Source organism: Vulpes lagopus, chromosome 18 (genome assembly GCF_018345385.1).
Source record: "Vulpes lagopus strain Blue_001 chromosome 18, ASM1834538v1, whole genome shotgun sequence".
NCBI classification, from domain to species: Eukaryota; Metazoa; Chordata; class Mammalia; order Carnivora; family Canidae; genus Vulpes; species Vulpes lagopus.
This window is the reverse complement of record NC_054841.1, coordinates 15,033,669-15,173,246: the sequence shown is the minus strand read 5'-3', so window position 1 is coordinate 15,173,246 and position 139,578 is coordinate 15,033,669. Positions and strand designations below refer to the sequence as shown.

Genomic DNA, 139,578 nt, shown 5'->3' with positions numbered 1-139,578 from the left:
GCTTTAGATGGGACAAGACTCATTTGAGAGGGCCAATCCAGATACGGGGGCTTAGGGAAAGAACAGGGCCTGAGCAGCCCCTTTGAATAGGCTCAGAAGGGGTCTCCGGGCTAGACGCGTCAATGGGATAGGGCAGGACTGCACAGGGGTAAGGTGGGGGCGGGGGGGGGAAGAGGTACTAAATCAAGGTGGGTGAAATAATTCAAGGTGCGACTAGCACAGACCCTCAGCATTGTGGGAGGGACTAAAATGAGAGTGGGCGGAGCCATGCCCATGTGGGCGGAGCCATGCCCACGTGGGCGGGGCATGCCCTGCGGAGGGAGAGGTGCGATTGCTCGAAGCTTTGAAAGGAGGTGCTTCCTGTGTTGAGGGGCACTTTTGAGTTTGGCCTGTGGTAAGCCACACAGCTCATCCGGGGGAGCAGGCACGCTAAATGTTGCTCCTCGCGCGCGAAACCTAGCAAAAGTGGGCGGAGCTGGAAGTTGACCCAGCAGCCCAGCGCCGCTCCACTAACTACCCGGTGGGCGGGGCTAGCGGTACAGTGGGCGGAGCCTCGGGGGAGGTGGGGTCGGCATTGACGTGGCGGGAGGGGCCTGCAAGCGGCTGGGGGGTGCGCGCCTCGCTCCGGCGCTCCCCTAACTCACCACACAGCCGCCCCCGGAACTGCTGGCCAAACTCCTGGATGAGATTGAAGGACTCAACGAGGAAGACGTGCTCGTCCAGCGGGGGAGACGCCATGGCGCGCAGGGAGCCCACGTCGGCGCGCTGCACCCCCACGGCGTAGATCTCGATGCCGCGGGCGCGCGCCTGCGCCGCCACCTCAGCCACGCGGTCCTGGGGCCGCCCATCCGTCACGATGACAGCGACGCGCGGCACGCGGGCCTCCGGAGGGCGCGCGCCCTCGGCCACGCTGAAGGCCACGTTCATGGCGTACTGGATCGCCAGCCCGGTCATGGTGCCCTGAGCTAGCGGCACCAGCGCGCGGATGGCGCGCTCCATATCCTCTCGGCGGGAGAAGGCGCCGAGCGGGAAGACGCTCTGCACCTGACTCGAGTACTGGATCACGCCGACGCGCGTGGCATTGGGCCCCACGTCCAGGCCGCGGAGGAGGCCCACCAGGAACTGCCGCATGGTCTCGAACTCAAAGGGGCGCACGCTGCGCGAGCTGTCAATCACGAACACCAAATCCAGGGGCCCCGTCCGACACCTGGGACCTACGAGGAGATAGATCAAGGAAGGGCTTTCCGAGGTCCGCAAAACCTCATCTTGGAGGAGACCCCCAGGGAGACCCAGGGCGAAATGACGCTATCCTGGCGTTAACAGCGGCTAGCGCAGAAGCAACCTAACAAACGAGAATTAGATACGTTCGCCCATCCAGCATTCGCTAAGGGCCTGAGCCAGATTTCCCTAATTCTCTACCCTGCAGCTCTTAGGGCTATCCCGAAGAGGCATTCTCCATCCGGAGGGGGTGGGGGTGGGCGAAGGGGTATGGTAAACTCGACCGTCTATAGCGACCAGGCCCGCAACATAAATGAATGAGCTGTTTGGGCTAGGCTGGCGGACTCGCGTATCCCTCCTCCAGCCAAGCGTTGCCATGCAGCCATGTGGACCCCAAGTTAATAGATCCTTGGATTTTTTTCAAGAGAAGTTCCAAATCGGGATTTGTATGTGAAGTCTCCTGATTTTTCAATGAACTGTTAAAAATTAAACACCAAGCGGGCAGTTTTGCATGAGCCCAACGTTGTTACATCCCACAGGAAAGGAAATTGAGTAACAGAGAGGTGAAACTGTGAACTAGAACCCAGCCCCTTCATGATTTCAGATCCTTTGCTTTTTCTCTCCTCAGCAGACCTAGCTGGATGCAAACTGGCAATCAGCTTTTGCTCCCGGGTTTCCCCTATTGGTGAGGGCTGAGCCCCGCTCACCTGCAAACTGGGACAGGGTTTCCCAGGGCTGGAGGAGAAACAGCAACACGGGCAGTGGCGAGCACAGAAGGCCCCTCATGGCGCTTGGGGGACAGAGGACAGAAGTGTCAGAGCCTGGAGGGTGCAAGGAAAATGGCAAAGCAATAGTATTTGCAGGACTCTTATTCTGGGAAATACAAGGAATTCTACTTTGCAGAATTGCAGAATACTTAATAAATAGAAAACAGTTTTTTTTTAAAATATGACATTTGAAAAGAAAGGCTCCCCTGAAAGAAAAAAAAAACAAAATGAATGAAAAGGGGGGAAAAGCCTTTATAAATACCAAGCGCAGTGTTAAATGCTTTTCATGCACTGGGATATTTAATCCTCTGCAATTCTATGAGACTAAGACTGTCATTGTTCCCATTGTAGAGATGAGGAAACAGGCTCAGAAAAGGTAGGCCGTGGTACCCAAAGTCGCCTGGCAAGAAAGTGGCTGGCCAAGATACAATCCTACGCTTAAGTGGTTCCAAAGACCAGCGGCGCGTTTCGCCCCCCCCCCCCCCCCCCGGGATAATCTCTGCAGACAGTCATTCCCCACCTCGACCCTCCCCTCCTCACACGGGGCGCTTCTGTGTGGCTGTCCTTCCTGCACGTACACACTCAGACATGCACCGCCCAGCCGCCGGCCGCCGGGGAGAGCCGCGCCCTCTCGCGGGGTTGGGGGGCCGAGGACGCGCAGCACTTTGGCCAAAACCCACCGCCCAAGTTTGGCGCCTCCACTTCCCGCCTGCTCTCAGGAGAAGCCGCCAGAGGGCGTCCTCCTGGGTCTGGCTGCGTTGGTTCCGTAGCCGTGGGAAGCCCACATCTGCCTAGCAGGTGCCCCTGCCCAGAGCAAACAGTGGCCGGGAGCCCCGAGGCCTTGGAGATAAGCCCGGGGCAGGATATATCCCGCGCAAGGGCCTAGGAGCAGGGGCGCGCAGCGATCGGGGGACGGCTGCATCGGATGCGCCCGGAAGGCGGTGAGTGAGGCCGGAGTGCGGCCATGGACCCTGTCCGCGCAACAGGTGAGCGCTCACTCTTCCACCGCCCTTGGCGACGCCCCTTGATAATCCCGAAGGCTTCCCGTGTACAGATGGGAAAATTGAGGTCCAGGAAGGTTGCCCGCCCAGCTGCGAAGGAACTTGCGACTAGAACCCGGGACTCCTGGCTCCGCTTCTTCCTTTGGGGCTGCCTGGCTGCCTAGCAACCTGGCTCCTAGGAGTCACTAAGCCTTTTCCTTACATTCACTCCCACTGCTCCGTACCCCGCCCCCCCCCCCCCAAGCTGCGTTAGCCATTTTTCTGTTGCTCGTTTCCTGGCGGAGGGGACCAGCTGCCCAAACCCAACCGCAGCCCCTCTACCCCCTCCCCCAATTCCGTGAATGGGCCTATTCTGAGCAAGGTCGGGTGCCTGCAGCTCACTCACTCCAGGCGGCCTTTCCATCCTCTCCGCCTTCGCCTTTCAGGCTTGGTAGAACAAAAATCCCTCTGGCAGGGCCAGTGGTGGGAGGGAGGTTTCCTAAGCCAGATGTGCCAGCTGCTGCTGGAAACGGGAGGGCGCAGAATGCCTTCCCTAGCGTGGGCCAGAGGCAGGGCCAGCACCTCTGGAGGGACATGGGGGTAAAGACACAAGGAGCCTTTGCCACCTCCCATTCTTTCCCACCTGCCCAAGCCTCTGGGCCCCCAAATCCTGATTACAATTACCCCGATCCTGCTCTTGGCCTGAGCCAGCCTCTGGCCTGGCACCCCACCCCCCACCCCAGGAATCCTAGAAAGTCAAAATAGCAACTGCCTCAAAGTCCATCACCTTCCCAACCCCCTCATTCTATGGAGGTACAGACGAGGTCCAGAGAGTAGCCTCTTGCCCAGGGTCACACAGCACAGCAACGTGGTGACAGGTCTGACCCTAGAACACCGAGCTCCTCTGAGGGGTTAATCCTAAATTTACAAAGATTTGGAAAGGGTGGAGAGGCTGGGCTCCAAAGGGAAGAGAGGTCTGAGAATAACTCCTCAAGAGTTGGCCAAAGAATAAACACCGTGGGGATGTTCCTGGCGGTCCCTGGAGGGAGGAGATTAAGGGGAAAGTCTGCCTCCCCCACCCCACCCCCGTGGTGGCCTCGTTGGTGGGAGCTCAACTTGGAAAGGACCCCACAGCAGGGACGAAGGGCACCGCAGGTCAGATGGGGGCACCGTTAGTGGCTCAGTGGCGGTTACAGACGGTCGCCTGATCGCCCTGACGCCTGCTCCCCCGCAGACCCCTCAGCGCCCCCAGGCCCTTTGACTCACCTGAGCCTGCCCGACGGCTCGGAGGCGCGGCCGCAGAGCGGAGCCGACGGGCGGAGCCTCCCCGGCAATTGGACCAGGTAACGGCGCAGGCACCGTGCCCAAGCCGGGGACTGCCAGGCGGCTGGAGCGAGCGGAGGCGGCGGCCGCATTTAACCCGGGGCCCGCAGTGGGGCGGGGGGGCGCGGGCTGCGACCCCTCCCACCGGGCAGGGAGCGATCCCCTTTCCTCGGAGGGCTGGGGCGGGGCCAGCGCGGCGCCCCTGCTCCTGCCACCCCGGGAGCCGGCGGCGCGAGCGGCGGGGCCGGAATTCGGCTCCCGGCGGGAGGCTGGGCGGCTCCGCTCTCCGCCGGAATGTGCCCGAAGCCTCCGAGGCTCTTCCCTGAGTAGAGAGCCCCAAGGGGCGGAGCGGGGCCTGGCTCCGACGGCTGCTGCCTGGCCCCGCTTCCGAGGGCGCGGCCGGGCTCCTGCCCTGCAGGAGTGAGGAGAGGCCCTGGGCTCTGGTCCTGCGCAAAGGGTGAAGGGTTCAGAGGGGCCGCCGCAGGGTTCACGGCTCCCCGGGCCCCACCCGGTGGTCCCTCAAATCTCTGCCCTCCCGGACGCCTCCACCTGATCTCTGCGATTGCTCAAGTCTTGGGCCCCCCTACCACCCTTGCTCCTCAAAAATTACGAGGCCCCTAGACTCTGGTCCACTCCCCTGATTATGGGGGCCCTGTAATCAACGGAAGGAAAGCTACGACAGTAACAGTTCCCTTCTCTTGGGAGAAAAGGGGTTAGGAGGGCTGATTGACCCCAGAAGGGCTCAAATGTTCCCCCCCCCCCCCCAGGATCCTAGGGACACTGTTTGGAGGCGCTTGCATGTTTGCAGGCTTCTGAGGGCAGGCAAGAGAGCACTCTGGTTTAGGGGGTGCAGCAAAACTCCTCTCCCCAGCATCAAGATGTCACTGGGGTGGGCCCCCTCAAATTGCAAGGAAACCAAGTACCCTCACAGGATGCTATCTCCATCCCAAGGCCAGCACAAGTGTGGCTTTTGTGCCGCTGGGGCCTCTCCCCAGTGCTTCAGGCTGCAGTGGGCATGGCGCCAGACCTGCGGAGTAGTGCCTGGGTGGTCCCAGTGGGCTCCGTGCAGGCCTCATTGAGTACCAGGCAGCCTAAATATTTAACCCACGACTTACACCCAAATCCTCTCTCTTGCCTAACATTCCCGCTCCCTGACCTGGAGGGGGGCAGAACTAAATTAGCCCCTCCCCCCATTCCTTTCATTCAACCTGCTTGCTGGGCTCCATGCCACCTCTCCCCTTAACAATCACTGCTGCCCAGCGTCGGCCTGCCCCCATTCCCAGGTCCTCCCCAGAGCTCGTCCCTGTTCTGAGGGAAGGCGTGCGCCAGTGCCTGAGGCAACAGTGTGAGCAGACGGTGCGGATCCTGCATGCCAAAGTGGCCCAGAAATCATATGGAAATGAGAAGCGGTAGGTGCCTCAGCGGCCCTTCCAAATGGGCACCTTTCCACTCTCTGCTTGCTTCCGGGTTCAGTGCCTTTTAGGACCCTGCCCCGAGCTGCCACTCTGGTCTATATGGAACCTCCCTGTGAATCTATAGTCCCCATTCACTCACTCATTCACGCATTCATTCCTTCTTTCATTCAACAACTACTTACTGGGTGTTTATCAGGTGCCAGGCTTGTCTGGGTTGTGCTGAGCCCTGGACACACAGCGCCAGAAGACACATGCTCTCAAGGCATCTTCACTGTAGTGTGGAAGAGACAGGCAACAAACTCCCCACAAATCAGTATGCAGGAGCCTTCCAGCTTGAAGAGCTAGTAGAGTCATAGAACAGCATCATGGAGCAGAAACTGAGGTAGAAGCACTCTAGCTAGAAAGGTCAACACAATGGACAGGCCTTTTAAGTGGGTGACATTTATTCTGAGACTTGAATGTGAAAGAGAAGCCAGACAAGAGAAAATCCAGGAGACGTGTGTTCCAATTAGAAAGAAAAGAAAAGGGACACCTGGGTGGCTCAGCAGTTGAGCATCTGCCTTTGGCTCAGGGCATGATTCTGGAGTCCCGGGATCAAGTCCCACATCAGGCTCCCTGCATGCAGCCTGCTTCTCCCTCTGCCCGTGTCTCTGCCTCTCTGTGTGTCTCTCATGAATAAATAAAATCTTAAAAAAAAAAAAAAAAAAGGAAAGAAAGACAGAAAAAAAAAAAAGAAAGAAAGAAGAAAAGAAAAGAAAATGCACACACCTTGAGGCTGTACCGGCTTGGCCTGTTCTGGTACCAAAGAAGTCAGTGGGGCTGGAATTAGGAAAGGAGAGAGATGTTGCAGGAAATAAAGTTGAAGAGGTAAGCAGAGGCCCATCATGTGAGGACTTTGAGTTTAAACCACTGGAGGATTTTAGGAAAACAGGTAACATGATTGATGCGTGCTTTAAAAGAAAAGACAGTGTGACTGCTTTGTGCAAAGTAGGTGGAAGAGGGTGGGGAGTGGAAGCATCCGGAGCCTGGGAAGGCTGATGCTGTGGTCCAGGCAAAAATGATGGCAGTTGGGACTAACGTGGAGGTGGTAAGAGACTGGTGGGTTTTGGATGTGTTTTGAATGTGGAGAAGGAGGACTGACTACAGGGGTTGAGTGAAGCGAATGATAGAACGTTTAGAGGTTAATGGGGTCCACAGTCTTGGAGAAGCCTGGGCAGGGCGGTGGGAAAGGCGGAGGAGCAATCAAAGATCCTGCCCAATTTATGCTGCCTTTGAGATATCCACAGCCGGCCAAGTGGAGATGGACGTGCGAGTCCAGCGCTTGCTTGCATGTCTCCGCAGATTCTTCTGTCCCCCGCCCTGTGTCTACCTCGCAGGTCCCGGATGGAGGGTGAAGCCAGTGCAGGGCCAAGGTGAGGGTGGACTGCTGGGCTGCCGGGCGCCTCCTGTTGCCGGGGGACCGACGGCGCACTGGGGCCCGGGAGCCGGGCGGGTCGCAGGCGCGGTCTAGCCGCGCCCCCTGGCGGCGACAACTCGGTTTGCCTGGCACCTGACTCCGAGAGCGCGCTCGCGTCCCTTTCCAGGCCACCAGGCAGGGGAAACCGGGCCCACGGTCTGCGGTTACATGGGACTGGACGGTGCGTCCGGCAGCGCCGCCGAGACGCAGAAGTTGAATTTTGAAGAGCAGCCGGATTCCAGGGTGAGAGCGCACGGGACAGGGTCCGACTCCCGCTCCCATCCTTGCCCCTCCCCGGGCGAGGGGGGCTCATTTACACACACACACACACACACACACACACACACACACACACACACACCATCCCCGCAGAGGCCAAGAGATAGAAAGGCGGGAGCGCCGGGCTTCTGCCTCGAGGGTAAGCCCGGGAGCTGGGATCGCGCTGCTTCATGTCACGTCTGATGGGGCAGACGTCAGAGAACTGGTGGCGGAGGGTGGGAGCGAGACGACCCCCGTGCCTGTTCACCCCGCAGGAATTCGGGTGCGCCAAGACCCTGTACATCTCGGACGCAGACAAGAGGAAGCACTTCCGGCTGGTGCTACGGCTGGTGCATCGAGGGGGCCGGGAGCTGGGCACCTTCCACAGCCGCCTCATCAAGGTCATCTCGAAGCCCTCGCAGAAGAAGCAGTCCCTGAAAAACACGGACCGTGAGCCGGGCGGGGCGGGGCGGGGCGGGGCGGGGCCGCCAGGCCCAGCTGGGGAGGGCGGAGGCTTCGACCCGACGGGTGGGGCCGGAGTGCGAGAGGTGGAGCCTGAGCCGAGAGAGGGGCGGGGTCTGGGTGAGCGGGAGGGGGGCGGGGTCTGGGGCGGGGGTCCGAGGTCCCAGACCCAGCAGAGAGGAAAGGGCCCCCCACCCCCCCCACTCCCCCCACCCCCGACACCAGACCCTGGGGAAGGGATCGGGAGGGGGCGTCCAGAGCAGACAAAAATGACTGGCAGGTGCTGTGCTAAAGACAGATTCAAAGTGACAATTAAAAAAAAAAAGTGACAATAAAAGGGCAGAGGACATCTAGTCAAAAAAATCCCTATTCAGTACCTGATGTAGGCCTGGCTCTATGCGAGATGCTGGATCCCTGTAAAATAAGGAAGAATGTCTGTTTTGGAGGAACCCACAGCCTAGCAGGGGAGAGAGACACACATCGCTTATCCAAGAGACAGTCTGAAATAAGTACTGCCCTGGGTGCCAAGGGACAAATCTCAGGACTAGGGGTTTTGAGGATGAGGGACAGGGCCTGAATAACAATGATACCACCACTACCCTCGCAGGGAGATGGGGGAAGACACAGGGGAAGGTGGAGCTTTCTCGGCAGACATTAACACGAATCATCCTGTTTGATGTTCATGTCCCTCTGAAGTAGGTACTGTCACTGTTCCTATGTCAGGAATGAGGAAAATGTGGTCTAGGACATTCATCCATTCATTTAATGAAATATTTGGGTCTATCACCATCCAGGTAACTTGGCTCAGATTGCTCAGCTAGGAAGAGACCCAGTCAGGATTTGAACTTGAGTCAGTGTGACTCCAGAGCCCAGCTCCTACCCCTATATCATATTTACTTTCTGTCTGTTAAAAGCCCCATAGAATGTCTCAGACTCAGGCAGTGCTCTGTCTGGCCCTTGATATCAGGTAAGTGGTATCGTGTGATGATTAGGAGCACAGATTCTGGAGCCAGGTGGCCTGAGTTTGAATCCTGGCTCTGCCACTTGCTAGCTGTGCAATGTGGAACAAGTTGCTCTCTTAAATAGAAATAATATCTACCCCAGAGCACTGTTGAGAGAATCAAATGAGCTAATTAAGACATATAAAGCATTTAAAACCATACCTAACACACAACAAACATTAGCTATCGTCATTATCCAGTGGATGAGAACTTGGACTAAGTATAAATTGAGCACGTACAGTATGCCTAACACCCGGAGGGGACAGAGGGAGATGACCCAGTGCTTGCTCCCCGGGTGGTCAAAACTCGGTCAGAAAACAAAACCACAGCTCTGAGTATGTATGATAAACTGGAAGAGGCCAGTGTCAAGCCCTAGAAATTTCACACCGCTGTTTCACACGGCATGGTCTTTGTTTATGCAGCTCCCTAAGCAACTCCTACTACTACCTGCTCCCCAGCTGAGAGTATAACCTCCTCCAGGAAGCCCTCCTTCACCCAGCCCTTACCACATCATTTTGAAAATGTATATTTATGTCCCTCCTCTCCAAGACTGCAAACTCCTTCAGAGCAAAACTGGGTCTAATTCACTCTTTGGTCCCCAGTACCCAGCACAGTTCCTGCCTAAAGGGAGGCATTTAGTGAATAGTTGGTAATATAATTTGTCGATCCGAAGGGTACCCAAGCAGCAAAAAGGAACAGGCGAAAGTGCAAAAGCAGAACTACAGCAGGTGCTAGGTAAATGACCATGAAATAGGCCCAGTGTGTCTAGGCCAGTGAGCATATAAGGCGACTGACCCAGGGGACAGAGGACCTGAAATTGTCTGGCAAGTACAAGGAGCCAGCCTGGGTGCTGATTTCTTCTCCCCTCACAGTGTGTATATCCTCGGGCTCAAAGGTCTCCCTCTTCAACCGCCTGCGCTCCCAGACTGTCTCCACGCGCTACCTGTCTGTGGAGGACGGGGCCTTCGTGGCCAGCGCGCGCCAGTGGGCTGCCTTCACACTCCACCTGGGTAACCAGAGCAGCAGGCCTGGGGCTGGGCGCTTCACATGCATTAATTCATTTCATCTTCACTATAACCTCTCAAGAAGAGTAAACTTTGCCCACGGAATTGAGGCTTGCCAAAAGTCCTAGTGAACCTGCAACTAGTCTAAGCCATTCTGGCGCCAATGTCCAACCCTTTCCCCTCATCACAGACCCCACCCCAGGAGCAAACATTTTTCAAGGACCCCTCGAGGATGAGAACTTTCAGCCTCAGCTGTCTCCCTGCATGCCGACCCTACCCACAAGACCCATATGTGATGCAGGGTGGGGCCAGAGGCAAGGAGGGCAGGGTTTGGGGCAGAAGCATGGAACCCCTGAAACTTTCCTTCCTTCTCTTCCCCCTTTTTACTCCAGCTGATGAACACTGTTCCCAGGGGGACTTCCCGCCTCGAGAGGGCTATGTACGCTATGGCTCCCTGGTGCAACTTGTCTGCACTGTCACAGGCATCACATTACCTCCAATGGTATGAGAAGGGAGGGCATACCTGGGGGGGAGGGGGATCCCTACAGACCCATGCAGAAGGTATGATCCACAAGAGAGGACTGGAGGGTGAGGGCCCAAGTCATGAAGACACCTGTTCTCATTCTGGATACTTAGGATTCTGGATGGAGGTAAAGGGTTGGTGAGGGGCGGGGGGCATGGAAGGAACCTGCCAGTGCCCACATGGCTATTGGATAGCTGAAAGTTGGCTGGGAAGACAGCTTCTGGCCACCCAGGCACCTGGCTGCTGAGCTTCCTACCACCTTTTCTGTTGTAGATCATCCGCAAAGTAGCCAAACAGTGCGCACTCCTCGACGTGGATGAGCCCATCTCCCAATTGCACAAGTGTGCATTCCAGTTTCCTGGTGATTCTCCTGGAGGGGTTGGCACTTACTTATGTCTCGCTACAGACAAGGTGGTGCAGTTCCAGGTGAGGGGTAGAGAGTATTGGCATCAAGCATCCTAGAAAGTCAGAACACAGAGAACATAGATCATAAGATCCCTATTATCATCATCATCATAATGGCTGCTGCTTACTGAGCAATACTGCTTTCCATGCAGTATTCGAATTGTAGACTATCAGGACCCACGGATGAAGAAAAAATAGTAATATTATTGAGCCATGCTTCTTCCCAAAGGGTATTAGAGTCCTAGAATGTTGTGAGATAAGACTATAAAATGAAAGTAAAAATAGTAATAAGTAGTAGTATTGAGTATTATTGTGTAAAGAGCATTAGAACCATAAAATAGTAAGCAATAGAATTGTAGAATGTGGAAAATTATTATTATTATTATATAACTCCAAAAAGAATTTTGTCATAGAATGTTGAGATAAAATCATAATATGTAGGGGATCCCTGGGTGGCGCGGCGGTTTGGCGCCTGCCTTTGGCCCAGAGCATGATCCTGGAGACCCGGGATCGAATCCCACGTCGGGCTCCCGGTGCATGGAGTCTGCTTCTCCCTCTGCCTGTATCTCTGCCTTGTCTCTGCCTCTCTCTCTCTCTGTATGACTATCATAAATAAATAATATTAAAAAAAAAGATTTAAAAAAAAATCATAATATGTAGAAAATAACATTATTATTGAGCAATATTCCCTCCCAAAGAATTTTAAAATTGTAGAAGAGAATTGCACACTGCTAAAAAATAGAAGTCTAGAATCCTAATAGGCCTTTAGAAACCAGCTGGTTCAGTGAATGTACTTACCTCTGGGAACTTAAGGGTCTTGTCCAAGCTCACAGGACAGGTAAAGCTTGGAGCCTAGGAGGGAACCCCAGAATGCAGAAAGAAGCTCAGGCTCTGTGCTGGCTCCCCAGTGCTGGGGGGCCACCATCCCCTCGGGTCTCCTCCCAGGCCTCTCCCTGCCCCAAGGAGTCGAACAGGGCTCTGCTCAACGACAGCTCTTGCTGGACCATCATCGGCACAGAGTCAGTGGAGTTCTCCTTCAGCACCAGCCTGGCGTGGACCCGGGAACCAGTCACTCCGGTGCCCCTCATCAGCACCCTGGAGGTGAATCTGGGCACTGGTGGACGCAGGCCGGTGGGGATCTGACTGGGGGAGGGCTGCTCAGAACAGGGGCCAGGAGAACCTAGGCTCTCTGCCACGGCACCTGCTCCCTCCTCCCCTAGCTGAGCGGTGGGGGCGACGTGGCCACGCTGGAGCTTCACGGTGAGAACTTCCACGCGGGGCTCAAGGTGTGGTTTGGGGACGTGGAGGCCGAAACCATGTACAGGTATAGGGGGCGCCTCTCTTGGGCCGCGGGGGCGTGGGAACGGGGCAGGTACCTGTCATCGGTGTCACTGCAGCCCTAACCTCGACGCCACGCCAGGAGCCCCCGGTCCCTGGTGTGCGTGGTACCCGACATAGCCGCCTTCGGCAGCGACTGGCGCTGGCTGCGCACCCCCATCACGGTGCCCGTGAGCCTGGTGCGCGCCGACGGCCTCTTCTACCCCAGCGCCTTCTCCTTCACCTACACCCCGGAGTACAGCGCGCGGCCCGGCCCCCCCGGCGCCCTCGAGCCCGCCACGGACGCCGACGCGCTCCTCGAGAGCATCCACCACGAGTTCACGCGCACCAACTTCCACCTCTTCATCCAAACTTAGCTCTGCCCGCGCCTGGCCCGGAGCCGGTTTTGGGGGTCCCAGGCCCTGCCCCCTGCCCCTTTGCTGTGAAGACCAAAGCTTGGGTGGGGGAAAGCTGTCGCCATAGAAACTGTCACCGACTCATTTTTATATACCCAAGAAGACACGACCTGAGTGATGCTATGATGCCTGTGTCCAGACACGAGTGTGACTCTCCCTGTGTTTGTCCAACTCACTCTTCAAGCAATCAGTACCAGTCAGTCAACCTGTACCAGTCTCTCTCTCCCCCAGTAACTTTGCATGTCGCCCTACATGTGTGTGCTTATCCCTCCAACTGTGTCTCTCTCTGCTTCTCCCTGTGTCTCACTAAGATTTCACACTCCTAAGAAGGAGTCAAGTCTGGGGTATTTACCCCCTGTGCAGTTATGTCTCCTCTTGAAGAAAAGACACATAGTGCTCCACTGACTGCTCCACCCAGGCATGGAGCATGGGCTCCTGAGACGTGCTCTGGAGCATCCTGTCCTACATGGAGTACTAGATCTGACCTGGAATGCCAACTTCTACATAGAGCACCAGGTCCTGCTTAAAGGACTGTCACCTGGAGCATCAGGTGCCATCTGGAACATTAGCTACTGCTTGGAGACTTGGGTTCCACTTGAAGCAATAGGTCCCTCTTAGGGCACCAGGTCTCACCTGGAGTCCTGGGCTCCCCTAGAACACCAAATCCCGCCTGGCGCAGGGGGTCCACTGGATCCCACTGGAAGCACTGAGTCCCTCCTGCGGTGGGGTTCCACCCTGGAACCTGCCCCTCCTTGTACTCCCAGTGGCTGGAGCCAGGCATAGTACATAGGCCTGTGTTTACTCTCTGGCCTACAGCTTTGGTGCCTAAAGCAGTAGTCAGGTCTTACCATCTTAACTGTCCACCCAGGCACTTCTCTTGCAGGCCCACCAGGATGTGGACCTGAAGATCAGGGATTCCTCTGTCATGCCAAGGCAGAGTCTGATCTGAATGACCCACCTCCCCAAGGAGTGGGGTGCTCAGTGTACTTCCCCCCACGCTCACACATACAGAAGAAGGGACTTCAAGTCTGATGGAACAGAGAGCCTGCCTTTTTTACCCTTTCTGGAGAAGGAATGGGGTTCAGAAGCAGCTAGCATCTCTGAATGCCTGGCCCTGCCCTGGGGCCCACCTGTTGGCTCTGGGGATGTTACCCTACTAGCTATGCTCCCAATCCAAGTAAAGATACACCCCAGGCCCAGGGGCAAACGCAGGATACAAAACAGTACAATTCTGGGTGGAACTCCTGGTGATAACCCAGCTGGGAAAGGAGCTGCTCTGTATGGGGCCCTGGAGACCAAATCACAGTCTGCCTTGATCAACCTGCCCATCCTCTCTCAAGTCTGTGCTTTATACAGAAGCAGAAAAATCAGGCAGGGTCATGGCTCAGGCTGTTGAAACTAAGGATATAGGTGCCAGTGACCCTGTACCAGTCCCCATGGTGCCCCATGGGGAGAACTGAACTGAAATGTGGGTTCAGGGCTCTCACCCCTCTTGGCCCTTGAATTCTGAGCAAGGGCTCATTTCCCGAGGGGAGAAAGTGGCCTTTTGCTATGGAAACTTCCCAAAGTCATAGTGAAGCTCTGTCATCTACCATCAGCAGGCGGAAATCCACTATGACAGGGAAGGAGAAGCTTGTTCAAGGGCCCTCATGGCCCCTGAGAGCTCTTCCTGGCTGAGGAATACAGGGAATAAGTTGAATGGGAAATGTCCCCTACATGAGTGTCCACCTCACAAGAGTTTGCTTTCACAGTCCCATGAGGCTGTTGAAGCAGGAAGCCACTTGTAGGAGAATGAGTTTCACAGCACACCATGCGGGGCATTGGGGCACAAGGGCCCACTCAGCCCTGCCCTCAAGGACTTCCTCTGCCACTTCACAAGGCAGGAGTCCTGGAAGCCAAGATCCTAGGTTGGCCTGAAAGCCCAGGCCCAGCCATGCAGCTCTGTCTCCTTATGCACTCCCCTCAGGGCACCACAGGGCCCTGAGTCCCACCTGTGCACCCACACAGAAGTCTGTGACCTCAAAGCTCTACCCCTGGCTCCACCCCTGGGACTCTTCTGAGTTCCAGCAGCTGTACTGTGCTTAGAGGTCTTCCTAGCACACAACCTGAATCCATCTGACATGCAGTCCCCACCCTCTTCAGCCTTCGCAGCAACCCACCTTCTATCTCCTTCTCTCACACCTCCTAGGCCTAAGGACTCCACCTCTCCACTTGCCTTCCGTGCTAGAATAGGCTTCCTTCTTTCATTTCCCTCCACCTACTGCCCTATTCTCCAAATACAGCTCAAATGTCACCTCTTCCAAGATTTTCCCAGGGCAGAACCAGCTACATACTTTATGGGGCCCAGTGCAAAACAAAAAGGTATAGGAAAAACAAGAAAGAAGGAAGGAAAATAAAAATGTATGGTGCTTTAAAAAAAAATACTAAGAATTTCAAGACAGTGACACCAGATCATAAAGTCAAGGCAGGCTCTTCTAAGTACAGAGCCTTGAGTGCACAATTCACATGCTCTGGTCCTACCCTGTGTTCCCTAGAACTTCACTGGGACCACGTCACCACCCACCCTGTATCAAAGGGCCTTATGTACACGTCGATTGTCCCCTCTAGACTGTGAGCTCATGGGGAAAGAGGCTCATGGCTGTGTACTAGAGGGCGCCTTAGCATAGCTTGAACTTTGAGGCTCAATAAATACCAAATGCCAAGCATTGCACTGGCAATTTGGATATTTGCAGGTGCAAAGTGAAACCAGCAGGTGGCACTGTTTCCTGCCCAAGAGTTAAGTTTTCAAGTGTTGTTAAAAGAATCGTTAAGTTTTAAAAGACAATCTTAACATTTTCACACTGTCAGGATCAGAACCCCGGGGTTGAGAATCATTGCTCTAGTCTATATTTCCTCGTCATTGGACAGACAGGGAAACAGGCTCAGAGAAAGGGCCCACGAAGCTCCAAGAGCAGGTTGACCGCAGAGCCTAATTTAAGTCCTATGTTCCTCACGCTAAGTCTGGGACTCGGGTTCTCAGAGTGCCAATAAAGTCCAAATCTCTGTTCTAAAATCTCCAAGCCGACCAGCTCTCACGTTGCCTGAGGTTCCACCATAAACAAGCTCTTCTACAGGCTTAAGCTTTGACCTTTGGGTTTCTCTTCTGTTTCTTTTAAGTGGGGTTTCCTCAAAGAGAAATTGTTATAACTGCAGTGTGGATAGAATTCTCAGACACCCTCCTCCCCAGCACAAGGTTGTAGACTGCTGAGGGCACAGACCGTGAAGACGAGGGAGGGAGGAAATAGCTTTAAGGGGAATAAAACCAATAAGATAGCATCCACTAAGGTCTGTAAGAGTCATCCCTGACCATACTGGGGGGGGGGGGGGGGGAGAAAAGGCCCTCCAGTCAGGCTCGGCTCTCTTCCCAACCCCAGGGGGCAAAGTCAGGTGGGGCAGGGGTGACACAATAATGCCTTTAAGTGGTAAACACCTGCCCCAGCTGGCTGCTAGCCCTAGAGGCAGGCAAGGCCTAGGGGAAGGCAGAGATTTGTGACCAAGTGCTTTATGGATTCAGCTGGATTACAGAGTGCCGAAGTGGAGCCCACTCTGCAGAGCTCATCCCACAAGCCCCCATCTGGTTCAAAACATCCTCCTCTGCAACCCGGGCTGGTGTCTGAAGGTGTGCCCATCAGCGCCTTAGCAAGGCGAGGGGTGTCCTGGGCTTGGCTGATATATATACATCAGGGCAAAATCAGCCAAGCCCACAATATTGCGCTCCCCTCCATATCATGGATGGGGAAGCTGATGATCTGCAGGAGGCAAGTGACCTTCCTGTTTTCGTTTTCTATGTTTTGTCACAAACTACCAGAAACAGAGCAGGTTAAAATAACACCAGTTTCTTGTCTCACGGTTTCCATGGATCAGGAGTCCAGCACAGCTTTGCTGGGTCGTCTTCTGCTAAGGGCCTCCTACAGCCGTAATCAAGGTGCAAGCCAGGGGTGGCACGACAGTCTGTCTGAGGCAAAGGGTCCCATTCCAAGCTCACAGTTGTTGGCAAAATTCATGTCCTTGTAGCTGTAGAACTCGTGGAAGCTTGCTTCTTCAAGGCCAACAGGAGAGCACCTCTCTTCTTACCAGGAAGATTCCAAACCCTCTTGTTAGTGCTTTTAACTGATTAAGCTTGGCCCACCATGGGTAATCTCCCTTTTCATTAACTCAAAAATCAACTAGTTTGGGACCTCAGTTACATCTACAAAACCCTTTCGCCTTTCCTGTCTAATATACCTAATCATAGAAGTGGCATCCATCATGTTTATAGGTCCTGCCCATATTCAAAGGGAAGGGATATACAGGTGTCTACAACAAGGGGCAGAAATCTTGAGGGTCATCTTAGAATTCTGACTATCCCACCCCCCAAAACTACACAGCAGATTACTGACAACAGGGAATCTATTTGGCCTATAGGCCTCCCCATTGCCCGACACAGGGGTCCACGCTTCTCCTGCTTCAGAGAAATGGCAAGATTGTGAACAAAATTGCTCATTATTGTCTAAAATCCACTTTGCATCCTGTGCCCAATTTTCAGAAAAAATACTATACCAAGTTGCACTCAGAGTTAGTGCTCTAGGTAAATTAAGCCCTGTCCATAGTTGGCCAGCAACCAGGCTATATATAGACTGGTCTACTAAGATGGTATCTAATGGGTCTTGCCTCCTGAAGGCATTCCTGCCCTCCTGTGGTCTCCTTTCACGATGAATGGGGCTGACCTGCGTACCAATAGGATATTTTGTGGAAGTGACAGTGTGTGACCTGAGGTTTGGCGGTAAAAGGCGTTGTAACTTCCACCTGGCTGTCTTGGATCACTCTCTGGGAAAAGCTGGTGGCTGTGTAATGACATAAAATCAGCCCTGAGGGGCCCCATGGCAAGCAAGGACCTGGGGCCTCCTGTCATCAGCCTGCACCAACTTGCCAGGCATGTAAGTGAACCACCTCGGAAGTGGATCTTCCAGCCCAGCCACTGGTCAACATTTTGATTACAACTTTATGAGATCCCAGAACCCCCTGGCTCAGCTGCTCCCAAATTCCTGATCTCCAGAAACTCTGAGATAGTGGTCATAAGACCCTAAATTGGGGGGTAACTTTGCACAGCGATGGGTAATAAAGGGGCCTTCTGGAGCTAATACCTATCCCAAAAGATGGCACTGATGATGACAATGAAGTGCCTTTTATTGAGCACTTATTGCCTACTGGGCTCTGACCTACCTCCCTGTAGGCCGTTGGTAATGAGGTAACCGCTGGGAAAAGCTGAAATCCAAGTCCCAAGGTCGTGAGCCCCAGTCTCCCATCACCCGCCATGGACCTAACAGAAATTTCGGAGATAATGGAAATGTTCTCCATCTGTATGCACTGTCCCAGAGCAGCTGGCAGCTGTATGTGGCTACTGATCACTTGAGATGTGGCTAGCTCATTTTTAAAACATTAAATTGAAATAGCCACATGACAAATAGCTGCTGTGCTGGACAGCAGAAGTCTAACAGAGGTGAGGTCTGTCTGCAAGAACCAGGTTGTGAGGAACAGAGATGCCCTCAAGTCTCACGGGGCTCAGGAAACCAAGGTGTGGCGTGAGGCTTGGGCGGGACTTGGGACCAGACTCACTGCTTCAGAGTGGGGTACACAGGTCCCAAGCAGCCTTGGTGAGGGGGCCTCGGGCCACATCAACCCTCTGATGGGAACTATGGTGGTGGGTAGATTCCTGAGCTCAAATGCCTGGGTTCCAACCCCACCTCTACCATTGGTAAACTGTGTCACTTCGGACAAGTTATGTCACCTCTTAGCTGCAGTGTCCCCACCTATATAATGGGGATCCTAACAGCACCTACTCGGTGCAATTATTGTGCTGATAAAGTGAGTTCTGTTGTGAAGCAGAGAATGGGTCCTGGCACATGCAGGTGACAGGAGGGTTTGCCTCTACTACTACCAGTTCCTCAGTATCCTTCCACGGACCCCGGCCAGGCACTGGGCGGCATGACACTGAGGTTAGACCACCAAAGCCCAAGGCCTAGGAATTTTTTTAATACATATATGTATTATAGTCACAGAGAGAGAGAGAGAGAGAGAGAGAGAGAGAGAGAGAGGCAGAGACACAGGCAGAGCAGAGGGAGAAGCAGGCTCCATGCACCAGGAGCCCGATGTGGGATTCGATCCCGGGTCCCCAGGATCGTGCCCTGGGCCAAAGGCAGGCACTAAACTGCTGCGCCACCCAGGGATCCCAAGGCCTAGGAATTAAGGTTTAACTCTGCAGACAAGCTAAGTGCAGGCTTCCCCCTTGGTAAAAAAGCTCTTACCAGTATCAAGAGAGGCATCAGGGGGGTTTGCCCAGACCCAACTATGGCAATGCCTGCAGCAGCCAAGCAGGTGACATAAGGGACAGCAGGTGGACAGAGACGCTACGTCTAGACAGGATCTTGCCTGTCAGCAACTTCCAACTGTAGCCATCAGCCAGAGTAGCCATATCTTGAATTTTTCCCGAAAGAAGTGGGGAATCTGGATTTATATGGGGAGCATCCTCCTTTTTAAAAATATTTTATTTATTCATGAGAGACACAGAGAGAGGCAGAGACATAGCCAGAAGAAGAAGCAAGCTCCTTGTGGGGAGCCTGATGCGAGATCACGACCTGAGCCAAAGGCAGATGCTTAACCACTGAGCCACCCATGTGCCCCAAGCATCATTTCTTTTTTTTTTTTCCAAACATCGTTTCTATAATTAGCGCCTAACCCAAGGTTTTTTGTGTTTTTTTTAAAAAACAAAGTGCCATCTAAATTAAATACCAAGGCAAGTGCAACATGCCTATAGGCATCCATGTACATGTTCTGACTCTCTTCCTAGATCCTTTCTTGGCTTCTCACAGCTCTGCCTCCTGTGTCTGGCACCCCTAAGGGCATTTGGTCAAGCAGTCCTCTCAGGCTCCACCGATCTCAATGGTTACAGAGCCCAGAAAGGATGACTTCTCACACACTTTAAAATGACAAGGAAAAAAAATGACAGAGACAGGCCATCTAGAAAGTACCAGGTTTTATTATCTTCTTATTAAAAAAAAAAAAAATTGAGTAACAGACAACAGTGTGAAGTGGCTACAAGAAGAGGTGCTCACTCCCAACATAACCAGAGGGAAAGGACATGGGTGGGGGAGGTGGGGCGGTGCAGAGGACCCAGCCAGCTGGGACCCTGGGTTGTGGTGGTGAAGGGTGCAGAGGGCAAGGGTGACTCCCCTGTACCCCAGCCAGTGGGGTCAGGAGAAGATGCAGACTGCCCAGGCTAAGCCCCCAGGCCTCTACTTTGTGGACAGAGAGAGTCACAGATAACAAGCTCCAGAGCCAGAGCCCCCATCAGCCCTCCCTCATCCCCCCTTTTCCCTGGGAGACAAAGGTCACCCCAGTAAGGCTGGGGCTGGGACCTGTTAAGCCAGTTTAGTTCTCTAGCACTGAGGCTCAACAGGTGGACATGGTCTCCATCTGCGTGTTCCGTATAGCAGCCACGAGCCATTTATGGCAAATGAGCACTTGGTTAGTGTAAATGAGGAATGAATTTATAACTTTATGTGATTTTAATTGATTTGAATAACCATATGTGGCTAGTGGTCACCATAATGGATAGAACAGCTGTCCAATTTTCTCGTAAATTTGGAGAAAACAAACAAAGGAACACCAGCTGGGATCAAAGCAGAAGCTAGAACGAAGGTAGAACTATCTACCCTCAATTATTCCAGCCCAACCAGGAGAAGGCACCAGGAACGGGGAAGGGGGGAGGAGGCAAAAACCCACTCAGCAACACAAAAATCCACTCACTCAACCATCCAGCCAACTTCAAATGGGACATATCACACTATTTCCTGAAAAAATATATTTATCTATTTTTCTAGAACCAAGAAAGAATAACAATATATTACAAGAAAAGAGACACAAATATCCCACCATCCCCTACATTATATTTTGGGAACTGCTAGAAGCCTGGTTCAGCAAAAGCTACTTCTCAGAGGAAGCAGCTTCAGAAAGGGCCAAGGTCATGAGCAGGGGTGTGTTAAGTATAAAAAAAAAAAATGGGGAGGGTATTTAAAGAAAAAGAGGGAAGAGGGCCCTGTCTGAAGCTATAAATAGTAAAAAAAAAAAATTAATAAAAATCATATCTCCGTCTCTTCTCTCATTTTTGAGAAACAAAAATAAAAAACCATTAAATACAAACTTAGCAGGTACTGTGGAAAGTGCAAGAGGAGAACATCTCGGCATCGGCACACTCTTGCCCAGGCAGAGGCTCTGCACCAAGGAATGAACCATTAAGAAAAAATACCCCGCTGAAAGCAGATTTACAAATACTCTGCAAGTCCATTTCAGTATGAACTTTCACTTCTTCTGCCCACCCCCCTCCCCCCAATAAAAAAGGTTGATTTCCCAAAGTCACTTGGAAGAGCCGAGAATGGCTCAAGGTGTACCACAGACTCCTGTAGTGTGGCCACAAGTGCCCTCTGACAGACACATCATCTCAAGGTACAGAAAGGTTCTAGTTCCTTCTCCCAGCTCCTTTTCACAGAAGGGAGGGAAAAGGCCGCTGGGGGGCAGAGCTCCAGCAGGACTCCTGTACCAGCTTCAGAGGGGCCCTGGGGAGGCAGGTTCAGGATAGGCTGTAAGCTGGGCCCACACGTGAAGTGTGAGATTAAGAAATGATCCAATCCCACACCTGCCTTCAGCAAAGCCAAGTGTTAACCCCATTTTTCTGCAGGGACAATCGAGGCCCAGAGAATCAAGAAGAGGCAGGCAGGAACAGAAGATGAGGTCTCATCTGACACTGGAAACATAATTAGAGCTGGAGATGCCGACAGGTCAGTATTAGGTGGCCCTCCCCCGACCCTAACGTCCACCCTGCAAAATCCTTCGGCTTCCCTCCCCGAGGAGGCCTAAGCCAGTACCCAGGCGGGTGCTTCAGGCATAGAACTCGTTGGTGGGGGCTTTTTTGTAGATGGGTTTCTTGCCCAGGTCATAGGTGCCTTCATCCTTCTTCTTCATGCGGTATACCAGCAGCAGGACCAGGAAAATGGCAAAGAGGATGCCCACGCCGCCACCCACGATCAGAGCTGCAGGGGAAGAACAGGGAGAGCTGTGGGTTAGGGCCTTGGGTACGCTGCCGCTTCCCCCACTCCCCAGTCAGCTCTCTTACAACCAGATCTCCCTCCCCTTGCTGTCGCCTGTGCTACGCATGACCTCATTAACCAGACTGGGTTCACCGTAAGTCACTGAAGACCACAGAGCTAGAGTGGCAAAGCCACCACTCCAACCCACCCCCGCTGGAGCCCACAGCCAGGCGCCGGCCCCAGCTTAACACTAACTCACTCAGCCAGGGACTAGCAAACCTGCAGGCTGCAAAAATCCACCTAGACATACTCACAGCACAGCCTTGGCACAGTGCGCTGTCTAGAGGGCTCTGTGTGCACACACACCTACACGGGCCTACGCTTCTATTTGCTTTTTTAAAGATCATATTTATTTATTTGAGAGACAGAGAGAGAGAGTGAGTGAGAAAAAGAACAAGAGCGGGGGTAGGGGGCAGGGGGAGGGGCAGAGGGAGAAGCAGACTCTCCACTGAGCAGGGAGCCCGATGTGGGGCTCGATCCTGAGATCATGACCCGAGCTGAAGGCAGACACTTAACCGACTGAGCCGTCCAGGTGCCCCTGGGCCTACACTCTACAGACATGTATACAAGTTCTCTATGCACGTAGGTGTACACTACCGAACACAGCTTGGACGTGCTAACACTGCCATGCTACTATGTCAGAGACAATTACATACTGTGGTTTACACTCCTACGTTTGCAGCTCGGTGGTTAAGGCCTAGGACCCACTCCCATTACTCATCACTGGCCGTGTGATGAGGCAAGTTCCTTCATCCCTCTCATTGCAAAATGAAAGCAACAGTAACTTTCTCACTCATCTGTCCTAAGGATTAAATAAACCCACGGAAAGTGCTTAGAACAATGCATAGCATGTGCTCAGTACTTGCTAACTGTAAACCTTTGTGGTTTATATCTGTGTCCCTAGCACCCTGAACTGGGCCTGGCACAACAGTTATGTGCTTAATAAATGACACGCACAGTTCAGCTCAGAAAGAAGCACTGCCCAAGGTTACCTGCTTGCGTCAGGCAGAGGTGCACTGCTAACCTCAGGTGAGCAGCTGTTCTGCATTATGCCGGGCCCGCCTGAAGGGCTCATTCCTGTTTGTTGAGGGGGCAGGGATATCTCCCTGAATCCTTGCTGTGGCAGACTGAGTCCCCTAATTCGGTCTTACTAGGGCTAAGAAGATTAATTTTCCATCCCTGCCCACACTCCACATCTATGCACAGAATGGGGGCAGAATGGCACAGAGGAGCCCAGTGAGGTTCTTTCTTGGCTAAAACTCTAAGAAAAAGCAGCCACAAAGTGATCCCAGGAAATACAAAAAATGCACATGGAATGAGGTACCAACTCTGCTACTGTTTTTATCACCTTTCCCTGATACCCCTCCAGCTCCTCTCTCAGGACCTTGGTCTGTGCTGGGACTCTCCACTATGTTAAGGTAAAAGGACAGGTTCACAACTGTGATGAACTGTGCTACAGGTTCAAATGCCAGGGCTACCACCACCTAGTTTGGTGACTTTGCATAAGTGATTTGGCTTCTCTGAGCCTCAGTTTCCTTATCTGTAAGAGTACAGATAACCATATGTGTCTGATAGGGTTGTGGAGACTCAGTGAGGGGGCACATGGATGAGATGCTGCTGGAACAGAGTCCCACCTCAACTAATGCAACAACATTAACTTTCCACATCAAGATCTTATGCATGTATGATTCTCAACCTGAAGATTTAAGAGATGGCCTGGCTTTGGTTCTGTCTCTTGCTACGTGACCCAAGCTGTGGTTTCCCCATTTACAAGACACACTTGCTTGGACTAGATCAGTGGTTTTTAAATTTTTCTTTAAAAGTAGCAGAACCGGGCAGCCCGGGTGGCTCAGTGGTTTAGTGCCGCCTTCAGCCCAGGGCATGATCCTGGGGACCCGAGATCAAGTCCCATGTCGGGCTCCCTGCATGGAACCTGCTTCTCCCTCTGCCTGTGTCTCTGCCTCTCTCTCTCTCCCTGCATCTCTCATGAATAAATAAATAAAAACTTTAAAAAAATAAAAATAAATAAAAGCAGCAGAACCTGGGCACCTGGGTGGCTCAGTGGTTGAGTGTCTGCCTTTGGCTCAGGTTGTGATCCTGGGGTCCTGGGATTGAGTCCCATATCAGGCGCCCCACAGGGAGCCTGCTTCTCCCTCTGCCTATATCTCTGCCTCTCTCTGTGTCTCTCATGAATAAATAAAATCTTTAAAAAAATAAAATAAAATAAAATAAAATAAAATAAAATAAAATAAAATAAAATAAAATAAAATAAAATAAAATAAATACAGTACAACCCTTAGTTGGTGAAAGCAAAGCCTTGTGCTAATCCCACATATACCAGCTAAAAGTGGTTGAAAAAAGATGGGGGATGTTTTACTAAATATTTTGAAGCTTAGGTGACTAAAAGGTCTCTAAGGGCCTCCTGAGTTCCAACAGCATCCCCTACCCTTCCTACATTGCACATAAAGCAGCCAAGGAAAAGTAGAAAGAACACCAAGTACCCCCTCACCAGGCTGGTTCATGCAGATAGACCCTTGGCCTATAAACCCTGGCCAGAAAAGAGTTCCCTCTGACAACCCATCCCCAGCTTTGGAGACCCTGAAGCTGTCAGGGAAGGAGAGAGGGAGTGTCAGTCACCACATCCACTGAAGGCCACACCTGAAGCCCCACCCCAGCACAAGGCTTCCACCATGATAGCACCCACCCCTCCCACCTGCTGCCCCCAGTCAAGAACCTATGGTTCTTGCATCAGGCTAAGCACCAAACCCCTCTCTAGGCCTCACAGTGCCTTCATTTGCCATATGAAGGTTTCTGGTATGCCACCTTAAATGAAAAGTCAATGAAGACTCAATGACAGATTATACCAACAAATCAGAAGAGCGCTTGCCAAAGCTTGCCAGCTTGCCAAATTACTTCAGATTCTAATTTTCATGGAGTTATGACACCAACCCAAGGGGTAGCGTTGTACCCATTTACAGAGGAGGAAACTGAGACTCACCTCCTCAACGGGGGTTGGAAAAAGCTGCTCAGCCAAGGAAGGTCACAAGGCTATCAAGTAATAGAGCAGAGGGAAGGGGAGCCCCAGCCCAATCCAGAGGACTCTCTGGACTTTCAGGGGAAATTGATGTTTAATAATTAACTCCCTAGATACCAACCCCAGGCCTATGCAAATGTTTCAAAAACAACACAGAGGGACTTAAGGCAAGTGACAGACTCACAGGCTGTTCTTCACAAGCCTTGATATGCAATTCTTCCTCTCCCTCCCCCAGTCAGAGCCAGCCCCTAGGGAGGTATAGTCCTTGGGGGCCAGGGCACCCTGCAGAGGGCAGGAAGGGTACCAAGGAGCCCAGTGGGCATCCTGTGTCTGCAGCACTACCTTCCTCTGAGTCCTCTCCCCCTTTGAAGTATCTGGTGAGGACCTTACCTGCCAGAACCTCTGTCCTCTCAAAGATGTTGCCGCCCTGCGCAGTGCTGGACATGGACACCTTGTTAGATACATCCTCATCCCCTTCAAAGGGTGAGATCCTTTTGGGGATGACCTCGTTCTCCTCCAGTTCCTTGGGTTCGGTGGGGACCCAGCTCCCAGGCCCTGCCTTCTCAGGGATATGATTATCTAGAGGCACCTGGATGGGATGGAAAGAAGAGAGATCAACACTCAGCATGGTTTGGGGACAAACCCAGGGCAGGGGATGGAAACATTCAGCCAGGGAGGGAGTCTGCCTTTGCCATCTTGCTGGCTGAACCATGTGGTCCTGGAGCACAAAGCAGCACCAACTTCTCATCAATTATGCCATCAAATGCTTACCCTCAACCTTTCTAATAGACTCCCAAATGGGGAATGAATAATGTGACCGAGGGGGCAGGGAAGCAGGTGTTTCTACTCACGGCTGGTAGTGGGTATTTGAGAATAACCACCCCCGCTGAGGGGGTGGCGGGGGGCAGGGGCAGTCTGGCAAAACTGTAGAAATCGCTGGTCCTTTGTCCCTGGGATTCTATCCCAAGGAGCCAATCAGACATTTGAGTGAAAGATGTTTGCTGTAGTGTTATAATTTTAGAATATCAAAAAATCATATACAACTAACTTTTCCATCAGTAAGGGAAAAGTTGTGAACTATGATTATGTGCCTATAAAAATGAGTAGGAAGCACATTTAATTATGTGAGGAAATAAATTCATATAATAAACTCATGACCACTTTCAAGTGAAAAATGCAGCACAGAAAACTGCATATACAATTTGATACTCATGTTGGGAAATACCTAGAAACGCACAGTAAAGGGGCTGGAAACACCTCTAAGTGTTGACAGTGATTATCCCTGCAGGAAGGATGGCCTAGCCATGACCCACAGCTGTGCCTGCCTCTAAGGAGCCAGGGCCACAAATAAAAGCTTTCCTACAGAGTGAGAGGTCAGACCCTCACTTATGGGTCCCTCTCAACAGGTGTCAAAGAGGAACAAGTAGGGAGAGGCAAAAGCACATAACTACTCACCAGGGGCTGGATTACTTCGGGGAAGGTCTGGCGGTGCTCTGAGTCATCTGGAAGGTCAGAAAGGCTGTGTGAGTGTGAATGAAGTCACGTATCTTTAGATAAAGGACCTCCCCCTTCTTCAGCCATGGCTTGAGGGGGTTGGGGGGAGTCCTTACTTATACCAGCCCTCAAATGCTCACTGTATAGCAAGTGACCATTCCCACCCCAGCTTGAATCACCTCATCTGTCAAATGGAGCCCCAAAGACTGGCCTCCCTGGCTCTTTCACAAGAATGCTGAGCAGGTAGGTAGCTGAGCTGATGCTTTGTCAGCTCCAAACCCCTGCTCTGTAATTACGGATCCAGGGGCCAACAGCATCACCTGGGAGCCGGTGAGAAATACAGAATCTCAGGGCTCACTGAATCAGTGTCTACATTTTCACAAGATCCCCACGGGATTCCTTCAAGAAGACTCTAGACTGTAATACTAAATAGTAGGAATTGCAACATTAAAATATGTCCTGAGGACGCCTGGGTGGCTCTGTGGTTGAGCGTCTGCCTTTGGCTCAGGTCGTGATCCCAGAGTCCTGGGATCAAGTCCCACATCAGGCTGCCCGCAGGGAGCCTGCTTCTCCCTCTGCCTGTGTCTCTGCCTCTCTGTGTTTCTCATGAATAAATAAATAAATAAATAAAATAAATAAATAAATAAGTCCTGAGTGGTTGGTATGTGCCAAGAGAGCTTTAACTCAGTCCAATCCCCAAAAGGCTGATTTTTCTATTTTGCAGATTTAAAAACCCAGGCTTAGAGGTCACAGAGAAGCAGTAGGAACTCAAGCCTATGTGACTCCAAAGCTCAAACTTCCAATCGCCACACCATTCTACACAGAGGAGGGACGCCTCTCAGCAGCTGTGTCTGGCCCAGCAGCCAGGGAGTCACAGATGACCATGAACAGCCCTGGCTCCTGGTCCAGCCCCTGGAAGCCTGGGCACCTTCCCCCACACCTCTGCCCACACATGCTCGCAGACTTTTGAGCCGGTCCCTTTCCTTTGCATAGGAAGAAAACACTAACAGTTCTTTCCAGCACCCCCTCCTCAGGGCCCCCAGCCATGGGCAGACAGGTCCAGGCTGGTGGTGCTCAGTAAACCTAGAGCGACAAGTGAACTCAAAGCAACAAATAACTCGCCCAAGGAGGGTAGTCAGAGCTGGAAAAGGGTTGATAGTTACTTTTGTTTCCTCTTTATTGAGACCGGAGGAGCACTGTAGGAAAGTCCCCATAAAAACCCAAATCTCAAGGCAAGCTCACTACCCTCCAGCCCCATGATCCCAGGCCTACCCACCACATCCTCCATACCCAGATCTCCAGAGCCAGACAGTTCAAAATCATCGGGTTCCTGCCCGGGGCCCCCTACATCCTCATCATCTGGGAGGGCTCCAGAAAAGTATCGGCCTTCTAGGAGGTCTTGGGGGTCGATGACTTCGGTCTCTCGGATCTAGGATGAAAAAAGGAGTCACATCAGCCCCCTCAACAGCACCCTGGTGCTCTACAACAGACTCTGAGACCCAAAAGGCAGTGAAGTGGGGATTCAGTAAGATAAGCTGGGGTGCTGGAAGGTATTCAGGCCAGAACCCAGAGACCTAGGTCCTGCACCCCTCCTGGTCCCTAATTTGCTGTGTGACCTTAGGCAAATCTCTTTCCCATTCTAGGCTAATGAAAAATCATAAAGTCAGTAATAATCAGAACATTAAATATTACTTGGTATCGTTTACGGAGTATTTACTCTGTGTCAGTCCCTGTTCTTAACACCAAAGGCAACAGAGGGAAGTGGGGATTTCCTTCTGACACGAGTAGCAGGTGGAAGAATGAGGATCCAGCACAGAGCTGCCAGACTGCAGAACCACAGGGGCTGGAGGGTATGACACTCCGGGGGTTCTAGGATGCAAATGAAGTCATAGCTGATTGACCAGCAGCAGGGAGAGGGCTGCTGGTCTTGCCCAGAACAGGACACCTTTCCCAGCTGACTCAGACTGGGCTGGGGCGGATAGGGCTGTCTCACCCACACCCCAGGGCAGCCTCAGGCCAGGAGCTGCACAGACCTGGTGACTCACATGGACATAAGCACGCTCTTGTACTCAACTTTCCAGCATCTCCCACAAATCTGTTCTGCAACAGCCCTGGGTAGGGCAAGGCACCAGAGCGGCACAGTTCTTCATGGACCATCCACTCCAGCACCCACAAATGTCCTCAATCCCTACCCCATGGGGACCCAGCCCATCATATCACAGCAAAATCTTAAGCCCATTTCCACCAATAAGCTTTCAAAGGTAAAGTATCAAGATCCAGGGAGGCAAAGACTTTTCCAAGATCCTATATAGTACGTCAGCTACTCTGTTCTCCCCCCCCCCCCCCGCCGCCCCGCCACTGCCTCCCCCAACTGCCCCCCCCAACTCACAGGGGTAGGAAACATTCAGCCTATCACTCTTCCTCTTAGGCTTGGGGCTAAGGCTTCCCAAAGAACAGCAGCCCTGAGCAAAGTTCATCCTCCCCACCCCCCCACATTAACTCAAATGCAAAAGTGCCTACTATTTGCCAAAAGAGTTAGGGTTTCAATGAAGTTCAGTACACACCCTTCCTCTAAACATTCTCCGTTCTTTTCAGAGCCCCTAACTGTAAGAGATAGGGGCTCTGCTTAGAACCACCAGAAGACCAGCTACAAAGGCCAGGGAGGTCCTGTCCTCTCATTTCACAGAATTTGAGATACTCTGGGCCCTGAACAGGCCAGTGACCTGCCTAGGGTCCCATAACTGAGTTAGGCAGCTCAGAGTAGAGAGGCCAGGTGTCTTTTCCTGACTGAGCCCCAGGCTGTCTTTCACCAGGTTGAGACTGCCCCGGACACAGTGGGGGAGCTCAAGAAGGAGTATCTGTTCCTAGGACAAGGTAACTGTCACAGGAGACATCCAGGATCCTCCCGTTACTTCCTCCACTGGCTTCCTTCCTCCACTGGCTTCCGGGGAGAGGCGGGCAGAGCCTGACTGTTGTGCCCTCTTCCACCCCCGCGAGGGCATATGCTGGATTCTCGGAAGGGAGGAAGGTCAGACTAGGGGGAAGGCAGTGGGCACGTAGCCCTCTTCGACCGGATGGGAGAATCTTTACTGAACACTTGCCACACATGGGGGTGGGGAGCCAGAAGGGGTTAAGCCCTGGTTGGGGATGACTTCATGACTCGGGAATCAGGAGCTGCTGAGCTGCTGGTGTTGGAATTCCAGCCCCCGCACACAGCCCCGTGCCTGTGGCTTTGGTTTGGCAGCTCTGGGAGGAAGGCTTCTCAGTGGTGGTTGCGAAACTGTCCCTAGGGCGAGGTCCCTGCGCTCCTACCCCCCAACCCCTGCCACAGATTCCGCCCCCAGGCCCCAAATCTGAAAGAGCAGGACCTCCTGAGCCCTTAGCATGAAGGAGGTCCTCCTGATAGATCTTGTGCAGAAGTAGAACCAGGGCTGCAGGAAGGTTAAGTGGCTTGCCCAGCCACAAGGTCATACTGGCAGAAAGTGGCCACATTGGACCAGAATCCAGGCATGGGTCACCTGAGCCTTTAACCACATATTCATGAACCTCTGCACGGACACACATAGAAGTAGAGTGCCCGATCACCCCAGCTAGGAGGGAGCCTTGGGGAGTGGGGGCCAAATCCAGCCCAGGAGAGAAAAATGGTACTATGGCCACTTTGTCGACCTGGCCAGGGAGACCAGACTGGCTGTGGGAGTCATGGCTCCAAGTCCTCGAGACAGGGGGCTGGGGGGTCCCACCACGGTGGGGTACAGTTTCAGGCTTCAGGCAGAGACCCTCCCCACCAATCCTCACCCTCAGGAGCCCTGGAATGTTGTTTACCCGTCCTTCCTTTCTTTAACTATGTGCAAGTGCTAAGGGGTGTTTCAAAACAACCACGGGATTAGCATGCTGATTGGCTGAGAGTTACCAGCTCCCCTGTTACAATAGCTAAACGGAGGCTAAGAGAGGAGGCAGGTAGGGCAGCCTGGAAACCAAAGCTGAAACCCAGATTTGCTTGCATTTCAGACCTCTTAGGGGTCGCCTGGTGGTCCCTCCCCTTTCCTTTCTAGACCAGGATTCTGGAGAGGATAAACAGCTTGTCTCAGGGCACCAGAGGTCAGTGGCATGGCTAGAAGTAGACCCTGCCAAGCACCTATTCCAGGGTTCTCAAGCATTAGAGGAGCCAATGTACCCTCCCCTCCAGCAAGTCACGGGGCTTGGAAGAAGCTTTGTGCGGTGTGCTCATGCGAGGACACAGGAAAGCAAATCCTTCTTCAACTTAGAAGCACCCTCTCTTCCCCTCTCTGCCCACGACTCTTGGCAAGAAGTAAATTCCCAAGTGGGAACCCTTTAAGATCAGGTCATCAAAAGAGGCCCAAGCTCCATGGGATCATGGGCAAACATCCCTTTGTGTGTCTGAGAGTGGGGGGCATGCCAACAGCCCTCCCTTGCCTCACCCGCTTTGCAGACAAGGCCCATTCAGTCTGGGGTAGATTTGAAGAACCAGGCCACCCAGCAGCCAGACCCAGCTCTGACCAGAGAGGACTCCACCCGGCTCCTGGCTGAGCCTACTCCATCTGTTCTCCACTCATCCCATCCCCGCCCCGGAACTGTGTGTTCATGTGTGCGTGTGCACACACAGGCACCTTCTCTGGGCCCTCAGGTCCCCTTTCTGACAGACCATAACAGAAATCACCAGCTGAATGCATCAGTGTGCCTGGATCCCACAGATCCTGCTTGCCCCAGGGCTGGTGGGCACCTGGGGTTGGTACCTGGTAGTTGAGATGCTGGATGCCTCCCCAGATTATCTACAGAAGAGGGGATAGGTGCTGTCTGTTCTACAGGATCTAACATTTGCCAAGGTATCCGAGGCTACTAAGCCCAACGGTCTCATTTTATAACCCAGCAAACAGATTAAAAGACAAGGGACTTTGCCAAGGTCACCCAAAGCAGTTGGCAGCAGAACTAGACTTAGAACCTAGGTCTCCTGGCTTCAGGCTGGAACTGTCCTCCTTCCCCGCTTCAAGGATTTTGGCTGCAAAACTAAAGGTCTCTGCAAACCTACAGGCCTCAGCTGTCACTCCAGACATATTCCACATTCAGTCCTTACCCTATAGGCATGAAGCTAGGAAAAGGTCACCCACCCTATCCCAAAGTCCTATAGCTTTAGTCACCAAGTAAAGGCATAGGGGCTGGGGTGACTAGCCCAAGCATCCAGTACGTGCCAGACACCGAGCTGGATTCTTCTATGAGTTCATTTTTACTGGCACAACCGTCTTGTAACATGCTCTAGCCATTTTGCAGGAAACTGGCGTGTAGTAATTTACCTAAAGTGACACAACTAGAAAGCAGCGGAGCTGGGTTGTGAACCTAGACCTTTCTCAAGACCATGCCTTAGCCACAACCAGCTTTCTCACTGCCACCCACGCATCCCCTATCCACCCCAACCCCACACTGCCAGGCCAGGCTCCACCAGGGAGCAAACAAAGGTGAAAGTGATATTGCTTAAACAAAAGAACAAAAACTTGGCTGGGGCACCAGGGAGAAGTTCAGGCTTGGTTAAGTGTGAGCTGGTGGGAGGAAAAGAGACTCCCACTCACCCCCAACCCTCCTGCCCTCAGGCTCCTCCCCAGCAGAGGTAGGGTCAGGAACACACTTGCCCTTTCTTTCAGGAGGTGAGAGACCAGAAGGACAACCTCACAACCAAATTCATGGGCATGGGGGCAGCGGGGGAAGGGAGGTGTGGGTTAAGGACAGTGGGCTCAAACTACTAAACCCACCAGACTGGTCCTGACAGGAAATCCCCAGAAGGGGCCTCTGGTACAGTCACTATCTTCCTCCATGACCCTTTCTGAAGGGTCAGATATCCCCCAGAATGAGCAAACCTGGAAGCCACCATCAGAACTCTATACCCAGGCAGAAATGAAGGATCTGCCAGTAGAGTGGTTACCCACAAGCAAAGCATAGCCTGGCCACTTCCTAACTACAAGAGTCAGGGTATGCATCACATCTCGAACCCTCAGTTTTCTTTTGATAACCAGAGCTAGGAGCAACCTACAAGATGATGAGGATTAAGTGCAATGCATTAGTGTGTGCAAGGGACCCAGCATATGGCCTGGTACACAGCAGGTGCTCAATGAGTAGCAGCTATTATTAATGCCCACCTGCCTTCCTTCTGGCCAAAGGGATTAGTGCTCAAAGGGTCAGAGAGACCTGGGAAAAGCTGTAGAAGCAGTTCCATTACTAGAAAGAAGATGATCAGTGGATGGAAGGATGTGCTTCACAAATCTTGAATTAATGCCTATAAAGGGTATTTATTTTGCTTCCTGAGACCAGAGACTTTAACAACCAATCAGCTCCCTTGAAATTGCAAAGGCTCCAGAGACCTGCCCAAGGTCACCAATTTGGAGCACCTGTTCGAAAAGGACAGAGACAGAGGAAACTCAGTTGTATCTTTCCAAAAAGAGCAAATGGCAGTGACCAGAGACACCTGACATTCTACACAAGGACCTGTATCCTCGGGGTATTTCCTGACTTGTTTTGGGGACAAAAAAAAAAAATCCAAAAGTCAAAAAGAAACACACACCCATGCAAAATCTGGTGCTCTGGTACCTGAAGGGTTAAGCCAGGTCTGGGGGTGGGGGTGGGGGTGGGGGTTCGAATGTCAGCTCTGCCCACTCCAGGGTCGGGTTACTCTGAACACAATCACTCAGGAGAGAAGCCAGGCCTGGCACTGCCAGCAGCTAACTTTTCACCAACCCCCCAGGGAAACCCATTCCACAGCAAGGGCTCCAGGATCCTGGGGTGCCAGCTAGGAATGGGGGTGGGGTGGGAGCTTCTGCCGCTCTGGACATCCCCCTGCCAGCAGGTGATGGAGACTTCCTCCCTGGGCCTGCCTGCCCACCTGTAAAAGACGGTTCTCAAAGAGACAAGCCTCCCTCTGTCTCGGGCCTGGTAACCAAGCTGGGCACTGCTCCGATTACCGCTGGAGACAGCCAGGAGGGGGCTGGCTCCCTGAGGGCCGCAGAGACAGAGGTGCATTGAAGCTCGGGCTTGTAATCTAGGCAGCAGATCCCAAGTCCCTGCTGGATCTAAGGGCAGGCCGTAAACAAGCCTCCCGTGTTCTCAAGAGCAGAGCCGATAGCCTTGTCTTGGCTGATTAGATCAGCCCTGGGTGCTGGCTTCCTGCCCCTTCCCAGCCTCCCTCCCACACGTGGGGAAGCCACGGCTCCAGCCCGGGTCAGTCTGTCCCATAGACCTCTCCCAGCCGGTCTTCCCCCGGGGAAGGAGTGTCCCTGCTCCCTGTGACCGGCCACGGGTCATCCCTGCCCCCATGCCCTGAGGTCCGAGTGGTACAGCCAGTCCTGCAGGCCTGGCCGCCACCAGCAGGCTCCACCAAGTCACTGTTTCCACACATACCAGCCTCTCCCTGCCTCCCCTTTCCATTACCCCAGGTGTCACCTGACCAGCCACAGCCTCCTCTACTGTGCCAGAGAAAACTGGGGCAGCGGAGCTCCGGCCCGGCCTGAGGGGGGAGGAGGGACGGGCCAGGGAGAGGAGAGGCAGCTTAAAGGGGGTGCTGAGTAGGAGGGACTGGCCAGAGGGTGAGGGTGGTGAGTAACTGGGAGCCCAGAGGTGGTGACAAGGAGCAGGGATAGGTAGGCGGGATTGTAGAAGGCCAAAGCTGGGAAGAAATGTTGAAATCACACAGTATCTCCTGGGGACTCCAGGAGCCCTCTAGAAAGGATAAAAAGTTCTAAACCCCAAGAAGTGGAACTATCGGTTTACGTTTTCAGCATGCACACAGCTACCACCCCCCTGAAGCCAATATCTGGTCAGGTTAAGAACCCTGTGTAGCTGCTAAGAATAAACTAAGATGGGACCAGCACTTTACGAGTTTGCCAAACACAGACTATGAACCTTGAATGACACAGGTGTTTTACAGAGAATGCACTGGTAGAGTGACTTATTAACTAACTGCGTGTTCCTGGGTGAGCAGCAGAGCTGGGGTGGTGACTCAGGCTTGTCTGGCTGGGAACTTACCCACTTCTAGTCACCCTGCCTCCAGCACACAGGGCCAAAGGGCCTGGCGAGGTGCAGGGACCCGCCTGAAGGTCACCAGTGCATTAATAACTAACCAGTCCAAGAAGTCAGGCTTCCAGTACTTCTAGGGTTAAATCAGGCCCCAACTGTTGACACAGGCCTTCCCCTCCCTCTGTGGGTGCTTTGCACTGAAAATTGGCTTTTCAGACACTGTGTACCTTCCTGTCCACCATCACACCCCCTCTCCAAGGCCAGAGAGCTGCTTGCAATTCACTCAGCCTCCGTAGGACTAGAAACTCTGTCCTCCAACGCAGGAGGGCGACCCTGTTCTGTGTGGTGTCCAGGTGGTACAATACCCTTAGCAAGCCCCCATCACCCTCCGGGACGCAAGCTGCCCAGCAAGGGGTTCCTACAGATCCCAGCAGGAGGGGTGGGGCTGCCGAGAACTGGTTCTTGTTTAAATATAAACCCATCTGATAATTAGCAAACAGTCCACTTCTAAAACAAACAAACAGTAGATTTGAACTCCATCCGCCCCACCCTGGACTCCTCCCTTTCCACCTTGCAGCTGTTGGGGGGAGGGAAGAGAGTGTTCCAGGGGGACTGGGAGTAGGATCTTCAATGGTACAGAACCAGCTGGCATCACTATCACTAAGAATGCAGCCTTCCTCCCAGGCACACACTGGGAACTTTATTGCACGCTTGTCACCTCCTCCCAGCCTCCCCACAGTGCCCAGGAAGCAGAGGCTGGGGGGACTGGGTGACATGCCCACAGCCATGTAGCTAGTTAGAGGTGGACTTCACACCTCTGCAAGTTAGGTCTGCCTAAGTCCCAAACCAATGTTCCACTGCTCTCCAGCCAGTTCCAGGAAGCAAGGAGAGGGCATCAGAAAAATCAGAGACTCCTGGGGTTCAATCATATCTGGACTGTACCAGCTTGACTCTGGGGGTCAGAGCAGGGGCAGCTTCAGTTCAGCTTTAAGGGAAACAAAGCAACACCTGCTCTGCCCAGGCCCAAAGACCAATTCTGAAGACTGGTTGAATTCACACCCTGTCAAAGCCCACCCACAGACAAGGCACTAAGAAGGTCTGACGTCTAGTGCTGGCATTCCCTGTACACCCCCTCAAGGTCCAGGACGCTGAGATACTATCTCTAATAGGCTCTCAGAGGACATGGTAAAACTCTATAGAGCCCATTCCAACACCCCCACCAGAACCATCCTTCGGGCCAAGAGGTTGAAAGGAAATGGGTGACTCAGGCCAGCCACCGCTCTCCTCCAGTGACTCACAGGCCCTGTCCAGCCCCTTCCCCCAATTTTCAATGGTCATTTGGAAATCACACCCACCAATCCAGGAGGCTGAGAACAACTAGAAGCCAAATTCCTCCCTAGAGGGAACTGGGGCGGGAAGCCCAGCCTGGCTCTCCCAGCTCCTCATTCAAGACGGCCCAGCACTCCAAGTCCTTGGAAAAGCCCTCTGTTTCCAGGAGCTGGGGATGGCAGGAGCTGAATGTCTCCACCTCCCTGCACCCCCCCCAACTTGTCCTCTTGTTTAGAATCTTTACCAAAAGGGCCAAGAAAGCTCCCCTCCCCCCCATTGGTGTGTTTTTCAGGGCAGGCAGGATCCATGGAGGGGTTTAGTTCAAGGTGGGCTTATTATAGAGTTGGGGACACTGAGTCCCAGAGATAGGGTACATTTACTCAAGGTCACCCTACAGGTCAAAAGCAGAACTCAAAGTAACTGCCTTCAAAACCAGCCCATTTCCTCATCTGGAATGTCCTCTCAGGGTGCTCAAAGCAGACACCTTGTATTATCAGAGAGACCTAGTGCTGACCTTGGCAAGCCACTATCTTCCTCTGAGCATCAGTTTCCTGTAAAAATGTAGATAATAGGGACGCCTGGGTGGCTCAGCGGTTGAGCACCTGCCTTGGGCTCAGGGTGTGATCCCAGGATTCTGGGATCGATAATCAAGTCGGCATCAGGCTCCCTTCGAGGAGCCTGCTTCTCCCTCTGCCTCTGCCTCTATGTCTCTGCCTCTCTCTGCGTCTCTCAGGAATAAATAAATAAAATCTTTAAAAAATAAACACGTAGAAAATAAAATCTACTTCACAGTATCCTTGGAAGACGTTCATATTAGTGATAATAATCTCAACGCACCTTTTAGAATGAAGCTACATGCACGAGTTTATTCATTCGTACAAACATTTCCTGAGGACTAACTGAGGAACCAGTATTTCACTGAAGATGAATAGAGCAGAAATTCCCCCCTCCCCTGCCCCAGGGGATGTGTGTGGGTGGAAGTGGTATGTGTGGTCGGGTTGGGGGATGGGGAGTGGGCATACGACTCAGATTTTGGTGGGATATATTTACTAATTCTCTCACAAACTAAGTCTCTTCAAGGGAGGCAATGCCTTAGATGTCCGGGGTTTCTACAATCCCTTCCAAAGAATAGGTATTTATTCATAGAATACTTGAGCCCAGAAGGGCGCTCAAGGTCATTTGTTTCAAACCGCATTTTACAGATGGGGTAATGTCAACCCCACAGAACCCTCTAAACCACGGCCCCAAATATCCTCCGTGGTGGTTCTCTGTGGCTTCTAAGAATTCCAAAGAGCTCTCACTGGCCACTCAAGGGTCCCAGACCCCCTATGCTCCTGCCCTATCCAACCTCAGTGCAATCAAGGAAAGAATTCTCAAGGAGACCAGAAACCTCTCTAAGCTAAAGTACACCTCCCCAGAACCCACGGGGCCTGGTGCCACATCAGGAGGCTGTGCCCCTGGGCGGCAACACTTCTGGGGGGGTCCAGCTCCCAAAACAAGGCTGTCTTTAATTGGCTAGGGAAGGAGTGGCAGGAAGGCAGTCAGGTAGACAGGAAGAACTGGTTTGGGATAGCAAGCCCTGCCAGGGAAGAGACTGGTTGCTCAGACTGGGTTCCCTTCCCAAAACTTGTGGCACCAAGCCCTCGTGGTGGGGATAGGATACCACCCAAGGAGAAGGCAGGCCTTTGGCTTACACCCAAAACTTGGGGAAGGGCCTCACTAGCACTCCTGGAGGTGGACCCTCAGCTCCTTCATCTGGAAAGTGGGTATGATATAATCCCCACATGCTGGGCTTTCTGTGAGGATAAGACGCACCAGACCGGGCACCAGACCCGGCATGTGGAAAGCACCCCACAAATCATAACTGCCATTAGCTAATCCCTTCTCCAGTGGGCCTGTTTCCTCCACCTGTAAAAATCTACCCAGCTATGACTAGGCCTGATTTTTCTGGCCACAATCCTGGCAGTAAGGGGACAGGGGAGGCAAAAGGGGAAGCCCTGTAACCCAATTCGAGGTGGAAGGTCTGTGACATTCCTCAGGAAGGGGAGTGCTGAGGTCAGGATGAGGGAGACCGATACCTCTCTCCGGAAGCAGCTGCTCAAGGGCCAGCTTCTCCCTAGCTGATGATGGGTCACCATGTGTAGGGCTGACACAGCTGCCCTCCCCCAAACCATATCCTTCCGACTGCCCCCAGGACACAGCTGTCTGTTCCTCACCCTGAAGCACCTGCAGACTCAGCAGCCCCTCACCCGGGACTGCCATGTGACTGCCCATGCCTGGGGCTTTCTATTTCCCCCCAGGCTACCCACAGGAGCCAACACGCATTCCTTTGGATGTCTCCCCAGCTGCTTGACTCCAACACATCTCTCAGGGTCTAGTTTAGAGCACTGCACCAGGGAGCAGCGGGTGTGAGCTGGAGTCCTGGCTCAGACATTAACTTTTCCATAAGGTTGCCCATAGTTTGGGGAAGTCGTCACCTCACCCTGGGCCCGTTTCCTTCCACCCCAGAATTTCTTGAGGCTGGCCAGCCCCAAATCTCAACAGATTCTAAACTCTTGAGTTACCTGAGGATGGGACACAAGGGCAGCCCCTCAGAAAGCATCAGACCACAGCTTATCATAAGAGCAGGAACTTATCATAAGAGCAGGAACCATAAGAGCCTGGCTGGCTAAAGTTGAATGCCTCAGCCCCATATTAAGCTGTGTGGCCTTGGATAAATTAGCTAACCTCCTCAACCTCAGGACCAATTTAAGGTAAACAGCCGGGCTGTCAGAATTAAAGCTAGTTGATAGGCCATTAGTTAGAACAGCCATTAGAAAGCTATCAGAACAGGGATCCCTGGGTGGCGCAGCGGTTTGGAGCCTGCCTTTGGCCCAGGGCGCGATCCTGGAGACCCGGGATCGAATCCCACATCAGGCATCAGGCTCCCGGTGCATGGAGCCTGCTTCTCCCTCCGCCTGTGTCTCTGCCTTTCTCTCTCTCTCTGTGACTATCATAAATAAATAAGAAATTAAAAAAAAAAATTAAGAAAGCTATCAGAACACCATAAGGCACACCATAATGTTTGCTATCATCACTGCTTGCTTTCAATTGTGCTGGCAGGTTATTCTCGGGGTCTCATGCATTCTTCAACAGAAGCCAGCCAGGCTTCCTCCAAGCAAAAGGAATCCACAATGATAAAACTCCACAGACTTCCTCTGTCTAAAAGGGGGGGGGGGGGGCTTAAGGCATGAAGGGGGCTCGGGGCTGGGGTTCTTGGGGGGACAGATAGCCTCTCCCATCAATTCCTGCTCCCCCAACTTCCCAGATGGGGAAGCCACCCTCCTCCCCCGCTGGTCGCTGGGATGAATGGAGCTTCTGGTGGCCTAGGGCTTTGTAAACTAGGACAGAGACCAGCGGGCGAGTGAGAAGAGCTTCTCGGTGCTCACTGTAGCCTTCCCTCCCCCAACCCCCTTTACTCCACCCCAGGTGGATACTCCGATTTCCCGAGCGAGCGCAGTTCAGCAGAAATAAACAGAATTCTCGCAGAAAGCAGAGGTTCAACTCTTGGTGAAACGCCGGGCCCAGACCATCCCTCCCCGTCCGCCCTAGAAGGATCAGAGTCTCAACTTTGGGGGGACCCCAAAGAAGCCCTGGTCATCTCCTGCTGCGCTCGCCCAGCCCGTGTGCAGATGGGGAAACTGACACTCAGAAGGGGGGCAGGGCCTTGCCCGGTCACCAGCCTGGGGTAGGGCTGGGGCCGGACCTGTGGTCAGGGCTCAGCTCCTCACTCCCCGTGTGTGAAACAGGCCCCGCACAAGCGTCCCCCTCCCCCTTCCGAGCACACGCCAGCCCCCCCCCCCCGTCCCCAGGCCCCGTCGGATTCCAGAGCAGCCGCTCGGGCGCTCACGGACGGCGAGCAGGGGGGTCCGCGACTCAGAGCCTGCCCCGGGGTCACCAGGGAAGGGCGCGAGTGTGGGGGGAGAAGAGGTGACACCGGCTTAGTCACGTCCGAGCCCGGAGCGCGCGGCGGGGCCGAGGCCAGGGGAGGCGGGAAGAGCAACAGGCTGGGGCGCACGTTCGCGCGGGGGAGCCGCCCCGGCCCGGAGCCTCCCCGTCACCCCGGAGCCAAGTTTCCAGCAAAGTTTCCCCAGCCCCGGCGTCTAGTTGGGGGCGGCGCGGCCCCCTGAGCGCCACCCCCCATCTCAGGCCCCCAGGAACAAAGGAGGCAGCGGGCCGCCCCCCTCCCCCCGGGATGCCCCGGCACCTACCGATTCCGCGGTGGCGGCGGGGGAGCCCACGACCAGCAGCAGCAGCAGCGCGAGCAGGCGGGCGGAGGCCATGGCACCGCGGTCCGCAGAGGGCGCGCAGGCGAGTGGCCCCGGCGGGCGTGCGGCCCCTCTTATAGGCGGTGACCGGCCCCGCCCCGGCCCCGCCCCGCCCCGCCGCCGCGCCCCGCCCGGAATTCCCCCGCGAAAGCTGGGCCTCGGGGCGCTCCGGCCGCCCACGCGGCTGGAAACCCCGAGGGACCCGCCCCGCGCGCACCCGCCCGCTCCAGATCCACCCCGAGTCCTGTCCCATTTACTCTTTGGATGTCCTCCCAGGCAGGCCCCCGGGGATCACTGCGTCTAACCTCGTTTTATACCTGGGGAAACTGAGGCCACGGACTCGCCCAGGGTCTTCCCTGGAGGCCGGCGCTCCCCAAACCCGCTACACTCCGCCCCCCCCCCCCCCCCCAGGGTACGGAGCACATTCCAAAGGGGACGTGAACGTGCATAGGCTTGAGGGGTCAGCAAACTTTTCCTGTAAAGAGCTAAATAGCTCAATCTTTGCAGGCCATTCGGTGTCTTGTCATACTCCAGCTTGGCAGCTCGAAAGCAGCCACAAATACTTAAAAGAAAGAACGCGGCTGTGTTCTAATGAAACACTATTTATGGAACACTGAAATTTGTATTTCGTATAATTTTTAGGTGTCACGAAATATCATCCTTGTTTTGATTTTCTCCCTATTTAAAAATGTGCAAGCCATTTTTTAGCAGCAGGCTGAACAAAAACCAAGGGTACCCCATCAGGGTAGACTTTTTGGTCTTACGATGGCTGACTTCTGTTTTAAGGGATTTCTTTTTCCAGATTTTGAACTTCAGAAAAAGTTCCGTCTCTCAGAACTAGTCTGCGAGTCTATCCCAGATCTGCTTCCACCCTTTGCAAAAGAAAGTTGGGTTGGCCTTACCACTACACCACCGCCACCCCCACCCCCAAGCTGTAGGGAAGGGTTGGAGGTGGAAATCCTCTGGGGGTCTCCAGGTACAGATACTGTTAGAATGACTAGGAGGAAGCATCATATCACAATTAATCAAAGTACCAAAGGTGACTAGACTGGTCTCTCACCCTGATTGATTTCTTTTTTTTTCCCCCCTGATTGATTTCTGTGTGTATCCTTCTAAGGGCAGAGGTTCAGCTTCATAACCAGGGTATTTTGGCCTCTGTTGGCAAACTGAATTCATATACTTTGCGGAGTAGAGAGTTGGGAGTGATTTCTCCTCTTCCCTCAATTATTAGCAAAAGGATGAAAACCTCACGCTGGAGAGATCCGACTGTAAAGCAAGCTTCAAATGTGGATCCTATTTTTCCCCAGGGATTTAAAGGTAAGCAATTTTTTTCCAATTTTTTTCGCCAAACCCTTTCCTAGGATTGAGAAATCTATTGAGAAAATGAGTGGATTTCACGTCAGAATAAGATATTCTTTCGCAAGTCGGATGGTTTTTGCAATCTTTGCTTTCCACACAATCCCAGGAGGGCCTAAAATAGTTGTTAGTACATAGATCATTAAAATAATTTTTGATGATAGGTCACTATGCATTTTTGGTTATCTGTCAACACATCGCTATAACAAAACTCCTTTTATTCCCACCAACTTCTTACAGCCAGTGGTGTGCTGATAAATGTTTAACAATAGGTTGGGGGAAGCAAGAAGTGCTAATTTGTACCATTTGTCAATTTCTGTGGTATAAATACTCCCACCTGATTTCAAATTCCCAGTGTGATGTCATTGAACACAGAGTTGGTTAGAGATGAGCAGTATTTCTACCACACATAGTGCAAAATAATAGGTGCAAATAATATCAAAAGCATGGATAACAATAAGATCTAATGAAATAACTAGGAAGTCATGAGTCTTGAGTACAAAGTGTTTCCTTTGTTTTTAATATAGTTTATTTAATTATAAGTTTATATAATTTAATTTTTAGTAATGGTCATGTTCCCTAAAGTGCCTAGCCTCTGTGGGTGCCTAAATCACCCACAACAATTGAACCAATACAATCTGACTCTGGCACCCACTGCTTGACGGCTATAAAAAATTAAAAGTAGAAATAAAATTATTGCTAGAATCTGTCTCATTCTTGCACAAGCAATATCCCTCCAGAGCCATGTGGACGAATGGGGAAGGAAACATTACTCAGTTTTACTTTTTTTGTTTAATAATTATTTATCAAAATTTGTAGAATTGGTTTCACCAGTGTATACATATGTCAAATTGCACACTTTAAATATGTGTAGTTCATTTTCATAAAACTGAAATGTTTTATCTCCAAAACACCATTAAAAATGCTTTTAGGACTTCAAAAAACTGTAATATATTTAAACTGCTTTGATCAATTGTGTTTTTATGGGGATACCTGGGTGGCTCAGTGGTTGGGCGTTTGCCTTCACCTCAGGGCGTGATCCCTGATTCCTGGGATCCAGTCCCACATTGGGCTCCTTGCATGGAGTCTGCTTCTCCTTGCTCGGCCTGTGTCTCTGCCTCTCTCTCTGTGTCTCTAATGAATAAATAAAATCTTTTTTAAAAGATTGTGTTTTCATGATAATTGTAATGATAGAGAATTTGAATACCTAGTCGTAAGGTCATGGAAGGTAAAATAATGATTCGATTTATGTAATTCTTTTTAGGCAGAAAAGTATGATAGTGCTATCAATAAGCTATTTAAGCATTTAAGAATAACATTATTGGTTAGGTACCTGGCTGGCTCAGTCTGTAGAGCATTCAACTTTTAATCTCAGGATCATGAGTTCAAGCTCCCTATGCTGGAGGGGTGAAAAAAAAATTATGGCAAAATGTTTATGTGCTGAAACATGGAGTGGAAATTTGAGTTTGAATAGAAAAAAGAATGATGTGAAATTTCCATTAGAGAAGAGCCTATTCATGATTGATTGATTGATTGATTGATTTTGTAATCTCTACACCCAAAACGGGGCTCAGACTCAGGACCCAGAGATCAAGGGTTGCATGCTCTACCCACCAAGCCAGCCAGGCACCCCCATTCATGTATTTTTTAAACGGATGGTTGTAGGTATCAAATTGTAGGTATTTAATTCAACTGTATATAATGAAAAGAATGCTATAAACATCTATTTTTGAGTGTATGAATTTATAATATATCAGAAATTGCAACCTTTGCAACTATTTAAACTCTTTATGAAAAAGGATTAGCAGTCAACTAAAAAAAGTGCCAGAAATACATAGTTGTTCAATGATCATTTGGAAAGCAAACTGACAAAAAGATTAAATACTACCAGTTTAGACACCAGAAGCTCTTCTATAAAGCTATCCCAAGCTCCTGAAATGAAGGAATTAATTTCCCCTTCTTTGTGTTCTGAGAATCTCTCCGAAGGCATGAAACACGTTTGAATGTGGTTATTTGTAGATTTGTAGGGTTTTTCCCTGTGCTTCTTGAACTGGGACAAGGGGAAACATGGATGATCATTACTTCCATAACGTATGTGTCTCTATGCAAATTTCTGGGGCAAGCAACCTCAGATTCTCTCTTCCTGACCCCCAAGAGGTTAAAAACTATTTGAACAGACTCTGAGGCCTTTTAAAAAGTCTTAATGGGTTCTTCTGTGACTCCTACAGAACAAAATGCTGTAATCAAAGGTGAGCTGAATTGAAGTCCTCAATTCCCCTACATGGGACTGAAGTAAAATACAACAAAACAAAACAAAAAGCCAAGCGAGCAAACAAAACCCACCCAGGTATTGGGGCCAGAAATTCTTGATTAAAATCCTGTTTTCTGGCACTCACCAGTGAGAGGAAAGTTTAAAGATCACTTTGCTCCTCAGTGGGGGGATAAAAGACCTACCTCTTGGGGTAATTAGGAGGATGAAATAAGGTGAAGTTCTGGGTACTGAGTCCATGCCCCTTACATTCTGGCCCTTCCTTGGTTTTGCCCCTGAGATAGAGGGAGTCTGGAAGATGGCATGGGCCACGCACAGATCCTCCTGCCAGCTTCCTTTCGAGCACAGAAAAGTGATTCAGAGAGTCAGCAGGCAGCTCAAAAAGGAGCTGAGATCTGGCTTATAACTGGGGTAAAGCTGCTCCGTCCCTTTTCTCAGGCCTCCTAGGCCAAAGGTAATCAAGTCTGTGTGTATACCTGGCGCATCCAGAGACACCTAACCCAAGAAACTACAACTAATCCTTTCTGTAATGGCCCAGATCAAATGCTCCTGGAAGGCTTCTCAAAACCCTCTCACCTTTTCTTTCTAGTTTTCCTCTCTCCTTCTCCTGAGATCGCTGTCACTCCATCAGTCCCTCTCCTTGGACAAACATCCCTTTCTCTCTTATGTTGGAGATTAAGGGCACAGGCTTCAGGGTCAGAGAGATCTGGGGGCTATAACCCTCGACCCGAGACAAGACATTTTACCTCTGCATCTCAGTTTCTCTTTAGTAGCTTGGGAGCCACGTGTGTTGAGAGTATGGTACTTTGCACAACACCCACCACATAAATGATATCCATTTTTATGATCACAGAGGTCTCCCTCTAGGAGTCTTGAGTTGGGAAGCTTTCTTGCCAAAAGCTCCTCACACAAAGTAAATAACAGGTAATCATGTCACTATTTTCAGAACAGCTGAGAGAGTGGGCGTGGGGCTCTCTCTCGCAGAACAGTGCCAACGCTCTTTGGTCATCCTCATTCCATGCAAATCTCTCTCCAGTTCCAGATACTGACAGCCTGGAGTTTCCAGAGGCCTTGTAATGTCCAGCCACTGCCTTGCATAACCACAGAACCTGGGAATCCTGGACAAGGAAGGACCCTCCCAGACTGTTCATCCCAACAGCACCCCCATTGTAAGACAGGCAAACCAAGGCCCATACAGTGAGTCAGCACCCACTGGAGGGATGGCAAAGAATTCTAAAGATAGCCCCACCCCCTCCAATCACTTTCTCCTTGCTTTGCTTTGTTTTGTTTTGTCATTACACTTTCCTCGCCTGATATCATGTCTTTATCCTTTTCCTTATTTATCGTGTTTCCCAACCAGACGTAAACTCTGTGAGAGCAGGGACATGTTCTTGTGCATGGATGTATCCCTAGCATCTTGCCCAAGATCTGCCACAAGTCAGTGTCCAGTAAATGTGTGTTGTATAGGTAAATGAATGAATGCCATTTGGTTTTTTGTCCTTACAGGTTCAGACATGGCATTCACTCATTTACTCATCTATCCAGTAAATGTTTGATGAACATCTTCTATGTGAGAGGTTTATTGAAAAATCCTGGTGAGTGAGACACTGTCCTTGCTTTCAAGCAGCTCCCTGGTTAGGGAACAGTAGCCACCAGTGGCTAAGGACCTATTATATGCCAAGCCCTGGGCTGGCAACTCTATATGCATCTTCTCTGTGTATGTACAGCTCCTGCAGTTGCAAAAAACCATGCCTCACTTTAGACTCCTTAAGAAAAGAGGGCTTAGGTCTTTTGGAAGGATACAGGACAGCTAAAGACTAAAACAGAAAGGAAGATGTAAGAACTGAGATGATTCCAGGGGCTGGCCACCTTATCTCCAGCTCTTAAAACCTGAGTGGTCTTTGAGGGCGTCTGTCCTTCCTGGATGTGTGCCCCTCTCTCTTTGACTGACTTACTCTCTTTCTAGTTTGAGTTTGGGAGGCAGTCTGATTAGTGTAGCCAATGGCCTGCATTGTCTCCCAGAGTGAGAATTTTTAGGTCAAACTGCTTCTTGGATTACTAGTGGGCCTAGAGGATGAACATCACCTACCTTGTAACATACCCTGAACAGAGCGTATCTTTAGTTCAAAGGGAGTGTTGAACATCATCCTCACTCCGACTCCATGAAGTTGGTAATGTTACTTCTATTCTACAGATGGGAAAACAGGCTTAGAGAGGAGACAACAAAGCTGTAACAAAGCTGCCCCAGCTGACCTGCAAATCCATGATTGAGAAATACATGCCAATTCGATGGGGGGGGGGGGGGGGGTGTTATGCAGCAACAGCTGATGAATACAGGATTAAAATCAGCTTTCTCTGATTCAGTTTCCCTATGTTGTCCCACTAAGTTAATACCTCTGAATCCTGGTGTCCCCACAAAAACATTTCGAAGTGTCCCATCCCCAAAGAGCAGAGAGGAAGATGCCGGAAAAGAGATTGAGAGATTTGTCCCTGAGAACCTCCTGTGTACTAAGCTTGTGCTTCCCCTGTAGTTCCCTACTCTGATGGCTGGAGAAAAGCACAGATGATAAAAATCCTAACCATTCACAGAGTGCTAGACTGTTCTTCAAAGATATTTTGTCTAAATTACTGTATTTACATACCTCAAACTGTCCTAGAGAGTAGCCAGGGCTGGTGTTATTATGACCAGTTTATTGTTGAGGAAATAAAGCTCAGAGAGGCAAAGTGAGCTGTCCAGGTTACAAAGCTTCATCTAAATCCTAGTCTCTTGATTTCTAGCCCTGAGCTCCTTCCAAACACCCTGTTTCCTCTGTGTCTTTGAGAGACCATCTGAGCACTTACCCATGGGACGCATAGCACCATGGGATTCACATGCTACAGCCCAAGGACTGCAGTGTAGAGATCAGAGTGCGATGCTTTGAACCCCGTTTACCAACATCCAGTGTTTTCCTGCTCCTCCCAGCTTTCCCTGCCCTTTTGAGGTCCTTCCTCCAGCTTCCATCCAACATAGCCAGTCAAGGTGGAGATAGTGCATTTTCTAGATGCCACAGAAATCATAATCTGCTCTTTGCAAACAGCAAAAGCTGCTGGTGTAGCAGAAATGGGGCAGTGAGGCAAAGAACCTCAGCTGAAGCCTCGTCAACCATTTGACTTATGACACGGGCAATCCACCCACGCCATGGGTCTGTTTCCTCCTCCAATTAATAAGAATCCTCCTGTGATGACAGGGCTGTGATAAACACTGTCTCCTTCCCCTGGCACATCTTTGCCCTGGGTAACTCCACTCATCTTTACGGTCTACTACTTTTACCACTTCCTCAGAGAGACTTTCCCCTAAGGCCAAATTGTCTTCCTGCCCAACTTCTTTCACTTAGCTTCCTTCATAGCATACGCTACAACTTGTATTCCTATAATTACTATTTTGTTTTCTGGCTTTGTTGTGTATTTCCCCTGCTAGATCAGAAGCTCTCCAAGGGGAGGGACTAAGTCTGTTTGCTCTACCCAGAGGCTGGCACAGTACCTGCTACATAGTGAGCACACAATAATATACATTTGTTGGATAAGTGAATGAATGAATCTGCTTTCCTCTTCTCATCTCTCCTGCCTAACTGCACCCGTGCACCCCACACAGGTCCCAGCAGGTGTTGTAAGGTGAATGATGAACTGTAAGCTGGAAATTCATGGGCTAGGGCAGATGGCCATGGCCTCCACTGCTCCCTGTTCCTGCCACGCTGGCCTTGCTATTCGGAGAATATGCCAATCTCATTCCTGCCTCAGGGCTTTGCATTTGAGTTCTTTCTGGAATGTTCTTTCCTGATACCAGTTGGCTTCATCCTTCACTTCTATCACATCTCTGCTTAAGTGCCACCTCTTCAGAGAGGTCTTTGCTGACTGCCATTTCTGAAGTAATCACTCTCACCCTCCCTCTTCTGTTGTTCTCATCCCCTGGCCTCCATTTTTCTACATAGCTCTTCTCAAGACTTGATGAGAAGTTTTACACTGTTGGTTGACTTGCTTATTGTCTTTCCCTTCCATGAGAACATATACTCAAGGGTTTTTCCTCTTTATTTACTTTACTCAGTTTCTGGCACATAGTAAATGCTCAGTGAATATTTATCAAATGATTGATTGAATGATGAAAAGGGAGGTGAAGAGAACAGCTTTTCTTCTTAAAATGAAGTCCTGAATTCTTCAAGTCAGAGCAAGGAATCATTTCTAGGGAGAGGCAGAGAGTATAGTATGTGGCAGAGTCAAAAAGCCCAGGGAGTAGAGCAACTGTTTTCAGAAAATCTCACTTCTTTTCCTCCTGGGGGGTGTCTTAGACCTGGTAACCATTCCCTGGATCAGAGTTCTTTATTCAAGAGAAACAGTACCCTCGGAGGCCCAGCCACCTGCTGGAATCCCTGGCAGCATCCACCCTCCATAGAGAGACGACTTGCAGAAAAGCACTGACCATTGAATTTCCTCCTCTGAGCCTTGGTTTCCTGGGACTATTAATTGTATCTACAATTTACAATCTTGTTTTAGAAAGTAAATAAGAATCAAGCGAGATCAAATATCTAGCACACAGTATGTAACTCAGCAAATGTTCCTCAGAGGCACACACAGCCCTTAAAATACTCCAGGTGGCTCAGTCAGATAAGTGTCTGAGTTCTTTTTTTTTTTTTTTAAGATTTTATTTATTCATGAGAGACACAGAGAGAAAGAGAGAGAGGCAGAGACACAGGCGAGGGAGAAGCAGACTCCCTGCAAGGAGCCGGATGTGGGACTGGATCCCGGGACCCCCAGGATCATGCCCTGAGCTGAAGGTAGACGCTCAACCGCTGAGCCACCCAGGCTTCCCAAGTGTCCGACTTCTGATACAGTCTCATGTCATGATTTCAGGGTGGTGAGATTGAGCCCCACATCAGGCTCCACACTGGGCATGAAGGCTGTTTAAGATTCTCTCTCTCCCTCTTCCTCTCCCCCTGCCCCTCCACCCCTGCCCTCAACGCTCTCTCTCTCTCTCTCTCTCTCTCTCTCAAAAAATACTCTGGGTAACAACGGGTTCTTAGTCTGAAGGAGAAAACAGACAACGGTGAGTTCTTTGTCTCCAGTTTCTCTTCTGAGAGAGGAAATCACTGGCCAGAGCCCATGCAGAGGACAGGCAGCCAAATACAACCTCCCACATGGAGTTTCCGAAGAAAAGTGTGAGCGCAGAGTTGCATAACCTGTCCCGGAGACACGTGTCTCTCCTGAAGTGTTTTCATCAAACATTCCCTGAAAGGGATCACGTGAGTGGGCAGCCTAGGGAAGGAAGAAGGGAGAAAGGGAGGGAGTGGAGAACTCTGCAGGTGGGACGGGATTAAGAAAGAAGATACTGCATTTACCGAGCTCCTACTGTGTGCCAGGCACTGGGCTCACTCTCTTTGACATCCACCCAGATCTTTCCCATAAATCTGACAGATCAGGTGTTAACACTCCCACATTCCAGGGAAGAAATAACAGTAATTAATATTGCTAACATTTCCATGATGCTGACTGCCTATCAAGTAGCGTGGTGAGCACATATTTGATCCTCAGGACAGCCCATAACATGGGCACTATTCTCATCGCCATTTTTATAGAAAAGGAAACAGAGACTCAGAAATGAAGTAGCTTCTCCAAGGTCACCCAGCAAGATAGTAGTAGGGCTTGGTTTCAAATATAACAGGGCTCAAACCCCACAGACCTGTATGAGGACATCCTCCAAGGGATTTATGGGGGGTAGATCTGGAAAATGATCTCCACAAGAGTTGACCTTACAAACCCACAGTGGGAGTTCAGTGTGGAAGTGACATAAGTGACCAAGCAACCAGAGGCACTCCTCTTCTCTGCACCCGGAGGACAGTTTGTCCCAGCTTGTGGCTGTTTGTCATTCAGTCTCTGACCTAAAGTTTAAAATTTCATTCATAAGTTTGGAATCACAAACCCAGCAGTGTGGGAAGGGCCCTTGGAGATCAGCTATTCCAGTCCAACCCCCTCAGATTACAGATGGAAAAAAACCCTGAGGCCTAAAGAGAGCCACGGACATGGCAAGGTCACAGAGCAATTTTCTCTTAGAAGGAGGATTTGGTTTGAGGTCAATTACAGATCATCTTGTTCTGTAATTACCAAATGTTGGCCATACCTCTGAATCACTTGGGGAACTCTTTAAATATCCAGATTTCTGCATTCTCCTTTGGAGATTCAGACTTTAGTTTGCAACAAGGCCTGGGAATCTGACAATATAATACGTTCCTCAGCTGATTCAGATGGCACAAGGCCAGGGACTGCATTTGGAAGTTGGAGTCCAATGTTCCTCCTTCATTTTATTCTTTGGCATACTAAAACCTAGCGTAGGACTTTCCCAAAATCACATGGCAGGCCATTGGGGCCCTAGTTCAGACTCTGTGATCTGAACCCAAAACTCATTTTTTCTCCAGGCTTCCTGTGGTCAGATTCTCAAAATGGGCCAAGGAGGTTGGCTGAGGGAGTTACTGTGGTTTTCCCCAGCTCTTGTTTTCCTTGCTGTACCCAAATTAAGACAGAGGATGATGCCCCATTTCCCAAACTAGGAAAGGTGGGAATTCAAGAGCTGAACTCCTACAGCAAACTGGAAACTGCAACAGGCTGTCCTGCAGGTCCGCAGAAGTTTCCCAGAGGTGAGCTCCAGGCTCTAGGAATGACATCACACCCCAGCTATTCAGTGCCCTAACGTCTCAGGCTACCTGAGTTTTCCATTTCCCATTTCCGGAGAATGGACAGGGAGGGCTTTCTGTCTGTGGGAGGTGACAGGTGGGGAGAGCCCAATGGGCCCAGCTGTGACTCAAGTAAGGGCCTGACTCAGGAGGAACCAAACATTCCAGCACCTGGAAAGAAGACCAAACTGCTCATGGAAACTAAGTCAAACCCTCAAGCACTTTTCCTGAGCTTCTCCTCACTACTCCACTACTTATTTTGCCTGCTTCAGGAATGGTTATCTGCATTTTGGAATGAGGGGTCTTGGGGTTGAATCCCTGATCAGCTTATGAGCTCCCTTACCTACATAGAGTCACACTCCCTTTCTGAGTCTCCATTTCCTCACTTTAAAAAAGACAGGGACAGCCCCCGGGTGGCTCAGCAGTTTAGTCCCTCCTTCAGCTCAGGGCGTGATCCCAGGATCCCTGGATTGAGTCCCGTGTCGGGCTCCCTGCGTGGAGCCTGCTTCTCCCTTTGCCTGTGTCTCTGCCTCTCTCTCTCTCTCTGTGTCTCTCATGAATAAATAAGTAAAATCTTAAAAAAAAAAAAGATAATATCCACGTTCTCAGATTGTGAAGATGAAAGATCACGTATGTATTTGATAAACAGAAGATGTTTTCTCAGAAACAGCAGATCATATGACTCATCAGTGGACCAGAGGGATTTGAACATATTTTTCTTGATCTGAATTGAGCCACCTAAAAGAATGGTTGACCTGGAAACACCTCAGAAATCTTTGGGCCTTAATAACTTCTAAACCGGAGTCCAGGGGAACTGTTTACAGAATTTCTAAATGATAAGGGAAACCTCCTATTTACTCTTAATAAAGTCTCATGTTTCTTTACTCTTGTCTGGAATCATATCAACTCAAGGTGATAATAGGATTACCACATGCCCTTCAGAGGTTCTGACTGGCAGTTTCATGTGCCTTTGATAAGTGTTTAAATGGGAAACTAATTAGTGGAGGGTAGATCGAATGTTGGCAAACATTAATCTTGTCTAACTCCGTATTTCATAATCTGGGAAGCTGGATTTAAAGAAGGAAGTGGCTTGCTGGTCACGCAGCTAGTAGAATTGGCTCTACCTTCTTTTCCTGGAATGGGTTACTTCCTTTCTTTCCATTCTGGAGAAGGGGGACTAGGCTCAATGAAGTGGTGGGGTTTGGGTTGGCTGGGCAGGAATACAGTGATTCATCAATTTGCTGTTACCCTTTCTGTTTTGACTCATTAAGCAAATATTTACTGACTGCGTACATACACTATGTGGACTCAGAGAAGGGGGAGAGAAAACAGTCATAGTGACAGGCAGTCAGAATCTGGTTCCAGGTATGACTTCAGCACCTGTCCTTTTTTCTATTTTAAATGTATATGTGTATACAAATATAAATGGATACCCATGTGATGCATTTGGGCTCCAAGTCCCAAAGGTCCACTAGGAGGATGTTTGCCTCCTAGTAATCAGGTTATGTCAGAGGGCAGGAACAATCCCATTCGTATGGGTCCAAACCTTCCAGGCACCCGGTAGCACGAAGTCACTGCTGCGATGTTGGCACGTGAATTCTACTCCTGACTTCCACTAACTCTGTGTCTTTGGGGCAGTATGTTGCTTTCCTTCTCCAACCCTTAATTATCTGTAAGACGAAAACAGTGGCAAAGTAATGCGTGGAAGAGCTGGCAGGTTCATTTAAAGTTATCCTGGACTTTGTTATTTTTTTTTAAGATTTTAAAAAATTTATTTATTCATGAGAGACACAGAGAGAGAGAGAAGGAGAGAGAAAGGCAGAGACACAGGCAGAGGGAGAAGCAGGCTCCCTGCAGGGAGCCCGACGTGGGACTCCATCCTGGGGTCTCCAGGATCAGGCCCTGGGCTGAAGGCTGCACCAAACCACTGAGCCACCCGGGCTGCCCCTTATCCTGGACTTTAACGAGGAGAAAGGAAATAGAATCAACATCTATCGACTTGTTCATTGCTAAGCATCTTTCCCTGCTCTGGCCCACGCACCCCTCTCCCTACTCTCCCGGTTGCCGCCTTCTTCTTCAAGATTCCCCTGTAGAGGGCACGCAAGTTCCACGGCTCCCGTGCCTCACTTCCGTTCGCCTTCACTTTTCATCTTGCGCATGTGCGGACTCCGCTTCCCGGCGGCCCCCACCCCGCCGGGTCTAAGGAGGCTCAGCCGAAGGTTGCGCCCACCACGCCTGCGCGCTCTCTGCCCCGCCCCCTCCACCGCCATCCCCGGAAACGCCTCCTTCCTACGCCGTCGCGGCTGGTGCCGTGGTCGCTGGATCTTTGCCTCTCTAGGCCGCTAGGGCTTCTCCTCCATGGTCCCGTCTGTCAGCGCTGTCTGGGGGGCTAGCAGGTGAGGCTGGGCCGCACTCGGACGCTTCGACCCTCGAGTCCGTCACCGGTGAGTGAACCCCAAAGGAGCCTGTGGACGGGCGGGGCCCGAACAGCCGGAAGGGCAGGACTTCCCCTCGCTCTGGGAATGGGTCCGTCCGACCCCGCCTTCACCCCCCACTCCCGGAATGGGCTCGCTCCCTCCGTCCGGGTCCCTCCTCCCGGGCCGGGCGGCGTTGCCATGGCGACGGCCGGCTGGCTGAGGCCCGGCGTGTGTTCTCGCAGGTGCCGGGGCGGCCCCGGGTCCATGGCGCGGCGGCGCTGACCCAGGCCCCTGGTGGCGGCCGGGCCCTGCGGGCCGGCATGGCGGGCCAGTTCCGCAGCTACGTCTGGGACCCGTTGTTGATCCTGTCGCAGATCGTCCTCATGCAGACCGTCTACTACGGCTCGCTCGGCCTGTGGTTGGCGCTGGTGGATGGGCTGGTGCGCAGCAGCCCCTCGCTGGACCAGATGTTCGACGCCGAGGTAGGGTCCCCTGGCCGGCGCGGGCGGCGTCTGGGCCTCGTGGGGGGGGGGTGTTGTGGTCTGACCCTCCCGGGGGCTAGCCGTGGCTGGACCACCATCTCATATTGTGGCCCTGGGAAAGGGATCTCATCCTTCTGAGCCTTAGGTGCCCCATCCATGAGAGGAAACCACTGACACCGAGGCAGATTGTTAGTACAAAGGAAAGGACCTGGATATCATAAGGAACAGGCCTACGTTCCTTATGAACAACCTGGTGCATCTCCTTTCCGACACTCTGAGAAGGTGACTTCACTTCCCTGGGCCTCACATTCTCAGGTGCCATATTGGAGAGGGGGGTGGATAAAACAGCATTCATGGAGGTGTAATGGAAACAGCCTAGACTTTGGAATCGGGCCTCTGTTTATTTTTTTTATTTTTTAAAGATTTTACTTATTCATGAGAGACACAGAGAGAGTGAGAGGCAGAGACACAGGCAGAGGGAGAAGCAGGCTCCATGCAGGGAGCCCAACGTGGGACTCGATCCCAGGTCTCCAGGATCATGCCCTAGGCTGAAGGCGGAGCTAAACCGCTGAGCCACCGGGGCTACCCCCGGCCTCTGTTTAAATTCCGTTTACTAGCCCTATGATGTGGGGCAAGTGTTGTCCTCCCTGAACTCTAGTTATCCCCTCTGCAAAATCATGAGAGCAATAGCAGAGAGGTCGTGGACTGTAACACAAAGAGCCTGTACTTTGGATTCAGAAAGGTTTAGCGTCCAATCTGGGTCCAGATGTACTAGCCATGGGACTTTGGGCAAGTTGCTTCACTTTTCTGAGCCTGTTTTCTCTCCTGGAAACTGGGCGGAATAATTCTCAGCAAAATGTTATGAGGCCGAGAGACCCCAGAGGTGCCTAGGAAGATGAAGAGTGCTTTCTGAAGTAATGGGTTATGAGATGGTTGGTTGCATCTGAGAAGCAGCTGTGGTGAATGGTAATGAGCACACTTCTCAGCCAGGAGGTCTAGAATGCTCCTGCTGCTTATTCTCTGTGTAGCCCTTGGGCAAGGTATTATCTGAAAAGAGGTAACAGTAATGATAAAAATAGCTTTGTGAGGTGGTTGTGAGGATAACAGGAGTTGATTAGAGTCAGAGGCCTTCGTAAGCTGACAATGCTGGGCAGATGTTTGGTATTCAGTAGCATTGTATCAAGAGTGGTGGAAGTTGCACACACATCAGGTGCCCAGAAGTAGCCTCTTAGGAGCCTCTGTCCTCCTGGGAAGAGCCTGTGGAAATCCTGGGCTCTGTTGAAGAGTCATCTCATGCATACAACCTGGATTATAGACTGGGGGTTGGCAGACTTTTTCTTAAAGGGCAAGATAGTAAAGGTTTTAGGTCACAACTACTCAATAACGCCACTGTGGTGCAAAAGCAGCCAGAGACAGTACTAAGCAAATAGGTGTGGTAGCGTTTCCGTAAGACCTATGTACAAAACTAGATGTCTGACTGGTAGGGGACCAGTTTGCTGAACCCTGTAATAGTCCTTACTCTTTCTTTAATTATGATATCACTTTTGGGCAAGTTACTTAATGTTCATCTCTGGACTTTGGCTTCTCCTTTGTAAGTCTCTTCCTGGCTGCTATTTGGAGTCATATAAGATACCATAGTGGATGTCTGTGAAAGCACCTTGTTGGAATTAGGCTGCCACACTGATGGAGAGGCCTGTTGTCTTCTGTGCTTTGGGATGAATGCTTTTTCCTTGGGAGGTCCTGGAGCCTGGAGCTCTACCAAGCCAAGTCACTTCCAGCATATTTCCATTTGTGATTCCCCCTCAGATCCTGGGCTTTTCCACCCCTCCAGGCCGGCTGTCCATGATGTCCTTCATCCTCAACGCCCTCACCTGGTGAGTATCACCAGTTTTGCTCTCCAGCTTTTGGGGTCCAGCACTGGAACTAACTTCCTAAATTTGGACATGGGACAGGCTGGCGCTTGTTCCTGGGGAGTGGTAGACTAAAGTGGGTGGCAAAGGCCAGTTCTGGGACTGGCTCCATAATAGGGCTCCTTCTATCATGATTTCGACTTAGCTGAAAAGCTCTTACGTCACTCTGCATGCTGCCTGTGGGATAGCTTTCATCTCAGATCACTTCCCTGTTGTAGAATGAGATGAGGAGGGGATTGGACTGGGAGTCAGGAGAAGTCAGTTCTGTTGGTCCTTGTGCCATTGGCCAAATTAAGTCCCTTCTCTCTAGGCTTTGGGCTTCTTGTTGGTACACCTGAAGGGTTTGACTGGATAAAATTTAACGCCACTCATGACCATTGCCTGCCCCTTGAGAGGTAGTTTAGCATAGTGACTATGATCTCAGGCTCTAGATGGTTGACTCACTTGGCTTTGAATCTCAGCTTTCCCACTAGTCTAGTGACTTTGAACAAGTTTCCTCATCAGTAAAATGAGGCGAATAATATTACCTATCTCATAGTTGTAAGGATTAAATCAATTCATTCATGGGAACTACTTAGACCAACACCTTGCACATTATTGTTCTCGACCTTACACTGGAGATTGAAAGTGGGTGGGCTGACCTGACCTGAATTTGTCTCCTAGATATGTTCTGTTTGACATCCCACAAGTGGTGTTTGAAATTAAACATTTTTCCACTTAGTTGAAAGGATATTTTCTATTAAAAAAAAAATCCAGATTTCTGGCTTCTCTTGAAAACTGGGAAGATCAATTGATTCCAGACCAACCTTCCAGCATGTGGATTTGCCCAGCTGCAAATAGCCTGTTGTCCTCACTTTCGATGGCCCATGTATGCTTCAGGGTCCCTAGGATTCCCCTGAGCGATGGTCACCATTTCTCATCAAGCTTATAGTTTTGTTTTTCTTCCACCCAACCTGATTCCCTCCCAGCATTACCTGCCAGCTTTCTTTAGGCATCTAATAATGTAACTCTTGCTTCACACTTCTCTTGCTTGCTTCTGATCACTATGCTGTTATCCTAATTGTCTCTACTCCCCAAATGATCCAAGGCCAGGACAACCCAGTGACAACTCACTGCTGTCCTCTCCCCACAGTGCCCTGGGCTTGCTGTACTTCATCCGGCGAGGGAAGCAGTGTCTGGATTTCACTGTCACTGTCCATTTCTTTCACCTCCTGGGCTGCTGGTTCTACAGCTCCCGTTTCCCCTCGGCGCTGACCTGGTGGCTGGTTCAAGCCGTGTGCATTGCACTCATGGCTGTCATCGGGGAGTACCTGTGCATGCGGACGGAGCTCAAGGAGATCCCCCTCAACTCAGCCCCTAAATCCAATGTCTAGAATCGGGTCCTTTGGACACCCGGCTGGGCACTTGGCCCCACACCCCCAACACCTTGGGCTGCTCAGACCTTCCAGATGAGGTCCAGCCCAGGTCTGAGAGGAACCCTGGAAATGTGAAGTCTCTGTTGGTGTGAGAGAGATAGTGAGGCCCCGTCAAGAAGGCAGGTAGCAGTCAGGACCACAGCTTCAAGAATGGCCTCTGTCTGCTGAAGCCTTGCTATTTGGGAGGTCATCAAGGGGACCTCTTTCAGGGTAATAACAGAATTGGAACCATGTCATTCTTGAGCCACCACACCTGTCACCAGCCTGTTATTTTTAAAAAGAACCAAATCAAGGATATCTGATTGGAGCAAACCACTCTTCTAGTCATCTGTCTTAACCTTCCTGGGACAGCTGTTACCTTTGCCATGTTGCTGAACCACAGCTATTCTGTTTGGAGAAACACTCGGTTTCTGGATCCATAGCCACAGAAAGAGACAGAGGTGCAAAGTATTAGGCTGCTGTCAGGGAGAGGACGGCAGATGGAGGCATGAAGCACAAAGAAAATACACAACCTGTGTCCTGCTACACGCATGTGTGCGCACACCCATGAACCCATGACTAACTTTCTTCCAGTTCTACTGGGTCTACTGCTGCCAGCTTTCAACAGAGCAGGCCATAGGACCCAGAGAAGAATCCCAGCATTGCTTCTGGTCCACCCTTCATGATAGAGTCACTGCCTCTTCTCTGGGAATGACTAGGCACCCCAGCTCCCACCGGACCTCACTTCTGGCAATAGTTCCTTTTTCCTGCCTTCCTGGGAATTCTACACTGGGAAGGGTATGATGGGTGCCCAGAAACAGGAAGCCTAGCCTTCCAACTTGGGCTGCGCTGATAGTGCTGAGGGAGATAGGAATTTGCTGCTAAGATTTTTCTTTGGGGTGGCATGTCCTCTGTGGGGGGCTTGCAGCTGTCCCTCCTATGTACATAAATACAGTATTTTCCACGGTTCTGCGTGTGCTTACTTTGTACTGCCATGGTTGGGCCAGTGAGAGACCTGCACAGCCAGACAGGGAAGCTATACAGGATGATTAGGCCAACTTCCCCCCTTCCAGACCCCAGATTATTCGTCCATTTGGTTAAAATGCTAAGTGCAGGGAATTCCTGTGTCCTACCCTCTCCATCTACGCCCTCCTCTGCTCTGTCTTGGATGAAGTGCCATGACTGAGTTTTCTTTTTCTTGCCAGTGATTTATGAATGTGTCCAGTGGAATGCACTTGATCTAGACCCACTTCTAGAAACCATCCGTGTTCCTCTTTGGGTCCTCTGAGTCCAAGACCGTGGACAGCTTTCAGCTTACAGTGTTAGGGCTTCACAGATGAGTTTTGCTCTCTGCCCAGGAAGCCTGTCTAGCTTCCTGGCTCCCAGCCCTGCAGAGTAGGGAGAGGAGGCTGACAGGATGAAGGTTGGAGAGTGAACATGCTTGGGGGATGACAGGGAAGGTGCCAGGGTGAGGCACTTCAGTAACTCAGGGCCCTGGCCAAGCTGGAAGAAAGCAGCTTGTTAGTGGGACTTGGATCCTGGCTGCAGAGTCCAGGAGATAAGACAAACTGAGGTGACTTCCCCTAAGTTGGTGGATTTCCCCCAGACACCACAAACTATAAAGGCACGTGGCTAACTTGTTACTTGGGGAAGGGAACCAGAGCATATATCATGTGGCTGCTGTCTCCCGTGGTCAGCTATGGGCTGGTTGCTCCATCTGTGTTGGCCCACATCTCTGGGAGTTTCCATCAGAGACCTGTGCCTGTTCTGCATATCTTCTGTAATGACAAATCTTTGCCAGAAGTCAGGGGAGCCAATATTTTTTTCTCACAATAATCACAGTGACTGAGCTGGACGACAGTTGGGATTGAGAAATGTATGACTTTAATGAAATTGTTATGATTTCTGAAGTAACAATAAAAAGTGTCTAGAGACAAGTTCCAAAGAGAACTGGGCAGTGGCAGGGACATGTTTGTCATTTATTTTATTTTTTAATATATATAGTTTTTAAAGACAAATATTTTTTTTTTGGGGGGGGAGAGAATATGAATCCCAAGCAGACTTTGTGCTGAGTGTGGAGCCCAATGTGGGGGGGCTCAATCTCAACCCTGAGATCACAACCCTGAAACCAAGAGTCTGACTGACACCCAACCAGCTATGCCATCCAGGCGCCCCTGTTTATCATTTTAATAATAAATAGCTGTGCTTAATACATGTCCAGAAGTAGGCTAAGTGCTTTACCTGTTATTAATCTTCACAACAACCCTCAGAAATAGGAAATATCATGAGGATGATGAGGAAACTAAGACATTTGCCCAAGGTTATGTGTTAGGAACCAGCAGACCCAGGATTTGGGCTCTGGTTCTGACAATAAACTCATTTTGAAGACATTAATAGTTAAAGGATATGCATGTTCTTTAATTAGTTAAAACAATCTGTCACCTCTGCCTTCTATTGTTTTAAATACAAAGATGTGTAGTGCTTTGTAAACATGACAGCTTTCTAAGAATAACTGGTAGTATATTAAATATGGCCACAGATTCCCAAGTGAATGGATGAAAGGATAAGGGAAAGTTACCTCCACCCCGCCACTGAGTTGGTGTGTCTCTTGGCTTTCTAGGGAGTCTGAAGCCTGGACCTCCTTCCATCCCACCCCCCCCACCCTCAACTATCTCAACTTCTATAGGGAGAGAAGTGGAGACTACTGCATAGCTGGTGCTCTCAGAATAGTTTATGACCTGGAAGATGGGAAAAGAGAAAGAGATGTCTAGCTCAGTGGGTTCCCCTAACTGCCAGTTCTAGGTAGCCCTGTCCAGATCAGAGCCAAATAGGAGCCAGGATGGCAGCCAGCAGATGCCAGGGGGTGGGGTGGGAAGCTCCAGGCCCATGAATCATGAGGTGCACAGCTCAAACAGGCTCCCCTGGAAACAGTTTCTTAGGCTGCTCAGTGACTTCCCAGATCAGAGTAGCTTCCTCTGGCAGTCCCAGGGGGGGCAGTCAGTGCACAGACATGGATCTCTTCCCTATATCTGTAGCTCAAGGAGCACAGAGTTTCAGGGGCAGGTGAGTGTGGGCAGATTCAGGGCACAAGAGAGGCCCTCTATGGAAAGAGAAAGCCTTGCTTGAGGTTTTCTGTAGGAAAGTAGCAAGTGGTAGTGAAAATAGTGTTGAGATAGGGATGGGTACAGGTTGCTGAGAGTTTGGATCCCTATCTTGCCACTCCCTGGACAAGTCAGATTTGTAGGGGTCTGGGGCTCTGGGCAGCTCAGTTGATTAAGCATCTGACTGCATCTCAGCTCAGGTCTTTTTTTTTTTTTTTTTTTAAGATTTCATTTATTTATTTATTCATGAGAGAAGGAGAGGCAGAGACACAGGCAGAGGGAGAAGCAGTCTCCCTACAGGGAGCCTGATGCGGGACTCGATCCCAGGAGTCCAGGACCATGACCTGAGCCAAAGGCAGACTCTCAACCACTGAGCCACCCAGGTGCCCCTCAGCTCAGGTCTTTTTTTTTTTTTTTTTTATTGGAGTTCAATTTGCCAATATATAGCATAACACCCAGTGCTCATCCCATCAAGTGCCCCACTCAGTGCCCATCACCCAGTCACCCCCCACCCCTTGCCCTCCTCCCTTTCCACCACCCCTTGTTCGTTTCCCAGAGTTAGGAGTCTCTCATGTTCTGTCTCCCTCTCTGATACCTCCCACTCATTTTCTCTCCTTTCCCCTTTATTCCCTTTCACTATTTTTTATATTCCCCAAATGAGTGAGACCATATAATGTTTGTCCTTCTCTGATTGACTTATTTCACTCAGCATAATACCCTCCAGTTCCATCCACCTCGAAGCAAATGGTGGGTATTTGTCGTTTCTAATGGCTGAGTAATATTCCATTGTATACATAAACCACATCTTCTTTATCCATTCATCTTTTGATGGACACTGAGGCTCCTTCTGCAGTTTGGCTATTGTGGACATTACTGCTATAAACATTGGGGTGCAGGTGTCCCGGCGTGTCAGTGCATCTGTATCTTTGGGGTAAATCCCCAGCAGTGCAATTGCTGGGTGGTAGGGCAGATCTATTTTTAACTCTTTGAGGAACCTCCGCACAGTTTTCCAGAGTTCAGCTCAGGTCTTGATCTCAGGGTTATCAATTCAAGCCTTGTGTGGGCTCCATGCTGAGTGTGGAGCCTACTTTAAAAAAAAAAAGAAAAGTGGGTCCCAAGGCTATTTGACTTGAGAGAGCTACGGTGGAGTGCAGGGTCAAGTCCTGGGACCCCTTACTAGTGGTGAGGCCTTGGTGATCTGCCCTTGCCTTGGTTTCCTTGTTTGTAAGATGAGGATATAAGATAGCACTTTTCTGTGGTCTTGTGAGGATTCAACGAGGTATCTAGTGTAAAGCACTTATTAGCATGATGCCTGACCTATAGGAAGTGATCCAGAAATCTAAGCAGTTATAGTTACTGGGCCACTGCCCCATCTCTACTCCTTTTACAGAGGAGATCCTTTTCTTCCAAGCCTCAGTGTTTTCAACTGTTAGTTGGGGGACAGGCTTGCCCATGATTGGGGTACAACTACCAACTACTGCGCTCCTATGTACCATCCATTGCAGAGTGACTTGTGTCTCTTCTCAATCCTGTGAGATAGGCACCATTATTTTCTCACTTTGCAGACAGAGAAACTGAAGGAGTAAACACCTTTCCCTAACATCACACAGGTGATGAGAAGCTAGGCCTGTCTGCCTCAACAGCTTCATTCTCTGCACATTCCAATTATGTTTAGTGGTAGGTGATCCAGAGTTGGAGTGGGACAGTCTCTGGAACCCAGATGTCATAGCAAAAGGCTGTGAATGTGAACAGAAGATTGGCTCTTTAACAAGCAGCTAATTCCCTTAAAGGTGAGCAGTTAGGGCTTTATTGTGGCACAGGGCCAGGAAGGAGGCAGAAAAAAAGGATATTTGTTCAACACCCCACAAACTGGCTTCACCTGCATCAAGCCTGATTTTCTCCAGGCCCTGTGGAATGGATATTAGTATCCCAATTTTATAAACCGTTGAAATAGACTCAGAGAGGTCATGTGACTTCTTAAAAATCACTCTGCATCAAACACTTTAATTTTTGCCTGTTAACTGGTAGGGAGCTGTTTTCTGGAGTGGTCTCCTCTGATCCCTGAGATCTGTTGCCGCCTCCTGCCCAAAGCAGGATCTAACTGAGCCCAGAAGAGGTGCCTCAGATTGAAGTAGTCAAGCATAGGGAAGATGGTAATGGGAGGACTCCAGCTGTGGGATTGTGGAAGGCAGGTTGCCTGAGGCCCAAGTGCCAGCTCAAGTGGGGGTAAGGCTGGAAAGAGTGCAGTGCTGGGAGTCATTCACACTGAGGCCTGCACCCTTGCACCTCTGCACCCCGGTGGTGCCCTGGACAGGAAGGATCCCAGCCTTAGCACACAGGAACAGCCCATCCAACCGCTGTCCTTGGGCCCAACTCTGGCTCCTTTTGCAGCAAAGTGGAGCCAATCTTTCTCAGGCCCACACCTTTTGGGTTCTCACTTGGGACTCCTGGGCAGGCTCCCACGAAGGCTACTGCAGGGGGTCCGCAACATGGTAGGTTTTGGTTGAGAGCACGGCTGCCCTGATTACCTGCTGGTAGCACACGGGGACAGACATTCGTTTGGGAGGTTGATGGAATGGACAGTGCTGGGGGTGGGAGAGCCAGTGGGGTGATTTTCAAAGACTGATGGGATGGATGCTGTCCAGTAACGGAACCGAAATGGCGACTACCCAGGAGGTGGGCTGGAGTGCAAGCAAGCCAAGCGGGAAGGCAGCTTGGGGTGGAGGTTGCAGGGTGGAGGCGGCGCGGGAAGTGGCGCGATGGGCGCGGAGGAGGCGGGAGTGGGGAGCGCGGCACCCAGGCAGGCGTAGGCTCGCAGGGGCCGAGCGGGGCAGCCCCAGAGCAGCCCCTGTGCCGGCGGGCTCAGGCTGGCAGCGCCGCCCAGGGCTAACGCGGTGGGGTGCGTATTGTGGTCGCGCCGGCCGGCCAGGCGCAGTCTCAGAGCAGAGCGCCGGGATGGAGGAGCGTGCAGGCGGGCAGATTCGGAGGAACCCCTCCCGTCTTCCTCTCTCCCGCTCCAGGCATCTCCGCTGCCGCCTGGGTTCCTGCAGGAACTGCTCTGCGCCCCTTGATCACTGTGCGCTCTCTTGAGGGCGCCAATCCGGGCAACCTGCCTCGCAGGGGAAGAACCCCAGAAAGCCCGGGTTCCCTGGGTTTTCCTCTCCCCAACTGCATATTCAGGGCTGTGGCTCCTGCCGACAGAGGGCGACCCCGACTCGATGGGGTCAACGCGGCTTGCGTGTAGGGGGGCTGGGCTTGTGTCCCGCCAGAGCTGTCTAGCTGGAGTACTGGGGCCTGACCCAGGTGGAACACATTTTGAGGCCCAGCTGACACCCATTTGTTGACACCCGATGCTGCAATATCCAGGGTGCAATGCCCATGAATGGCAGGCTGGATGCTTCCTTGTGCCTTTTTCCTTTCTGCAGAAAATGGAATGGGGAGCAGCCAGCAGTTCTAGATGAGAGTCAGCCCCTGCCACTTCCTAGTCCCTTGAGCCTGGCCAAATCACCTTCTGTCTCAGAACCATGGCCTCTCATCCCCTTGTCTTGCAGGGCCATTTGAAGTACCTGGCACCCAGAAAGCATCTGACAACTGTCTCCCTTCCATGACTTCATAGAGTGCACTCTTCTGGAGGCCAGCTCACTCGAGTGGGGAGGGATGCAGTTTGCTGGTTTCTGTGTGCCAGGTTCTAGACAGACTTTAGGGGCCTGGGAATGGGGTAGAAGAAATCTAAAATCAGATGCATACTACTCTCCCCACCTGGGTGGAGGGGCTCTTTCCGCCAGCCCCAAACAGGCAGAACCAGCGGTAGTATTCTTCAATTCACTATGGAGATTTTATTTGTAGACTGGAGAATTTTTCCGCCCATCCCTCCCGCTCAGATGATGGCGCCATCTTCACCCTCACCTCACACTTCTGGCTCCCATCCCAGGTCACACCACCTGTGAGCAGAGACCTTGGTGTTAGGAGTGCAGATGGCCACCAGGGGGCTCTGCTGCCTGGGGAGAGGGACCAGGGTGCCCTGAAATCTAGCAGGTTGGGGTTTGGGGTTTTGTGTAGGGGAAGCCTCCCTTTCAGATGGACCCCCAAGACTTTTACCCCTTCCTCTCTTGGGACCTCAGCTCTCTCATGGAAGGCTGGAGTATTTTTGTCTTCTTTCTTTTTTTGCTAAGAAACTTTTTGTTCAGAGGAAATCTTCTTTGAAGCATGAATAAATGAAACAAATGGGGGCAGTGATTTGGTCTAAGAAGGGATGGGATATGGCAAAGCTCTACTTGACCACTCCCCCTTCCTCTAACATTTGGAAATCCCTCAAGTCCCTTACTCAGACTCCTGACTGAGATTCTGAGCCATAGCTGCTGTTGTGGCTCCTGAGGCCTCCAGGCAGTGAGATAGATGACCCACCTCCGAACGCCCACTTCCAGTGTCCCTCCCCAGAACCCCTCTTTGGATCTTGAGAGGCCCCAGCCTGGCCACCACCCTGTTGTGTGGCCTCCATCAATGGTTTCCCCCTCTCTAGGCATGAGGGAGGGGTCCCCCAGCACTGCAAGCTGGTTACAGTCCCACTCTGGGGCCCAGCTCCAGGCCTGGCTTGGGGCCTGTGTCTCACCCTGGCCTGGCAGTGGTGCTGTCACACTTTGTATGGATGGCACATGGGTAGCTCAAGTGATGCAGAGCAGAAGCGGGTACAGCAACGCTTGACCCAGCGCAGGGTGGATGATCTGCACATCACTCGAGGCCCTGGGAGGTGGATTCGTGTAGGCAACCCTTCAAACCAGATCCACTGGTCAGCTACAGTTTCCTGCTGTTTCTTGTCACCCATGGGAGTTCTGTGCTGGTAGGTCTTCAGGAAGATGATGCGGGGGTCCCTAGTAGATGATTGGCTCCCCTGGACTCTGGGGTAAGTGGTCAGGTCATGACCCTTCGATGTCCTTGGGAGCTCAGGCTCCATCTGTTCTTGGCTCTGGCGCACTGCTGCAGGTGACTGCTGCGCCTCATTCTTCTCCCATAGTCCCACCGTGGGCTCCCCTGTGGACTCTAACTTCTTGGATTCCAGTGTCTTCTTGGGGCACCCAGCCTCTTGGAGCTCTTCATTATCTTGTTCCACTCTATCACAGACATTGCTGCTCCTGGCAGGGGGAGGGAAGGCAATCAGTAAGACTAAAGGTCCTGGTCCTCCAGCCTCACCCCGAGACCATTGCTATGCAGCCAGGTCAGGCGAGAAAGCTGTGGAGAGGACCAGAAAAGAAACTTCGCAACCAGAGGCCTTGGGCCTGGAGGCAGAGGAGGTGATGAGGACCATTGAAGGGACAGGAGAGGTTGGGAACGTGAGAGGCAGTGACCAGGAGTTAGAACACCTAGGACTGTATGTGGACTGTATGTTGTCTTCACGGGCCGCTGGCCATGGTTCTGCCTCTCTGAATTTCAGAGAGGTGGAGTGAACTAGTCCAGTGTTTTCAAATTCTGCTCCAAGAAACCTTAAGTTTCTCAGGAGATATCTCAAATGCCTCTGCACCCAGGGGTGGGGCAGAGTGAGGGCAGGATACCTTTCTACCTAACAGCACAGCTGGGGCTTGATGACAGATACTTGAAGAGAGGTTCTGCTTCTTCAAACAGGTTGGAAAACTATGGGATGAGAGAGGCCTGACCCCTCCAGCCCAGTGCTTCCTGATTGCTGGCGTCTAGGAGGCCAGCTCCGAGAGGAGCTCTGATAGGAGGCATTAGGTGGAGGTATTTGGTGCTAGAAGAAGACCTGCCCCAAGAAGGTGTGTAATAGACTAAGTCCTCTGCACAGTGACAGCATTGTTCTAGCTGAATATGTGTGGAGTGGAGTGAGGACTGAGGCTCAACGTAATGCCAGTACCAATGCTAACTGCCACTGCTGAGTGAGTGTCCACTGTGCATTGGGCCTGGGACCCTCACACCAGCCCCACAAAGGAGGAGGCAGTGGTGGAATGGCTTGGCCACCACAGGCTTTCAAGACCAACAAATGGGGGTTCAAATTTGCTTGTGCCTCTTACCATCTGTGATTTGGGGCAAGAAATTTCACCTCTCAAAGCTTAGTTTCCTCAACTGTGAAACTGGGATAACTCTATCTAATAGGACTGCTGTGAAGAATTAACTCAATGGGAAATGTTTGTGAAGTATTTAGCAGATGCCTAATAAATGTCAACTTTCTTAATATTCTGACATGATTTATGAGGAAGCCAGGCCTTAGCTAGATGACTGGTGTGCAGGTGAATCTCTGAGTGGTATGGACTTGAGGGTGGGGAGGAGGAGGAGTGGTCCCTCTTGCTTGGGTAGTGCCCCAGTTGGTGGTTAGCCCCATAATTGGATGATTATGACACTAGCTAGGACCACAGCTCTGATATCACACAGGAATGGCTTCAAATCCTAGCTCTATCACTTACCAGTTTGAGTTATTGGGACAAGTCACTATCTTTTGAGCCTCGCTTCCCTATCCATAAAATAGGGCTAATAAATACCTTTATCATAGAACCTTTGTGAAAATTAGGTTTTCTAAATTTGTCAGCATACATAGTGCCCACTCCTAGTAAAGATAGCCAGGGGGCTGAGCTCACCCAGTGGAGATACCAAGGATCTGTGGAACTCTGAGCAGTGAATTCCAACACCTTCTGGCCAAGTTATGCAGTTCTTGGATCCGGGGGTTCGAGCTCTTGAGCAGCTTCAAGAGCGACAAGTTTTTTAATACCTGCCAGGATCAACAAACCAGGAAAACAGAAGCCTCAGCTTTCCTGGGGTAGCCTCCCACATCCCACCTAGACTTTGGCTCAGCTCAACTCAGGGCTGCACCTGGTGACCCCTTCTGGGTCACAACAAGCCTGGCACCCAGGAGGGACCAATATGAGGGATCTCACCATCTTAAGTCGGTGCCGCCCAATTACTTTGTTGACAGATTGCGGTATCTTGTCCTTTGGTTCTTCATCTTGTATCTGACAGACAGAGGGAGAGAGTATGCTAACATAGGAAAAATACCCCTGAATGCCTCCATTATGCTGCTCCATTTGGCTGAACATGGTTTGACTAACCTTTGACCAGGGGTTTTGTCATCTTGGTTTGGGGACAGAAATGGGAAGACCACTCTAATTCTCCTGACCTCCCTTCACCCTCACCTCTCCCTTTCCCCCAAGGCTAGATGGCCCCTGTTCTGGGTGTGGTTGGATCCCCTCTGTGTCCACTCCCAAGTCCAACCTTAGAAACCATTCTATTCTTGGGCCTCTTCTTTGCTGATGGAGTCATACTGGGGCTGTGAGACCTCAAAGACAAATGGAGCAACACTGGTACCAGGCACCACCTGCGCCCTGCCCCTCTCAGTTCGGCCAGCACTCAGGCTGGCCGTCAGCATGGCTCTGCTGGAGCTTCCTGGGAGGGGAGCTGTGACATCACTGAAATTTGTGACAGCAGCAGGGCTGGGTCACCACGGAGTATGTGTGTGGCAGGTGTGGAGGGTGAGGAGGAAACTCCCACCTGTGGAAAAACCTAGTAGGTGCCAGGCAGAGGCATATATTGTCAACATCTCCCTGTGAGGTAAGAGAATTATCTTCTCTTTTTATTTTTATTTTTATTTATTTATTTATTTTTTTAAAACGATTTATTTATTCATGAGAGACACTCAGAGAGAGAGGCAGAGACACAGGCAGAGGGAGAAGCAGGCTCCACACCGGGAGCCTGACGTGGGACTCGATCCCGGGACTCCAGGATCATGCCCTGAGCTGAAGGCAGATACTGAACTGCTGAGCCACCCAGGCGTCCCTATCTTCTCTTTTTAAATAAAGAAACCAGGGTTCAAAGAGGTTAAAGAATTTACTCAAGGCCACACAGTTGGATAATGGTGGAGCTGGAAATTGAAGGTCTGATAATCAACACATGAAACCAGGTGTTCCCAGCAATGCTCCTGTTTATTCATGTCGTATGTTGATGGTACACCTGCTACATTTGTTGTTCTAAGCACTGAAATAAAAGAAAATTCTTACCCTCAAGGAACATACATTCTAGTGGAGTTCAAAACAGTGTGTGTGCTTGTAAATGTTTAGCAATTGGCTCCCTGAAACAAAATATATTTGTGTGTGTGAATTTATTATAAATTTTACTGATAGAAATCTAAAATAATAAAATTCTCCAATACTCTTTATTGTAAATTCCAAACAGCCAGTTCATTCTTAAAATAGGCTTTTCTTGGATTTTGCCTGACTCATATGCATAACCAGCCTATGGTCACAATGGATGAACAAGTGTAGCTCCAACATAAATGTTGACATTTTCACTTACACTAAAGGGAAAGAAGAAAGCAAAAAAGTGAAAGAATAAAAATGTTGGAATTTCACTCATTCATCAGTGACATATTGATTTATCTGCTGTATTGGATCAGAGTTTTCAAATACAGGAAGTATATTTTCTCAAAAAAATTTTTTTTGTCTGTGTGTTGTCTACAATGTATAGACAGGACATATGTGTTTACATTTAATTGCATTATTAATATCTCCATTAGTTTCTCTTTTTAAAAGATTTTATTTATTCGAGAGAGAAAGCACAAGCAGGGGGAGAGGGAGAGGGAAAGGGAGAAGCAAAGGCAGACTCCCCTGCTGAGGAGGGATCTCGATGCAGGGCTTGATCCCAGGGCCCTGGGATCATGACCTGAGCTGAAAGCAGATGCTTAACCAACTGAGCCACTCAGATGCCCCTCTTCCATTAGTTTCTTAAGGCTGGACCAGTGGTTGGCAAATTTCTTGTGTAAAGGGCAAGATAGTAAATATGTCAGGTTTTGTAGGCCACAGCATTACAGCTGCTCAGCTGTGCTATGGTAGTGTGAAAGCAGCCACAGATATTATGCAAATTAGTAAGCATGGCTGTGTTGCAGTAAAACTTTATTTACAAAAATAGGCTGGATTTGGCCCATGATAAACCTCTGGTCTAGACAATCAACAAAATAATAAATCAAAACCTGATTTATAACAAGTACCTATGTCTTTGGGGTAACAACTCCTACCAAGGCTGATTTCAAGGTACCAGTGTGATGTCACTGAATGCAGAGTTGAATAGAAATGCACAGTAGCATACCATTATATATTTCTACAAATGTGAAGACTCTTGAGAGCATAGATAGTAGCAAAAGGTAGCAAACAATTGGAAGTGATGAGTTTGAACATTTTTCACCTTGTTTTTAATATCATTAATTTAATTAAGTTTGTATAATTTGATTTTTAATGATGACTATGCTTAATGACCAGTCAGCAGAGTTCGTAGAAGCATAATAGGCTTTTGCAAGCCCTTATGAGTCAGTTGCAGCCTATTATGCTTCTACAAACTCTGTTAAAAATAAAGGTGAAAAAGGGAGAAGGAGAGAGAATCTGAAGCAGACTCTGCACTGAGTGCAGAGACTGATGCAGGGCTTGATCTCTCAACTGCGAGATCATGACCTGAAACCAAGAGCTGAAACCAAGAGTCAGCGCTCAACTGTCTGAGCCACCCAGGCAACCCAGGTTGTGTTTTTTAAAAAGCCATTCTAGTAGGTATGTAGTGGTATCTCACAGTAGTGTTAATTGACATTTCCCTAATAACTAATAATATTGAGCATTTTTTCATGTGCTAATTTGCCATCTATTTATCTCCTCTGATGAAGTGTCTGTTCAGATATTTTGCCCATTTTTAAAAATTGGGTTGTTTTTGAGGGACCTGGGTCAGTTGAGCGTCTGACTCTAAATCTTAGCTGGGGTGTTGATCTTGGAATCATGAGTTTGAATCTCATTTTGGGCTCCACACTGGGTGTTGATCCTACTTAAATAATAAAAATCGGATTGTTTTTCATACTGTTAAGCTTGAGAGTTCTTTGTAAATTCTGGATCCCTTTGTCAGTCATATGGTTTACAAGTATTTTCTGCTAGTCTCTGGTTTATGTTTTCATTTTCTTACTGCCTTTTGAAGAGTAGATTCTTAATTTTGATGAAGTCCAATTTATGAGTTTTTAAAAATTGGATTATGCTTTTGGTGTCGTATCTAAGAAATATTTGTCTAGCCCCAAATCACCAAGGCTTACTCCTCAACATTTTACAGTTTCAGGTTTTTAAATTTAGGTCAATGACTCATTTTGCATTAATTTTTATATATAGTGTCAGGTATGGATCAGGATTTTTCTATATGCATATCCAGTTATTCCTACACAATTTTTTTTAAGATTTCATTTATTCATGAGAGACACACACAGAGAGAGAGGCAGAGACACAGGCAGAGGGAGAAGCAGACTCCCTGCAAGGGGCCTGATGTAGCACTCCATCCCAGATCCTGGCATCATGCCCTGAGCCGAAGGCAGATGCTCAACCGCTGAGCCATCCAGGTGTGCCCCTACACAGCATGACTCTTCTTTCCATTGAATTCCTTTGCACTTTTCTCAACAGTCAATTGACCATATAGGTATGGATTTATTTCTAGATTCTATTCTGTTTCTTTGATCTATATGGTCTGTCCTTTTGCCGGTACCATACTGTCTTGATTCCTTTTAGTAAGCTTTATAATATGTTTTGATTACTATAGCACTTTATAGTAACACTTAAAATTAGTGAGTTTTCCAATTTTCCTTTTTTTAAAGTTTAATCTCTATACCCAACCTGGGCCTCAAACTCATGACCCCGACTATAGCACTTTATAATAATACTTGAAATTAGTGAGTTTTCCAACTTTCTTGTTCTTTTTTTTTTTTTTTTTTTAAGTTTATTTATTTAGGTAATCTCTATGGGGCTCAGACTCATGACTCCAAGATCAAGAGTGGCATGCTCTTCAGACTGAGCCAGCCAGGCACTCCTTCTGTTTATTTCAAAAATTGTTTTGACTATCATCCTTCATTAGTCTTTCCTTGTGAATTTTAAAATCAGCTTGTTGATTTCTACACAAAATCCTACTAAAATTTTGACTCTGTCCCTTGGACTTTTTGTTCTGAGTTATTCTTTCTTTTTTGTGCACAGTTGCAGTTGTCATTTTCTTCACATGCTTCCTGCCAGTAAAATTTTGAGGTTCAAAGGCCTCTTTTAATTTTTCTCAAATATTTTTGTAAATTTTGAAATGGTTATAGATCATAGGGAGATGCAAAAGTAGTATAGTTTTCTCCAAGGGAGCACCTTACAATATGTACAACATGAAAACCAGGAAATTGATATTAGTACAATCTATAGACGAAATTCAGATTTTTAGCAGTTTTACATGCATTCATTTGTGTGTGTATATTCCATCACCACTAAAATCTCTCTTGTGCTATCTGCCCCTCTCCCCACAATCCCATCCCTAATCTTAGAAATCACTAATTTGTTCTCCATCTCTATAATTTTGTCATTTCAAGGATGTTATGTGAATAGAATCACACATCGTGTGACCTTTCAAAATCGGCTTTTTTTTTTTCACTCAGCACAGTGCTCTTGAGATCCATTCAGTTTGTTGCTGTATCAGTAATTCTTTTTATAAACTTAAAAAATCACTATAGATTCACAGAGAATTCCAAAAAATATATGCATGGAGGTCCTATCTACCTTTCACTCATTTTCCCCCACTGGTAACATCTTGTTTAACTACGTTATAATATCAAAACCACATGGTGATTCATGTAACCACCACCACAATCAAGACACTGATTATATCATCAAGTACTGTTATCATCCCAAGGCTCCTTCATGCTCTTTATACCCACCCCACTTTCCTCCCATGCTATCCCCTCGCAACCCCTCTTCATTTCTATAATTTTGTTGTAGAATATTCGAGAATGTTATATAAGGGGCACCCGGTGGCTCCATAGGTTAAGCATCTGCCTTCAGCTCAGGTCATGATCTCAGGGTCCTGAGATGGAGCCCTGTGTTGGGCTCCCTGTTTGGTGCAGAGTCTGCTTCTTCTTCTTCCTCTGCCCCTCCCTACCACTTGTGCTCTCTCTCTCTTTCCCTCTCCCTCTCCTTTTCAAATACATACATACATACATACATACATACATATATACATAAAGTTTTTTAAAAGAATGTTATATAAATGGAATTTTATAGTATGTAACATTACAAGTTTGGCTTTTTTTCACTCAGAATAATGCCCTCAATATCTATCCAATTGTTTGTATCAATCATTTGTTCCCTTTTTTGCTGAGTTTTATTCCACAGTATGGTATGTACCGCAGTTTAACTATTCACTCATTGAAGAACATATGAATTGTTTTTAATTTAGAGATATTACAAGTAAAGCTGCTATGAACATTCATATATAGGTTTTTGTATGGACATAGTTTTCATTTCTCCGTAATAAATGCTGAGGAGTGCAGTTGCTAAATCATATAAGTGTCTATTTAGTTTTCTAAGAAAACACAAACTATCTTCCAGAGTGACTATATTATTTTACATTCCCACCAGCAATGTATGAAAAACCTGTTTTCTCTGCATCTTTAAAACTATTCTAATAAGTTTGTAGTGATATCTCATCATGGTTTTAATTTGCATTTCCCTAATGGTATTGATGTTGAACATATTTTAATGTGTTATTTGCCACCACTGTATCCTCTCTGATGAGATATCTGTCTTTTGCCTATTTTCTAATTGGATTATTTGTTTGCTGTTGAGTTTTGAGAGTTCCTCATGTATTCTATACATAAAATTCTTTGTAACATGTGATTTGAAGTATCTTCTCCCATCTGTATACCTTTAATTTCTTCTTCTCCTTCTACTCCTCCTTCTTCTCCTTCTTTTTCTTCTCCTTCTCCTCTCCCTCCTCCTCCTCCTCGTCCTCCTCCTCCTCCTCCTCCTCCTTCTCCTTCGTCTTCATCTTCATCTTCGTCTTATTTTGCCGGCTAGGACTTCTAACACCATGTTAAATAAAGGGGATGAGAGCAGACATCCTTGCCTTGTACTTGATCTTATCTTTCACCAGTAAATATGATGTTAGCTGTAGGTTTTCTGTAGATGCTCTTTATCATTATCAAGTTCAAAGTTACCCCTTTTCCTAGTTTGCTGAGAGTTTTCATAAAAATGGACATTGGATTTTGTCTAATGATTTTTCTGCAGCAGTTGATATGGTCATGTGATGTTTTTCTTTAGTTCATAACTGTGGTAGATTATATTGATTGATATTTGAATGTTGAACTATGTCTGAATAAATCCCACTTGGTAATCCTTTTTATATATTTTTGGATTGAATTTTTGCTAATATCTTGTTGAAGATTTTTGTGTCTATTTTTGTGAGGGCTATGGGTCTTTTATATGGTACCTGCACTATCCTAGAACTGGTATAGTGTTACTTGAGAGTAGATTTAAGACAGTTGTAAATATATATTACAGACTCTAGGGAAATTACCAAAAATTTTTTTTAAAGATTTTATTTATTTATTCATGAGAGACACACACACACAGAGAGAGAGAGAGAGAGAGAGAGAGAGGCAGAGACACAGGCAGAGGGAGAAGCAGGCTCCACACCGGGAGCCTGACGTGGGACTCGATCCCGGGACTCCAGGATCATGCCCTGAGCTGAAGGCAGATACTGAACTGCTGAGCCACCCAGGCGTCCCTATCTTCTCTTTTTAAATAAAGATACCAGGGTTCAAAGAGGTTAAAGAATTTACTCAAGGCCACACAGTTGGATAATGGTGGAGCTGGAAATTGAAGGTCTGATAATCAACACATGAAACCAGGTGTTCCCAGCAATGCTCCTGTTTATTCATGTCGTATGTTGATGGTACACCTGCTACATTTGTTGTTCTAAGCACTGAAATAAAAGAAAATTCTTACCCTCAAGGAACATACATTCTAGTGGAGTTCAAAACAGTGTGTGTGCTTGTAAATGTTTAGCAATTGGCTCCCTGAAACAAAATATATTTGTGTGTGTGAATTTATTATAAATTTTACTGATAGAAATCTAAAATAATAAAATTCTCCAATACTCTTTATTGTAAATTCCAAACAGCCAGTTCATTCTTAAAATAGGCTTTTCTTGGATTTTGCCTGACTCATATGCATAACCAGCCTATGGTCACAATGGATGAACAAGTGTAGCTCCAACATAAATGTTGACATTTTCACTTACACTAAAGGGAAAGAAGAAAGCAAAAAAGTGAAAGAATAAAAATGTTGGAATTTCACTCATTCATCAGTGACATATTGATTTATCTGCTGTATTGGATCAGAGTTTTCAAATACAGGAAGTATATTTTCTCAAAAAAATTTTTTTTGTCTGTGTGTTGTCTACAATGTATAGACAGGACATATGTGTTTACATTTAATTGCATTATTAATATCTCCATTAGTTTCTCTTTTTAAAAGATTTTATTTATTCGAGAGAGAAAGCACAAGCAGGGGGAGAGGGAGAGGGAAAGGGAGAAGCAAAGGCAGACTCCCCTGCTGAGGAGGGATCTCGATGCAGGGCTTGATCCCAGGGCCCTGGGATCATGACCTGAGCTGAAAGCAGATGCTTAACCAACTGAGCCACTCAGATGCCCCTCTTCCATTAGTTTCTTAAGGCTGGACCAGTGGTTGGCAAATTTCTTGTGTAAAGGGCAAGATAGTAAATATGTCAGGTTTTGTAGGCCACAGCATTACAGCTGCTCAGCTGTGCTATGGTAGTGTGAAAGCAGCCACAGATATTATGCAAATTAGTAAGCATGGCTGTGTTGCAGTAAAACTTTATTTACAAAAATAGGCTGGATTTGGCCCATGATAAACCTCTGGTCTAGACAATCAACAAAATAATAAATCAAAACCTGATTTATAACAAGTACCTATGTCTTTGGGGTAACAACTCCTACCAAGGCTGATTTCAAGGTACCAGTGTGATGTCACTGAATGCAGAGTTGAATAGAAATGCACAGTAGCATACCATTATATATTTCTACAAATGTGAAGACTCTTGAGAGCATAGATAGTAGCAAAAGGTAGCAAACAATTGGAAGTGATGAGTTTGAACATTTTTCACCTTGTTTTTAATATCATTAATTTAATTAAGTTTGTATAATTTGATTTTTAATGATGACTATGCTTAATGACCAGTCAGCAGAGTTCGTAGAAGCATAATAGGCTTTTGCAAGCCCTTATGAGTCAGTTGCAGCCTATTATGCTTCTACAAACTCTGTTAAAAATAAAGGTGAAAAAGGGAGAAGGAGAGAGAATCTGAAGCAGACTCTGCACTGAGTGCAGAGACTGATGCAGGGCTTGATCTCTCAACTGCGAGATCATGACCTGAAACCAAGAGCTGAAACCAAGAGTCAGCGCTCAACTGTCTGAGCCACCCAGGCAACCCAGGTTGTGTTTTTTAAAAAGCCATTCTAGTAGGTATGTAGTGGTATCTCACAGTAGTGTTAATTGACATTTCCCTAATAACTAATAATATTGAGCATTTTTTCATGTGCTAATTTGCCATCTATTTATCTCCTCTGATGAAGTGTCTGTTCAGATATTTTGCCCATTTTTAAAAATTGGGTTGTTTTTGAGGGACCTGGGTCAGTTGAGCGTCTGACTCTAAATCTTAGCTGGGGTGTTGATCTTGGAATCATGAGTTTGAATCTCATTTTGGGCTCCACACTGGGTGTTGATCCTACTTAAATAATAAAAATCGGATTGTTTTTCATACTGTTAAGCTTGAGAGTTCTTTGTAAATTCTGGATCCCTTTGTCAGTCATATGGTTTACAAGTATTTTCTGCTAGTCTCTGGTTTATGTTTTCATTTTCTTACTGCCTTTTGAAGAGTAGATTCTTAATTTTGATGAAGTCCAATTTATGAGTTTTTAAAAATTGGATTATGCTTTTGGTGTCGTATCTAAGAAATATTTGTCTAGCCCCAAATCACCAAGGCTTACTCCTCAACATTTTACAGTTTCAGGTTTTTAAATTTAGGTCAATGACTCATTTTGCATTAATTTTTATATATAGTGTCAGGTATGGATCAGGATTTTTCTATATGCATATCCAGTTATTCCTACACAATTTTTTTTAAGATTTCATTTATTCATGAGAGACACACACAGAGAGAGAGGCAGAGACACAGGCAGAGGGAGAAGCAGACTCCCTGCAAGGGGCCTGATGTAGCACTCCATCCCAGATCCTGGCATCATGCCCTGAGCCGAAGGCAGATGCTCAACCGCTGAGCCATCCAGGTGTGCCCCTACACAGCATGACTCTTCTTTCCATTGAATTCCTTTGCACTTTTCTCAACAGTCAATTGACCATATAGGTATGGATTTATTTCTAGATTCTATTCTGTTTCTTTGATCTATATGGTCTGTCCTTTTGCCGGTACCATACTGTCTTGATTCCTTTTAGTAAGCTTTATAATATGTTTTGATTACTATAGCACTTTATAGTAACACTTAAAATTAGTGAGTTTTCCAATTTTCCTTTTTTTAAAGTTTAATCTCTATACCCAACCTGGGCCTCAAACTCATGACCCCGACTATAGCACTTTATAATAATACTTGAAATTAGTGAGTTTTCCAACTTTCTTGTTCTTTTTTTTTTTTTTTTTTAAGTTTATTTATTTAGGTAATCTCTATGGGGCTCAGACTCATGACTCCAAGATCAAGAGTGGCATGCTCTTCAGACTGAGCCAGCCAGGCACTCCTTCTGTTTATTTCAAAAATTGTTTTGACTATCATCCTTCATTAGTCTTTCCTTGTGAATTTTAAAATCAGCTTGTTGATTTCTACACAAAATCCTACTAAAATTTTGACTCTGTCCCTTGGACTTTTTGTTCTGAGTTATTCTTTCTTTTTTGTGCACAGTTGCAGTTGTCATTTTCTTCACATGCTTCCTGCCAGTAAAATTTTGAGGTTCAAAGGCCTCTTTTAATTTTTCTCAAATATTTTTGTAAATTTTGAAATGGTTATAGATCATAGGGAGATGCAAAAGTAGTATAGTTTTCTCCAAGGGAGCACCTTACAATATGTACAACATGAAAACCAGGAAATTGATATTAGTACAATCTATAGACGAAATTCAGATTTTTAGCAGTTTTACATGCATTCATTTGTGTGTGTATATTCCATCACCACTAAAATCTCTCTTGTGCTATCTGCCCCTCTCCCCACAATCCCATCCCTAATCTTAGAAATCACTAATTTGTTCTCCATCTCTATAATTTTGTCATTTCAAGGATGTTATGTGAATAGAATCACACATCGTGTGACCTTTCAAAATCGGCTTTTTTTTTTTCACTCAGCACAGTGCTCTTGAGATCCATTCAGTTTGTTGCTGTATCAGTAATTCTTTTTATAAACTTAAAAAATCACTATAGATTCACAGAGAATTCCAAAAAATATATGCATGGAGGTCCTATCTACCTTTCACTCATTTTCCCCCACTGGTAACATCTTGTTTAACTACGTTATAATATCAAAACCACATGGTGATTCATGTAACCACCACCACAATCAAGACACTGATTATATCATCAAGTACTGTTATCATCCCAAGGCTCCTTCATGCTCTTTATACCCACCCCACTTTCCTCCCATGCTATCCCCTCGCAACCCCTCTTCATTTCTATAATTTTGTTGTAGAATATTCGAGAATGTTATATAAGGGGCACCCGGTGGCTCCATAGGTTAAGCATCTGCCTTCAGCTCAGGTCATGATCTCAGGGTCCTGAGATGGAGCCCTGTGTTGGGCTCCCTGTTTGGTGCAGAGTCTGCTTCTTCTTCTTCCTCTGCCCCTCCCTACCACTTGTGCTCTCTCTCTCTTTCCCTCTCCCTCTCCTTTTCAAATACATACATACATACATACATACATACATATATACATAAAGTTTTTTAAAAGAATGTTATATAAATGGAATTTTATAGTATGTAACATTACAAGTTTGGCTTTTTTTCACTCAGAATAATGCCCTCAATATCTATCCAATTGTTTGTATCAATCATTTGTTCCCTTTTTTGCTGAGTTTTATTCCACAGTATGGTATGTACCGCAGTTTAACTATTCACTCATTGAAGAACATATGAATTGTTTTTAATTTAGAGATATTACAAGTAAAGCTGCTATGAACATTCATATATAGGTTTTTGTATGGACATAGTTTTCATTTCTCCGTAATAAATGCTGAGGAGTGCAGTTGCTAAATCATATAAGTGTCTATTTAGTTTTCTAAGAAAACACAAACTATCTTCCAGAGTGACTATATTATTTTACATTCCCACCAGCAATGTATGAAAAACCTGTTTTCTCTGCATCTTTAAAACTATTCTAATAAGTTTGTAGTGATATCTCATCATGGTTTTAATTTGCATTTCCCTAATGGTATTGATGTTGAACATATTTTAATGTGTTATTTGCCACCACTGTATCCTCTCTGATGAGATATCTGTCTTTTGCCTATTTTCTAATTGGATTATTTGTTTGCTGTTGAGTTTTGAGAGTTCCTCATGTATTCTATACATAAAATTCTTTGTAACATGTGATTTGAAGTATCTTCTCCCATCTGTATACCTTTAATTTCTTCTTCTCCTTCTACTCCTCCTTCTTCTCCTTCTTTTTCTTCTCCTTCTCCTCTCCCTCCTCCTCCTCCTCGTCCTCCTCCTCCTCCTCCTCCTCCTTCTCCTTCGTCTTCATCTTCATCTTCGTCTTATTTTGCCGGCTAGGACTTCTAACACCATGTTAAATAAAGGGGATGAGAGCAGACATCCTTGCCTTGTACTTGATCTTATCTTTCACCAGTAAATATGATGTTAGCTGTAGGTTTTCTGTAGATGCTCTTTATCATTATCAAGTTCAAAGTTACCCCTTTTCCTAGTTTGCTGAGAGTTTTCATAAAAATGGACATTGGATTTTGTCTAATGATTTTTCTGCAGCAGTTGATATGGTCATGTGATGTTTTTCTTTAGTTCATAACTGTGGTAGATTATATTGATTGATATTTGAATGTTGAACTATGTCTGAATAAATCCCACTTGGTAATCCTTTTTATATATTTTTGGATTGAATTTTTGCTAATATCTTGTTGAAGATTTTTGTGTCTATTTTTGTGAGGGCTATGGGTCTTTTATATGGTACCTGCACTATCCTAGAACTGGTATAGTGTTACTTGAGAGTAGATTTAAGACAGTTGTAAATATATATTACAGACTCTAGGGAAATTACCAAAAATTTTTTTTAAAGATTTTATTTATTTATTCATGAGAGACACACACACACACAGAGAGAGAGAGAGAGAGAGAGGCAGAGACACAGGCAGAGGAAGAAGCAGGAACCACACAGGGATCCTGATGTGAGACTCCATCTCGGGACTCCAGGATCATGCCCTGGGCCGAAGGCAGGTGCTAAACTGCTGAGCCACCCAGGGATCCTCCCCAAATTTTTTAAAGTGTAATTGATAGACTAAGAAAGGAGAGAAAAATAGAATCACCTAAAATGCTCAAAACAAAAGAAAGCAGAAAAGGAGAGTAAGAAAGAAAAAGAAATAAAGAACAAATGCAACAAATAGAAACTACTTATAAACATGACAGATATTATGCCAATTATATCAATAATCACTTTAAATGTGAATGGCCTAAATATATTCCAGTTAAGAGACTGGAACTCTCAGTGGACAAAAACCAAGACCTAATTATATGTTGTCTAAAAGAACCTCAATTTAAATATAAAGGCAAAGGTAGTTTAAAAATGAAAGGATAGTGGGGATCCCTGGGTGACTCAGCAGTTTAGCGCCTGCCTTCAGCTTAGGGCGTGATCCTGGTAGTCCTGGGATGGAGTCCCACATCCAGTTTCCTGCACGGAGCCTGCTTCTCCCTCTGCCTATGTCTCTGCCTCTCTCTCTCTCTCTCTCTCTCTCTGTGTCTCTCATGAATAAATAAATACAATCTTTAAAAAAAAAAAGGGATAGAGAAAGACATACCATCCTAATGCTAGTCAAAGGAAAGCTGAAGTAGCTATATTAATTTCAGATAAAGCAAACTTCAGAACAAGAGACATTATCGGGGATAAAGAGGATTGTTAAATAATAATAAAGGAGTCCATTATCCAGAAGACACAATATTCTTTAATATTTATTCCCCCAACAATAGAATGTCAAAATATGTGAGGCAAAAACTGGTAGAACTCCAAGGAGAATCAGCAAATCCACAATTATAGTTGGAGACTTCAAAACCTCTCTTTCAATAATTATAAATCAAACACAGAGAAAATAAGTAAGGGTATAGTTGAACATCACCAGCAATGAACCTGATGTAATTGGCATTTATAGAATATTTCATCCACCAAACAGCAGAGTATGCATTCTTCTCTAGCTCTTATGGAACATCATGATAGACTGCACAGTGGGCCATAAAACACACCTGAACAGATTTAAAAGAATAGAAATCATACAAAGTATGTTCTCAAACCACAATGGAATTAGAGACCAGTAACACATAGCTGGGAAGGTCTAAAATATTTGGTGATGAAACAGTACACTACTAAAATAACACATGGATTACAGAAAAAATCTCAAGAGAAACTTAAAAATACTTTGAACTAGGGGTTCCTGGGTGGTTCAGTCGGTTAAGTGTCCAACTCTTGATCAGCTCAAGTCATGATCTCAGGGTCAGGAGATTGAGCCCCACATAGGGCTCTGGTGTCAGCAGGGAGTCTGCTTGAGATCTTTCTCTCCTTCTGTCTCTGCCTCTCCACTTTCTAGGTGCCCCTAGAAGGAAATTATACCAGTACTGTATATAGGAAAAGAAGAAAGATCAGAAAGCAATCCAAGCTTTCACTTTATAAAACTAGAGAAATAAGGGCAATTTAGGGACACCTGGGTGGCTCAGTGGTTGAGCGCCTGCCTTAGGCTCAGGGCATGATCCTGGAGTTATGGGATCGAGTCCCGCATTGGGTTCCCTGTGAGGAGCCTGCTTCTCCCTCTGCCTGTGTCTCTGACTTCTTTCTGTGTCTCTCATGAATAAATAAAATCTTTGAAAAAAAAAAAAAAAGAAGGGCAATTTAAACCTAAAGTAAGCAAAGGAAAAGAAATTCCTAAACTAGGGCAGGAATTAATGAAATTGAAAACAGGAAAAACAGTAGAGAAAATCAGTGAACCCCACGAGTTGTTCTTTGAGAAAGTCAATAAAATCAACAGACCTGTAGCCAACTATCCAAGAAAAAAATAAAAGAAGACACAAATTACCAATATTAGAAATTTAAGAGAGGTCATCACTACTGATCCTAGGGGCATCAAAAGGATAATAAAGGAATATGTGTGTGTTTTGCATTGACTATGCATTCAATTTCTTTAATAGTGATGGAGCAAATTTATGATCTATTTCATGTTGAGTGAGTTTTGGCAGTTTGTACTTTTTGGAGATTTAGTCCTTTTCATCTAAATTGCCAAATTTATGTGTGTAGAATTGTTCTTAGTAGTTCCTTATTATCTCTTTAATGTCTGGGAGTCCATAAGGGTATCCTGTGTTACACTCATGAAATTGATAGTTTAGATCTTCTGTTTCCTTTGTCAATCTTGTTAGAGGTTTGTCCATTTTATAGATCTTTCCAAAAAACAAACAAACAAAAAAAACCCACAGCTTTTTGTTTCTTTGATTTTCTCTATGTTTTTCTATTTTCATTTCTTTGGAGTTTTTGCTCTTCTGATTCTAGTTTAAGGCTGAAACTTAGATTGATAATTGGAGGTCTTTCTTCCTTTGAAAGTAGACATTTAGTGCTGTAAATTTCCCTTTCAGCATGGCCTTAGCTATGCCCTACATATTTTTTTTTATAAAGATTTTATTTATTCATGAGAGACACACAGAGAGAGGCAGAGGAAGAAGCAGGCTCCATGCAGGGAGCCCGACGCTGAACTTGATCCTGTGACTCCAGGATCACGCCCTGGGCCGAAGGCAGGTGAAAACCGCCAAGCCACTCAGGGATTCCCCTAAATATTTAATACTTTGCTTCAGCTCAATTTTAAAAAATTTTGTTGAGATCTTCACTTTGAACCACAGATTGTTTAGAAGTATGTTGTTTAATTTACACGTGTTTGGAGATTTTCTTGTCACCTTTCTGTTACTGATTTGGATCTGTTTGATTTCATTGTGGTCAAGGGAACATACACTGTATAATTTTGATTGTTTTAAGTCTCTTGAGGTTGTCTTTGGACTTAGGATATTGTCTGTTGGGGTGAATATTCCATGGGCACTTGAAAAGAATGTGTATCTTGCTATTGTTGGGTAGAGTGTTCTTTAAATGTCTATTAGAGCTTTTTGGATATTTTGTTGAGTTCTTATGTATTCTAGGGGCCTCTATATATCTGCCTCTCTCTGTGTCTCTCATGAATAAATAAAATCTTAAAAAAAAAGTTCTTATGTATTCTGCTGCTTTTCTGCTTAGTATTTCTATCAGTATTTCAGAGATGTGTTGGTCTCCAACTCTCCTTTTGGTTCTGAGTTTGGTGCCCATACATTTTAGGATTGCTTTGTTTTCCTCATGGTTTGATCCTGCTATCATTATGTAATGTACCCTCTTTTCCCTGGTGATTTTCTTTTATCTGATATTAAGATGGCAGATTCTGCTGTCTTTTGATTGTTTGTATGGCACATCTTTTTCCATCCTTTTACTTTCAACCTACCTATGTCATTATACTTGAAGTGAATTTCTTGTTGATGGCTTATAGTTGGGTTATTTATTCATATCCTGTTTTGCAGATCTCTCTCACTTTTATTTTTTTTAAAGATTTAATTTATTTATTCATGAGAGACACACACAGAGAGAGAGAGAGAGAGAGGCCGAGTCATAGGCAGAAAGAGAAGTAGGCTCCATGCAGGGAGCCCGACGTGGGACTTGATCCCGGGACCCCAGGATCATGACCTGGGCCAAAGGCAGATGCTCAACCACTGAGCCACCCGGGTGCCCTGTCTCTCTCACTTTTAAATGATATATTTAGGCCATTTCCAGTTCATGTAATTATTTGTGTCTTAGTGCTTCTTCCATTTGTCATTTTATAGTTGTTTCCTCTGTTTTTCATTTGTCTGTTCCATTTTCCACCCTTCCTGTGTTACTTGAATATCTTTTAGGATTAAATTTTTTATTTAATCTATGATGTTTTCTTTTTTTAAGATCTTTTTTTAATATTTCATCCATTTATTCATGAGAGACACACAGAGAGAGAGGCAGAGACTTAGGCAGAGAGAGAAGCGGGCTCCATGCAGGGAGCCGGATGTGGGACTCAATCCTGGGACTCTAGGATCATGCCCTGAGCCTAAGGCAGATGCATAACCACTGAGCAACCCAGGCGTCCCTAAGATTTTTTATTTTTAAATAATCTCTACATCCAATGTGGGGCTCAAACTCACAACCTCGAGATCAAGAGTTGTATGCTCCACCGATTGAGCCAGCCAGGTACCCTCTTTGGTCATTCTTTTAGGGTAGGTCTTCAGGCAACAAATTCTATTAGTATTTCTTTCATTTGAGAATGTCTTGATTTCTCATTCCTAAAAGATCTTCTCGCTGGGTACAGCATGTCAGAGATAAACAAATTATTTAAAGTAGAAAGAACAGATTTTTTAAAAAAGATTTTATTTATTTATTCATGAGAATACACAGAGAAGAGAGAGAGGGAGAGAGGCAGAGACGCAGGCAGAGGGAGAAGCAGGCTCCACGCAGGGAGCCTGACCTGCGACTGGATCCCAGGACTCCAGGATCACGCCCTGGGCTGTAGGAGGCGCTAAACCACTGAGCCACCAGGGCTGCCCGAAAGAACAGATTTTGATCAGTAATATACTGTTGTAATAGGAAAAAGAATCTAGTGTGAACTGAACTCAGCTTTTTTTTTTAATAATAAATTTATTTTTTGTTGGTGTTCAATTTGCCAACATACAGAATAACACCCAGTGCTCATCCAGTCAAGTGCCCCACTCAGTGCCTGCCACCCAATCACCCCCACCCCCCGCCCTCCTCCCCTTCCACCACCCCTAGTCCGTTTCCCAGAGTTAGGAGTCTCTCATGTTCTGTCTCCCTTTCTGATATTTCCCACCCATTTCTTCTCCCTTCCCCTCTATTCCCTTTCACTATTATTTATATTCCCCAAATGAATGAGACTCAGCTTTGATTTGTCCAGAGATGACTCAGCATCTTAAAGGAATTTGGGAATAGGGAGCTGAGGGGGGCTGCTCTATAGATTTAAGGAAGTGAAAATTTACAGAAGACAGAAAGGGAGTATTGGTCCATGTGAAACTCATGTAGATTTGCTAACTGACACTATTGATGTTAATCTCCTAGCCTCCCATAGAAGATGGGTATCTTGCTGTTGGGAGACAGGGGCCCTATCTTGAGAGGTTGGCTGGAACAAACAGTTAATTCATTTGGCAGCCTTGAGTTTTCTCAGGCAGGCATTTTAAGGGATCTGGGGTCATCCTAGGGATTCAGTCTTGAGCTATTAGAAACTATGTTAGTGTTTGTTCAAGTCTTTATAGATCAAGGTGAAGTCCTGTTCGAAAAGAGGGCTCAGAGGAGCCCAGGTAGAGTTTGATCAAGGGGAGAGTCTTTGTCAAGCACTCTCAATTAGAGAGAGGCAGAGACTTAGCAGAGAGAGAAGCAGGCTCCATGCAAGGAGCCTGATGTGGTACTTGATCCTGGGACTCAGGATCATGCCCTGGGCTGAAGGCAGATGCTTAACCGCTGAGCCACCCAGGGATCCCTGTAATTGTTTGTTGAAGCACTTTTTATAGTGACTGTCTTAAAATCATGGTTAGAGGGATCCCCGGGTGGCGCAGCGGTTTGGTGCCTGCCTTTGGCCCAGGGCGCGATCCTGGAGACTCGGGATCGAATCCCACGTCAGGCTCCCGGTGCATGGAGCCTGCTTCTCCCTCTGCCTATGTCTCTGCCTCTCTCTCTCTCTCTCACTGTGTGCCTATCATAAATAAATAAAAAAATTTAAAAAAAAAGATTACCTTTAAAAAAAAAATCATGGTTAGATAAATAGAGCAATGCTGTGATTCTGTTGTCTTTCCTTATCCAAATTGAGATTTTCCTGGTTCTAGGTATGACGAATTATTTTCAGTTATAACCTGGACATTATGGAAATTATGTTATGAGTCTCTGGATCTCATTTAAATTTTCTGTTTCAGTAGGCCTTGGATGACCTGGGCCAGTGAGATGGGGGGTGGGGCACCAACTCTACCACCAGATGAGAGTGAGAATCCAGGCTACCTGCATGACCCCACTCAAAACGGAAAGGTGAAGGTTGTCTCATTACTGCTGGGCAGAGTTGGACATCTAGGCTGTACACTTGGCCTCCTTTACATTGGAGGAAGGGAGTGGTGCCTCATTATTGCTTGATGGAGATGGCAGTGCAGCTCCCCATGTGGCCTCCTCTGACACCATGGAAATGGGGAGGGATTCTTGGGGAAGGGTATTTGTTACTGCTGGTAGTGATGAAGCTCAGGCTCCCAGCCGGTTTCCTCTAACACCACCTGGAGGTGAAGCGACCTTTGTTACAAGGTGAACATTGAAGTCTGGCTTTCCCTCTGTCTTTGCTAGTAGAGGCTGGTCGTGGTTTTTTCTCTATTATTTTGCTGGAGGGGGACATTTAATGTCAAAAGATCTCTGTACTGCTAGGGTGCCTCTTTCTCAGTCAGAGAAAAGCCAGAAGACAGGCTTTTCATTGGGACAATTTTTATCTGTGCCTGTTTGGCATTTCCAGGTTACAGGCTTCTCCAGACCCTAGCAAAAAAGAAAACCTACTGGAGTTCCTGGTTGGTCTGCCTTCTTATATTTATTTGAGATATAAAAACATTAAAAGCTATATTTAGTGGGAGGGATGGAGAGGAATGCATCTACTCCATTTTGTTCAGGACCAAAAATCCTCTTTTTATTTTATACTCTCTTTATCCCTATACATCCAAACTGGAGACTTTTCTGGATATATTGTCCTTTTAAGAACTTGTGGGTCACTCTAAATCTTACTCAGAGCACTCTATTAGACAAGGGCCATGCCTACAATTTCTTTGAGATAAGCCCTTCTCTGCATTAGGCTTACGCTGAAATGGCTAAGGGACAACATCCCTAAGCTTTCTAGAATCCCTATTGTTTGATTCAGAGGATCTATGAGGCACACCTATGATTTCTTTGGAGATCTTTCATCTGAGTACTCTGAGGCATTGCCTTTAATCTTCCTGAGATATAAATTCAAGATTTTATAGTCATGTTCTCAGTTTCATTTTTTGAAAGATTTTATTTATTTATTTGAGAGAGAGAACACAAAGTAGGGGGAAGATAGAAGGAGAGGGAGAAGCAGACTCTCCTGCTGAGCAGGGAGCCCTGCTCAATCCCAGGACCCCAATTCCAGGACCCCGGATCATATCTGAGGGGAAGGCAGATGCTTAACCCACTGAGCCACCCAGACACCCCTCAGTTGCATTTTTGCACCATGCTGTTTTGGATGTTTTCAATGCCCTAGATTTAAGGTTTGCTAGGAAACCACTTCTTAATGTTACTATCATTTGCCATTTGGAGAGGCTGAGAATTTCTTACTGTGAAGTCCTGGTTTCTTCATACTTAACAGTGCTTCCTTTTAGCTCAGGGCTTCTCCATCTCGGCACTTACTGACACTCTGGACTAGATGATTCTTTGTGTGCGTGTGTGTGGAGGGGGGGCAATGGTGAGAGGGGTCTGTCTTGTGCACTAGGGGATATTTAGCAGTATTCCTGACCTCTACTAACTTGATGCCAATAGCAACCTCTCCAGTTTCAACAACCAAAAATGTCTCCAGACATTGCCAAATGTCCCTCCAGGAGGCAGCCTCCCTGTCACTAGGGAACTGCTGCTTTAGCTCCTCTCTCCTTGCTTGCATTTTACTGTCAGCAGCGAGGAGAGACCAGGTGGCACCTTACCACCTTGCTTGAAAACGTCCTTAGCTAGATCACCCAATTCATTACTGGCATACTCTCTCTGTTCCTCTTTTACTGGAGGCAAACAGGGCGGCTAACCTCTGTGTCATGACATAACGAGCTTCCTCTTACCCCAGTTTCCAATAGCATTTACCTACTTTCCCATTTGCCTTGGCTGGTGTCTTATCAAAGGACTGAGGCTTCTCTCAGCAGCTTTTCCAAGGCATTTCCACTACACTCCTCTCAGTTTGTTGCCAGTTCTAATGCCACTGCCATGCTTTAGAGCTGACAGACAAAGCAGCACTCTACCCCAGTACCAAAACCTCTATACGAGGTTTGTATTGCTTTATTGCAATACAAACTTAGCAGTTTGATACAAGAAGTATTTAGTATCTCAAAGGTTTTGGGCATCAGGAATGCTCTAGCTGAAATGGTTCTGCTTGGTCTTTCACAAGGTTGCAGGCAAGCTGCTGGCCAGGACTGTAGTCCTCTCAAGGTGCTACCAGGGCCAGTGGATCTGTTTCTCTGCTCACTCATGTGGTTGCTGGCAGGCCCTCTGTTCTTCCTAGCTGTTGGCTGGAATCTTCTGTTGCTTGCCACGTGGGCCTCTCTGCATGGCTGTTGACAACATAGTAGATTGCTTCCACCAGAATGAGGACACACACCCAAGATCCCAAGATGGAAGCTGTGGTCTTTTGTTTTTTTAATCCTAATTTTGGACATGGTCCACCATCATTTCTTACTGGTCACATAGAGTAACCCTGATACTGGGTATAGCAGAGGACTACATAAAGGTATGAATAAAGGAAAGGCACGGAGCCCTGGGGGCGGAGCCCTGGGGGCGGAGCCCTGGGGGCTATTTTGGTGGCTGGTGGCTGCATTTCAATATTATTCCATTTCTAATTTCCTTTTGGACCTTGTCTTTGACTCATGGGTTATTGTGAAGCGTTGTATTTTATTTCCAAGTATTGGGGGCATTTCCCAGGTATCTTTATTGGTTATATCTCAATTCTTGTATAGCCATATTAACATTTTGTATGATTTAGATTCTTTTACATTTGTTGAGGTTTGTTTTGTGGCCCAGAGTACAATGTATCTTGGTGAATGTTTTATGTGCAGTTGAAAAAGATGTTTACTCTGTTATTGTTGGTTAAAGTGTTAATAAAAGTGTCAGTTGGAACAAGTCAGTTGATAGTGTTCAGGATTTCTATATCCTTCCTTCTTTGTCCTACTTGTTTTATTGATTACTGGGGCAGCAGTATCAAATTCTCTAACTGAAATATAGATTTTTCTCTTTCTATTTTAGGTCTATTGGCTTTTACTTCATCTGTTTTTTAAAACTCTGTTATTAGATGTATTCACACTTATAATAGTTGAGTCTTCCTAGTGAATTGAACCTTTGATTGTTATGAATATCCCTCTTCATCACTGGCAACAGTCTTTTTAAAGTTTACATTTGTCTGGTATTAATTTTGCCACTCCAGTTTGCTTTGACTGTATGGTGTATCGCATACGTGCTCGCTTCTGCTCGCTTCAGCAGTACATACATTATAATTGGTGTATCTCATTCCATTCACTTACTTTTAACCCATATATTTTGTTATAGTTAAATTGGGTTTCTTGTAGACAGCACATTATTGCCTTTTGCTTTACTTCCTTTCCTGTTCTACTAGTCTTTTAATTGGTTGTCTTTTCATTGACAGTTGGATTAAAATCTTATATATTGCTATTTGTTTTATATTTTCCATCTTTTGAAAATCATTTTTTCCTTTTTCTTTCTTACTTTGGATTAAATTACATTTTTTTTTTTTCAGGGAAAAACATCAACCCATTGATCACCAAAAATAAGACAATAAGACTTTTTTTTTTTATTGGAGTTCAATTTGCCAACATATAGCATATCACCCAGTGCTCATCCCATCAAGTGCCCCACTCAGTGCCCGTCACCCAGTCACCCCCACCCCCCACCCACCTCCCTTTCCACCACCCCTTGTTCATTTCCCAGAGTTAGGAGTCTCTCATGTTCTGTCTCCCTCTCTGATATTTCCCACTCATTTTTTCTCCTTTCCCCTTTATTCCCTTTCACTATTTTTTATATTCCCCATTTGAATGAGACCATATAATGATTGTCCTCCGATTGACTTATTTCACTCAGCATAATACCCTCCAGTTCCATCCACCTCGAAGCAAATGGTATTTGTCGTTTCTAATGGCTGAGTAATATCCCATTGTATACATAGAACACATCTTCTTTCTCCATTCATCTTTTGATGGACACCGAGGCTCCTTCCACAGTTTGGCTATTGTGGACATTGCTGCTAGAAACATCGGGGTGCAGGTGTCCCGGCGTTTCACTGCATCTGTATCTTTGGGGTAAATCCCCAGCAGTGCAATTGCTGGGTGGTAGGGCAGATCTATTTTTAACTCTTTGAGGAACCTCCATACAGTTTTCCAGAGTGGCTGCACCAATTCACATTCTCACCAACAGTGCAAGAGGGTTCCCCTTTCTCCACATCCTCTCCAACATTTATTGTTTCCTGCCTTGTTAATTTTCCCCATTCTCACTGGTGTGAGGTGGTATCTCATTGTGGTTTTGATTTGTATTTCCCTGAAGGCAAGTGATGCGGAGCATTTTCTCATGTGCTTGTTGGCCAAGGACAATAAGACTTAATTGCATTTGATTGAAACAATTTATTACTCATTGCACACCAAACAACATGAACATCAGCATCGATGTGTGTTCGTTGGTTCCTTTGGCCCCAACTCCAACAACTGACATGGAGGTCCCAGATGCACAGCACATACAAAGTGGGTTTACACTTGGCTGGGGAACCAGTCCCAGAACTTTTACAGCAAGCAGTAAGCAAGCTTGACTTTGAGAAAGACACCATCTGATCTCTCAAGCTCTTTTAGTAATCAAAAATCCTGAGCAAGGGCCCAGGTGAAAGAGAAGTCAGATCCTTGCAATCTTGAGATAGTCAACAAGACACGTTGAACACAAAAGGCCCAGGGAGAATGTTTCCCAATATTTTTATTATCCCACTTTATCTCCACATTGGTTTGAATTATTTATACTTAAAAAAATTTTTTTAACGGTTGCCCTTGCATTTACAATATATATCTTCAATTAATTGGGGGTGCCTGGGTGGTTCACTCAGTTAAATGTCTGCCTTCAGCTCTAGTGCTTTGGTCATGATCCTAGGGTCCTGGGATCCAGCCCCTGCTCCTCAAAGAGCCTGCTTCTCCCACTCCCTCTGCCTGCTTCTCCTTGTCCCTCTACCTGCCACTTCCTCTGCTTGTGCTCATGTGCTCTCTCTTTCTCTGTCAAATAAATAAATAAAAATCTTTAAAAGTATATATAGGTATATGTATACATATACCTATATATATATATATATCTTCAATTAATTAAAGTCAACCTTCAAATAATGTTATATCACTTCTTATACAGCAGAGGATCCTTCGACAGTATATTTCCAATTACTTATCCCATCATTTTGACTATTGTTATCATTACACATTTTACTTTTATATATGCTAGCTATCCACAACATATTGCTACTTTTAAAAGTTGAAGTGTAGTGACATACAATTTTATATTAGTTTCAGATATACAACATAGCCACCCGACAATTATGCACATTACTAAATGCTCAACACAGTAAGTGTACTTACCATCTGTCATCACATAAAGCTTTTTTTTTTTTTTTTTTACATAAAGCTATTGACTATATATTCCCTGTGCTGCACTTTACATCCCCATGACTTCTAAAGCCAAAGAGTAGTGTATTGCAACTCTTTTGCTTTAGTCAGTTGTCTTTTAAGGTGATTAAAACCAAAAATGTTATATCTACCTTTATTCTGTCCATTTCTGGGGATCTTTACTTCTCTGTGTAGATCTTTTTGAGGCAGAAAGAATATGATACCAGAAAGAAATGTAGATCTGCATAATGAAACGAACTGTTTTTACCTGTCTGCATGGAGGCCTCGTCACAAGTGTGCCATTGCCTGCGTCCCATTTCTTCTTGAGGGCTCCTGGCCTCCTTTGGAATTCAGGTTAATTGGTTGCTCTCCAAACCTAGCTCTCTGATGGGTTTGACAAAAGTTGTAATTTTATAGACTACCTGACAATTTTTCAATATTGTTCTTAAATTTAAAAAAAAGCTCTTCCTAGCTTTCTGTGTCCTGGATGGAAGCCAGAAGTCTCAGCCATCTACTTTTCCATGGCTCCTTTCACTTCTTTTTGCCATCTGCTCTTGGGGATGCTGCCTGGGTCTTTCCCTTGGCCAATACCCTTCCAGCTTTGCCCCCTGAATTATATCTAGCTTAGATGCTCTTTCCTTTCTACCCCTTCATGTGACAACTATCTGGCAAAGAGAAGGGACGGAGGTTCCAGATCTGTCACCATATTAGGAACAGGTCAAAACAATCCATAGAGTTCAAAGTTCCTAGGGATAAGCCTGGAAAAGGGAGAAGTAGCTTTGGGAGCTGAGCTCTCATCCAACATACTCCTGAGTTGGCCTCATTCCCCTGTGCGAGGAAATGGGACCAAGTATCTACTTCATCCATTAATGAGGAATAAGAATCAAACTGACCAGACATTTCTTAGAAGTTGAAAACTGCAACAGGACGGAAGGGGAACAGCCTGGGAGCAGTGGTTACAAGCACAGTCTCTGAAAGCAGCCCATGTGGATGTGAATTCCATTGCTTATTTGCTGTATGGCCTCGGACAAGCCTCCTTACCTCTCTGTCTCTGAGTTTCTGTATCTGTAAAATGGAAATAATAATAGCTTACCTCACAAGGTTGTTAAGAGGATTAAAAGAGTTAATATAGGCAAAACACTAATAATAGCAACAGATATATAATAAGCCCTGTGGAAGTATTAACTATTAAGGTATACTTCCTATAATTTCAGAAATTCATGGAAGAAAGCACTATCCTCCCTTTCTCAGAACCCATTACAATCAAAACACCTACTGTTTATTGAGCATCTCCAAAGCGCCCATTCCTGTACTAAGCATTTTATATGAATTATCTCATAAGTGGTAGGGATTAATTATTCCTACCTAATAAGCAGGGAAATCAAGGAACAGAGAAATTAAGTATTTACACAGCTGGCTAGATGCAGAGCTAGGTTTGCAACCCAGGAGGGTCTGACCACCACACCCATGCTCTTAACCACTTGCCTCCCATGAACTAGTTTCCTTGGTTATAAAATAGTGGGAAAGCTGCTTGCTGTATTTCTCTCCTAGGGTTGTTTTGCGATCCCATTAACAAAAGAAGCAGCGCTTTGGGTATTTGTAGAGTACTGGTCCCCTGACAGGGAAACATGTGTCATGACTCCACTTTGTATATGCCCTTCCCCCCTCTTCTCTGCTTGTTGAACTCATTTTTTCAAGATTAGGCTCAGATATCAGCATCTAGATTTTATTCTAACAATGGAAGGATTCAAGTAGGGGGTGGTGTTTGGAACACAAACCCGCGTTTTGAAATGGTGGCTGACTTCGGTGTGTTGGGGGAGAGGGGGAGGGCGAGCGGGGATGGAGTGTAGCAGGGCCAGAGTGAGTTCAGGAAAACCAGATAGAAGGCTATACAACTGGAGGAGCCAAGGGAGAGATGGTGGTGGAAAAGGAGAGGAATGGTGGATTGAAGTTATTTAGGAAAGAGAATCGACAGGGAATGGAGGTGAATTTAGCGCAGCACAGGGAGGTGCCAAGGATGACTCCTAGTTCCTGGCTTGCTCGCAGATGTTTGTTGAGTGAATGAATGAATGACCCTATGGAATAAGTATTCCCGACAGACACTCCCAACCCCGTCCTGTTCCCGCTGCTTCTGGAGCTGCGAGCACGAAGGGATAGGTGGGAGGGAGGAGGAAAAGAGGGTACAGAATCTCAGTCCAGGAGCTGCCAGATTGGACACTTCTGGCGCTGGTCTGAGCAGGAGGCGCGGCGAGTGGGGCAAGAGATTCCTCGGTCCGCCGGCAGTTTGAGCCTCGCCCCTCCACCCCCGCCAACCTGGACGCGCAGCGCCCCTGTTCGCGCCCTGGAGAACTTGGCTCCCCGCCGGCGTCTCGGGGCGCGGCGCAGAGGCCCACCCCTGCGGCCCCGACCCGCCCCGTCCCGGCGCCCACCCCGCCCAGTGCGCTGGAAGGCTGGGCGGTGGCTCAGTCCGGTCCCGGAGCCAGAAACCCGGGCTGCCGGGTGAGTCCCGGGGTCAGGGGGCCCTCCGCCGCGGCGCACCTGCCCTGATGCGCGGCAGCGGGTCAGTGCCCTCCTCGCCCTGGCCGGTTCCCTTCCCCGCCTGCGCCTGCTCGCCCAGGGTGCGGGTGCGGGTGCGTTGCGCCGGGGCTGCCCGGGAGTCGCGAGCAGCAAGTGCGCCTGGGTGCAGAGCCCGCGTGTGAGCCCCCAGCCGGGCTGCGGCGCCCAGGGCGGCGCAGCAAGTGGATGTGAGCGTGCGGGGCCGAGCGCCCCGGCGGCTGGCGGAGGGACGAGCGCGGCCAGCTGCCGAGCGAGGATGCGCGCCGGGAACTTTTCGCCCGGCCTGCAAGTGCGAGCGGCCGCGCCCGAGGGGGCTCCCCGAGGCGGCCGGGAGGGAGGCGGGCGCGGGTGCCCGGCGCAGCCCCTCCCCCACTTCCGCCGCCCGACGCTTCCTCGTTCCCGGCTCCCAGGGCCTGGCGGTCCCGCGGGAGCCCCGGCGGCGCAGCCCCACCCCGGCCGGCGCGGCTCGCTCCCACGCCCCCGGTGCTGTCTCGCCGGAGCCGAGCGGTCGAGGCTGCGGGGGCGCAGGGCGCTGCAGGTAGGGGCTCGGCGCGGGGGCTCAGAGGCGGCGGGCGGGCCAGGGCCGGGGGCCGGCGGCACGAGTCGGACGCCCGCGGCCCTCGACCGCCTCCTCCCCCCACCGGCGGGCGCGCCCGGGCCCTTTTTAGGGAATTTTCTTGTTCCCGCGGACTCCAGGGCGGGTGGGGCGGAGACTGGCGGGGCGCGCTGCATTTCACGGCCACCCTCCTCCCCCCGGGCTCCCCGACCTCGTCTCCCTTATCCTAGCACCTTTGGTCGCGTAAACAACTCCCTTCCTCTCCCCAGACCCGGCTCCGCTGCCCCCTGGGGACAGCCGCTCAGGTCTCGGGAGATGGATGGGGTTAGGGAGAGGGGGCGTCCTGGCGTCCCCCGCCCGTGGGCGCCCCCACCCTCGATCTCTCCCTTCCCCGCTCCCCTCTCGGCGGCGGAGCAGACGGCCCCAGGGGCCCGGGGTATTTTTAGCGCCGTGACCTGGGCGGCAGCTCCGAGAGCCTTTCCCAGGAATCGGCGTCAGCGCCTCCCTGCCCCCGCTGCCAGCCGGCGGCCACCCAGTCTCCGCACACCGCCTTTGGCCCACTTGGGTTTGAGCCCCTCGAAGCCCGCAGCAGCGCCGGTGGAGCTGCCCAGGGTCTCCTGACACTTGAGTCCAGATGAAGCGCGGGAGGCAGGCTACGGAGGTTGACGAGCTGGTCCTCAAGCCTGATACTCCCTTGCCTCGGGTGATGGGCTCCTCCGCTGCCAGGAAGGAGATGGAGTGAATGCGAGTGGATGTTTAGGGCCTGGGCCGGCCCAGAGCTCTGGTGTTCTGGAAAGCTCTCAGCACCGGGGACCGCCTGGGGTGGGGGGTGGGGGACTGGACTGAATTGGACCCAAGACTCGCCGGCCCAGTTGCTACTCATTGACTATGGGGATATAAGGCTGAGATGTGTCAAAGAGGTGCTCAAAAAGAGCTGGGGAGTGCGAGAAGAGATGGTGGGGGGGCCTCTAAATAGCACACTCTCCCAGCTTTACATTTTACAGAGCACCTGAACCAACAGCTGCTGGGTTGTGTTTGAGGCTGGTAGGACTATTCAGTCATTTTCAGATGGGAAGGTTGAGGCTGGAAAGATGATTTCCTTAGGGGCAGAGCCAAGTCTGGAAGTCAGGTCTGCAACTTCAGAGCGGGGTTTGGAGGGGATGGTGGTGATGGGGTGTGTGGGGGAGAGGGAGTGCTTTAGTCTTTGTCTGGGTTTTGAAGGCTGGGCATGAACCAGAGTTGCAGCACTGGAGCAAGATAATCTTCCACCCTGAGATCCCCATCCCACTGTCTTCCATAGCCTTCTGAGGGGAGCCTGAGTCCATTAAAAGTGCCTTGCTCATTTGGACTAGACCAATCCCTGCAACTCCTCTCACAAGGGCATGATACTGAGACTTGGCTATTGGCTCTGTTCTCTGAATACAGAGGAGCTGCTTTTGCGGTGCCTGGAACCAGCATCCCCTTTGTGGGGACAGGGTCAGCCCTGCCTCTCAATGAGATGTGAAGTTTGTGGTAATGGATTCTGCGTCAAAGAAGAGAAGGAGGTAGCCCAGTCCAGAGGTGTCCAGGCTGTAACACTGGGATGCTGGCTACAGAGGGGTTCCCCAAGTTCAGGCCCCCATTGTAGTCCCTCTCAACTTCATAGCCATCCTTGCTCTTCTGTCTTCCAGGAGCTGACATGGACCCAAATCCTCGGGCAGCCCTGGAGCGCCAGCAGCTCCGCCTTCGGGAGCGGCAGAAATTCTTCGAGGAAATTTTACAGCCGGAGACAGAGTTTGTCTTCCCCCTGTCCCACCTGCATCTTGAGTCACAGAGACGTAAGCTCTGAGTTCTGGGGAGAGGGACTGGGGCAAGGGTGAGGGGTGGGTAAGTCATATAGGTCTTGAATCATGGGAGCCTCTTCCTCTTGTTTTTTGGGCCCTCAAAATGTCTATCTCTAGACCTGACACACATCTCTAACCATCCTAGGGGCCCTGGCTTATGTCCTCCTGACTTGCCCCCTTCTTGATCTGCAGCCCCCATAGGTAGTATCTCATCCATGGAAGTGAACGTGGATGCACTGGAACAGGTAGAACTTATTGACCTTGGAGACCAGGATGGAGCAGATGTGTTCTTGCCTTGTGAAGACCCTCCGCCAGCCTCCCAGACATCTGGTATGCCCCTTGGCTTTGGGGACTTGGGCACGAGTTAGCCAGAACTGGTGTCAGGCTCTGAAGTGAGGCTGCAAGGCAGGGCTGCGGAAGTATACATGTGGCGGCTGGAAGTGGGTGTTTCTACCAATGAAACAGCTGTCTGTTCTGATTTTAGGGAAGTTGACCCTAAGGGAAACTGGGTGACAGATCGCCAATCTAAAATTCTGGGAATGTCCCAATCTCTTAACCTTTGTTAATTTTGCCTTTTGTGAAATTAATGTAATTAATTCATATAATTGAAATAATATAAAATGTGGTTTTTGTATTAGATAAGCCATTTTAGTCATCTTCATATGAATATTTAGTCAACATGTTTTTTTTTTTTTTAAGGTTGCTAATACTGTGCTTAGTTACCTCAATCCCTAAAATGTCCTATTAGTGCAGGCAGTATTATCCTGGTTTTATCAAGGAGGAAATTAGACTCAGAAGTTGTTACATAGCCAGAAAGTGGAAGAGCTGGCTTCAAACCATGGCTTTCTTATTTCAAAGCCCATATACTTAGCTTATTAGATATTTTCTTATTTAAAGCTACTGCTATTTATTAATGGCCTACTGCATACCAGATATTTTTTTTTAAGATTTTATTTATTTATTCATGAGAGACACAGAGAGAGAGAGACAGAGACATAGGCGAGGAGAAGTAGGCTCCTTGCAAGGGAGCCTGATGTGGGACTCGATCCCGGGACTCCGGTTCATGCCCCAAGCTGAAGGCTGATGCTCAACCACCACCCAGGCGCCCCATACCAGACATTTTATAAGCAGTCCTTGATTTCATCTTCAAAACCCCTTCTGGAATGTAGGTGCATATCCCATTTTTAGAGAAGATTCGGCCCTTGAGGGGGAAAATGACTTGCCCAAAGCAACTCAGTAGCAAATAAGTGACATAGATAGATCTTGAACTCTTGAATTGATTGACCTGACTCCAGGGCCCGGACATGGTGTTGGGAAGTGGAAAGAACTGGAAGTCAGGAGACCTGGCTTTTTTTTTTTTTAATTTATTCATGAGAGACATGGAGAGAGGCAGAGACATAGGCAGAGGAAGAAGTAGGCTCCCCGTGGGGATCCCAATGTGGGACTGGATCCCAGGACTCCGGGATCACTCCCTGGGCAGAAGGCAGATGCGTAACCACTGAGTCAACCAGGCATCCTGAGACCTGGCTCTTTGTACACTAGCTCAGTTACTGGTCACTCCCCTACCCTTCTCTGGGCTTCAGCCTCTCCTGGCCAGAGGGTCTCTGAGAGTCCCCTGAAGCCCTGACCAACTCTTCTTTTGGGGCAGGGCTGGATGACCATCCAGAGGAGCTGAGCCTCCCAGTGCCTACGCCAGACAGGACTGCCTCCCGTACCTCCTCATCATCTTCCGATGACTCCACCAACCTGCACAGCCCAAATCCCAGCGATGGTGGAGCAGACACGCCCTTGGCACAATCTGATGAGGAGGACGGGGCTGATGGAGGGGCAGAGCCTGGAGCTTGCAGCTAGCGGTGGGCCTACATCTACAGACTGGCAGAGCTGGCTCTTCTCCACAGGAGACCCTAGGCCCACTTCAGAGAAGACCAGACTCTTTATTTGCAGTAGGCACCAGGGGGACAGAAGGACGGTGGGTTGGCGTACCTCTCTGGGAATTAACCCTCCTGCTTTCCTGCTAACCTTTTCCTGCTACAACCCTCCCACCAGTTTTTGGCTTACTCCTGAGGTAGGGCTTACAGGCGAGGAGATGGAAGGTGAGGTAGGATAAGATGCTGCTGCTTTTCTTAGCACCCTTCCCTCCCCCAGACTCTGCTGTAGTCTTCCAATAGAGGCTTCTAAACCCGTGTTTCTAAGTGGATGTGAACTCCTTAGCACTCCCCGTGCAGTGGTAGGTACTTTAGCCATCCTGCTCGCCTATGTCCTGTTTGGGAACAGGACACAGTATAAATAATAAACAAATAATCATATACCAACCATTCCCCTTCATGTGTTATACTGCAGAGGTCTCAGACCCATTATATCTGACCAACACTGTACCCCAGCCCCATCTCTTGTGTGCTCCCTCTCTTTAGAAAATAGTTCTTGAACATGTATGCTAGGCATTTGGGATACAGTTCTGAGTAAGACAGGCCATGTCCCTGCCTTCAGGAGTTTACTGTCTCTGGAAGAGAAAATCAAGTAAATGCCACGGTTCATGGTGTAATAAGTAGCATGATGAGCAACGATTCTGGTGTCAGAAAATAGCTCATCTAGCCACCGAAGAACTGATTTTTAAGCTGAGATCAGAGGCTGAGTAGGAGTTTGCCAAGTGGGGGCTGTAATCCAAGCAGAAAGAGCAGCTTGGGAAGATTTTATATGGAGAGAAATAGCTCTGAGGAACTGAGAAACATTCAGCTGGGCACAAGCATTGAATTGGAGAAGGAGAGGAAGGTGCAAGAAGGAAGAGTGACAGAGGTTAGTCATGAAAGACTTTGGAGCCTGTATCAAGTTTCAATTCGGCTGCTAGTAAAAGGGCAGAGACTTAAGATACAAATGTATTTCTTCGTATAAAAGAAGTCCAGGGCAATGTGGCTGCTCCAAAGTTATTAAACACCGGAGTCCTTTTTGGCTCTTTTTTGCTCAGCCATCCCAGCTACGTGCCTTGAATTCTCAGTGATAGCTGGTGTCTGAGATGGCCCTTGGAGCCCGGCCATCATGTCCTTGAAACTGGCAGAAAGTGGGAAAAGAAACTGAGGACGGGCAAAGCACAGCCTGCTATTTCCACGTTGGGAAGCATTCTTGGAAGCTCTAACAAGTGGCGTCCACTTTCATCTCATTGACCAGAGCTTGCTAACACAACAAATGTTTCACTTATAGATATTTCATAGACATGGGGACACAACATTATCTGGAAGAAAGAAAATTCTGGCCTTTGGAAAAACAATAACCTTTTCAAGTCACTGAATTACCAGTGCATCTGATTTCTGAACTACCTTTCAAACCTCTCAGAAGCACCGTGGCTACTGGAGAGGCCAGGATAGGCCTTTAGTAGGGCACACTGCTATCTTGATAAAATCAGGGTAATGTTTCTTCTTTTTTTTTTTTTTTTAATTTTTTAATTTATTTATGATAGTCACACACACAGAGAGAGAGAGGCAGAGACACAGGCAGAAGGAGAAGCAGGCTCCATGCACCAGGAGCCCAACGTGGGATTCGATCCCGGGTCTCCAGGATCGTGCCCTGGGCCAAAGGCAGGCGCTAAACCGCTGCGCCACCCAGGGATCCCAGGGTAATGTTTCTAAGGAACAAGAAGACATTAGTCTTTGGGTAGTTAACTAGCAGTTTTTGTGTTAGAGGCCACATTAATGAATCTGAACTTTATGGGGAGTAATGAAGGATTACAAGTGGTTGGATTTGCTTGTTAAAAAGGTAATTCTGGCCATTGTAGAGAATATACTGGAGGAGGACAGGCTCAGGACAGACATCTAACAAAAAGATAATGGTAGTGATTAGCTTGACTGGGTTGAGGCAGGGTATAAAAAATAAATGACATTCATTCAACAAATATTTATTAAATGTCAGTGTTTAACATGTGTAAGACACTGAAGATGGAATGTAGAGCGGGAAAAAAAAAAGACACAGTGCTGCTTTTATGGGAGTCTAGTCTAGTGGGGGCCCAGATGTAAAACTGCAATAATGACCAGTTCTAGGAAGAGGTTAATAGCCTATTAAGAGCAGTCAGGGGAGTGGGGGGCATTTCTTTGAGGAAGTGGCATCTGAGCTGAGGCCTAAAGGATAATTAGGAGTCAACTAGAGGGGAGTGAAGGGAGCAGGGTGAGAACCTCCTCAGTGGAGTGCTGACTGGAAAGCACCAGAGTGGATGCCTGGAATCCAGGAGGTGATAGGTGATTGTTGATCACTGCCACATACTACATAGTGGGTAACAGGACTAGGGTGGAGGTGGATGGGATATAGAAAGGTGGAAGGAATGAAGAGATATTTAGGAGACAGATTCCAAAAGATTTGAGCAGTAGGTGAGAGAGGAAGAGGTCAAGGGTGCCACAATTGTTTCTCCCTTGCAATAGGATGATATAGAGGGTTATTCACCCAGATGGAGAGTGTGGGGAAGAACCAGGTTTGGAGAGAAGGTCATAAATTTGTTTTTGGCCATGGTGAGCTTGAGGTGCTTTCAAGACCTGCGGGAGGTTATGTTGGGTATGAAATCAGACCCATGAGTGTTGGATTTAGAGAGGATTAGGCTGGGAAGATAAATAGAGATACCACTGTGTAGGTGGTAAGTGAGTGAATGTGCTCAGGGAGAGAAGGGGAGTGGAAGGAGTAAGGAGGGTTCTAGGACCCAGCCATAAGGGGCATCAAGTCATTTCTCACATCAGAAGAAATAAGCCCCTCCACCTCCCTTCAGACATCAAAGCCACCCATGGGCTCAGTGGCCTTCAGCCTAAATCCCAAAGCTCTTTGTACTATCCAGGCTGAGTGAGTGACGGGCCTGCAGTCTTCCCATGGTACCAGCCTGCTTTCACCCCTGCAGGAGACCTTTGTAAGTGACAGCTCTTAAGTGCTTTTTCCCAGCGCTAGTGAGAAACTTGTGGGAGTTTTGTGTTCCTTTTGTCTAAAAGCCTCTGTGTCCAAGTTGAGATCATCTACTAAACTGGGCTGGGGCTAGTCTCATGTGAAATTTTCCAGTTTTTCTGGATTGCTTATGACTTTGCTGCACACAAAAGATATGGTCTCTGTCCTTTTGCGCTCTCCCTTCCTTTGGAGTAGCAAAGCTCAACCACCTGACTGTGGCTGAGCCTTCTCCTGGGCTGCAGCCTGTGAGCTCTATGGCTCTGCTATACAAGGCTTCTCAGCTCCCAGGATCACCCTGCTCCCTCCAGGGCAAATGATGGGAAGCTAGACTAACTTGGTTGCTGTCAGTATGTCAAGAAATCTCTTAGTACTCCAGGCACGTGATGCTAAGATTTGTGGGGTTTGGGGCAGGGAGCCTGCCTGGGGACAGGGATCTCTAGTCTTCCAGAGAGGCAGAATTGTGTGTGAGCCTGCGGGGAGCCTCCAGTTCGGCTGCTATGAGCCCCAGCCCTGCCTGGAAAAGTCTAGGGTCAGCTGAGACCCAAGACCACTTCCTGCTTGGACAATGATCTCTTCTCCTGCCAAACCACAGGGGTTTGGCCAGCCTTCAGAGCCAGCATCTCCAACTGACTGTATCTTGAGGCCACACGGTGCCCCAGAGAGGAGAGGATGATTTGGAGCCAGCTCCAAAGCATGCAGCCCAGCTTTGTCTCCAAGCCGCAGTGTGGCTTCTTCTGTCTTCTGCACAGACTTATCACAGACTCTGGGGAGGAGGGATAAAGACAGTCTCATCCTGTAGAATCCTATGGTGTGGAGGAAATAGGAAGGATCACAACTTGGGGAAAGATTCCCTGGAAGGTGCACCCTCTAGCAGTCCCTAAAGAATGCACAGAACTTGACACTGAATAGTGTGGCAGTGTGGGGACACTATGAACTGTGCTGTGACTTGTTTGTTCAGACATTGCTGAGCACCTACTGTATACTAGCCTTCTTGCTTAGGTAACAGGAATACTAAGGTGACCAAGAGCTCTTTCAGGAGCACATGGGGCCACAGATAATGGAAATAGAACACAGGCTGTAGCAGAAGTGCACAGAAGACTGTAACACTAGAGAAGAGAAGGTAAGTCTCCTGGAGGTGGCGGGTCTTGAATGATGGGGAGAGGCAATTTCAAAAGGAGAGAAAGCATAGAATATAAAATAATCATAATGATGGCAGCTCCTCTTTTGGTTTTTGTTTTGTTTGAGTTTGATGGTGTGAACTCTAGTTCTGGCTTCATGACTCACTATGATCTTAGGCAATATCTTGGTTTCTGTACCTATTTTCTTATCTGTAAAACAAGAGATCATAGACCCTACATCAAAGAATTGTTTGAGTAAATGACAGTCAATATTATTAAACATTCACTACATTCTATGTCCTGCATATACATAATTTCTAGTCTTTAACACCAACCCTGAAAGTAGGCTTATCCATTTTACAGAAGAAAAGTGACACTAGGTTGTTCATGCTCCGGTGGATTAAAAGCTGGTGTGGGGATTTGTCCGACCTCTAAACTCATAGCCTCTATTCCATGTGTAGCGGGAGAAGAACACTAGATGGAAGTAGGATGAGGGCCTAATGACATAGAGATATCTTTTTGACATCCCCTTTCTGGTTGGTTGGGGTATATCTAGGCAGATCTGTCCACCATCAAATTTGGCTCTTAAGTAGAAGCATGGTTGTAAGCAAGAGACTGAGCAAAATCCTTCATGAGTGTGTCCTCATAGGGCACCCAGAAAAACCAAAGCAGTAATTTAACTTTGGAACTCCTACAACTGAGTAGTAAAAAGGCAAACAAGCCAATACAAAAGGTGGGGGGTGCAAAAAGAATTTAACAAACTCTTCACAAGAGAAAACATATGTATGGCCACAAAGCATATGAAAAGATGCTCAACATCATTTGGGACCAGGGAAATGCAAAATAAAGCCACACACAATAAGATACCACTACATATACCATAAGGCTAAAGCTAAAGTCCACCCCCCCCCCCGCCCCCGCCAAATTAAAAAAACAAATGTTGAGCAGGATGTGGATTAACCAGAACTCTCATATATTGTTGGTGCAAGTATAAAGTGATACATTTTGGAAAAAGATCTTGCAGTTACTTTAAAAGTTAAGAATTATCTAGTCTTTGACCACTCCTAAATATTCACTCAAAGGAAATATACATCTACAAAATAACTCCTATGGCCACCTACTTCATAACAGCTAAAGACTTGAAAGAGTTCAGGTGTTCATCCCCAGGAGAATGGATAAACTAAGGTATATTCATATAATATGAAACCACACAGCAATAAAAAGAAACTGCTGATACACACAAGAACAGGGATGATTCTCAGAAACATTCTTCCTATGCAAGAAATCTTACACGAGAAAATAACATACCATATGATGGTTTCACTGACATGAACTTCTAGAACAGACTCATGTATTTTGTGGAGAAAAATCAGAATAGTGGTTGCCTCTGGAAGGTAGGGGGACAGGGATTGGCTGGCAAGGGGCATTAACCAAATTTCTGGGGTTTTAAGAATGCTCTATAAATCGACAGAACTTTGGGTTACACAAACTTGTGTGTGGTGTATGCTTTTTTGTCAGACTCCGTGAATATGCACTTCGGAGTTGTGCATTTCATCGTCCGTGAATTTTACACCAAAACGTAAACAAACATTAAGCTTTATTTAATGACATACATGCTGAAATATCTAGGGGAGAGGAGTACTTATGTCTGCAGTTTACCTGGAGACATCCGAGGAATTGAGGGACTTAACAGACCAGTCTGTGATAAAGCAAGTATAGTAAAATGTTAATGCAGGAAGTGATGGGGAAATAGGTGTTCATTGTAACAGGTGTTCATTCAACTTTGTTGTACGTGTGACATTTTTTTCCCCCTAATAAAGGGGCCAGTTATTTGAGGGTTTTACAGGAAAGCTCTGCAGCAGGCTTAGGACTGAGCAAACGGACACATCAGAAACTGTGGGAGTGAAACCCACCAGCCCTGCCATGTGACCTCGCAAAACACGTTTTCAGTCTTTTTCCTGTTTTCCTTTTTCCAGTCTTGTTTCAATTACCACATTGGCACGGCGGCAGTCGGTATTAAGCACTTAAAAAAAAAAAGATTTTATTTATTCATTCATGAGAGACGTAGAGAGAGGCAGAGACACAGGCAGAGGGAGAAGCAGGCTCCCTGCAGGGAGCCCGACGCGGGACTCGAACCCGGGACTCGAACCCAGAACCCGGGCTCACGCCCAGAGCCCAAGGCAGACGCCCCGACGGCTGAGCCACCCAGGCGTCCCTATTAAGCGCATTCTAATGCATAGGAATACCCCCAAGTGGAGAGTCCTCGGTCCGGCCCTCGGTCCTGCCATAAACCCCCCGCCCCCCGCGCCCCCCGCGCCCCCCGCGCCCCCTCACACCCACCAGCCCCAAAGGACCCAGGTGGCCGCCGCTCCGGGAGCCTCGCCCCGGCTTCCCGGATGGCACCGGAAGTCATTTCTCGTGCGCTCTTCCTATTGGACGTCGGCTTTCGTGGGGGCGGGCACCACGGGCGGGCGGAAGCAGCCGCAGGCATGGCGGCGGCCCGCTTGCGGCTCGTGTGGCTCGCGCTGCTGCTCCTGGGGCTGGTGGACGGGGGCCGAGCACAGCCCCCACGAGATACGCTGCGGGAGGAGCTCGTTATCACCCCGCTGCCTTCCGGGGACGTAGCCGCCACATTCCAGTTCCGCACGCGCTGGGATTCGGACCTGCAGCGAGAAGAAGGTCGGAGGATGCGGCATCTCCTCGGTGGCTCCTGCTGGGAGGCGGGCTGGAGGCCAGCCCTGGGCGGTGGAGGCTGGTACCTGAGAGGGGCTCTGGCCCCGGGGCTTGGAGCCCGACAAACTGGCTCTGCGGGGAAAGATGGGATAGTTATTGAGAACCCGTCCTCCAGGATCATCCCTCACCTGCTCCCCTTTTCCCAGTGTCTCATTATAGGCTATTTCCCAAGGCCCTGGGGCAGTTGATCTCCAAGTATTCTCTACGAGAGCTGCACTTGTCATTCACTCAAGGCTTCTGGAGGACTCGGTACTGGGGGCCACCCTTCCTGCAGGCCCCATCAGGTGCAGAGCTCTGGGTCTGGTTCCAAGACACCGTCACGGAGTGAGTGCCCGCCCTGGGGCCTGTTGCAGGTCACGGAGGGAATGTGGCAGTGGCCGGCGTTGTCATCCTGCCACTGCTCCTTGGGGAGGGGGGGCAGCAGTTCCAGCAGACAGCGACTCCATGGGGGCATCGGAAGTGAGAAATGACATTACCACCCGGTGGCATTCCTTACATTGATGTTTTTCGCTTCCCCTAATACTTTCAGACCTGAGGTAGCACCTGCATGTATCTACAGACAGATAAATAATTTGAAGCTCATTTGGGTGTAAGACAGTAGAAGTCTGTGGCAAATTGGGTAATCTTTTAAAAGACATTTCACTCAGGGGCGCCTGGGTGGATCAGTGGTTGAGCATCTGCCTTCGGCTCAGGGCATGATCCCGGGGTCCTGGGATCGAGTCCCGCATCAGGTTCCCCGCCCCCCGTAGCCTGCTTCTCCCTCTGCCTGTGTCTCTGCCTCTCTCTCTCCGTCTCATGAATATGTAAATACAACCTTTTAAAAAATAAAAAGACATTCACTCATGTAATAATAATAATAATGATAATGATGATGATGGGACCATGAAGGCCAAACAAAACCTCTGTGGGCTAGAATTGGCCCACAGGATCCCAGATCTCCCCATTAGAGGAATAGGTCTTGTTTGGGAGAGGGACAGGTTTAGGTACTACTGTTGTACCACAATTTCCTCTTAATCTCACTATGAGAAGTCAGTATCATAAGCATGATTTTAAAGAGGGGAATGGGATAGGGAGTGGTGGAGACGGTAGCGGGCTAGAGAGCTTGAGAGGACAGCTGCCACTCACCCCTAGTGGATTGTTGCCATGTGGGAATAGAGGCTTAACTGTTGTCAGATACTCCCATTTTCAAGAGATGCCAGAAATCTGGATTTTAGTGTGGTAATTGGCAAATATGGATATCAGTAAGTAATTTCAAAATGTAAGAAATGCTATATGGGTCAGTGTTGTGCACACCAAATGAAATGTGATTATGGCTTGTGTAGGCTTGCTTTATTTATTTTTTTAAGATTTATTTATTCATGAGAGACACAGAGAGAGAGGCAGAGACACAGGCAGAGGGAGAAGCAGGCTCCCTATAGGGAGCCTGATGCAGGACTCCATCCCGGATCCTGGGATCAGGCCTTGAGCTGAAGGCAGACACTCAACCGCTAAGCCACCCAGGTGTCCCTGGGTAGACCTTTCAGGCTTAATGATTAGAGCAATTGAAAAGCTCTGAATAGCAGATTATTGAAAAATCCCAGGACAACACTAAGATGATATCAAATGAGGCACAAGCCCTGACTTCCAGATTTGCTTTTCTTTCTTGCCTGAACTTTGGCTCTTTTGCTTTTTTACCCCCATCTGCCTTGTTGTCACTGTCTTCCCCCCCAGCTCATAATTGCCTGTGATGTGGAGCTGGTGTTTAGAATTTTGGTTTTATGCTTTTTGTTATTGATATGGAGAGCAAATCTATTGTGACATTTCTCTTTCTAATTTAATTCGATGTTTTTGTAGGGTCCTAGAATGGTTGTTTTCCGTTGTTCAGTAAGCCTTTATGGATGTAGGACTTCCTACTCTGAGGGTGGAACCAGGACTTACTTGCATTCCCAGGGTGTTCGCAGGGAAGTATGTGGGTTTGTCTAGCTGGGCACACCTCATGGTGGATCAGCGGGCTAATCTCAGCCTCTGAAAATGTGGGGCACTTTACATGGTGTTGTGGGATATACCTAGGAGACCCAGACTTGTTCCATCTCCCCTGGTTGGTCACAGCCTAGCTGAGAAAAGATGCTTAGAACAAGATGCCACTACCTAGCCATGTCCCTGGAGGGACCTCGTGAGAGGCTCAGGTAGTCGGAACCTTGGCAGCACAGGAGGGAACTGTGGTTGTAGAGGGCAGGAAAGACTTTCTGGAGGAGGTAACCTCTTTGAAGGTGGGCAGAGAGGGGTGAGTAGGGCATTCCCAGGCGAGAGGAAGAGTCACCTGAGTAGTAGAGACCTGTGGGGCTGCTGGGATGTCCAGAAGAGAGTGAGGAAGAAAGGGTGGGTAGGGCAAGACTCAGGAGGCAACTGAGCAGGGCAGTGGTACCATGGTAGCTCCATTAGCTGGTCAGTTTTTTGGTTCAGTAGCCAAGTGCAGGCTTGGAGGGAGGGAGCCTCATGATAGTAAGTGGGTTTTTGTCTCCATCCAGCGTGGATAAATCTTGGAAGGAGCTCAGTAATGTCCTCTCGGGGATCTTCTGTGCCTCCTTGAACTTCATCGACTCTACCAACACGGTCACTCCTACTGCCTCCTTCAAACCCCTGGGGCTGGCTAATGGTGAGATAGCCCTGTGGCCCTCTCCTTCTTCTTCTTGCCCCAACTTTTGCCTCCTTTCTCTTCAGCTTCCTCCTTCTTCAACTGGGCTGGATCCTGGGTATGCAGGCCCCAGAGGAAGGCTTCCTGAGACTGTGCTGTCTCTGTGTTGCCTTCCAGGGAGAGGAGGGGTCCCAACCCAAGCTGGGACTGTTAGGGTGGTGGTACTGGAGAGTTGCATGGCCAGTAGGAGGGGGTTACCCCATCTCTGGAGTGTGGGTCCTGAAGAGTTGGGCCACAGGGCCCACCCCAGACAGACTTGTGTCTTGCCCAGGCACTGATCATTATTTCCTACGCTACGCGGTGCTGCCACGAGAGGTGGTCTGCACTGAGAACCTCACCCCGTGGAAGAAGCTCTTGCCCTGTAGTTCCAAGGTGAGGCCAGAGTGCTCTGGATGTGTGGGAGCTCTGGACAGTGGGGTTGGTGCGTGCTCCTTCACCACCTGACCACCAGGGTGTGTTTACCGTTCACCTCTGCCCCCTGTGCAGGTGTCCCACAGTGTAGGGCACCAACCTTTCACCTCTTCCTGCTTCCTCCAGGCAGGCCTGTCTGTGCTGTTGAAGGCTGATCGCTTATTCCACACAAGCTACCACTCCCAGGCAGTGCATATTCGTCCTGTTTGCAGAGTAAGTCATGGGGAACAGGGGTGGGCGCTATCCAGGGGCTCCAAGGGAACATGCAGATAAAGCACGTAGCCTAGTGTGTCTTGCGGGCTGAGCTAGCAGTAAGTCTTAGCTGTGCTGATGATCATTTGGGGCATTGGCCACACACCAAGGAAACTGAGTGGTTGCCTGGCAAGCGTTCAGTAAATCTTTGTCATGGAGCATAGCGGTTAAGAACAATAGCTGTGCATGCAACTACCAGGTAAGTCACTCAGCCAGCTTGACCTTGAGCAAATCATTTCATTTCCCTGAGCTTGATTTCCTCGTCTGTCACATGAGAGTAATAGTAGTTATCAGTTCCTATGGGTGTTGGTGGCGGTTTATCCAACTGGTACGTGTAATGCCACTGGCATAGGGTCAAGTGCTCAGTAGTGAATGGTAGTAAATTGATGGGTGGGAAGATACATGATAGACAAGGGATGGGGTCCGGGCAGGAGTCCCTGAGGCTCTGGGGGCTCGGGGTAGGGAGTGATGTGTGCTGACTGCTGCTGTCTGGCCCTCGTGGTAGAATGCACGCTGTACCAGCATCTCCTGGGAGCTGAGGCAGACCCTGTCTGTCGTATATGACGCCTTTGTCACAGGACAGGGGAAGAAAGGTAGGCTGCCTTGGCAACCCACTGGCTACTTACCGTCACTGGTCCCGCCCTGTCTATGCAGACTAGGCCTAGTCCTCACCCCCACTCAACCCTCCTCTCTGCTCCTCAGACTGGTCCCTCTTCCGGATGTTCTCTCGAACCCTTACAGAGCCCTGTCCCCTGGCTTCGGAGAGCCGAGTCTATGTGGACGTCACCAGCTATAACCAGGTACCAAGGTCTCAGTCACAATCGCCCTCCCTCCACCCAAAACCAGCCTGCGCCTCTGCTCACTTCTCAGTCCTGCCCTTGTGCCACCAGGACAATGAGACATTGGAGGTTCACCCAACCCCAACCACCACGTACCAGGACGTCACCCTCGGTACCCAGAAGACCTACGCCGTTTATGACTTGCTTGACACAGCTGTGATCAACAACTCCCGTAACCTCAACCTCCAGTTCAAGTGGAAGAGCCCTCCAGAGAATGGTAGGTGCGGATGGGCCGCCAGGGCACTGGGCTAAAGAGCTTTCAGTGTTACCGAGGAAAAGTGTAGACAGTCACTGGTTTGGGTTGGGAGGTGCACAGAGCTCGGTGCATGTAAGTACTTAGTAAGTGATAGTAATTCCATCATGCCCTGGGCTGGAAAGACAAGGATGGTTCCGGGATGCAGGCTTCTGAGTTCTGATGGCAAAGCTCTTCCCTGTCTCCTCCCTCGCTGTGGGACCCTGCAAATGGCCGGGGATGTGGGGGGTGAGCACTGACCCTTTCCTTTAGTAGCTCTTAACCATGAACTTATCTTTGCAGAGGCCCCTCCAGTACCCTTCCTGCATGCCCAGCGATATGTGAGTGGCTACGGGCTGCAGAATGGGGAGCTGAACACGCTGCTATACAATACTCACCCATACCGCGCCTTCCCTGTGCTGGTGCTGGACACAGTGCCCTGGTACCTGCGGCTCTATGTGCACACCCTCACCATCACCTCCAAGGGCAAGGAGAACAAGCCAAGTGAGAGATGACCCCAGGCCCCTGGCACCTCCCCGATCCCATCCTGCTCTACCTTGACGTCCCCCAGACCTTTACTTCTCAGAGTGATTCCTCAAGTACCTCAGAAACACCATCCAGGCACAGAGACTTTGAAACGTGGAAAGGGTAGCCTCACCATGCCAGATCTGGAAGTAATTTTTTAGGCAAAAGTAATGAAACCATATAGAACTGGTGATTCTTAATAGGACTTCACAAGGGCAGCAGTTTCCTGATCTTTTTACTTCCTTGTTCCATTTTCCCCGGGGCCCTGGGCATGTCCTTTTGTGTGGATTTGTAGGCCTGTAGTGGAGAATGGGTTAGCAGCAAGAAAACGGTATCAGAAAGAAAATAGAGAAAACTGGAGTAGATGTTTTTTGCCTCCTTGGGCAGGGTAAAGAGACATTGTTTTAAATCTTTATTTTTTTTTTTCTATTCCTTTTCTGAAGAGGAGCTAATGTTTACTGCGTGCTTTCTGTCGGGTGGCAGGCCTAGCACCAAAGCCCTTGTTGTTTGGAGTGGAGGGAGACTTAACACAGAAGAGTTCTGAGGAGGAGGTTCTTGCACGTCCCAAACACCCAGACTTACTGTCTGTGACCACCCCTGTCATCACCTGCATTTTCAAACCTGGGGCTGTTTTACTACTATTTGTATCCCCTCCAGAATCTCTTCACACATGTTACCCCTGTATTTTGTAGGCTTTTCTGTTTTGTTTTTTAACCTTTTGCCCTGGAAAGTGTCAAACACACCCATGGGGAAGAGCATGACACACTCCCACGCCCCCAGCCTGCAGTGCCAGCAGCTCGGGCTCCTCCTGGCTCTTGTTTCATGTCTGCCCTTGTTTCGTTTTTCGGTTTTGTTATTTTTCTGCTAGAGTATCTTAAAACTGATCCTAGATACCAGATCTGCCTTTAAATGCTTCAGTCTACGTTTCTAATACCACCTGTCCTTCTCATGCCCGTTGTCTCTAGTGGTGTTAAAAATAACACTTTAGTAGTTGGTTTATTTGAGTTACAATCTAAACAGGGTCCTCACATAGCGTTTGCTTGATAAGCTCTCAAGTTTCTCTCTCTTCATTTTCTTAGAGCAATTTTAGGTTTAGAGAAAAACAGCAGAAAGCAGAGTTCCCATGTACTCTCAGAGTTCCCTCTCCTGCCACTCAGTTTCCTTATTATTAACATCTTGTATTGAGGTGTTTGCTCTTTTTTTTTTTTTAATTTTTATTTATTTATGATAGTCACAGAGAGAGAGAGAGAGAGAGAGAGAGAGGCAGAGACACAGGCAAAGGGAGAAGCAGGCTCCATGCACCGGGAGCCCGATGTGGGATTCGATCCCGGGTCTCCAGGATCGCGCCCTGGGCCAAAGGCAGGCGCCAAACTGCTGCGCCACCCAGGGATCCCTGAGGTGTTTGCTCTTAAGTGTGACTTAATCTATAACAGTTCTCACTATTTTTTTTTTTTTTTTTTTTTAATCTGCTTGCTGGAGGAGCTTGGTCATCTGTTGTGTGGAAGGTTCTGTATTCTGAATCTGTCCTTGGGCCTGTGTTTAACACGACCCCTCCCTCCTCTGCACTTCTTGTGTGTTGGCCTTTAGATATAGAAACTCGCTTAGATTCAGGTTCCACATTTTGGCCAGGAAACTTCCAGGTGACTCTGTGACCTTGTTGCATCACAGGTGCCTGCTGTCAGGCGCCCCAGTTTGAGTGATGTGAGGATTAATTAGGTTGGACATGCCCTGGGACAGCCACCCTGGACACATCATCTCCCTTTTCCAAGACCCTCCTCCCCTCCCTGAGCCTGCCTGGCTTCTGTGATCCAGAGCTGAAGGTCTCAAGAGGCAGGGACAAGAGTACAGATCGTTGGACCCCAGCAAGGAGGTGTGGGTGACACTTACCTTTCCCCAGGTTACGTCCACTACCAGCCCGCACAGGACCGGTTGCAGCCACACCTCCTGGAGATGCTGATTCAGCTGCCCGCCAACTCGGCCACTAAGGTCTCCATTCAGTTTGAGCGGGCGCTGCTTAAGTGGACTGAGTACACCCCGGACCCCAACCATGGCTTCTATGTGAGGTGAGCTCCCCTCACAGACTGCCCCCAGCCTCCTGACCCACCCACTGGGCTGCTGGCCCCGGAGGTGAGGGTAGGGAGGAGCCACATACTCGGAATGCATGTCTGCTTCTCCACAGCCCATCTGTCCTCAGTGCCCTCGTGCCCAGCATGGTGGCAGCCAAGCCCGTGGACTGGGAGGAGAGTCCCCTCTTCAAGTCCCTGTAAGTGTGGCCTTAGCCGGTCTGCTTTGGGGTGGGCATCTACACAGGTGACCAGATTCCTGCAAGCCAGGTCAGGGATGGATGTCGCCTCTTCTTTTTTTTTTTTTTTTTTTTGATGTCGCCTCTTCTAAAACAATGTACAGAGTTAACTCAATCCCAGTAGAAATCCTAGTGGTCTAGAATATTTATTCTGACCCTATGAAATGATTGTGAAGTGCTTCTAGAAGAAGAAATAGGTGACTATACTTAGAACCTGCCTTTACTCATTATTTCTCTTAATGAATATTTAATTGAGTCACATCAAATCGAATCAAATGCCAGTTCCCTCAGAGAGCACCGGATGTATAACAGGACACAAAGCAGTCTCACCCCTGCCCTGCTCATGTTAAGAGGCTGGAGGGGAGATTCTGGTCCTAGAGTAATGGGATCGGGTACTGGGGAGTAATCGAGTGGGTTATCCAGGAAGGCTTCTCTGAGGAGACAGCCTTGAGGCTGAGACCAGAGGCTAAGGAAGAAGCAGCCTAGCAAAGGCAGGGCCCTGTTCCCCACCCTCAGCACAAGGTAGTTCTCCTTTGATCAAGTTTATTTGTCATCTTCTGTGTTTCTGTGTCAACCTGAGATGTCTTCTGTCAAAAAGATGTCTTTTGAGCCTGAGAAGGCTTTGTAGACCTTTAGCTCTGTGTATCCAGCTCTGCCAGGAGTGGGGACAAGGTGAGATGGGGAGGAGCATCCGGTCCTGCCTCACTCACCTGTCCTTCCTGACCCCAGGTACCCGGTCTCCGATAGCTCTAGCTACTTCGTGCGCCTCTACACTGAGCCGCTGCTGGTGAACCTGCCCACACCGGACTTCAGCATGCCCTACAACGTCATCTGCCTCACGTGCACAGTGGTGGCTGTGTGCTATGGTTCCTTCTACAATCTCCTTACACGAACCTTCCACATCGAGGAGCCCAGCACAGGCGGCCTGGCCAAATGGCTGGCCAACCTTATCCGGCGTGCCCGTGGTGTCCCCCCGCTGTGAGGTTTGCCCCCTTGACAGCAGGGCTGCTGTTTCTCTCTGGGAGAGGGCTTGTGGTGATCCCAAGGGCTCTTTCTGCCACTTTCTCCAGAATTGGCTTTTGAACCAAACTGCCCCAGGACGAGTCCAGGGCCTAGAGTGCGCTGTCCAATTCAGTAGCCACAAGCCAAATGCGACATTTGAATTTAAATTAAGTTAAATTAAAAATTCATTTCCTCTGCTGTCCTAGCCACATTTCAAGTGCTCAGTAACCAAAAAGTGGTTAGTGGCTACTGTACTGGACATTGTGGGCAAACTTTTTCATCGTTGCAGAAAGTTGTAGGACAGCACTGACCCAGCCATGCTGAAGAACTTGTATCACTTGTGCAGTAGCTGGAACTTACTGGCAGTGGAATAAAAGGTGGCTTCCTTGGTTCTTTGCCTCCTGTCCTTGAGGCCCAGGAAGAGGGGGCTAAGGATTGTTTCCTGGGTACCTACATAAGACTTCCTACACTGCCCCCCAAAATACCCACAAACAAAGCTCCTCTGCCTCCTGCTAAAACTTCCTTCTCTCTTGCTTTCCTCATCTGTGATTCCCAGAACTCCCTGGGTTTGTCTGGGAGGGTTTTTTTTTTTTTTTTTTTTTTTTAAGATTTTATTCATTTATACATGAGAGAGAGAGAGAGACAGAGACAGAGAGAGGCAGGGACACAGGCAGAGGGAGAAGCAGGCACCAGAGGGAGGCTCCATGCAAGGAGCTTGACGTGGGACTCGATCCTGGGACTCCAGGATCATGCCCTGGGCTGAAGGCAGGTGCCAAACTGCTGAGCCACCCAGGGATGCCCTGGGAGGGTTTATATAAGTGTATCCATGACTATGAACCATTCTCTGCCTTTCAGGCCCTGAAAACCTGTCCTCTGTCACTGGGGGTAGAGCTGGAGAGGCAGAAGAGCTCTGTGTGTTGATTTTCTGTGTGGTACATTGGAACCACCTGAGATGCTTGTGAAAATAATAAGAATTCCTGGGTCCAGACACTATGAATTCAATCCATCTGAGTTTAGCCCGCCTTGAGATTTCTATCAGGTTCTTCATGAGTTTGTGTTCTGTGTGGTCCTTAGACCTCCCACAGGCTTTGAGGCCACGTCCAGTGAATCAAGGCCTGCCCCTGCCCACCTTCCCTTCTGGTAATATAATCCTGGATTCCTGTTCCAGGTCCTTAGGCAGATGCCCCACCCTCACCATCTTATGTCTCTGCCCTGGCACACTGGGATTAACTGTATATGTATTTGCAGTCTGTTTGTCCCTTCCTTAGCTCTCCCATCATAGTGGTTTGGCTTAGAATGCCCTCTTCCCCCAGCCACACGCTCTCCTCTACTCCCTGGTTCACTTATTATTTATTTATTTATTCGTTTATTTATTTAAAGATTTATTTATTTATTTATTTATTTGAGAGAGAGAGAGAGAGAGAAAGTGAGAGCAGGGAAGAGGGAGAGAGAAACCCAAACAGACTCTGGGCTGAGTGCAGAGCCCAATATGGGCCTTGATCTCACAACCCTGAGATAACTACTCAAGCCCAACCGACTGAGCCACCCAGTGCCCCTGCCTGGCTCACTTTTAAAAACAGTTGCGGGACACCTGGGTGACTCAGCCAGTTAGGTGTCTGCCTTCAGCTCTGGTTGTGATCCCAGGGTCCTGGGATCGAGCTCTATATCGGGCTCCCTGGTCAGTGGGGAGACTGCTTCTCCCTCTCCCTCTATCTGCCACTCTCCATGCTTGTGCTCTCTCCTCTGTGAAATAAAATCTTTAAAACACACACACACACAGAGTTGCTTCCTCCAGGAAGTCTTCCCTGATATACCAGGCTGCTGTAGTTGACCCTTCCCTCTGTTTGTAGAGCTCCCTGAACTTACCTTTACAGGTTCCTTTCACCCTAGCTGTACTTGTTCTTTAACTTCCAACAAACTAAGCTCCCTGGAGGCACAGGGGCCATCTTCCATCTGGACCTGATCCAGTTCAGGACATGAAAGTGCTCAGTCAGTATGAATGGGTATAGGCTATTCTGGCCTGGGATCTGGGGCTCATGGGTAGGGATGGGAAGGGCGAGGTGAACCTAGAAGCCCCACAAGTATGAGTGCAGTCTTAAGCACGATAGTACTGGTGATGTCTGTAAAGCCAACATGGATGGGCTTGTGTGGGTCGCCTCTGAGGGTTTTCCAAGAGCTCCCAGAATGTATAAGTGATGTGTGTGTAGGAAGGAGGTGATGGGCTAATCTAGACCAAGGCAAAAGCAACTTGGCCAGGCTGCTTTCACTTTGAGTTTTTCTTCAAGCAATAAATAAGCAGGGTGTAAATGAGATGAGAATGCGGGTGGGCGGATATCCAAAGCTAGTGGTCCTGGCAGCTGCATGGAATGGGATCCCTGCCATGTCAGAAGAGCATGGGGTTGTGGCCTAGCTGTGCTTTATACCCCCAGTCAGGTGAGCACCAGGAACAGCCTCTGCTACTGTGTCATATGTAACCTGTGGACAGACACCAGCATGTCTCTTGTGCTCCTCCCTGAATTCCAGATTCATTTACCCAACTGCCTACCTGCAATCTGCACTTGGGTGTCTAAAGGCATCTCAGATTTAATATCTCCAAAACCAAGCTTCCAAATACACTCCTCCACTACCCCCAACATGTGCATCTGTGGTCGGCTCATCTTCCTGGATGCCCAGGCCAAAAGACTTGGAGCCATCCTCGATGCTTCCCTCACGTATCGTGCGTGCCCTATAAACAACTCTGCTCTACCTCCAAAGTAAATCTCCAAAAGCCAGCTCCTTTTTCACCACCCCCACCATTGTGCTATCTATAGATGAGGTCTTCCTGGCCATACCTATTTAAATCACTGCCCCAGCTATGAGCTCCCTCCTTTGCTGTCGTGTTTTCCTCTGTGGCTTTCATCACCATCAATGTGCAACGTGCCTTACTTATCTTGTTTATTAATTATTAAGCTCCATAAGGACAAGGATTTTTGTCTTTTGTAGCTGGAGTGTCTGAAACAGAGCCTGGCATGGTTTGCATTCCAGTAATTGCTGAATGAATGAATGAATGTACAAATATCATGCAGTAATTTTACTGCTAAGCAAGCCAGGTCACCCAAACATCTGGGTTATGAACCTTGAAATTCTTGCCGAGCCAGCACCAGGACAGTCTTCCCTTGTCTCTGCATTCAGGGCCTGGGCATTTCTAGTTCTGCTCATTCGGGGTTTCTCAACTCTAAGCCTGGCCATGGCCTTTTCCAGGAGGGTTGCTGTGAGGCAGTGGTGTGTTGGGGGGAGGACCAGTGGTGCTGAAGGCAGGTCAGTCAGGCCCCCAGGGCATTGTGAGGCATGTTTTCCCCTCACAGGGCTGGGGCTGTCTGGTGGAGCTGCACTAGGGATGGTATTGTGGGAAGACGGGAACTTCTGCCCTCTGAGGCCTCCTCTGGGAACAGCTCGGTGAGAGAGTGAGTAGATGAAGGCGATTTGCAGAAGCAGAGTTGCCCCAGAAGAACTAGTCTCCTTTTGGATCTTCCTTCAACACCAGGGACAGTTCCTTGTGACCAACTATTACTGTCCTTCACCATTAGTCACTGCACGCCTATTAGGATATTTCTGGGACACGGCAGGGCCCATCTTCTCTGAAGGCTGGGAGACAGAGCTGGCTTGGGAGTCTGGCAGGCTTGGCAACAGCTGCCCTGGGTAGCTTTATGGCCTGCCTTGCATTTTCCGGCTTCCCTGCCTCAGCTCCTGCTCTTCCCTTTTATGCCCCCCTGACTCTGTCCCTGACCGAGAGCTCCTTCCATGAAGCCTGTTCTGACCACTCCCACTTCCTGTATGCTCATTCATTCATTTACTTACCCAACCTCTGACTGTCCTTCAGGCACTTCTATTATCCACCTGTCTACTCATTCAGCAAGTATGTGTCGGGTATCTGTCCAGTGCCCAGTACTGTTCTAGGCACTCATGAACAAGAAAAGAAATCCCTGCTTTGTGGTGCTTATGGTTCAGCCAGGGAGACAGACAAAAACATCTTGGCTATATTAATAAGTATATAGTGTAATCCTAGGCAGTGCTATGTCCTTGAAGAAAAGGAAACCAGCAGGAACATGAAAGGGATGGTCTAGACCTCTAAGAAGGTGATGAATCATCAGGGACCCAAACAAAGGAAAAAATCACATGAAATCTGATGAAAGAACAAGTGCAAACATGCTGTAGCAGGAGCTTGCTTAGTGTGTTTGCAAAACAAGAAAGTCCTAATAGCTAGAGCTGGGGATGGGAGGTTGCAGGAGGGAGTTTGGACAGATTCATAGGGGCCAGGAGGAAGAGGGTCCTGTAGGCAGCAACTCCCAGCTTTATTCTACATGTGATGGGAAGCTGAAGAGTTGGGATCGGATTTGCATTGATTTATTTGCTTATGTACTTTTTTGGACTTCTGATGCACAGAATTAGGTTAAATTCTTGCTTCATAATAGTCTCATGATTGGTCCATGTGTAGCCCTTTTTGTGTATTCCTTACATACATATGCATATATTTCAGTGCAGTAAGGACCTGTAAACCTACCATCCAATAGAAAAACTAGCATATTTTAGCAAAGGATTTGATGTTTAAAAGATCACTCTGGCTGCTGTGTAGAGAACAGACTGGAGTGAATGGACACTGGGAGGCCAGCGAGGGGGTGATAGAGTATCAGGAAGAGCAGACCGGGGTCATCGCAGCAGAGGTGGTGAAGTTGATTGACTTTGGGATAAATTCTGCAAGTAGAGCCCCAGGACTGACTATTGGATTGGGTTTATTGGGGTAGATTCCACTCACCCATACATTCAAGGATTAAGTTGCAAGTTATTGATTCATTTAGTGCTTGCTGGTAATTGCTTTGTATATGTTAAGTCCTTTACAAAAGATAGATTCCACACAGTCCCTGTCCTGCTCACAGCCTAGAGGCAAAGATAAATAAACACACTCAAAACACTTTGGAATAAGTGCTGTGATCCAGGAAACCCAGGGAAGGGTTCATTCATTTTTTTGGGAGAGAAAAGGATGGTTAATTATAACTTGCTCAGTTACTGTTCCATCTCATGACTTGATCTGAACAACTGATTAAATTCTTTAGTTGTTGTTTTTTTTTTAATTTTTTTTCTATTTATTTATTTATGATAGTCACAGAGAGAGAGAAAGAGAGAGAGTCAGAGACACAGGCAGAGGGAGAAGCAGGCTCCATGCACCGGGAGTCCGATGTGGGATTCGATCCCAGGTCTCCAGGATCGCGCCCTGGGCCAAAGGCAGGCGCCAAACCGCTGCGCCACCCAGGGATCCCAAATTCTTTAGTTGTATTTATATTTTTACTTTAAATTATTTTTAATAATCATATTTTTAAATGTATAAGTTTCAGAACATAGACACTATTTCAAATACTAATTAAAGGCTATCCTCAATTAATCTTCCAGAGTTCAATCTCTCAGATAGTTAGGTACATGAAAGAGAATGGAGAAATTAAGGGGAAAACATGCCCTTTCATTTGAATATGTATCTATTATATTACTATAATTAATATATATTTATATATAAATATATTTATATATAAATATAAAATAGATATATAAAAATAATATACTTACATATAAATATAAAATAGATATATAAAATGTATATATAAAATATATAAATATATGTTATATATTTAATATATAAATTTTGAATATATATTATATATTATATAATTAATATATATGTTTATGTATATATATAAAATTTGGATAGGGCATACCAAGAACACAAATGACACCACCAAGGACAAAGGTCTAGTCTGGGAGTCCCAGGTTCTGGATTCTAGTATTGCTGATTGGTCCTGGGTAGCAGTTTCTCAAGGAAAGACAAGTACCTGGACTGTGCATAGGATAGCAGGAGAGGATCATGGGGGAAGTGGCGGCGGTACTTCCAGATGCCATCCAGCATTCCAAAAATTATGTAAAAACAATGGAATTTTATTTAGTCTTGAAAAGAAAGAAATCCTGACAGACTGCAACAGGGATGAAACTTGGAAATATGCTAAATGAAATAAGCCAGACACAAAAGGACAAATACTGTAGAATTCCTCTCATATAAGGTACCTAAAGCAGTTAATGCTTAGATGCAGAAGATAGAACTGCCGTGACCAGGGAAAGGGTAATGGGGAGTTGGTTCTAACGGACACAAAGTTTCAGTTTAGGAAGATGAAAGTGTTCTGGAGATGAATGGTCATGATGCTTACACCACAATGTGAGTATACTTATGGTCACTACACTACACTTAGAAATGGGTAAAATGGTGCATTTTATGCTGTATGTATTTACCACATAGCTGTATATATTTCAAAGAATATAAAATCTTTATTTTTCCAAGACCTCTGGGCATGGAGGGAGATTCCCACCTGGCTGACCAAGATTCCCTGAATTTCTAGCTCTTTCCACACTCTAGGTCTTGGCTTCTGCTGGACAGGAAGAGCAGAAGTAGAGCTAGTAGAGCCCCAGGCAGCAAAGAGCAGGTGGCCAGTATCTGGGGACAGATGTGCAAGGTCCCCAAATTTGCATTCAGTCTGGCTTCCATGAGGAACCCCTCCTGGTTATAGGAAACTTGTGTCCTTTGTCCTCATTCTTCTTTTTTTTTTTTTTTTAAGATTTTATTTTTTTGTTTTAGTGAGATAGAGAGAGAGAGAGCCCATGAGCAGGGGAGAGCAGAGGGAGAGAGGGAAGGAGTTAATCTCAGCAGACTCCACGCTGAGCCCAGAGCCCAATGAGGGGCTTGATCCCAGGACCCTGAGATCATGACCTAAGCCTAAACCAACAGACACTTAAGAGCCACCCAGGGACCCCCATCCTCATCCTCCTGAAGGCACAGGACAATGAGGGCCTGAGGGGTAGGGATGAAGTGAGGCAGGTTTGATCACCCTTGTGAGCTGAAGTGGCTGTGAGCAATTCATGAGGACAGGCCCAGGGCCCTCGTAAGAAGTCTACAGTCCACACCGACTTTGAATGTTTTATTGACCTAGACCTGGAGGGTGACAGGATGGGGGCCTAAGTGCAGGAAGGGAGGCCCAGCCAGCTTCCAGTCCAGGCTAGGAGTGTGCAAGCATGGTCTTCAGCTGCTCTTTACCTTGTCTCTGTAATGGAGATGACAGTCAGTTTCCTTCTTGGTTGGCACATTGGTGGCCTAGGGCTAGAGCCATCAGCTGGACTCCTTACCCACCCCCTTCAACAGCCAGCATCCCGGGGGCCTCCTCAGCTTTCTCACCTCCCACCCTGATCACTGCCACCAACACCTTCATCCCCTGTGAAGGTCACATTGCTATCTTCCCGTTGGCCAGCACCACTACTTGCATGAGAAGCTCTCACAACTCACCAATACTGCTTTCATCTTCACCATCCAAACCCTATCAACCACAGCCTTGCTACCTCCGCCCCAGCACCCCATTACCACCAGCACCGGCACCTCTTTGTGACACATCCTGATTGTTTCCATCACCATCACCTCACCTCCCATAGTAACATCATCGCGGCGTCACTGCCACCATCCTCCACCACGCTGTCTCCCTTCCCATGACCACCACCACCCAATCATGAACATCACTTCTGTTTCTAAAAGAGGACTCACCAGGGGGCTTGCAGATACTCAAACAGATCTCTGTGGTCTCAAAATTGTTGGCATTGCCCTGACAGCCACCATAGATGAAGTGTTCACACTCACTGGATGTAGAGTTGTAGAAGTACCGGTAGAAGCGGCCTCTGCAGGGGCCCTTTCCTGGGGGCAGCTGGCACAGGACAGGCAGAGTTTGGGACAGCTCCTGGAAAGCCTCTTGCCTGAGATGGGCTGCAGGAGTTAGGAAGGACAGGGGTTGTCACTTAGGTGTCCTTTTAAAGAATTGATGTGTTTTTTGTTTTTTTTTTTTAGAAGAATGTCTTCTACACCAACACCCTGATAGGTGCTTGCCCCTTTTTAATGATTTCAATGACCTAATGGGGCAGATATTACTGTCCTTCCTCCATAAATGAACAGACAGGTTCAGAGAGGTTTGGTCATCTTCCAAAAATCATAAAACCTATCAATTGAGGCCTGGAGTTTTACCTGGTTTCAATTTCAAATCCCAGGCTCTGCATGCTACAACTTCTCATAACTTGACTCAAGATATTTGGGGTAGCCTTGTTTATAATTGCAAAGAAACATAATTTGGAAAAAATATCAATGTTCACCAACAAGGATTTGACAGGTTACATGTAGTCATTGATAAGCATAATGCTGATCTATATGCCTCAATATGGAGAGAGGTCCATAATTTTGTGGAACAAAATCAAATTTCAAAAGACAATATCTTAGGATGGTCCTGTTGATGTAAAATATACCTATAAACCCATGCAGTGATGCCTAGAAGGTTGTTCACCACTATTACATGTAGTAATTTTCCAGGGTGGTGGAATTTCAAGTGATTTTTGTATTCTAATTATTCTAATTATTTTTGTAATCTAATTGGTGTAATTTAAATGGCAATGGACAAGTATTTTTTTGTAACTAGGAAAAAGGCATTTGCACTAATCTTCAGTATCCATAAGTATGAAAAAATAAAGAAATGGACATATTTTACTGAATCACCTGTTATTTTAACTCCTTTCACATCTGGCTTTGGTTATCACATCAAGTGATTTATCCAACATGTGTGTGAACACACACACACACAAACACACACACCCTTACCCACTAATTGACCATGGATCCCAGTGTATCTTTTCATAGGATGCAGTATACCCTGCTTTGATATGTACATTCCCCAACAAGGATAGCATCCCTCAGACAATGAGTTCATGGGTCAACTCTGCTCCATAGTATCACTTTGTGAATCCTCAATTGATGTGATATGTTGCATATCCTAAGAAAAACCTAAACTAGAATTGGAAAGAAACCATTCTAAGAATGAAATTCAGGATCTTGCATTAGGGCAGCAATTCTCAATCTTAGTGGAACATTAGAATCCTCTTGGGGAACTTGAAAGAAATCCAACACCCAGGCTTTACTCAAGGCTAATTAAATCAGAATCTGGGAGTGTGGCACCCAGGTAGCCCCCAGATGACTCCAGAGTACAGTTCAAGTTTCAGAGTCTGATCTCCTTTTTAAAGCAGTATGAAAATTCATTTGCTCTCATAAAAATCCAGGAAGTAGGATTCTGGAAAGAATTATTAGGGCTCCGTAAAATAGGGGACCACTTTTTAACTTCGTATATTCACATATTGTTTGCCCTTTTAAGACCAAAACATATATTGCTTTGTAATAAAAATTAAATTTGGTGAGGCTTGAATTCAATCAAATAGACAGCTGTGAGGTCTGGCCCCAGATAGATGAGTCCCCTTCCTGTACCTAGGCCCTGGTTTCCTCCTGAGATGGAAGTGACCAGATGGCCCTGGAGCCAGCCACCCACCCTATGCCTCCCCTTCCCCCAAACACAGGCTGTGGGTCTCAGGGATCCTCTTTTTTAACCTCTCAGCTCACCTGAGGCCTTTTCTAGGCTGGAGATGCCCACCAGGCCGAGGAGGAAGCAGAGGGCGAGGAACAGGCTGAACTTCATGGTGCCAATAGCTGAATGTTCTAGGCTGGAGCTGGGGGACTAAAGTTACCTGCAGCTGAAGCTGAAGAGCCCTTATTCCTCTGAGTTGAGGGAAGCATCTGGCTTTTCATTACTTGGAAGAGGAAGCCCTTTGGGCAAGGAGTGTGGTCACAGAGGAATTGGATGTCCACCTGGAGGCAGTGCCACTTGCCTTGGAGGGCTTCTTGGAGGCTGTTGGGCAAGTGCCCTAAGTCTGTTTCTGCAGCATCTGGATTGCTAGTCCCAGACTCATCTACTGCAGACTTGAGTTGCTGTGACCTTGGACTGGTATGATGGTGGGGCCTTAGTTTCCCTACCTGTAAAACAAGTGGGCTGGACAACATGGTCACTAACAAATCAGCTTAGCTGTTTTCCATTCTATTATTACTGGTTCCCATCCAGATCCTCCCAGCTAGTTGTCTCAACATCCCATGAGAGAAAACATAGCTCTTTGTTCATTGCTTTATTTATTTCATTTAGGAACAATGAGTTTATTGTTTTATATAAATTATCATACTTATTTTTAAAAGATCAAGCTATACTGAATAGTACAAAGAAGCAAAGCTCTCCCCAAATTCTACTATAGTCCTTTGCAACAGAAATATTATGAAATATATTACAGTATAATTTTCTAGTGCCTGCATTTAAAAAAGTAGAAAGGTAAGACTAACTTTTTTAAAAAAAAGATTTATTTATTTACTTTAGAGATGGAGTGAGAATGGGGGGAGAGTGGCAGAAGGAAAGAGAGTGAGAGAGAGAGAGAGAATCTCAAGCATACTCCCTGCTGAGCAGGGAACCTGACTTGAGGCTTCATCTCACAACCCTGAGATCATGACCTGAGCTGAAATCAAGAGTTGGACACTAAACCGACTAAACCACCCAAGTGCCCCAAGACTAGTTTTAATAGTTTAATTCAATATATCAAAAATATTAACCATTTCAACATATGATCAACATGTAATAAAAATTTTTAAAAAGATTTTATTTATTTATTCATGAGAGACATAAGAGAGAGAGAGAAAGGCAGAGACACAGGCAGAGGGAGAAGCAGGCTCCATGCAGGGAGCCCGATGTGGGACTCGATCCCGGGACTCCAGGATCAGGCCCTGGGCTAGAGGCAGGCACTATACCGCTTAGCCACCCGGGCTGCCCTGTAATAAAGTTTTTAATGCAATATTTTACTTTTTGGTACTAAGCCTTTGAAATCTGGTATGTATTTCACATTTGTGGCACATCATGATTCATACCAGCCATATGTTGCATGCTCAGGAGCCACATGTAGCTAGGACTACCATATTGAACAGTGGACTTCTACCACATGAAGTAACTATTAGAGTTTGCAGGTTATTACTTTCCCAGAATTTTTGTATATTGTCTTAATACTTGAAAGACAGTTTGATGAGGTAAAAAATCCTGGGTCACACTTTCTTTTCCTAGAACCTAGGACCTGGGCAGACCTGGCTCCACTGAATTCTGCCAAAGAAGTTGCTAAGAAGTGGCCTACAAGGTTTTTTTTTTTCCCTTAGAGATTCCCTTTTTTGTACCTGAATGCCTAAAGACTTCTTTGTTTCTCTTTGAGATCCAATAACTTAACAAGGTTGTTTTGGCATCATTCTGCACTTTTTTTAAATGGGACATAGAGTGCTAAAAATCTACAGATTAAAAAAATTTTTTTTAATTAAATATTTTATCTATTTGACAGAGAGAGCGCAAGAGCACAAGTAGGGGGAGTGGGAGAGGAAGAAGCTGGCTCCTCACTGAGCAGGGAGCCTGATGTGGGGCTCAATCCTGGGACCCTGAGATGATGACCTGAGCCGAAGGCAGACACTTAACTGACTGAGCCACCCAGGCACCCCTAAAAAAAGATTTTATTTATTTATTTGAGACAGAAAGAGGGAGGGCATGAGCAGGGGGAGGAACAGAGGGAGAGGGACAAGCTACTTTGTGCTGAGTGTGGAGCCTGATGTGGGGCTCAATCTTACTATGACTCTGAGATCACAACCTGAGTCTAAATCAAGAGTAAGAGCAGCCCTGATGGCCTAGTGGTTTGGCACCGCCTTTAGCCCTGGGTATGATCCTGGAGACCCGGGATCGAGTCCCACGTCAGGCTCCCTACATGGAGCCTGCTTTTCCCTCTGCCTGTGTCTCTGCCTCTCTCTCTCTCTCTCTCTCTCTCTCTCTCTCTCTCTCTCTCTCTCTGTGTGTGTGTGTGTGTCTGTCATGAATAAATAAAATCTTAAAAAAAAAATCAAGAGTAAGGCACTCCACTGACTGAGCCACCCAGGTGCCCCACAGATTTTTTTTTCGTAAGAAAATTTTCTTATATTATGCTTTATGAATTTCATGTCCCAATTGTTGAGTTTTATAAAGAAATGCCAATTATCAGATTATTCTTCACTTGTCCTCTAGTATTTATTAAAAGCATGTTCACTGGAGATAGACAAATTAAAATGTAAGCTTTTCCACTTACAATCTGTGCTACCTCTGCCAATCTATTTAACCTCTCTGGACTATGGTTTCTATTTGGAGAGAACAGTGGAAACTCCCTGTGTTTGGAGTTCATAAGACCATGCTCCGGTTCAATTCACAAAAGGACTCATAGGACTCAGAAGTTGTTATACTTAACTTTACAGCAAATGGACACAGATTAAAATCAAAAGGGAAAAAGCATAGGATGTAAAGAATGGAGGAAACCATTCTTCCCTCCAAGGAAGGCACAAGGTTCACTCCCCCAATCCAGTCATAGAGGATATTTTCATTCCCTTAGCCCAACACATTTGAAGTGTTGTCCACCAGGGAAGTTCACTGAATAATGGGCGTCTTGGGTTTCTCTTGTGCTCAGTCACATGGGCATAAGACCAACTTAGCTTAGCACAGGAGTCTTGGACTTAGGGGCTAAGCACTCTGACAGCTCTAAGGTGCTTGACTCATGCCCACCAATTTTGCAGCTTTGGCTTTAGAGATTCCCATCTGCAATAAATCTCTTATTCCATGCACAAGAAGATTCTTTAAAGTGGTAGATGCCCTAATGACTTTTTTTTTCCCCCCAAATGACTTTTAATGACTTGTGGCTACTTAGAATTTGATGCACCATTAGTCAAAGCAGTCAGAATTTCTTTTTATTAACCTAAGTCCTCCAGAGTTTATGCTGTGAACTTCACCTCAAACCTTTGTCAGTTCTCTAATGGCTGCTACTCATTGTGGACTGTCAATATAACTGTACTGTAACCTTTTCAGAATCCTGGAAATTTTCTGGGAAAAATATCTACATGTACATATATCTGTGTTATTTGGACCAGAGAGTTGCATACAAGGGAGCAGAACTCAAATCTGAGAGTCACACACCCATGGTCCTCAGCAACCATGAAAGGAAAAATGAACCCAAAATATTCAGTGGGTGCCTTACCCGGGTGTCTTGTTATACAACAGGCTGTTAGCAGTCAGCTTTGAATGACTTCCTCATACCAAAAACTGATTAAAAATGATTAAAGACAATTTGGTGACACAAAATAACTTTATTTAACACTTCATGAAACAGGCAGTCTTTATTCCCAAGGATCCAGAGAACTGCAAAGTGGGGCAGAAGGCAGGCAGCTTTTATAGGACAAAGAATGAGGAACAAGGAAACGAAAGAAAACAAGTAAAGAGCAAGGAAATAAGTATAGAGCCCATAGTTAGGTTGGCCTCTGGGGATTGCTGACTGGCTATACTCTGTTTCTGGTCAAGCAGAGCATTTGCAGGAACATGAAAGTTTAAGTTTAGGTTTGCTGATATGGTGCCTTGGACAGGAGTGGCTCCATCTTGGGCCAAGAAATTTATTTCAATTCAGGCCTGAGCGCAGATCCAAACTTTTCAACTGGGAGTTGGGTATGATAATGATGATCATAATAGGAACCTTAAATTATTGAGCATTTACTACCCAGGGGCACAGAGCTGAGCATCTACTTTCATTAGTTTCAAATACCCTCAGAACAATCCTTAGAAATGGGAGTTCATTTTATAAACAAACCCATTTTACAGATGAGGGCACCAGGGCCCAGAAATTCTAAGTAATTTGCCAAACTCAGGTCCTCCTGCCTGTGAAATATGTAATCGAAATGATTCAGGACAAGATTCCCCAACGTGTGCCACTTTGGCATGTGGACTATTTTAAGCTAAAGGCAGCTGAAACCCTGTGGGCTCAAGAGAAAATTTTGCACTTCCTTTAACTACCTAGAAGAATCGAAATTGAGGATCTTTCCCAAAATAAGAGTTATTGACAGAGCTAAATGTTATCTGACTGACTCATGTGTATGGCAGGGCAAACACCTAATTACCAAACATCTGCCCTTCTTCTTATTGCCCTGTGGCTTGCCCTCCTCTCCCTGACAGCCCCAGGCTCCTATCTCATTCCTTAGCCCAGGAGGGCCTACAGACCTCATTTTACCTTTCTGTCTTTGAACCTGTCACGTGTGTTGTGCTCCCATATGTGCAGAATTACACTTAATTCTCTCCAATTCAATTACACTTGATTTTCTGCTGTTAATCTACCTCATGTCTAATTCTTAGACCAGCCAGAAGAGTCGTTAGAGGTTAAATAAAACAATTTCCTCTCCACCACCACCTTGCTGGTGCCCTGTACTCTCAGTTCAGTTTGCTTCCAATATGAGATAGGAAATAAGGTATTTCATCTCCCAAGGGTATTTGCCACTTGTTAGTGAGTCCTTACGATCCAATCACAACCAGACTAGAGGGTCTCTCTGTAGTATCTGGATGGGGGCAACATTGTAACGTGGAGCCTCACTTACTTCATGCACATAGTGTTGTATGGTGCAAGTGAATTGAAATCTATTCAATTGCTTAATTCTCTGAGGGAGATGGGGTCAAGTGGACTCATTTGTTTTTGCAAAAGAAATCAAATGACTTGTCCTGATCACATGGTGAACACTGTGACTGTTCCAAAGAAATAAGGTAGAGGTGGAGGTTGAAGCAGGGGGTTAGATTAATGGGGGTGAATTTGGGGTTCTCTGAGACATTTCTTCATGATCCTGTTTCCTCTGCCACTTTCCCAAGATGTGTGGGAAAGAGAGTTTTTCTCTCAGCCTGCTCCCCTTCTCACTCTGATGAGGTCTCCTCCAGGCTTGCTACTCAACATGTGGTTCTGAGGACCATTTCAGAGTGGAGAAATTTGAGCTGGGGACACCCTGCAGCAGTGAGCCTGTAAGAAATGCAGCTTTTCCTTCTTGGCCTCACCCCAGACCTGCTGAAAGGAACCTGCATTTGAACAAGATCCCCGGGTGATTCACAGGTGTAATAAAGCTGGAGAAGGGCATTACTGAGTATTTTAACCCCTGCAGGCAGAAGCCTGGGAAGGTGAGGAGGTTATGCAATACATAGGACTGACCCCAGTTTCTCCCCTTCCCCACTCCCCTCCATCCCCATCTGCTAACCGCACCCCTCTGTGAGGATGTGAAAAACTCTGTTAGACCCTAGGTTTCCATAAGAGCCCTTTTGAAGGCCTTGAAGATGAGCCCCCTCTGCCTCTCTGCAGTCCTTCTCTTCCCCTTGAGCACCCTGGTGGCCAGCACCTTGGGGGATAAAACCAGTACCTCTTCCCCAAGTAAGTCTTGCTCACCTGTCCTCTGTAGGCTGGGGCCTGGAAAGGGGGGCAATTCTGTGAAAGAGGAGCCAAACCACTGTATTTCTCCAGGGAAGTTAGGAAGTTTTAATTGCAAGGACTTTTCATGACTCTAAAAAAGTAAATTAGCATGTTTTTGGCTTTTAAAACATTATCCTGCCTAATGCTCATCAGACAGTGCTACCAAAACCTGGGCCCCATTTCTGAGACTCCCTATTTCTGGTTTCTGCCTCTTCCCTGAACCTCACTGTAGTGTAATGAAAAGATAACTATTAGATCATTGCCCACTTCCAGCCAAGACTCGAGAAACCCTTGGGATGTGCTTCTTTTGGATACTAATGAATGGCCACAGGCAGGAGTCCCTGGATGGCTTCTGGAGGGGCTAGTGGCCAGAAGAACCACTCAGATTATTAAAGGATTAGAACTCTCAGCCCCTACCCCCACCCAACCTCTGGGGAGGAGGAGAAGGCTACTGAGAGAGTTAAATCACCAATGGTCAAAGATTTAATCAACTATGCCTATGAAACCTCAACAAATACTCCTACACATTAGGGTTCAGAGAGCTTCCGGGTTGGTGACACATGGAGGTGCTGTGAGGGTGACTCTGAGTCCTGCCACCCCCACCTTCCTGTACACATCTCCTCCATTTGACTGTTACTGAGTTTTATCCTTTACAATCAACTGATAATGGTAAGTAAAGTACTTTCCTGAGTTCTGTGAATCATTCTAGTGAATTATTGAACCTGAGGCAGTAGTGATCAAGGAAACCCCAAATTTATAGCTGGCTAGTCAGAAATATGGGTGGCCCCAGGGTCTTGCAACTGGCACCTGAATAGGGGGCAGTATTGTGGGGCTAAGCCCTTAATCTGTGGGGTCTGTACTAACTGAGAATTTCGTGTCAAAAGCGAATGGACCTTTAGGACAACCAGTTGGTGGAGAATTGGTTGATGTTGGTAGAGATAGAACATATTTGGTGCCAGGGAAAAGAAACCCAGACTCACTAATCCATGTACCTTGGTGGATGGGGTGAGGTTCAGGGTCAAGGGAGAAATGGGTGTGGGCAATGCCCCCAAAGGTCCTAATATCTGCATTACTACTAGTTTTCTGCATTTTAACAATTTCCCACAGAAGTCAGATGTTTCATTATAGGGGGTGGGGTGGGATGGTACTTATCCTGACCTTACCACTTAATAGCTGTGTGACTTTGGACAGTTTTTTCACCTGTATAGGGGGTGCCTGCCACACAGGTTGTTTAAAAGGATTACCAACCCATGAATATACAGATTTAATAATGCTTCGTGGCCCATTATCCACTGAGATGTCTTAGTCTGAAAGACTTTGTCCACCAATCTCCTTTCCCCAAGGAAAAAATGTCCAAGTGTCAAATAATGATTTTATTTCTCCGTGTTAAAATTAATAAGAAGGGCCTGGAACAGCTGAACAAAGCTTCTGCTGTGCCTGAGGCAAGAGTAGACAGAGAGTAAGAAATGCAGCGCCTCTGTGAGTTTGCCCACAGGGCTAAGGCTATGCTTCTCCCAGCCTGTTAGAATATTGGTAATAACTCAAGACCCCTTCCCCTTGCCCCCATGTCTGACTATTATTTTATTATCCTCTTTAACATTCTGAATGTTAAAGCTAGCTTCCTAATTATACAGAGGTGCCCCATCATCAAATGGACATTTTATTAATGGAAATTTCATTATATTCATTCTATCCAGTGACTGTGTACCCATGTGAACATGAGATGGGAGATGAATTCATTTGATAAATATTTGTCAGGTACCTACAAGGCATTGTTCTTGGTGTGGGGACACAGCTGTAAAGAAAATACAACAAAGACCCTGCCCTGCAGGAGGGAGACAAACAATAGAGAAAGAGGGTCATATGCCAGGTCATGACTAGTGTTTTGCTGATAAGAGAGTGATGGGGATAAAGAAGGCCATGTTATTTCTATAGACTGGTCAAGGAAATCCTCTTTGAAAAGGTGTTTGAGCAGAGCTTGGAGAAAATGAGAGTGTGCCAGGTGGTCAGTTGGTGGAAGAGCAGTGCAGGAAGACTAGGCAGGAAGAACTTGCCTGGTGCATTTGAGCAGCAGTGAGGAGGCCAAGGTGGCTGAAGCTGAGTAGGTGGGGTGATGAGGCCAGTGAGGCCCTGTGGGTAGGTAGTGCAGAGTCTCATAGGACGTTACAAGAACTCAGACTTTAGCTCTAAGAGAGAGACAGGGAGTGGCTAAGGCTTTGGATGTAGGAGCAGTGCAATAGCTTTCAAGTGATAACAGAATCCCTCTGACTGCAGTGGAGAATGAACTGTAGGTGGCCAAGGGCAGAGACAGAGGGACGAGTGGTCAGGGTACTGCAATAGTCCAGGCGAACAATGATGGAATGTGGACATACCTGGCTCCCTCAGTCTATCCAGTCTCTTAAATAAAACAAATGTCTTGCTTTGTTAGGAATGATTCTGCTCCTCAAGTGAGTAATTAAGTGTTTTTCTTTATCTGTTCTCTGATAATAAATATAGTAATGTATTCATTTCAGAAAACTTAGAAGATACAGAAAAGCATGAAAAAAAATAAAGATTTCCAAATCCTACAACCTAAAGATCACAGATAAACCATTCTACTTTGAACTCTTAATGTACATAAACAAATTGATTTGCTCATCAAAAGGTGAAGAGGGGACAGTAGCAGGGCCAGGCAGAGCCACCAAGCAGGTAAGGCTGTCCTCTAGAGCCACACCTTCCCTTTCATTTCTCCTCTATAGAGCAAACCCCCCCCCCCAACCTCAGGGCCCTGGTGCCACCTTCCCTCTAGGTCCCTATCAAGTCCCTCTCAGAATATACAACTCATGAAATCCACCATGAGAGAGGACACTCTTCACCTCAGCAGCAGGGCCGGGCCAGAGATGAGGTGAAGGAGGCACCTCTCACACAGAATCTAAGGGAAGCCAAAAAGCCTAATAATCCAAATAAGTTATATTTGAATACAATAGTTTAAAAAAAATCAAAATTAATGTCAAAATCCAGTTATGGAGAAAATATTAACATTTTCAAAAAACACAGGATCTGCCCCTGCACTTGCCTGACCCTACCTCACTCCAGTCCTGGCTCTGTTCAGCTGAAACCCAAGAGCTTTACATTCAGACCTGAGTACTGAGTAGGAGTCATTCCTGATTTCAAGTTTAGATGTTTATCAGAATGTGATTTCTAGGTTCAAAATGAAAAATGTTTCTTTTATTTATTTTATATTTTTTAAAAAATTTATTTATTCATCAGAGACACAGAGAGAGAGGTAGAGACATAGGCAGAGGGAGAAGCAGACTCCCTGCAGGGAGCCCGATGCGGGACTCAGTCTCAGGACCCCAGGATCACGACCTGAGCCAAAGGCAGATGCTCAACCAGGTGCCCCGAAAAATGTTTCTTTTAAATAGAGAATTGTGGTTCTCTATTTAAAGCAACTTGCAAGAAAGCAACTTGCAAATTGATATACATGTTTTCTCATAAATGAGAGCCTCCCTTCTGCCCTCTGGACAACTGTGTGATGGTTTCGGCTGTGTTGCACAGGATTTTTCCCCCTATTTACTTGATCATTTATTGAAGGGATTAAGAAGTCTGTGGCTGAATAAACACATTAGATAATTCAGAGACTTAAGACTTAATATTCAGGGATGCTAGGGTGTCTCAACGGTTTGGCGCCTGCCTCCGGCCCAGGGCGTGATCCTGGGGATCTGGGATCAAGTCCCACACTGAGCTCCCTGCATGGAGCCTGCTTCTCTCTCATTGCCTGTGTCTCTGCCTCTCTCTCTGTATCGATCTCTCACGTATAAATAAATAAAATCTTAAGAAAAAGACTTAATATTCATCAAGATATTTTACATTTGACAACTTAGACCTAATATATATAATATTTATTTTTCTAATTCTGGGATAGACATATATTTTATAACTGTAGCTGGCATAAAATATGTGTGAAGATATATATATATATATATATATATATACATATAGCAATCTCTAAAAGGTAAAGTCATTTATTTAATCTGATGCTGAGAAAAAGAAGTATCCTACCATTGGTTTATCCTACCATTGGAAAATCTGGCCATGTTGGTCTCCAGGGTGGAAGGTCACTGAGGATGGATGAGTCTATTGTACTTCAATGGGTTGGGGGGAGGTTCAAGGGCTTTTCATGGGCAATTTTGTCCCAGGTTATTTACAGCTTGAATACAACTACTACAACTACCACTTATTGAATATTAACTAATTGCCACTTATTTTACAGATATCATCCCCTATTCTCTCAACAAATCTATGAGGTTGGGACTTTGTTTATGCTCATTTCACTGCCTAAGCAGCTGTGTCTCAGAACTGTTAATTTTCTTACCTAAAATCACACAGTCACTGAGTGGCATCACTAAAAGTTTAAAGAACATGAAGTCCAATTTGCATAAGATGCTTCTGGAGCCTTGAAGGTACTGGGGTAGAAAAGGGTGGGAGAATGGATGTGGATAGTGAAAGGGCTGATGATGGGACTCCAAGCCCCATACCCAGGCACTTACCAGATAGCTTTCTTTTGGTAAGATTTCATTTGAAAGAAGGGATCTCCTACTGAAAAGGATTGACATCCACATCCTCATAGCACATATTCTATTCTTGACAATGCCAGGATGGATGTCACTGGATGCAGTGCTTTCTTACTCCACAATATCCTGCAACCATTCCCTGATGTCAGTATTCTTCTATAATATTATTGACTTATTGCAAAAATTGTGGCATATTTATTTTAATATTTCTTTATTTTTAAATTACAAAAGGCATATATGTTTATTATAGCCAGTGGAAGGACATAAAGATGTGTAAATAAAGTTTTAAGACTCCCTCTTCAGTATAGGGGAGGAAAAATTTTCCTCTGTCCTCCAAAGGTTCTTCTGGCTCGCCTACAAATTAAATTGACATGAGACAGTTGAATAGAAGAAAACTAAATTAATTTTATACATGTAGGAACCCCACATCCATGAACAGTTCAAAGACAGGAAAGTAGGGACGTCTGGGTGACTCAGTGATTGAACATATGCCTTTGACTCAGGGCATAATCTCGGGATCCGGGATCAAGTCCAGCATCAGGCTCCTTGAGGGCAGCCTGCTTCTCCCTCTGCCTATGTCTCTGCCTCTCTCTCTGTGTCTCTCATGAATAAATAAATAAAATCTTTTTAAAAAATCCATAAAGACAGGAAGGTAAAATGAGGTCTTTAGGCCTTCCAGGGCTAAGGAATGGGATAGGGGCCTAGGGCTTCAAGGGAGAGGAAGGCAAGTCACCCAGCAATGTGAAGAAGGCCAGATGTTTGGTAATTAGATGTTTGCCTTGCCATACAGATGAGTCAGTCAGATAACATTTTATCTCTGGTAACATTTAACTCTTACTCTGGAAAAGATCTCCAATTTAGATTCTTCTAGGTAGTTAAGGGAGGTGTAAAAATTTCTCCTGAGCCCACAGGGTTTCAGATGCCTTTAGCTTAAAATAGTCCACATTCTAAAGTGGCATATTTTTGGGAATACTTGTTCTAAATCCCTTCAGGAGTAGGTGTTCTGTTTTTTCCAACACCACCAAATAATTATCCATTTCTCAGTGGATAGTGACTGGGTGTCCTACCATTTAACTCAACTCTGACACTATCTGCCTGGAAATAGTGGCAGATCCCACAAGCCTCAATCCTATAAAACTGCACACCTCCCCACCTCACGTCAGATGCCAACTGCAAGTCCAGATTATTGTCTGTGCTTCTTACCAAGTTGTTAGAGTTGGAAGTTCCCATGACCACTCTTTGGATTCGATTAATTTGCCAGAGGATCAGAGAAACATTTTACTTATTAGCTTACAGATTTATTATAAAAGGATATAACTTGGGAACAGCCAGATGGAAGAGATGCATCAAGCAAAGTTGGGGGAAAGGGTGAAGAGCTTCCATGTTCTCTCTAAGGATGCCACTCTCTCAACCTTCAGGTGTTCACCAACCCTGAAGCTCTCAGAACCTCATCCTTTCTTTTTTTTTTTTTTTTTTAAATTAAAGTCTCAGCACAATGGCATGATTGATGAAATTGTTTGCCATTGGTGATTAAACCAATATCTAGCCCCTTTCCCCTCCTCTAAGGCAGGGAGTGGGGCTAAAATTTCAACCCTTAAATCACACTGTTGGTTCCCCTCACACTGTTGCCAGAGAAATCCCTCTCTGTTAGCCACGGGCTTTCTAAAAGTCACCTCACTAAGGTAGGGAAAGATACCTTTATGGATGCCATCATTTAGGGAATTCTAAGGGCTTTAGGAGCTTTTAGCCTGGAAAGGGAGGAAGAGCAAATATATATTTATTATTATAAATCACAACGTCACACCCCCTCAATATTCCATTATTCCCATCCCCCTGGGGCAGCCACAGTAAGCACACTGATATGCTTTCTTCCATGCTTTTCTTCATTATGGCATGATTCTTTAAAACTTTTTCTTAATAGTGAAAGCTTTCAAGAATACATAAAAATACGAGAATAGAATAATAAGTCCCCACATACCTGCCATCCAGCTTCAGCAATTATCAACCTATGGAGAATATTGCTTATGGATATTCTTCTTTTTTCTCTTGGAGTTTTTTGAAGCTAATATCAAGCATCGTGCCAATTAATTTATGAATACTTCATTATGGATATGTATTTTACACGGTTACCATATCATCATGATATCTAACAAATCAGTAACAATGCCTTAGAAAGTAGGCCACTGAATGGAGATTGTGCACCTCATCCTCCCCACCCCTTACCACTTTCCATCTCGAGGCATGTGGGCTATTTCAGTTGTGCACTGTGCAGATCAAGCTGTGCTGACACCTCATAACTGACCCAGAGCAGCAAGCCTGTGACCCGCATTCTTCCTGGAGCCTCCCTACCCAGGTCACTGCAGAGCCCTGAAGATCTAGTGGTTCTTCAACACCACCTCTGGGCACCGCCAGACCTTTGTGTGCAGTGGCTGCAGAGGGAAGGTGAACAGCCTCTTGGATGAGCTGGCCTACATCTGCACGTGTAGTTGTAGGAATGAGCCGGGAACAGATGGGTGAAGTGGAGCACAGGGCAAGGAGGGGAAGGGCTAGGGAAGAGGTGGGATTCAGGGGCCCCGTGCCCCTCATGCCTTCCTGAGGAGGAAGTAGCAGCAGGATCCTGTGAAACCACACGCTGAGCACACCCTCCAAGGACTCGGCAGACTGTCCCTGATAGCAGTGCCCCAAGATAACCTGAATTGGCCCACCCGTGCCCCCTTTCCAGATGGGAACATTGAGGCAGCAGCCCTGCAGAACTCATGAGCAGCTACCACCTGGGCTTGACAAACTCATTTCCTTCTTGACAGAAATCCCAATCATGGGGAGGTCGAGCTTGCTTATTTCTGAGATGTTCCAGGACCTGTCAGTGTGCAAGGTATGTCAGGGGCTCCAGTGATGACAGACAGCCTGTTTCTTTCTCCTTGCAGAGAGCCTGGCAACTGAGCAACTCTGAGATGCTGAAGTCTGAGGATGCCCCTTGCAGGGCTGGGCTGTGGCTACCTCCAGAAATAATTTAGCCCTCACCCCTATCTCTCCTCAGCAGAACCCTGCTTCTTTCTTTCTTCCCATGGGCCTACTTGGTTTAGCTCTGTCTCACCCTGTAGACTTGAAGCACCACAAAAGCAAAAACTATGCACTTTTTTTTTTTGGCTTTGTATGTAAAGATTTATTTATTTATTTAAGAGAGAAAGAGGGGTTGGAAGAAGCAGGGGGAGAGGGAAAGAGAGTGTTAAGCACAGTCCGAGCAGAGCGCAAGCCTGACTTGGGGCTCGATCTCACAACCCTGAGATCATGACCTGAGCCGAAACCACAAGTCAGATGCTCAACTGACTGCGCCACCCAGGTGCTCCCACCGCTGTTTTTCCCATCACTTTATCTCTAGCACGTGGCATGGTTCCCGGCACAAAGGAGACAGTCCATACATATTTGTGGGATGAATGGATGAATGCATGAGCACCTCTCCTCTCTAGCAGAGTGACCATAGAGTAAGGTTCAAAGCCAGGACTGTAACTCAACTTCATCCTCATATATCCTCACCTTCATCTCTCACTATCACTGGGCTTTGGGGGTTGACAGTGGTGGAATTTCTGGCACCCAGTTCCATGCGTTATGGTGGCAGGAATACTTTTGCTAAAGAAGCCCCATTTTCCCCCTCAGTGATATTGTACATTTTCCTGTCTATGACCTCAAACTCTTTGGCCTTGTGTTTAAATAAATTCATTTTAGAACTAAACTAGCCTGAATGGATTCTGTTGTTGGCAACTAAGAACCTTCACTGCTACAGTCCATCAAAGTAGTTGTACTTTACATTCTTTTGCAGGGCAGTGGCATCTCCCCTTCTTCTCCTGTCTTCAGACTGAGCTGAACCAGTAAGGGAAGCAAACCCATTACAGGGTCATCTACCTCTTTTTCTTTTCTTTTTTCTTTTTTTAAGATTTTATTTATTTATTTATTTATTTATTTATTTATTTATTTATTTATGAGAAAGAGCATGTGCATGAGCGGGGAGGTGAGGGCGGAGGGAGAGGGAGAAGCAGACTCTACATGGGGCTTGGTCCCAGGACCTTGGGATTGTGACTTGAGCCGAAGGTAGTTGCTTAACCCACTGAGCCACCCTGGAGTCCCCAGGGTCATCTACCTTTTAATGGCCACCCCAAGCTACACATAAACCTGGGTGACTTTAATGTCATTCATCATTAAAATCTTTGTTCTTTACTTTTTTTAGGCCAGTTTCAAATAAATATGCAGACAGGCTGTTCTGGACTTGGAGAATGGAAGGAGCATAGGGCTCAACTGTCCACTTATCCAAGAAACCCCTTCCTTGTCATGTGTGTGGCAGGGGAGTGTGCTTGCTATTTCATTTACAAGAGCAACCATCCATCAGATGAACACTTTCAATGTAGTGGCCCTGCTCAGCATGTTACACACATTATTTGATGTAAACATCCTAAGATCCCTGTGAGGGAAGAAGTGGGTATTGGGGGACATCTCATGGCTGACAAATTCCTTTCCTGGGGCTGCTGTAGCAAAGTACTACAAACTGGGCAGCTTAAACAACAGCTATTTATTCAATCATGGTGCTGGAGGCCAGAAGCCTGAGATCAGGGCCATGATCTCTTTGAAGGCACGGGAAAAGGATATGTTCCAGGCCTCTCTCCTAGTTCTTGGAAGTTCCTTGGCTTGTGGCAGCATAAATCCAGTCTTCACATGGCATTCTCTCTGTGCCCTGATTTCTCCTTTTTTAAAGGACACCAGTCATAATGGATCAGGGCTTCCCCTAATGACCTCATCTTTACTTGCTGACCTCTGTAAAGACCCTATTTCCAAATAAGGCCCCATTCTGAGATATCCAGAGTTAGGACTTCAACATATCTTGTTTAGAGGGGACACAATTCCATCCATAATAGCAAAGAAATGTCAGAATGTGGACCTATCTGCCTGACCCAAAGCCTTTGCCCTTTGGAAGGAGGAAGGCTGTAGAGGAGCCCAGCCTCTCCAGCTAGGCTACAAGGGGCCAAATGCTTGGGTCTGTCTTAATTCAGGGCTCCAAAGAAGTAGAGGCCAAGCAGCTTATTAGGGAAGGTGGAGGGGCGCAAGAAAGAGAAGCAAAGGTGGTCAGTAAACATTGAGTTATCAGGGCCACTACCACAGCTTGGTTTGAGACTGGTGCTTAATCCCATGAGGATTTGAGGAGGTGGATAGATGCTTTCCCTGTAGTGACCTCCCCCAAGAGTAAAAAGGTATTTACACACCAACTCCCTGTTATTCATTGGTTGAGGACTTTTGGCTTGCTCTGTGCACAGGCTTTCTTTGTGTGGCTTCCAAGAAAGCCCTCAGGCAAAGAGGTGTACATACTGGCCTTTGGAAGCCAGCCAGCCAACAGAACAAGGCAGCTCCCAGAGGTAAGGGAAGGGCACCTACCTTCCTCCACACCGTGTATGTGGCTTTGAACAAATTCTTTAACCTCCCTGGACCTGCCTTCTCCTTACATGAGGTCGTTATGAGGCTAAATGACTTAATACATGCTGAGCCCTTAGACCAGAGAGCCTAGCATGTAAATAGTGCAATTGAAACCTTTGCTAGCATTAGTATTGCCTAATTATACTGTCCTTTGCTGGCAAATGAGTGACTCAGACACTCATCTTTAGAACACTGTCTTTTACTCTTTGAACCCAAAAGGATCTCCCTCGTCCCTGCCCTGCTCTTCCATGTTGGTCCTGAATCTACTCCCAAGAAACCCACCGACCAAGTCTGCTGTCTTTGTCCTAAGACAATTTATACAGAGATTGGGAAGAGGGCCATTAAGGAAGTACCCCCATCTCCCATAAAGTGTCTTTTAGGTTCTTGTGCAACATTTTGTTAAGTCCCCTCCATTAGCTTCCAGATTCTCGGGACTAAAAGTCTTTTTCAGCTATCTACAATTTATGCAGAGGCTGCTAGGATGCCCCCTTACTCTGTTGGGGGAGAGAGGTTCATGTAAGAAAAGGAGGATGGACTGTAAGGTAAAAGCTCCTAAACCACCCTCCTGACTTGCTCCCCGCACCCCCCCCTACTTTGGGCAAGAGAGTGGCAATCAGATAATGTGGAAATAAGAACAACTGGAAGAGGATCGCTGGTGGGAGGGGGTAAGAGGTAGGTGATGGGCAGGGGTCCAAGCTCTGGGAGATACTTCTCAGGATGCACCACTCTTTGGTTCATCATTAAATCTTCCCAGCTATAAGGCATTGTGGGAATGACTTGTTGAGAATCTATTGGGTCCCCAGCCAAAGGGATGTCCCCCACCCAGAGTTTTCAGCTCTCCCAAGCAGATGGCTTTGACAATGCTTTCACACTCTTGCGTCTGGGAAGGTGTGAGCTGGAGGGACCTTTGGAGAGTGGTCTAACTGCCTCACTACAGATGAGGAAACTGAGGCACAGAGTACTCAAACAGCAGGGATCATTAAAAAAAGAGAACATAGACGCAGCTGGTTTTGTCACACACTACCTTGTAGTCTTGGGCAAATTTCTCAACCTTTCGAGTTTCACTTTCTTTATTTATAAAATAAGGGTGATGAAAATACCCGTTACTATCCCCAACCAAATACGCTAGAAGCACTCCTGTTTCTACTTGAACGAGTTGGGGTTATTACTCATTGCAGCAAGGGAGAGCATACACCTTGGGGAAGCATATGCATCTTATTAAGAGGATGTTAGAAAGGACTTAGGGGATTTGGGGCTTGTGTGGGGTGATTTGGGGACAGGTTTCAGGAAGCTGGCTTTGCTCTGGATCAGAGGCCGTCAGGAAGTGGGGCAATTCTCTGATTGGATATCTTAATCTAAACAATAAGAAGGGAACAGCAGGTAGTGGTGAAAGCTGTAGCGGGTAAAGGAGCAGCAGTCCCTCAGATGGGCCAGGATAGAGGATCCCTGCTCATTTTTGTGGCTTGTGCGATACTCACGTTCTGTCTGTGTTCAAACAAGATTACAGAGGGTCATGATTTTGTCTCAATCCACCACAGGCACAGAATGGCCTTGTCTGATGTGAATGTTCTGTGAAATTGTTGCTGTTCAGCAGCACATCGAAGGCCAGCTGTGAGGGGCAGGTCAGAAGTCAGAAGGGCTGCTTTTCTCTGTCTCATATCTACCTCATCAAATCCTGGTGAGGATTAAAATAATACAACATTTGTAAAATGCTTTGTGCAAGTGGCTGACAGAGTGACCCTTCAGGGAATGAGAGCTCTGATAGCATTAATGGTAATACTATTAATAAATACATTATTTCCATTATTAATTTAAGCAGTATAATAAGAAACAGATTTGGTAGTAATTAGAAGTAGCCCTGGGGATCCCTGGGTGGCGCAGCGGTTCGACGCGTGCCTTTGGCCCAGGGCGTGATCCTGGAGACCCGGGATCGAATCCCACATCGGGCTCCCGGTGCATGGAGCCTGCTTCTCCCTCTGCCTGTGTCTCTGCCTCTCTCTCTCTCTCTCTCTCTGTGACTATCATAAATAAAAAAAATTTTAAAAAAAGATTAAAAAAAAATAGAAGTAGCCCTGGAGAGCCTGGGTAGTTCAGTGGTTAAGCATCAGCCTCAGTGGTTGAACTCAGGTTGTGATCCTGGGGTCCCGGGATAGAGTCCCACATAAGGCTCCCCAGAGGGAGCCTGTGTCTCTGCCTCTTTCTCTCTGTGTCTCTCATGAATAAATAAATAAAATCTTAAAAAAAAGTAGCTCTGGATGTTGCTATGTGATCTTAAGCCAGTCACTTTATCTCTCTGAGCCACAGTGTCTTTCTTTGTAAAATAAGAAGATGATATCTGCCTTAAGAAATTCATGAGTTTGGGTATTTTTGTGGACTACAATGATTATGGTGCTGAAG

At 47.7% G+C, this 139,578-nt stretch overlaps 8 protein-coding genes across 13 annotated transcripts in view; 4 read left to right on the top strand and 4 right to left on the bottom strand.

Annotated features, from left to right (window-relative positions):
- Positions 1 to 4,938, bottom strand: part of MATN4 (matrilin 4) — a 13,406-nt gene extending 8,468 nt beyond the window's left edge. The window contains exons 1-3 of one of the 4 annotated variants that reach the window (XM_041732232.1): positions 4,232 to 4,938; positions 1,926 to 2,008; positions 645 to 1,214 (exon numbers count right to left, since the gene is read on the bottom strand). In XM_041732232.1, the coding sequence (XP_041588166.1) occupies positions 645 to 1,214; positions 1,926 to 2,008; positions 4,232 to 4,380 (802 nt within the window). In that variant the 5' untranslated portion in view covers positions 4,381 to 4,938. Of the gene's footprint in view, positions 1 to 644; positions 1,215 to 1,925; positions 2,040 to 4,231 lie in introns of all 4 variants that reach the window. The other 3 variants (XM_041732231.1, XM_041732233.1, XM_041732234.1) reach the window with 3 other exon arrangements.
- Positions 4,939 to 7,241: 2,303 nt separating this feature from the next.
- On the top strand, positions 7,242 to 12,636 carry RBPJL (recombination signal binding protein for immunoglobulin kappa J region like). The gene is made up of 8 exons (XM_041732235.1): positions 7,242 to 7,402; positions 7,693 to 7,867; positions 9,753 to 9,890; positions 10,277 to 10,386; positions 10,681 to 10,833; positions 11,758 to 11,913; positions 12,033 to 12,136; positions 12,233 to 12,636. Exons 1-8 carry the CDS (start codon positions 7,328 to 7,330, stop codon positions 12,504 to 12,506), a joined length of 1,185 nt encoding a protein of 394 aa, XP_041588169.1. The 5' UTR covers positions 7,242 to 7,327; the 3' UTR covers positions 12,507 to 12,636.
- Positions 12,637 to 19,581: 6,945 nt separating this feature from the next.
- SDC4 (syndecan 4) lies at positions 19,582 to 39,985 on the bottom strand. Its single transcript, XM_041732906.1, has 5 exons — positions 39,830 to 39,985; positions 27,525 to 27,663; positions 26,196 to 26,242; positions 25,131 to 25,329; positions 19,582 to 21,649 (listed from the first exon to the last, which is right to left on the bottom strand). Exons 1-5 carry the CDS (start codon positions 39,899 to 39,901, stop codon positions 21,498 to 21,500), a joined length of 609 nt encoding a protein of 202 aa, XP_041588840.1. The 5' UTR covers positions 39,902 to 39,985; the 3' UTR covers positions 19,582 to 21,497.
- A 12,465-nt stretch (positions 39,986 to 52,450) lies between these two features.
- SYS1 (SYS1 golgi trafficking protein) lies at positions 52,451 to 94,932 on the top strand. Of its 2 annotated transcripts, none has more exons than XM_041732905.1 (4): positions 52,451 to 52,653; positions 52,869 to 53,108; positions 54,915 to 54,982; positions 94,801 to 94,932. In XM_041732905.1, the coding sequence occupies exons 2-4, from the start codon at positions 52,947 to 52,949 to the stop codon at positions 94,805 to 94,807; spliced, it is 237 nt and encodes a 78-aa protein (XP_041588839.1). In that variant the 5' UTR covers positions 52,451 to 52,653; positions 52,869 to 52,946; the 3' UTR covers positions 94,808 to 94,932. The 2 variants fall into 2 exon arrangements, with proteins under 2 accessions (XP_041588839.1, XP_041588838.1); XM_041732904.1 differs by lacking the exon at positions 94,801 to 94,932 and adding an exon at positions 56,151 to 57,380 and having other exon boundaries at positions 52,455 to 52,653.
- Positions 64,060 to 66,773, bottom strand: TP53TG5 (TP53 target 5). The gene is made up of 4 exons (XM_041732902.1): positions 66,726 to 66,773; positions 66,392 to 66,466; positions 66,095 to 66,225; positions 64,060 to 64,642 (listed from the first exon to the last, which is right to left on the bottom strand). The coding sequence occupies exons 1-4, from the start codon at positions 66,771 to 66,773 to the stop codon at positions 64,144 to 64,146; spliced, it is 753 nt and encodes a 250-aa protein (XP_041588836.1). The 3' UTR covers positions 64,060 to 64,143.
- On the top strand, positions 94,809 to 97,265 carry DBNDD2 (dysbindin domain containing 2). Its single transcript, XM_041732903.1, has 3 exons — positions 94,809 to 94,947; positions 95,146 to 95,283; positions 96,602 to 97,265. Exons 1-3 carry the CDS (start codon positions 94,809 to 94,811, stop codon positions 96,802 to 96,804), a joined length of 480 nt encoding a protein of 159 aa, XP_041588837.1. The 3' UTR covers positions 96,805 to 97,265.
- A 6,169-nt stretch (positions 97,266 to 103,434) lies between these two features.
- Positions 103,435 to 112,340, top strand: PIGT (phosphatidylinositol glycan anchor biosynthesis class T). 2 transcript variants are annotated; one of them, XM_041733343.1, is made up of 13 exons: positions 103,435 to 103,658; positions 103,859 to 104,036; positions 105,546 to 105,575; positions 106,220 to 106,347; positions 106,658 to 106,758; positions 106,924 to 107,010; positions 107,555 to 107,642; positions 107,752 to 107,849; positions 107,940 to 108,105; positions 108,424 to 108,624; positions 110,543 to 110,708; positions 110,825 to 110,908; positions 111,677 to 112,340. In XM_041733343.1, exons 1-13 carry the CDS (start codon positions 103,469 to 103,471, stop codon positions 111,927 to 111,929), a joined length of 1,770 nt encoding a protein of 589 aa, XP_041589277.1. In that variant the 5' UTR covers positions 103,435 to 103,468; the 3' UTR covers positions 111,930 to 112,340. The 2 variants fall into 2 exon arrangements, with proteins under 2 accessions (XP_041589277.1, XP_041589278.1); XM_041733344.1 differs by lacking the exon at positions 105,546 to 105,575.
- Positions 112,341 to 118,926: 6,586 nt separating this feature from the next.
- SPINT3 (serine peptidase inhibitor, Kunitz type 3) lies at positions 118,927 to 121,842 on the bottom strand. Its single transcript, XM_041733481.1, has 3 exons — positions 121,440 to 121,842; positions 119,556 to 119,771; positions 118,927 to 119,064 (listed from the first exon to the last, which is right to left on the bottom strand). Exons 1-3 carry the CDS (start codon positions 121,513 to 121,515, stop codon positions 119,054 to 119,056), a joined length of 303 nt encoding a protein of 100 aa, XP_041589415.1. The 5' UTR covers positions 121,516 to 121,842; the 3' UTR covers positions 118,927 to 119,053.
- Positions 121,843 to 139,578: the final 17,736 nt, after the last annotated feature.

Excerpts from the sequence above, each read along its gene's own strand:
- RBPJL (XM_041732235.1), top strand. The coding sequence starts at position 7,328 with ATGGGACTGGACGGTGCGTCCGGCAGCGCCGCCGAGACGCAGAAGTTG. Across the intron at positions 10,387-10,680 it reads GCATCACATTACCTCCAATG|ATCATCCGCAAAGTAGCCAA; the intron begins GTATGAGAAGGG and ends TTTCTGTTGTAG. Across the intron at positions 11,914-12,032 it reads CCCTCATCAGCACCCTGGAG|CTGAGCGGTGGGGGCGACGT; the intron begins GTGAATCTGGGC and ends CTCCTCCCCTAG.
- SDC4 (XM_041732906.1), bottom strand. The coding sequence starts at position 39,901 with ATGGCCTCCGCCCGCCTGCTCGCGCTGCTGCTGCTGCTGGTCGTGGGC. Across the intron at positions 27,664-39,829 it reads CCGCCGCCACCGCGGAATCG|ATCCGAGAGACCGAAGTCAT; the intron begins GTAGGTGCCGGG and ends TTTTCATCCTAG. Across the intron at positions 26,243-27,524 it reads GTCTGGCTCTGGAGATCTGG|ATGACTCAGAGCACCGCCAG; the intron begins GTATGGAGGATG and ends CTGACCTTCCAG.
- SYS1 (XM_041732904.1), top strand. The coding sequence starts at position 52,947 with ATGGCGGGCCAGTTCCGCAGCTACGTCTGGGACCCGTTGTTGATCCTG. Across the intron at positions 53,109-54,914 it reads ACCAGATGTTCGACGCCGAG|ATCCTGGGCTTTTCCACCCC; the intron begins GTAGGGTCCCCT and ends ATTCCCCCTCAG. Across the intron at positions 54,983-56,150 it reads ATCCTCAACGCCCTCACCTG|TGCCCTGGGCTTGCTGTACT; the intron begins GTGAGTATCACC and ends CTCTCCCCACAG.
- TP53TG5 (XM_041732902.1), bottom strand. The coding sequence starts at position 66,773 with ATGACTCCATCAGCAAAGAAGAGGCCCAAGAATAGAATGGTTTCTAAG. Across the intron at positions 66,226-66,391 it reads GGCGGCACCGACTTAAGATG|GTATTAAAAAACTTGTCGCT; the intron begins GTGAGATCCCTC and ends TGATCCTGGCAG. Across the intron at positions 64,643-66,094 it reads ATCCTTGGTATCTCCACTGG|GAGCAGCAATGTCTGTGATA; the intron begins GTGAGCTCAGCC and ends TCCCCCTGCCAG.
- DBNDD2 (XM_041732903.1), top strand. The coding sequence starts at position 94,809 with ATGGACCCAAATCCTCGGGCAGCCCTGGAGCGCCAGCAGCTCCGCCTT. Across the intron at positions 94,948-95,145 it reads GCATCTTGAGTCACAGAGAC|CCCCCATAGGTAGTATCTCA; the intron begins GTAAGCTCTGAG and ends CTTGATCTGCAG. Across the intron at positions 95,284-96,601 it reads GCCAGCCTCCCAGACATCTG|GGCTGGATGACCATCCAGAG; the intron begins GTATGCCCCTTG and ends CTTTTGGGGCAG.
- PIGT (XM_041733343.1), top strand. The coding sequence starts at position 103,469 with ATGGCGGCGGCCCGCTTGCGGCTCGTGTGGCTCGCGCTGCTGCTCCTG. Across the intron at positions 108,625-110,542 it reads GGGCAAGGAGAACAAGCCAA|GTTACGTCCACTACCAGCCC; the intron begins GTGAGAGATGAC and ends ACCTTTCCCCAG. Across the intron at positions 110,709-110,824 it reads AACCATGGCTTCTATGTGAG|CCCATCTGTCCTCAGTGCCC; the intron begins GTGAGCTCCCCT and ends GCTTCTCCACAG.
- SPINT3 (XM_041733481.1), bottom strand. The coding sequence starts at position 121,515 with ATGAAGTTCAGCCTGTTCCTCGCCCTCTGCTTCCTCCTCGGCCTGGTG. Across the intron at positions 119,772-121,439 it reads CAGCCTAGAAAAGGCCTCAG|CCCATCTCAGGCAAGAGGCT; the intron begins GTGAGCTGAGAG and ends TAACTCCTGCAG.